At 44.5% G+C, this 144,179-nt stretch overlaps 5 long non-coding RNA genes across 5 annotated transcripts; 3 read left to right on the top strand and 2 right to left on the bottom strand.

Moving 5' to 3' along the window:
* Positions 1–25,464: 25,464 nt before the first annotated feature.
* On the top strand, positions 25,465–131,218 carry LOC144761893 (uncharacterized). The gene is made up of 3 exons (XR_013595935.1): positions 25,465–25,704; positions 26,101–26,178; positions 130,331–131,218. It is a non-coding gene; the product is annotated as an uncharacterized LOC144761893 (long non-coding RNA).
* Positions 68,174–68,710, bottom strand: LOC144761892 (uncharacterized). The gene is made up of 3 exons (XR_013595934.1): positions 68,639–68,710; positions 68,505–68,531; positions 68,174–68,320 (listed from the first exon to the last, which is right to left on the bottom strand). It is a non-coding gene; the product is annotated as an uncharacterized LOC144761892 (long non-coding RNA).
* On the bottom strand, positions 72,556–73,092 carry LOC144761891 (uncharacterized). Its single transcript, XR_013595933.1, has 3 exons — positions 73,021–73,092; positions 72,887–72,913; positions 72,556–72,702 (listed from the first exon to the last, which is right to left on the bottom strand). It is a non-coding gene; the product is annotated as an uncharacterized LOC144761891 (long non-coding RNA).
* LOC144761890 (uncharacterized) lies at positions 75,917–76,453 on the top strand. The gene is made up of 3 exons (XR_013595932.1): positions 75,917–75,988; positions 76,096–76,122; positions 76,307–76,453. It is a non-coding gene; the product is annotated as an uncharacterized LOC144761890 (long non-coding RNA).
* Positions 80,299–80,835, top strand: LOC144761889 (uncharacterized). The gene is made up of 3 exons (XR_013595931.1): positions 80,299–80,370; positions 80,478–80,504; positions 80,689–80,835. It is a non-coding gene; the product is annotated as an uncharacterized LOC144761889 (long non-coding RNA).
* Positions 131,219–144,179: the final 12,961 nt, after the last annotated feature.

Raw genomic sequence — 144,179 nt, 5'->3', positions numbered from 1 at the left:
AAGTGACCATGGAAGTGACGCTCACGAGATAGGCTTTTCCTGGCACCATGCCACAACAGCTGTGGTCACTTATTAGAACATAACTGCCGTTGGAAAGTTGTCTGAAAAAAGGCTCTATCTGTGTTGCAGGAGTACCGTGCAGGTGACATGAAAGGTTATTTGATGAACCTTCGCAGGTTCCATGCAAGTTAATACCTTGATACAGAAGTGTACCGCTTAGTGATTTTTTACAATTGTTACCACTAAGGAATACCTCTTTTTTCCCTTCACTATAACATTTGTGTGTATAAGGTAAATTCCATGTTGACTTGATGTATCCTTTACCCAACCTTTCATACAGGCCTGCTGGTATATATTTTTGGCAATACTTAAACTGGAAAGTTGTTATTGGGATTGTAATCGTTCCATGTATTATCCATTCAATGACAGGTCTCTCTGACATTGTCAATGGTAATCTCTCAAGTTTTTCAATGCTCAGAATCGTATAGTCTGCTCCTTTTTGTGCCAAACTGATTTGTTTATCAGTAAGGTTAAAGATAGAGAATAATGACGTTGTGTTGATTAAACGCCATGGCACGTAGCCTGAACGCAGGTTTTGCAACGTCCTGCCTAGCTGTACAATTGAACGCAATTGGGACTGACCATGTTGTAACATTAGTAAGTCCTGCTCTATTATATCAATAGCAGATGATACAATGCTGTCCAGTGAATATATTCTGGAGGACAGAGTCGTTAACCCATTGCCCACTACAGAAAGGGATTTTTCCAAATTTATACGATCAATTTCTCATATTTTTTCTGCAGTTTCAATTTGCATCACTTTCCAAGCTTCGTTGTAAGCAGCGTATATACCGGCGTATATGAAACTTTTTGACGCTGTTTGCGTGGTCCCAGTATGAAATCACGTCTTTAAGTAAAGTCAAGTGTTGCTTAATTTCAGCCAGTGTGGATTTCTGTAGCCATTCGAGGCATAGTTTCCCTACACTGTATGTTGTAACTATCCCTGGATGTTGTCTCTGGGAATATCTTGGGTCTGGCCTGGTCTGTTTAAACCCCTGTGTTTTGTTCAGGAATCTATCTTGACAGTTATTTGTGTCTGTGGGCCAGCTCAACCATTTCCTCCAATCAGGATTTGTTCTGTTTTGGTGTAAAATATGGGATACGTCTATCTCCACATCTGTAGTGCTATTACTATCAGTTATGGGCTTCGGAATAGACGGTTTGTTTAAGTCTTTTATCTTGGAAGGTTGTCTGTTGAATGGTGTCATTCAGGAATATTATCTGTTCTGGGATCATGCAGGCTCTAAATAATGCTTCTAGACCTTGTACCTGCCAGTCTTTTGAACTCCAGATGGTTTTTGTTTCAATGTTGTTTTTCCAAAATTCAAAACCAAATGTAGACATTTTATCATAACATTTTTCAGAATAAATCAATTTAGTATTTGTCAACATTGTTTTCATTCCTGTCTTATTTAACATTTTGAAATAAAATGTTTCTGCATCACTTGTGTTAAACCCTGAGAAGTATGGGAAATTCTCATAAAATGTTTTCGAGCTGCCTTTTGGCGGTGTTGGACAATGTTCCCATTGATTATAATTTAAAACATTTCTAGGTTGAGCAGATTTATGCACATAGTGATGACCATAATGATTATAACAGTACATTTCTTCATAATTTGATGAACCCTGCAAGTAATCATGTTCTGTAAATTTTGCTGACATTACTAAATCTGACATCATATTATTAATATTTTCAAAGTCCCAATCATCAGAGAAAGTACTTGGTGTCACAAAGTCACTTAAGGAAACCTTAAATTGATGTGGATATTTCAAGAGCTCAATCGGGCCATAGATTTCATAATCCGTTTTGTCCCATGCCACCTCACCGGGTATTGGATTGGCTGTGATGTTTACTGATGACAGTTCTCTTTTCTTGACGTGAGAGGATCTGTGAGGCTTTAGGACCAAGTTGATTTTCTGACTTGCTGTGTCCATTGTACTATATTTTCCATCGATAAATCTACCCAAACATAAAACCATGATGAGCCAAAGCAGGAGGAAAAGTACACCTAACACAATCCAAAATTCAATCCATGGTGAAATCAGATATGTTTCTTTTAGTTGATGAAAGAGTTCAGTCATTTTTTCTTTAAAAGTTTTTGTTGCTGGCGTTTCTTCATGTTCACTTGATCATCAGAAAAGTCATCGAAATTGATGAAGTAGCCAGATGCAGTTCTGTCAATTGTTGGAATTGCTTCCGGATTCTCATTAGTCTTTGCATTTTTCTTTGTTTCATTAGCATAGTCTGAGGTTACATCGTTGTAGACAGGTGTTTCTTGATGAACTGTTGCAATTTGGGTTTCAAGAGGCACAAGTTCCATGGCTTTGTTGCATAGTCCTTTTTTATTCACTGCAGGTTTATCAAATGTGATTAGTCTCTCAGTTTGAACCTCTTGGATTGTAGCAAGATTTGGTCTTCTGCTATTTCTTGGAAGTCCACTGGGCCTACTACTTATTATTGGCCACATGATTGTGGTTTTACCAGGTCGATGGATACAACTCTGTTCTCCTTTTTACCAGCAAGGGGCGGTAGTACTGCTGATCTTGTTCCGCTGACAGCTAAGACAGGTACTGCTTTTCTGTAAGAAGGCCCAAATTCCTTCTTCACCGCAATCTTCTCTCTGACTAGATCCCCAATCTTTGGAATCCAGACAGGCCTTGCTGGGACAGGTGGTTTCTCTTTAGTGGCTGTTGGCTTTAACTTTATATTACTCAGACTTCTTCTTGTTTCATTTAAGTCCTGTAAAACAGCCAAACGATCTTTGATATCAAAGGCTTTTTCTTCTACCATTGAAGTGTGACAATCTAAGTCCTGGATGTGCATTCTAGTGCCGAACAATAGTTTTAGAGAATTTCTTGGCAGATTGTTAAGACTACGTTGGACACTGGTTAAATGTTTGACCCACCCATCACCCGAACCTAATACCCTCGCCGTTATAGATTGCTTTATGTCACGGTTTTTTCTTTCCACTACCGCATTTCCCTCAGGATGGAAGGGAGAAGAGTACCACAATGCAATGCCCATGCTGGTCATGGCCTCATTGTAAGCTCGAGAGCTAAACGCAGGACCCTGGCCAGAATGTAGCATGCCAAATGCGTATGTGCCGATAAAGACTCGCAAATCTTTTATAACAGTTCTGGCGTCAGCCGAGTGCTGGTGTCTACATTTTAAGTGAATCTAGTCTTAATAATTATGGGATCGCCTTTTTCCTTCTGGATTTCTGCGTATAGATTGCCTAATGCTTTCTAATAAGGGTATCTGGGCTGGTGTCTCATCTGGTTCACCACTGCAATCTCTATTACAGTTCTGACAATTTGTTGCAAAGTTGTATATTTGCACGTTCATCCCCGGCCACCAGTATTGTGATTGTAATTCTATTACAGATTTCAAGATCTCTTGGTGCCTCAGACCCTGTCCCATATGTGCTTTTTGAATCAAGTAAGCCCTCCGGTTCGTGTTTGGAATTACTCTATCCCCCACTCCAGGGATTTGAGCAAAAGTAACGGAGTTTGCATCAATTATGTATGTATTTTTGAGTGGATAGCCGAGAGGTAATGATGCATAGTCGCCTTTTAATGAGGCTTTTACCGCCAGCATGGTTTCTCCGTCTATGTGTTTTTTAGAATGTTTTTTTGTGGCTACGGAAGCCGGTTGAGCCGCTTCCACTGTGGCTCTGTTAACCAATTAATTCCCTGCAACGTGAACGCCATCACATTGATGACTCAGTGTATGTATCACGTGAGTGTTTCGTAGTTCTTTCTGTAAAAGAACTACTTGTTCCCAAAGCTTTTTATGCTTTATTGTGGCACTTGTGTCATCTTTGTAACCGTTTTTGATCCATGTCTGCATGTCACTATTGTAAGACCTGACGCAGTAATGCGAATCGCACACTATTAGGGGCCGATTAGGATGGCGGACGGACTTGCGTCCGTCCGCCACCCCTGAGTAGGAGGGACCGTCCGCATGGGCAGCGGCGGTCTCTCCATGGCAATTAGGATGTGACCGCCACCCTGGCGGTCACATCCTGTATGTTTTACATTGCGGAGGGTGCTGCTTGAAGCAGCACCCGCCGCAATGTAAAAAACGAAAGCTGTGCATTTGCATGCACAAAGCGGCAGGCACCGCGCGGTGCCTGCCGCTTCGTGCACGCAAAGGCAGGGGGGTACCATAGGTACCCCCCATGTGCACCCCCCACGCAACCTTCACCCAGGGGCCCGCAACGGGCCCCCAAAGTGATTGTCCGTATGCTTTTCCACGGCGGAAAAGCCGCCGCGAAAAAGCATTACTTTCCCTACATCCTAATATGGCTGGCGGTGTCTGATAGACACCGCCTGCCATGTTAGTGCTTTTCGGCCGTGGTCGCTTTCCGACCGCGGCGGAAAAGCGGCGGACAGATTGTGAGACCCACCAGCCATCCTGATTTGGCGGTGGGTCTTTCAGGCCTCCTCGGCGGATTTCCCGCATACTCCGGGCCGGCGGTGGCTTCCGCCGGCCCGGAGTATGCGGGAAATCCGCCATCATAATGACCCCCTTAGTGTGGAGAATTCGCGATCGGCATTTTCAAGCGCCATCTTTAAAGATCTTATTTCAGCTCGCTGAGTTGTACATTTTCTGAGTGATTCAGTTTTGGTGATTATCGGTCTGAATTTACCAAAGCGCCAGCGACCTTGAACAATCGCGCACGCTGCATTGTAGGATTTTTTATCCACATCGTAGTGTTGTGCAAATCTATCCATGTAGATTACGCAGGTGTATTGTACTAGAGGCAGAACTTGCAATTGGCAGAGGATATTTTTGTTCATATTCTAGATCTTCTAGTCTTTTCATTTTTGGGTCAAATGCGTGTTTCACGTCTTCTGCAGCCAGAGAATTTTCCCATTGTATCCATTTTTTATCTAATGCCACTGCATTCGGAATGCGTGGTCTCGTGACTGCCTCAAGGGCTGATACTGCTGTTAAAACAGATATGCTCTTGCCTTGGACTAGGGCTCTTTCTTTTTCTACAGCAGTTTGAACCGCAGTTCGAATTTTTTCAGTAGAACTGAATTTGATTTCAGCTTGTGTGTACAAGTGTGATTTGTAAGCTATTGGTACCGTTTCTCCATCATTAGAGGTCAGGTACGTGAATCCGCATCTTCCTGGGATAACTCGGATTACAAGGTTGCGTTCATTATCGCGTGTTTGCAATTTTGTTTTAATTAACATGTCTGTTTGTAATGATCTTAAAATTTCTGTGCGTTTCTGAGTCCAATTAATTGGTTTGAAATCAGGTTTTATTAATTCATAGAGAGGTTTAACCCTCTCTGCATAATTTAGAATGTATGTTCTTCCGAAATTCAGGAAACCTAGTATTGATTGTAAGTTCTTCAGCGTTTTTGGTGCTTGGAGTACTGCACATTTCTCTAAGAAATTGTCTGCTAGGCTTTTGCCTTCACTTGATAGTTCATATCCTAAAAACAGGACAGTTAGATGGGCAATTCGTGACTTTTTAAAGTTGAATTTGTACCCTTCAGCTGCGAACCCAAGTATTATGGTGTTCACTCTTTTCAAGTGTGTCTCCAGGTCGTCGTCTAGAAGATAGATGTCATCGACATATGATAATGCCTCATCATCATACATTTGTAGTAACTCTGTTACCCTTGCTGAGAATAATCCTGGGCTACTCTTGAATACCTGTGGGAGTCGACAGAATTGTTTTTGCGACCCCATTGTTGAGAAAGCGGTCAAATACCTGCTTTCAGGTGCAATGTTTTGACAAAAGAAACCATTTGAGATATCTAATGTTGTTTTATATTTTTAGCGCACGATGTTATTCATTAGTGCTGCACTGTGTGAGTTTTGTACTGCAAATGTTTTGCAGCAGGAGTTTAGGTGTCTGTAGTCCAAAACTAGACGATATGAATCGTCTGGCTTGGAGACAGGAAACAAAGGATTGTTCATTTGTGAGGTGCATGTTTCAATCACCCCCTGACATTCAAGTTGATCTAAGATCTCCCTGACTTGCTTTTTAGCTTCTTGCTTAACAGGATACTGCCTTTGTGCAGTTGGTTGACTTTTTAACTGGATTTTGTGGGGAGGAGAATCCTCATCCCATCCTACATGATTTTTATATAATGCAGGAGCTTGGGCTACTGCCCATTTTCTAGCAAATGTGTATTTTTTATGAATTGGAATTTGATTTGAGAAGGCAGGCATAATCATTTCTTCGCCATGAGGGCACTCCCTGACAAACTCTGGTGGCCAGTCTTTCTCAGCTAACAGGATGTCATAGCCTTTCGAAAGGTTATCCCAAAAGAGACCCCTTACTTTCCTAGTCTTGTCCCCCTCTATACGTAATGTTATTTCATATAATTTATGGGGTTTGCTAACTCTGGTGTCTGCAGTTTCCACTTGAATGTATTCATTCGTGTCCACTGTCTCCAGAAGATTCATCAAGATCTTGCGAGCTATGGTTACTTCTGCTGCGCTGTCTAGCATTGTCTGGGCCCACTCTCCGTTTTTCAGTTGTGTCCTCAGAATCCTCGGCATGTTTTATTTTAATACTGGCTATCTTCTTTCTTGGAAATTGTAATTTTTTACTTTGATGAGCAGGTTCCTTGTCTTTGGACTTGACGTGCTCTTCCTTGTTTTATGACCATCCTCTTCTTTCCGATTTCTGTGAGAAAGTCTGAAAAGATCGAGAGGGACGTGTATCAATATCTTGATATCTGTCAGGTTTTCTTATTTTATCCCTATCTCTAAGGTTGTATCTTTTCTCAGAGGGCTCCCTGTGGGGAGACTTGCCTCCTCGTTCTGGAGATCTATCTCTCCTTTGAGGAGACCTTCCTCTGGACTGAAACCGTTTTTCTCTGGGAGTGGATTGTTTATTACCCTCCCAACTCTTTTTTGGAGTGTTGAGATTATTTTTAATAAATGTTTTTTCAGGGTTTTCAAGTAGTTGGGGTTTTACTGGTTTCCCACCCAAACTATCTCTACCTAGTTCTTCATAGGATTTTTCTATGATTCTGGCAAGTTCAAAAGGTTGTTCTGCTATATCTGTTTCTTTCAATTTCTAGAGGTATGTTATATCGTCCATTGCCAATTGAACTAATTCTCTGTATGCCTTTGTTAATTCTTTTAGTTTAACTAAAAGTTATTTTCTTGACATTTTTTCAATGTCGGGATGTGGTGTGTAGCTGGCTAGAACCGGCCACGTGGCTCCTGGTCTACCTAGTGGACCGAGCCTAGTGATGTGATTTTGATGTTTTAGGGTGCCATTAAACCAGAGCAGGTGCTGTTGGTAAGTTAGTGGGATTTCAACGTCCTCGAAAGGAGCGTATTCATCCGGAGGTTACTCTATTTTGTAATAGTGGAATTCGTGTGTTACAGCGTTTGCTGCAGGAAAGTTGATCCATGAATAGAATACCTCTGTCTGCCGATATTCATGTGCCTCTACCACGAATATGACTGTACCACCTCGTGATGATACTCCATTTTCTATAAGTTTTTTATTTATAGTTTTTCTTACATTTACTGGAATGATTATAGCATTCGGGTAATTTTCTTGGAGACTTGTGTCATCCGCTAGGAGTTGAGCTGCTAATCTAGCTTCCTCCCTTTCGTCTTCCCTTTCCGTCATTTTTACTAACAGAAAGTTTTTGTTGCAGATCAAGTTTCAAGGGAAACAAAGATTAGGTGCACAATATTTTGGAACACTGTATCCTTCAACGTTGACTAAACCAAAAACTAATACATAGGAATCTCTTCCTACTAAGTTCCGGCGGCTATTAACCTTTCACCCACTCCAGACGTCTTTTGGAGTATTTACGGGAAAAAGGGGTCTGTGTGAAAAGCACGACTGAGTTACTCTAGCGTCTTGCGTTAGATTATCGCCTTACCAAACGTTGGGCGCCATGTAGTGTAGTTCCTATATTCCCAATAGGCTCTGCGCATTGAAATAATATAAACAGCAGTGTAGACGTAGGACTGAGGTCATCTAGGTCTCTACTGACTATATTAGACTTAATTAGTTTTGCCAGCTAGCTCAGAGGTCACTAGAAACTTTCTCGAATGTTCAGGAAAGAGTTAACTCTCCTGATTTAGACAAGAAGGGATTCGTTTCTGACAACCGCATAAACATGACAACTTTGCTCCCTCAGAATAAAGAGAATAGAGTCGTGTGAAAACAATAGACAGTCAATCGTGCATGCTTAGTCTCACCAGAGTGCAGAGAAATAGAGAGACGGGCGTTTTCAATAAAAGGTGTTATTTATTGAGCAGTCTTCTTTCTCATGCAAGAGAAATGAATTGCCACAGTTGCAATACTTATCATGAAGTAAAGTGCGTACAGTAAAAGGAGTATTATGAAATAATACTGTAAAAGCATTGATATGGTTTCTTAGCCATATGATACTTTAAAATGGATAAAATATATACATACATAAAAACATTGACTAACGTACTCATCTGGTGCTTCTAAGATACGCCTACCCCGGTGTACCTGACCTAAGCCTAATACGTGGGAAGGAGTAAGTAAGTTGCAGTTTAAGTTAAGTTGTTTTTTTGCCAAGAATCTGAATCAAGAATTCTCTTAAGGGTTTAGTCAGCTCCGTACCTTGGTTCTAGAATGTAGGAGGTCTTGTATCTCGTGTCTCAGGACTCGATCTCCCAGCAACCCGCAAGGGTGACTGGAAACACCGGAGCTGGATTTCTCGGCTGGAGAAAAGGCAGCGCCTCTCTGTGTGCGTCAAATGGGAGGGTCGGCTTCCTTCGGCTCTCGCATCAGCTGGGCGTCGGGCAAGTAGATAGCCGCTCTGCTCCAAACCACTGTGTGTTTGCTTAAGGCAACGTTGGTATATTTATACCTGAAAGGTGCCGTGTTTGACGTAAGGTTGGACATAAGACGTCACTAAGAACTAACAGTTCTTTCTGGACTCCAGGAGTTCTTGTGCAAATCAAAACAAAAGCAGGGGGAATTCCCGGGCTGCTGGAGGCTTGGTTTGTTTAAAGAACACGTTGTGCTTTCTAGGAGTCTATGGGAGTAGCCTTGCCGTATTTGGACTGCATTGGCTATGCCTAAATATGGACATGATTCCTGTGCCTTTATAAGGATATGTTTTATTATAACCCCATATGGGCATGAATCGGGGATATCTAATTAGGGTCCTAGATAGATTCACAATACTACTGTTGCACTCACTGAAGTGGGAATAGTAATTTTTACCCCTACACTATCCAACTCCTACCCTACTGTTGCACTCCCTGGAGTGAGAATAGTAATATTTACCCCTACACTATCCAACACTTACCCTACTGTTGCCCTAAAAGTATTATGTGTTGTAATGGTATGCGTTGTAATGGAATGTGTTGTAATGGTAGTTTTTAAAATGCTTTGTAATGGCATGTGTTGTAAAATCATGTGATGTAATGGTAGTTGCGATGTAAAAACTGTGTTGTAAAAGCATGCGTTGTAATTATTTGAGTTGTAACATCATATGTTCTTATACATGTTTTATTAAAAAAATTGTTTAGGTTAGCTCACAGATTTAGTTTGTGGTCACTCTGCCCTTTTGAAAATACATGCTTTTGCACACCTTTAACTAAATTTACTCTCCAAGGGCATAATGTCTTTATTTATTTATTTCATTTTGCAACGGTAAGTAAGAGAAAAACAAAATGTCTGCTGTATCCTGACGTATGCTCTTACATGGCTGGTGGTGCAAGCACATCTATACGCCATCACATGCCGGCCATAGACACGTCATGATGCATGCAAGCACACCCATAATCATGTTTTTATTTAATTGCTGATTTCACGCAGCCTGAGCAATAATATATTTTGTTGCTGTTTTTGCCAATGCTGAACAGCATTGATAAAATTCAGCTGCCCACAAGCTAAACCAGTTGACTTTGCCAAATCTTGTTTTTGTGGCCCCAAATAAAGACCCACCAAAAAGATGCAATTTTTGATCAGCCTTTGAAGTAATATAAAAAAGTATTCATTTATAGACAACCATTGGGAAGTTTCACACCCAACAGTGCAGGGTATATCAAATAGACTGTCTTTTGTGAGATAGACCTCAATTGCGTGTGGGTTTGTCCAATGAAAATATTGACTGGTGAACCATACAAGCTAACACATTTGATTTAAAAAAAAAGTACGAATAATGTCACTTCATAAATAGTAATAGGGGGGTCACAAATAAAGTAAAGCACAAATAGCTATTTGAGCTGACCTTTGCTTTTATGACTTGTAATTTAATACCACAGTGATTGTCATGTCACAAGCTTTTTGCATGCACATTACCTGAGCAAACATTTGATTTCATTGTTGCTTTGGTAGAATTGGGTGAAAAATGATAACATTCTCTTTATCTCCCCAATGATATGCATACCATTAATTCTATGGTTGAGGGTTACTACTTGATAAGTTATGTCAGCACAGTACACATGTAGCTAGCATTGTCCATGTTTGCCAGTAGTTTTCATCAGAGGTTCCTAAAAGCAAGCATTGTCAAAGCCAAAATGTCTGACCGCGCCAATTTTGTATGTATAATTATATTTATATATATATATATAAATTTTTAACACAAAGAAATGCCGCACTCTGGAACTTTTCAGTTTTAGAATTTAATTAACAGGAGTGCAGACTAGACTCTGTTTTCTTTGTGTTAAAATTGATGCTTTCTGGCTACTGGCTGAGCCGAACGCCCGCACCTGCTACTGTGCTGCTCCGGCAAATGCAGCCACATTTTTGAAAATCATATATATACATATGCATATTTGTAAGTAGTTATAGTAAGGACCCTGTTTCTATCAAAAAAGCGTTTTTTGACTTGCTAATATCTTTGACGCTGTTTGACGAATCTGCGTGAAATTTTCAAAACTCTGGTCAGCTCCTGTCTTGAAAGTTTCGTGGTGATTCGTCAAGCGGGGTCCGAGATAAATTACATAGGAACTTTAGACACGGCTACAGCCCGAACTGCTGAACGAAATTACACCAAATTTGGTAAAAAAGTAGCTCTTGGTCCAGAAAGCACTCTTTTTGTAAATGGTGTAAATCCATTCAGTAGTTGCTAAGAAATTAAAAAAATACAAATGTAGATATCCGAGCACCGAGGAGGAGTCACAACTCCTCCCGAGCACCAGCTAAAAAGAGGGAAAAAAAGTGAAAAATGAATAGAATGGGGCAGGGTAGAAACACCCTGACCCCCTAGGCCTGTTCAGGGGGTCCCACAAGAACCCACAGGGCCACAAAAGCATTTTCTTAAAGAAATCATCTGAATTTGCTCTGGGTTCGCGAATCCGGATGAAAAAAGAACACAAAAACGAAGCATGGGCTCCGGCACTTTGTTTGTTTTAAGCCCCCGGGTGGGCAAGGTCACAGCCCCGGTGACTACCACCTCCCCGGGGCTTTCCTTTTAATGTGCGAAGCACGTGTAACCCATGCTGCCCCGGGGACCACCACCTCTGCTTTGTTTTAAAACAGGCGGGGGACTCGTGGGCCCCCCTTGCCCTGGGGACTGCCAGCTCCCCTGGGTTTTCCTTATAATGTGTGGGGTGCATCCCCCCGCAGTCCCAGGGACCACCACCTCCCTGGGGCTTTGTTTTAATGGGGGTGGGGGCCTCACGTACCCCTCACGGCCCCTGGGACTGCCATCTCCCTGATGCTCCAATTAAATTTGAGAAGTGTTGGGAGGGACATCTGACCCTCCCCACACTGCCCCGGGGACCACCACCTCCCTGGGGCTATGCAAATGAAGGGAGGGGGCCACACGGACCCCCTCCTGGAGCCCTTCATGGCCCTGGGGACTACCATCCCCCAGGGCTGGCTCCTGCAATGTCCCAGGGAGACCACCCCTGGGATATTGCCGTTTGCTATGGCAGGGCAGGAACATGGCTCCCGCCCTGTCATAGCAAACAGTGATTTGGTTTTTGGACACTAGAGCAGGAAACCTGCTCTAGTGTCCAACCAAAGCATATTGGTTTTGGGCAAGGGGTGTTGCATGTCAGCATCTCCCCTTACCCAAAAGCAATTCTGGCTCCTGCAGGAGGCGGGGAGCCAGCGGGACCGTGGGGGCAATGGGGCTCCCCCATGGTACCCAACGAGAGGCCATGCCCCGGGGACGGGATCCGTGGGGACCAAAAATGGCCTGGCAGGGGGCTACTAGGCCCCCCTCCCTTAAAAGTTATTTTTAAAAGGCATTGGGCATGCCCCGTGGGGTGGGGTCCCCGCGGCCAAAAATGGCCCTGGAGGGGGGCCACACAGCCTCCCCACCCTATAAAAAATAAAGAATTGGGCATGCTCCAGGGGTTGGTGTCCCCGGGGCCATAATTAGCCTCTGGATGGGGGCCAAGTGCCCTCTCTAAAAAAACAACTAGGCTGGCCAGGCCCCGGGGGATGGGATCCCCGGGCCATAATTGGCCTCAGAAGGGGGGGCCACACGCCCCTTCCTGTTTAAAAAATATATATAAATAACTGAAAGAAGCGGGTCCACACAGCCCCACTTCTAACAAAGAAAAGAAAAAGAAAAAACGGCATCTCTCCTGAGGCCCTGTCCCCTCCCAGCAGCACTTTGCAAACACACCTAATGGCATGTTATAAGTTGGGGAATTAACTTCCCTTGAATACTGAGGGTCCTTGGGGGTGAACTAACCCACCAGGTACCTCCAGTAAGCGCCAGAAAGCTAGATTGCAGAGAGGTGATCCAAGGCCACGCCCCTTTTTACACCACTCTGCAAATGCGCCTCTTGGCGCACTGCTGGTGGGGCAATGAGTTCCTCTTGTGTCCGGAGGACCTCAGGACACAAGTGGACTTCATCCCCTGAACAGTAGTGCGTCAGGAGCCCATTTGCAGAGTGGTGTAAAAAGGGGACGTGGCCTTGGACCACTCTCAGCAATCCAGCACTGTGGGGCTTGCTGGAGGTACCTAGTGATCTAGTTGGCCTCAGGGACCCTCATGATGAAAGGGGACTTCAGCCCCCAAACAAGAGTGCGCCAGTAGGCGTGTTTTCAGAGTGGTGGAGAAAGGGGGTGTGGCCTGTGTCCACCTCTCAGCAATCCCACTGTGTGGGGCTTACAAGAGGTAAGAGGTAGGCTAGTTGGCCCCTAAAGAACCCCCAGCTGCAAAGGGGACTTCAATCCCCATCCAAGAGTGCACCTGGGAGAACGTTTGCAGAGTGGTGGGCAAAGGGGGCATGGCCTGCTATGAGAACTTAGCAATCCTGTTGTGTGGGACGTACTAGAGTTAATAGGAGGGGTAGTTGGCCCCCAAGGATGTGCTTGGGGGCCAACTACCCCTCTTGTTACCTCCTGTAAGCCCCACACAATGGGATTGCTAAGATGTCTTCGGAGGCCATGCCCCCCTTTCTTTACCCCTCTGGAAACGCACCTCTTGAAAGACTACAAGATGGGGAATAAAGTCCAATTTACTCCTGAGGGACTTTGGCGGCCAAGAAGACCTCCTTGTACCTCCAGTAAGTCCTATGCAGCCGAATTCCTGAGCACTGGCTGGAGGTCCAGCACCCTATTTCCACCACTCTGCAAATGCGGCTACTAGTTAAAGTAGTGTTTGCAATGTAATAGGTTTCGCATTTGCGAGAATTAGAGGTATTGGCGTTGTAAATGTAAAAGTTTTTTACTAATGTTTTTGGGAGTGGAGTGGATTTATGTTGTGTGTAGTGAAATTATGTGGTATGTTGTGCAGTGAAATTATGTGGATAGAAAGTATGCAGTATTTAGTGTATAGGAATTATGTAGAGTGTGATTATGTGTTATGGAGAGTAATTATGTGGTATGGTAGTCTGTGTTGTGGAGTGGTAACGTCAGGTTTAGTCTTCCTCGTTTCCATAGAAGCTCAACTATGAACTCAGAGAGACAAAAAAGAGGGAATCACTGAGGAGCACTTGTGGACCTAGTCAGAGGTATGAGCAGGGCTACTGGAATCATGGGACTGTTTGGCTGCACCGACTTTCGCACAATTATACATTTTCTGCATTAGCCATATAATTCATCATCTGCTCACTAATCTGCAGATTTGAACAAAAAAAGACTTGTTTCTAGCTCAAAGGGCTCAAACGTTACTAAAAATGCAACGAAAAGTGTTACAGCGTGGTGGAAGGCCCTCTGCAAATCTAGAATGGTCACCTGTTACTTATTGCTAAATGTGGGTGTTAAACTAGTACTAATGGTGTACAAGCCACTCTTGCTTCCTGCTGTGCCTCTCTTGCCTCTTTCTCCATTTCTGTTGCTTCTTCTGCACATTTCTTTCTTTTTCTGCACTTCTCTCTTCCCTTTTTCTGCATGCCTGTTGTCTCTTTCTGTACCTCATTTGCTTCTTTCGGTACCCCTCTTGCCTCTTTGTGCAACTCTCCTATTCCTTTCTGCCCCATCTTGCCTCTTTTCCCACCTCTTTTGGTTCTTCCTGCAACTCTTTTGCTTCATTCAGCACTTCACTTGCTTCTTTCTGCACCCCTCTTGCCTCTTTCTGCATCTCTCGTACCTCTTTGTGCAACTCTCTTGCCTCTTTCTACACCTCTATTCCTTCTTTCTGCACCACTCTTGCCTCTTTCTGTACCTCTATTTCTTCTTTCTGTACTTCGCTTGCCTCTTTCTGCATCCCTCTTGCCTCTTTCCGAACCTCTGTTGCTTCTTTCTTCACTTCTCTTCCTTGTTTCTGCACCCCTCGTGCCTCCTTCTGCACCTCTGTTGTTTCTTTCTGCACTTCTCTTGGTTCTTTCTGCACTGCTCTTGCATATTTCTGTGTCTCTCTTGCCGCTTTGAGCACCTCTTTCATTTCTTTCTGCACTTCTCTCTCCTCCTTCTGCACCCCTCTTGCCTCTTTCTGTACCTCTGTTGCTTGTTTCTGTACTTCTATTGCCTCTTTCTGTACCTCTCTTGCTTCTTTCTGCACCTTACTTGCCTCTTTCAGCACCTCCGTTGCTTTGTTCTGCCGATCTCTTACCTCTTTCTGCACCTCACTTGCCTCTTTCAGTACCTTTGTTGCTTTGTTATGCATATCTCTTGCCTCTTTCTGCACCCCTCTTTTCTCTTTCTACACCTCTCTTGTCTCTTTCTGCATATCTGTTCCCTGTTGCTGCTCCCTTCCTGCCTATTTATGCACCTCTCTTGCCTCTTTCTGTACCTCTGTTGCCTCTCTCTTCACTTCTTCTGATCTTTCTGCACCCTTCGTGCCTCTTTCAGCACCTCTGTTGGTTCTTGCTGCACTGCTCTTGCTTCTTTCTACACCTCACTTGCCTCTTTCTGCACTTCTCTTGCTTCTTTCCACACATCTGTTGCTTCTTTCAGCAATTCTCTTGCCTATTTCGACACTTCTCTTCCTTCTTTCTGCACCCCTCCTGCCCTTTTCTGTCTCTCTTGCCTCTTTGTGCATATCTCCTACCTCTTTCTGCACCCCTCTTGCCTCTTTTTGCACCTCTGTTACTTCATTCTGCAGTTCTCTTGCCACTTTTTGCACCTCTGCTGCTTCTTTCTGCACTGCTCTTGCTTCATCAACACACAGTCATCATCCAGTGACTGGGTGTTTCTGTAAAGTTTAAATAGAAGAATGAGTGGGTGTATAAGTGTCTGAATGGATGATTTAGTAGGTGCCTGACTGTATAAGTGAGTGATTAACACCCGTATGTGTGAAGGGCTGTATGGGTGGGTGAGTGTGTGTATGGGTGTGTTGGTGAGAGAATGGATGTCTCAGTGGTACATGTGTGAGTAATTTCATATGTGAAAGGCAGTATATGTGAGAGTTAGAGTATATAAATGACTATATGTGAGAGTGAGTGATTGTGAGAGTGGCTGTATGATGAGTGTGTGCTTGTATCAGTGATTGTATTAGAGAGTAGGTATGTGTTAGTATCTGTTTGAATACGTGAGGTGGTTTGTGTATAACTGTATAGGTGAGTAAATGGAAGAGTGATTGATTATTTGCATGACTGACTAGGTGTGTGAGTAACTCTATGGATGAGTGGCAGTGTGTGAGTGTCTGTATAGGTGTATGAGTTCATATGATAGTACTGTATTGATGTGTGACTGCATGTATGAGTGACTGTATGGATGAATAAGTGGACGTGTGAGTAGACCTAGGAATCTGTGAGTGGGTATGTTATAACTGGTATTGGTGTGTCTATGGTTTCGAAAATGGTAGTCTTATTTTTGAGTGGGTGTAAGAAAGGTTATATTAGGGTATGAGGAGGTGCATCAGATTATCACGTGGATGATGTCATTTAAGTTGTCATCAGTGATGTCACCGACCATGCCTTGAATGATGTAATATGAGATGTCATCAGCAGTGCATTGCTCAACTAATTATAAAGGTCGAATTACTCTGGTTTTGTACGAGTGAAATGTCCAACTAACTATAACAACCCTAAAACCTGTGTTTTTTTCAGTGAATTTCTGAGGTTTTTTAAATGCAAATTTCTAACTATAACATTCCTGAAATCTATGGGTTTTTCAGTGAATTTCTAAGGTTTTTTAAATGCTCATTTCTAACTATAACTTCCCTAAAACCTATGTTTTTTTACAGTGAATTTCCAAGGATTTTAAATGCTAGTTTCTAACTATAATGTCCCTGAAACCTATGTTTTTTTCAGTGAATATAGATATAGATATTACCTACTGTCAGTTGCCAATAGGTAGTTATAGTTAGAACCTAGTTTCCATAGGAAAAGAATTTGTTGATTTGCTGTTAACTTTGCATCGTTTGACGAATCTTCGTGAAATTCTCCCCCAAAAACGTCTATCCAGGTCAGCTCGTATCCTGAAAGTTTGGGGGTGATTCTTCAAGCGGGGGCAGAGAAAAAAGGGGGGGTACCAAAACACGTTTTTCGTGTGTTAATTTCCATAGGGAATTTTGAGACAGGCTACAGCCCTACTGCTAAACGGAATTACAACAAATTTGGCAAAAAGCTAGTGCTTTGTTCAAAAAGCAACCTTTTTTTTAAATGGTGTAAATCCGTTCAGTAGTTGCTGAGAAATAATAAAAAAAAAGTTTCGATACCTATGGCCGCTTTGGAGTCGCGACCCCTCCCGACCGCAAGCTTTATTCTAATTGGCTGTCAACACTCCAAACCAGGAAGTGTTGGCAGCCATCTTGTGACTCAGTAGAACTGAGTCACAAGAAAACAGTGAAATAAAGATATAAAACAAGAAAAGGGGGCAGGGTAGAAACACCCTGACCCCTTAGGCCTGCTCAGGGGGTCCCCCAAGGACCCCCAGGGCCAAAAAAAGCATTTTTTGAAAACAATTTGGCAGAATTAACGCTGGGGTCGCAAATCCCACCGAAATCTAAAAAATGAATTAAGCGTGGGCTCCCGCGCTTCATTTTAATGAGGCTCCCGGGTGGACCAGGTCCCGAGGGCAGCCACCTCCCCGGGGACCACCACCACCCTAGGGCTCATTATAATGTTTGTGGGGGCACTACGGCTCCCCCGCAGTCCCAGGGACCACCACCTCCCTGAGGCTTTCAAAATAAACTGCGGGGGCTCGTGGCCTAGCAGCCCTGTGGACCGCCACCTCCTTGGGGCTCTTTTTTAAATTAAAGTATGTGTGGAGGGCTCGAGACCCCACATGCTCCATGGACCACCACTGTTGTGGCTCATAATGGGGGCCGCCCTAGAACACTGCCCTGAGCCATGCACAACGTTGTATCTGGCAGAGCGCCGGAAAGAACTAAATGTCCCATGAGGCGTTAGGGCGGGGCGCGTCTGACGTCAGCACACGCCTGCTCATTACTGCATCCGGAGCACAGCGCAGGTGCCGTTGATTCTGAGACTGCCGTGTACAGGAGAGGACTGGTAGGGGTGCAGTAGTAGCACCACCCTTCTCGTACTTTGTTGTCCCTGCACTTGCCTCCTGCATCTTTGTACCCCCTTACAACGGAGGATTGTTCACGCTTTGTTTTTGTTAATCGCGCGCAGTCCCGTTGGACGAACCTTCCTATGGTTCTTTGCGGGACTGCTGTTGCGATCTCAGGCGACCAGCTGCCCCTCTTCTTTACTTGCCTATTAGCTGTCAGCTGTGGTTCCTGTTGCGGCGCAATCCCATTGCACGAACCTTCCTATGGTTCTTGCGGGACTGCTTGCTAGAGGAATTAAAGGAACAGTGAGTCAGGGGTTAAATATTTCTATGTGGATATCGCTTCATTAATAAAAAGCGGTAGACAACCTACTCGAGTAAGAGGGTTGGCCCGGATTATCCTTTGTAACTCAGCCCTGTTGTATGAACCTTATTCTCGGTTCTTACGGGGCTGTTCTTGCTTTACCTAGGGCATAACGCACATTATCCACTTGCTGATCGGTAATGAAGTCAATTGCCAAGGAGTAATACGTGTTACTGTTTACTTTGTTTACGGAATTGCAAATCCGACTGTTTTGGGAACACGCATTATTTCCTTACCTTGTTGGGATACTTCCATGGTGAGATCAACCTGGGAGATCTGGGTAGTCTTACTGAACTACTGCTGGAATTATATATATCTTTGTTTCCTTATGTCGCACAGCAGGGGATTGTTGAGCTTTCGCCTGGCCAGCTCCATACAACACCCCCCCTGTTGAAAAGAACAATAATAGCCCAATGGGTAGGTTTGGAAACCTGTCATGAATACAGTGTTTATTGAGCTGTATAAATTGGTACTGATATATCCTGTTACACTCATATGTTCTTGGTGGATGTTCTCCTATGGACTGCAGGCTGCCAGGCATCACTGCGTTATTTTCCTTTACAGGTATATCAGCTTCATATGGAAATGTTAGATACCTTATGATACAGTGTACCTTGTCTCTATATGTAGTGGTGTATGTGTTTTGTCTCATAGTGCATTGTTCTCGTTACAGGTCTCCCTCCCTGCTGTCCCCATCATTCCCTTCCCTCGCCTGATCACTCCAATGTGTCTGTTGTTCTACTCAGACCTTGGGGCTGTCGGCAGGTGGAACCCATTTTAGTATCGTACGGATCTGAGGATTCAAGGACCTGACAGAATCAACGGCCCAAGAATTGTTGTCCTCCCGATCGTACGTTGTAATGGCCACCTTAGAGGATGTGATGACCTCTTTGGCTTTGGTACAAGCCAAACTAACTGCTTCTAGGGCAGAAACGGTTTCCCTGCAAGCTCAGGTAGACAGGATGTCCAGGAACCCATTTGATATGGGAACATCTCACACCGCACCTGTAGTAGTAGAAGTCCCCACTCCCATACAACTAGCTCCACCGGAAAGATTTTATGGAGACAGTAGTAAGGTTCAGGTGTTCCTTACACAGATCTTGTTACATTTCTCATGCAAAATGAAAGTGATTAGCACCAATCACGCTAGAGTTGCATTCCTGATTTCTATTTTGGCTGGGGATGCAGCTCAATGCGCAGTATCTTTGGTGAAAAGAGATGATCCCTTATTGCGTGACTGGGATTCGTTCATCCATGAATTTGAGAAAACATTCAATCGCAGGGCAGCCACGCTGTCGGCAGATAGAGAACTGCTGGATTTAAAACAAGGAACCCGAGAACTAATTGCATACCTCAATGATTTTAGGAGACTAATCACAGAGACAGAATGGCCCGAGGAGAAACAAGCGGCTATCTTCCACAAAGGTCTACGAGAGGACCTGAAAGACATTTTGGCCCAAATCGATCCCCAACCGTCTTCTTGCGAAGATCTGATTAGCCTAGTCCTCAGATTAGATCATCGTCTCAGCGAAAGAAAAGGAGAACATAAGAAGAAAGAAAGATACTCTCCTCGTTTTGAGCATTCCAGACTGTCTGAGAACAGTCCCAACCTGAAGTCAGAACCCATCGGAGCGGTGAGATCAACTCTCACCACGGAGGAAAGGGATTACCGGCGCAAGAAGGGATTGTGTATATACTGCGGCAAAAAAGGCCACTTCATAAGAGAATGCACGCTGAGACCAAAACCCAGTTCTGACTATAAAAAAGTGTCAGTTGTAGCTTCAGAAGTCCTATCGGAAACGAGAGAACTTGAAATCAGAAGAAGGGACCACTTCAAGGTTTACATTTATCCCTTCTCTTGTGGTAAATAAAATATTACCCTGGCTGAATTTCTAGGCATTAACAATTAGCATGCATCAAGTGAGAAGCAGAGTCCGTGGTATCTGAGTTAAAATGGGCTTTATTCCAATAACTCGAGTCAAAGGGAGAATATGTTCCATCACCTCTGAGGTTCAGGAAGAGTCTTCTAATCATTTAATAACAAAACATCATATATATACTTTTTACTCCTTGTACATAGGGAGCTCGAGGCAGAGCAAGACAGAAAATGAGATAAGAACATGTGGGTGTACACTTGATGAGTCATAGGTGTGTGATAGGTAGGTGTCATAGGTGGGTGGGTACTTAGAGGAGGAGTTGGCATGACCAGCTCGAACTGTGCCCTAATTGTGCAATTTGAGCATGACGTGCAATTGACGTGTAACTGGGAGGAGACTGACTTTCAACCTAGCAGTGAGATCTCTTATGTCAAGGCGACCAGCACGTCTAGTACAACTGATATCTAGAGTCAAGGGATGTATTATCTGAAGCAAAGGTTGTTCGTCACTAAAAGACAGAGAGGGCATATTTATTCGTTCATTGCATGAGCTTTCTATGGGTGCAAGCACTGTAATTCACTTAAATGGAGACAGAATGGCTAGGCCTATCTCCCTCGGACGGGTTCTGTTTACTTTTCCTCACCGGGCAGATATGTGACTCCGTACAGCAGACAGATAACTGTTATTCATAAATAATACTGTCTTGGCAGGCCTCTTGCTGGGCTTCTCTCGGCTGAGCTAGAAGTATGCGAGGTCAGAGGGACGTAACTGCAGCTTCAGTGTGTCAGGAGTCATGAAACACCCTTATTTCAGAAAAGTAGCTCGGGCTGCGCCACAAAATGGGTTCATTACAATATTTATTTAAAAGTGCACAATGCAATGCAAATACATGGGCCTTATGCTAACTTAATGTTTGGGAGACTTGATGACTGGCATTTCTAATGCAGGACATGATTGCAGAGGCCTAGTGATTCAGGCCACTACGGGAAATATGCATGGGTGACATGCACATGACATGTAACATAGGGTATATGTAGTGGACATATTTGGTCAGGCAAAATATCATTTTCCTCACTCTGGATGGCGAAGCCATGAAGGAAAGGCTCCATTTTTATGTGGAGCTCCAGCTACTTGTTCAGGAGGAATGGCATCTGATAAAAGCCATGTTGGATTCAGGAGCCACGGGTTGCTTTATGGACAAGATACAGGCAACAAATCTGGGAATCACCCTGCAAGAAAAGGAAATACCCGAGGCGGTTTTTGCTGTGGACGGAAGAAGATTATATTCCGGACCCATCCGACTACAAATGGGAACCCTCAAGATGTTAATGGGGAATGAACACCAGGAGACCATGATCTTCAACATCATTCAGGCCCCACAGTACGGGGTGATATTGGGACTTCCCTGGTTGAGGAAACACAACCCCACAGTGGACTGGGAAAATCAAACGCTTTGCTTTACATCAGATTACTGCTACAGAAATTGTGCTCCACCTAGCAGCAGTCCAGCATTGGTTCTAGCTTGTGTGCATCACGTTTCAACCACAGCTGAACATGATGTCATTTTACCTGGAGAATATCAAAACTATGCAGAAGTGTTCAGCGAAACAAAGGCAGAGATCCTACCACCTCATCGCATATATGACTGCCAAATTGATCTGGTACCAGGGGCCAACATACCAACAGCAAGGGTATATGCCCTTACCGAACCAGAAAACCTGCTTTTCCGTGCTTATCTGGACAAACATTTGGAGCTGGGGTTTATACGGGAGTCCAAGTCCCCGGCAGCCTCATCCATACTTTTTATTCTGAAGACCGATGGGGAGCTCCGTGCTTGTGTAGACTTCAGAACCTTGAATGCCATTACGGTGAAGAACCGATATACTTTACCTCTCATCAACGTCCTACTGGAACAGGTCAAAAAGGCAGTGATATATACACGTTTGGATCTAAAAGGAGCCTATCATTTAGTCCGCATGCGACCTGAATATGAATGGAAGACGACATTCAAAACCTGTTTCGGGCTCTACCAATACCTGGTTATGCCTTTTGGGTTGTGCAACGCCCCTGCGGCGTTTCAGTTTTTTGGGACGACGTTCTGCGGGAATATCTGGACCAGTTCGTCGTCATCTATATTGACGACATTTTAATTTATTCGTCCAGCCCAGAACAGCACACAGAACCCATAAAAACCATCCTAAGGACTCTGCTAGAACATCACCTATACTGCAAGCTTAGCAAATGCGAGTTCAACGTCACCTCAGTTGAATTTCTAGGGATTATACTCACCCCAAGTGGACAGGAGATGTCCGAACATAAGATACTTGCAGTAAAAAATTGGCCTACACCTATAAATTTCCGTGATATACATTGTTTTATTGGGTTTGCCAATTTTTATCATAGGTTTATTGATCATTTCTCGGGTTTAGCAGCCCCCTTGACACGGTTGTTGAGAAAAAAGGTGGCCTTCTTGTAGATGGATGAGGCTCAAAAGGGATTTGAAGGCTTGAAACAAGCTTTTGTTTCCGCTCCAGTGTTGGTGCACGCTAACCCCGAAATACCATATATTGTAGAAGTAGATGCTTCTGATTCTGCCATAGGAGCGATTCTCTCCCAACGGCACACACATACCGGTCAGTTACATCCTGTAGCATATTTATCAAAGAAACTCAACCCGGCAGAGCAAAACTACAATATATCGGAAAAAGAACTACTAGCTATCAAGATGGCTTTTTTGGAATGGAGACATCTGCTCATGGGAACCCGGCACATTGTAACCGTGTACACGGATCATCGTATCTCCAATTCATGACTGCTGCAAGGCACTTACCGCCTGATTCATCAAGCTAAATTGCACTCGCAAAGGGCAAGATTCTCAGAATCTTGCCTTTTGCGAGTGCAATTTTTGCATTTGGGATTCATCATCCCAAATGCAAAATTCGCAATTTTAGAATTCGCACATTTGCGAAGAATTGCATTTAAGGAATCTCTATTTGAGATTCCTTAAATGCAATTCATGAAGCATTTTAAAATTGCGAAATTGCAATTTTGGGCCGCTATTTACCGAGAGGTCAGACCTCTCGGTAAATAGCAAAAACTTAGAAAAATGCATTTAAATGCATTTTTCTAATTTGCATGTTACACACACACATGTCCTTTGGACATGTGTGTGCGCAGCACCAATGTAGATTACATTTCAGGGGTGCTACAGGGTGTCCTTTGGACACCCCTGCACCCTTGAAATCGCATCCTTATTTGCGATTAGCTAATTGCTAATCGCAAATAAGGAATAACTCCCCTTGCATTCCTATGGGCCTGTAGGCCCATAGGAATGCATGGGGAGTTATTCCTTATTTGTGATTAGCAATTTGCTAATCGCAAATAAGGAACATGTAGGAATCGTAATATTTATTGCAATTCCTACATGAATCCCGTTTTGCAAGTCCTTAATAGCGATTCGTTATGAATCGCTATTAGGGGCTCGCAAAACGGGAGAATGATGAATCAGGCTGTTAACACCTTGTCAATTGAGATGGGTGTTGTTTTTCTCCGAATACAACTTCATAGTAACTTATCGTCCTGGAAAGGAGAACAAGAAAGCAGATGCTCTCACTCATCAAACCAGGCCTGTAAGACCCGAGGAAGGGGGGAAGAATCCCATCATTAACCCTCAGAGAATAATCGGAATAACGTCGCTCAAAACGTTCTTCTCGACAAGTGGAAGGACAGGCTGAAAAAAAATGTCGAGTGGAAGATTATCCAAGGTCTTCCAATCCGAAAGAAACAACTCCTGTTACCTATTAATGCCCTAAGAAAACAAGCCTTTTAGTGGTGTCACAATGCGCCTTGTGCTGGTCACAACGGCAAGGAGAAGACTCTGGAAAGGATCCTACCTCAATTCTGGTGGCCCACTGTACGAACCAACGTCACCAAATGGGTAGCTGAGTGTACTGTTTGCAGCCAGATGAAAACACTTCATGGTAGACCAATGGGACTACTACAACCCCTTCCTACTCCAGACAAACCTTTGGAACACATCTCTATGGACTTTGTGGTCGGTATGCCCGCCGACAAAGGGTATACCGTAATATTGGTGGTAGTGAATTTTCTAACCAAAATGGCCCACTTCATTGCTTGCAAGCAGGTGCCCTCTGCTAGCATGTTGGCTCAGTTGTTACTAACCCACGTAGTAAGGTTACATGGGTTACCCAAAGTCATCGTCTCAGGTAGGGCAGGGCAGTTTACAGCCAACTTTTGGAGAGTATGGTGCTCAGCATTAGCTATACAGTCCAACACTTCCACTAGCTTCCACCCTCAAACAGATGGCCAAACAGAGCGAGTGAACCAAACCCTTAAACAATATCTCAGGTGTTACGTAGAGGTCATAATGGAGGCATGGGTTGACAGGCTATGGTTGGCTGAGATAGCTTACAACAGTGCCATCCATAGTTCTACCAGGCATGCCCCTTTTTACAGCACCTATGGGTTCCATCCTAACTTCACACCCTTTCTACATCCTGCTCTTTTCACGTCTGTCCCTGAAGTACATGAGAGAGTGGCTCACATTCACGACACCCTAAGGGATGTGCAGGGCAATTTGAGGGCTTCTAAATCGAGATACAAGACCTATGCAGACAAACACCGGCAGCCAAGACCAGTGTATAAGAAGGGTGATTTTGTATGGCTCTAAACGAAGAACATTAGGTTTAAGCGATATAGCATCTTGAATCCTAAGTACATTCGTCCATACAAAATAATCAAACTGGTCAATCCGGTGGTGGTCAAATTGGCCTTGCCTTCTAGCCTGCGTGTACACCCCACTTTCCACACGTCGTTGGTTAAGCCCTCTCGCTCTAAGGCCAAGGGTGGTCCTGTACCTGTGATGGTCAACAACAAACTTGAACATGAAGTGAGGGGTATTGTGGATTCAAAAATATATCGCACCAAGTTGTGGTACTTGGTTTCTTGGAAGGGCTATGGCAATGAGGAGAACTCTCTGGAGCCTGCTTCTGGGGTTCATGCTCCTCGTTATACTAAATGTTTTCATAACCGCTACCCTCTTAAACCATGTCTATGTCAGTGTTCTTCGGGAGAGGGATGTACTTTTGTGGCCCATAATGGGGGCCGCCCTAGAACACTGCCCTGAGCCATGCACATCGTTGTATCCGGCAGCGCGTGGGAAAGAACTACATGTCCCATGAGGCGCTAGGGCAGGGCGCGGCTGATGTCAGCACACTCCTGCTCATTACTGCATCCGGAGCACAGCGCTGGTGCCGTTGATTCTGAGACTGCCATGTACAGGAGAGGATTGGTTGGGGTGCAGTAGCACCACCCTTCTCGTACTTTGTTGTGCCTGCACTTGCCTCCTGTATCTTTGTACCTCCTTACAATGGAGGATTGTTTACGCTTTGTTTTGGTTAATCGCGTGCAGTCCAGTTGGACGAACCTTCCTACGGTTCTTGCGGGACTGCTGTTGCGATCTCAGGCGACCGGCTGCCCCTCTTCTTTACTTGCCGGTTAGCTGTTAGCTGTGGTTCCTGTTGCGGCGCAGTCCCGTTGGACAATCCTTTCTACGGTTCTTGCGGAACTGCTTGCTAGAGGAATTAAAGGAACAGTGAGTCAGGGGTTAAATACTTCTGTGTGGATATCGCTTTGTTGATAAAAGCGGTAGGCAACCTTCTCGAGTAAGAGGGTTGGCCCGGATTATCCTTTGTAACTCAGCCCTGTTGGATGAACCTTATTCTTGATTCGTGCAGGGCTGTTCTTGCTTTACCTAGGGCATAACGCACATTATCCACTTACTGATCGGTAATGAAGTCAATTGCCGAGGAGTAATACGTGTTACTGTTACTTTGTTTACGGAATTGCTAATCGACTGTTTTGGGAACACGTAATATTTCCTTACCTTGTTGGGATACTTCCATGGTGAGATCAACCTGGGAGATCTGGGTAGTGTTACTGAACTACTGCTGGAATTATATATATATCTTTGTTTCCTTATGTCGCACAGCAGGGGATTGTTGAGCTTTCGCCTGGCCAGCTCCATACAACACCCACCCTGTTGAAAAGAACACTAATAACCCAATGGGTAGGTTTGGAAACCTGTCGTGAATTCAGTGTTTATTGAGCTGTATGAATTGGTACTGATATATCCTGTTACACTCATATGTTCTTGGTGGATGTTCTCCTATGGACTTCAGGCTGCCAGGCATCACTGCGTTATTTTCCTTTACAGGTATATCAGCTTCATATGGAAATGTTAGATACCTTATGATACAGTGTACCTTGTCTCTATATGTAGTGGTGTATGTGTTTTGTCTCATAGTGCCTTGTTCTCGTTACAGCTCTCCCTCCCTGCTGTCCCCATCATTCCCTTCCCTCACCTGATCACTTCAATGTGTCTGTTGTTCTACTCAGACCTTGGGGCTGTCGGGAGGTGGAACCCATTTTAGCATCGTACGATTCTGAGGATTCAAGGACCTGACAACCACCTCCACGGGGCACTAAATTTAGAAATTGGAGGGTCTGTTACGGACCCCCAAGCCCCGGGGACCACCACCTCTCAAGGGCTTCACTCACATTGGGAGGGGGCCGCACAGCTTCCCTCCTGGAGCCCGTGATGGTCCTGGGAACCGCCACCCCTCAGGGCCGGCTCCTTCAGTGTCCCGGGGTGCCCACCCCAGGACACTGCTGTTTGCTTCTCCAGCCCTATCATAGCAAACTTGCTTTGGATTTTTGAAGTGAGAGCAGGGAAACCTGCTTTCTCTTCCAACATCCAAAGCAAATTGCTTTCCCACACGGGGAGCTGCATGTCAGCAGCTCCCCATGTGGAAAAGCAATGCCAGCTCCTGCAGAACGTGGGGAGCCAGCGGGACCATGGGGGAATTGGGGTCCCCCCACGGCCCCCAACGGATAGGGCCGGCCCAGGGTGATGGGATCCCCAGGGCTAGATGCGGCCCCCCTCCCAAAAAAAATATAATAAAAAATAAATAAAGGCCAGCCCCGGGAATGGGGTCCCTGGTGCCAATCGAGGCCTCAGGAGGGGGGCCACGCAGCCCCCTCCATAAAAATAGAAACATATGTGGCCTTGCCCTGGGGGAAGGGGTCCCCGGGGCTATAAGTGACCTGGGAGGGGGGCCATGTGGCCCCCCTCCCCCAAAAATTTTAAAAATAAAAATAAAGGCCGGTCCTGGGGCCAATAGAGGCTTCAGGAGGGGGGCCATGCAGCCCCCTCCTTAAAAAATTAAATGAATGTGGCCATGCCCCGGGGTATGGGGTCCCCGGGGCCAGAATTGGCCACGGGAGGGGGCCCAAGCAGCCTCCTTCCCATTCAGATCTTTTTTTTTAAAGGGGTTAGGCTCCAGGGATGGGGTCCCCAGGGCCCAAAAAAGGAAAAAGAAGAGGGGTACCCTTCTAAAAAAAAGAAATAAAAAAAAAGGTTGGAATCGTGCCGGAGGCCCCCCCCCTCCCAGCAACACTCAGCAAACGTGCCCTGTGGCGTGTTTTAAGTTGGGGAATTAATTCACCATCAATACTGGGGGTCCCTGGGGGCCACTAGCCCACCAGGTACCTCCAGTATGTGCCACAGGGCTGCCTTGCAGAGAGGTGGTCCGAGGGCACGCCCCTTTGAACACCTCTCTGCAAACCAGCTCTGTGGCGCTTACTGGAGGTACCTGGCGGGCTAGTTGGACCCCAGGGACCCTCAGGATTCAAGGGGACTTAATCCCCCAACTCAAAATGTGCCACGGGGCGCTTTTGCACAGTGTGGAAGGGAGGGGGCGGGCCTGCTGTGACATGTGTGCAAAAACTCCCTGTGGCGCGTTTTAAATTGCAGAATTAATTCCCTTTCAATCCTGAGGGTCCCTGGGGGCCAACTAGCCCACCAGGTACCTCCAATAAGCGCCACAGAGCTGCGTTGAAGAGAGGTGGTCCGAGGCCACACCCCTTTTTATACCTCTCTGCAATGCAGCTCTGTGGCTTTTACTGGAGATACCTGGTGGGCTAGTTGGACCCCAGGAACCTTCAGGATTTAAGGGGACTTAATCCCCCAACTTAAAACGAGCCACATGGTGCGTTTGCACAGTAGGGAAGGCAGGGGCCAGGCCTGATGTGACAAGTGCGCAAACACTCTCCATGGCACGTTTTAAGTTGGGGGAGTAAGTCCCCTGGTATCCTGAGGGTCCCTTTGGTCTAACTAGCCCACCAGGTACCTTCAGTAAGCACAAAAGAGTTGCGTTGCAGAGAGTTGAAAAAAGGGGCGTGGCCTCGGACCACCTCTCTGCAAGGCAGCTCTGTGGTGCTTACTGTAGGTACCTGATGGGCTAGTTGGTCCCCAGGGACCCTCAGGATTCAAGGGGACTTAATCCCCCAACTTAAAATACGCCATGGGGCATGTTTGCACACTTGTCACATCAGGCCTCACCCCGTCTCTTCACCACTGTGCAAACAGGCCCTCTGGTGCGTTTTAAGTTGGGGGATTAAGTCCCCTTGAATCCTGAAGGTCCCTTGGGTCCAACTAGCCCACCAGGTATGTCCAGTAAGCGCCACAGAGCTGCGTTGCAGAGAGATGTAAAAAGGGGCATGGCCTTGGACCACCTCTCTGTTACGCAGCTTTGTAGTGCTTACTGGAGGTACCTGGTGGGCTAGTTTGCCCCTCGGGACCCTCAGGATTCAAGGGGAATTAATTTCCCAACTTAAAACCTGCCAGGGGGCACGTTTGCACATTGGTGAAGGGAGGGGGCGAGAATGATGTGACATGTGTATACTTATCCAATCACTCTGCCAAAACCCAAGCACTTATAAATTCACCATGCACTCTCCTTACAGTACTCTAATCATCCAGTCAGTACCCATGCACTCATGCAATGACCCATGCACTAACTCATGCACTGCTACAATACCCTGAGCACTACCCATGCAGTCCAGCCATCGGTCTGTCTGTACCCATGCACTCCTTCAATCACCCAGCCAGCACCATGTACTTATCCAATCACTCCACCAAAACCCAAGCACTTAAAAATTCACCGTGCACTCTCCTTGCAATACTCTAATCTTCCAGTGAGTACCCATGTACTCATGGAATTGCCCAGGCACTAACACATGCACTGCTACAATCCCCTAAGCACTTCCTATGCAGACCTCTAACCACCTACACACTACTGATTCACTCTACCAGTTACCCAGGTAGTACCCATGCACTCCAGAAATCCCTCTGTCGCTACCCATGCACTCCTCCAAACACACAGCCAGCACTATGTACTTATCCAATCACTCCGCCAAAACCCAAGCAGTTATAAAATCACCATGCACTGTTCTTGCAGCACTCTAATCATCCAGTCACTACCCATATACTCATGCAATGACCCAGTCACTAACACATGCACTGCTGCAATCCATTGAAGAATACCCATGCAGTCCAGTAATCTCCCTGGTACTACCTATGCAGTCCTCCAATCACCCGGCCAGTCCTATGTACTTATCCAATGGTTATGTTAATGTTAATGGGACTTTTAGAGCGCGCTGCTACCCTGAGGTGTCCAGGCGCTATGCACTACCTACTAAAGAAGCTGTGGCAAACCCCGTGGGAGGGAGTCAGTTAGCTGAAAAGCCAGGTTTTTAGTCCTTTACTAAATGACAGCAACTCTGTCGAATTCCTTAGGGAAAAAGGAAGGCAGTTCCAAGCTTTAGCGGCGCAATGCCGGAAGCTCCTGCCGCCCCAGTTCTGTTTATTGAAGCAGGGAAGTGAGACTTGTTTAGCCTGCATGGAGGGTAGGGCTCTTCCCGGGACATACCATTGAATGGATTGCTTAAGAAAGTCAGGGCCAAGACCATTAAGAGCCTTAAAGACTAAGCACATGGCCTTGAACTGGATCCGGGATTTAACAGGAAGCCAGTGGAGGGCTTTAAGTCCTACCCTAACCGAAGCAAACTTAGGAGTCCCCAATAGCAATCTGGCTGCCGCATTCTGCACAGTCTGGAGCCTGGCCAATTGTATCTTCTGGATGTTGATGAAGAGGCCGTTGCAATAGTCCAGATGTTTGCAACCAACGCCAAAACCCAAGCACTTATAAATTCACCATGCACTCTCCTCGCAGTACTCTAATCATCCAGTCACTACCCATGTAGTCATGCAATGATCCAGGCACTAACACATGCACTACTACAATCTCTGTATACTACCCATGCAGTCCTCTAACCACCTACACACTTGCTCCTTCAATTCCCCAGGTAGTACCCATGCAGTCTCGCAATCACACTGTCACTCACTGTGAACTCCTCCAGTCACCCAACCACTACCACTTAATATTCCAAACACTCCTCCAATACCCAAGCACTTATAAATTTACCATGCCCTCTCCTTGCAATACCTTTCAAATCCTTGAGGACTACCGATGCAGTCCAGTAATCTCCCTGGTACTATCTATGCAGTCCTCCAATCACCCAGCCAATTCTATGTGCTTATCCAATCACTGCGCCAAAACCCAAGCACTTATAAAATCACCATGCACTCTCCTTGTAACACTCTAATAATCAAGTCACTACTGATGTACTCATGCAATGACCCAGGCATTAACCCATGGCAAATACAGAGAAGGTCATGGTAATCACAGGGGTGCCACAACGCATAGTGTTCCCTAGTGTACGTAAGTGTTTTCACTGTATTCTAAGTGTCTTTTAGCATAGCACTGGCTCTAGGCATGGTTATTCTGGACTTCTGTTGCCTCTTTCTGCATTTGTCATGCTTCTTTCTGCGCTTTTCTTTCTCTTTCTTCACATTGTCCTACTTTTGTAGGCATAGTTAGAAATGAGTATTTAAGAAACCTTAGAAATTCACTGAAAAAACCATAGGTTTCAGGGACGTTATAGTTAGTTGGAGATTTCACTAGTAGAAAACCATAGATATTCAGCCGTTATAGTTAGTAGACCTAACTATAACTTGCGCCCCCGCAATGCACTGCTGATGATGTCACATATTACATCACTCATGACATGCTCAGTGACATCACTGGTGACATCACTGATGACATCATCACCGTGATCATCTGATGCACCTCCTTATACCCTAATAAAACCTTTGATACACCCACTCTAAAATACAGACCACCAATATAGAAACCATAGACAGACCAATAGCAGTTAGTTCATACCTGCTCAGTGATTCATACATCTACACACACAAACACCCACTAACCCATACTGTCACTCATACACACAGTCATTCATCGATACAGCCACTGATATATCCAATCATACACCCATATAGACACTCACACACTGCCACTCACCCAAAGAGTTACTTATACACCTGGTCAGTCATGCAAAGTAACTATCACACATCCATGTCCTTGCTTATACAGTCATACACACACCACCACACGTATTTATACATATACTAACATATACGTACTCTCTTAAACAGTCACTCATAGAAACACACACTCATCCATACAGATATTCTTGCAATCACTCACTCTCACATATAGTCATTTATATACTCCAACACTCACATATACTGCTTTAAAACATATGTAGTTACTCACACATGCACCACTGAAACATCCATTCACTCACCCACCCATACAGCTGTTTCCATATGCACTCTTGAACCCATATAGCCAGTGAAACAACCACTCACATATCTATGCACAGAATCACACACACCCCACCCACCCACAAAGACACTCAGGCACCCATACAGATATTCAGACAACCAATAAATAACCCATATAGACACTCATGTCGCTACTCACCAAGCCATGCAGCCGCTTACACACCAACTAACAGACTAACAAAGACATTCACACAGTTTAGTCACTAACCCAGGCATTTAGTAAGACACATTTAATCACTCACGTATACAGTCAATCAACACCTACTAAATCAGCCATTCAGACACTCATATACCCACTCATACTGCAATACACCATGGCATATATATATATATAAAACATATTTTCATACTTTACAGAAACAGAAATTCACTAGATGATATCATCAGTGATGTCATTTGAGATGTCATGAGTGCTATCATCAGTGATATCACTGAGCATGTCATGAGTGATGTAATATGTGACGTCATCAGAAGTACATTGAGGAGGAGCGAGTTATAGTTAGGTCTACTAAGTATAACGGCCAAATTTCTATGGTATTGTATGAGTGAAATCTCCAACTAACTATAACATCCCTGAAACCTATGGTTTTTTCAGTAAATATATAGATAGATATAGATATATATTTCCAAGTGTGTTTAACAGAAACTAAAAGGTTGCAAGTATAAATATGTAAAGATGGTACAGTATAAACAAGGTGGGCATAGACTTGAAAAGAAATATAAGCAAAAGATGTACCAGTGCAGCATGTGTACATTCTTCAGTGGTAATGTGATTACTTTACACTTAAGTTTTATTTTTGTGACAAGCCAGCTTCTTCCTACAAAAAGGTTTAATTGAAAAATAAATATTAATTCTAAACTTGCATTAACAGTATAATTCATCTCTTTTGGCAATCCAGATGACTTTATGTAAAACACATTTATTAATAGTGATAAAACACTGACTATTACTACAGTGTGTTTTTATGCTAAATGACACACAAATTGCATTACTGCCTAGTGAAAATGTATACCTTATAATAAGGTAATCTAGGAAAACGTTCATCATACATAGTCTGCCCTGTTTTCAGGGTTCAGGTTTTGTGGATTTTGGTGGTGTTTTCTCAGTGTTTACCAAACCTTTTCAAATCAATGCTTATCAGTGTTTATTCAACTGACTAACTCTACCAATTTTTTTAAACTGTTTTCCATGCTATTTTTTTGCAGTGATTGATATTGTTATCTAAGACACTTTAATAGCTTCACAGTGTCATGTGTGTGCCTCTGAAAGTTCAAGCATGGGCAGCTGGAAAAACAAACAAAATTATCACAACTTTGTGGAGGGCAGGCACTTTTTTGGAAAGCAAAACACAACTTCTGCTCAAGCAAAACATGTACCCTTGGCTACCAACATATGGGTGGATCAACATCCCGTCTCTAGTGATACCCACATAATTGCCTGGCGACAGCTGCGCTGTAATGTCAGACCATGAAAACAGAGAAAGAAAGAAATCAAACAGTTGGAGAACAAAGGGAGCTATTTTTTCAGAGGATGCACAGAATGTGCACAACCAAAATCCTGTCATTCAAGGTGAATGGAGAAAATGGCTGAAGTGCCCCATACTGAATACTGTGGTGGGCGGAATCAAAATGAGAATGGCAATTTTCTAATTAATGGCTGAAGGTTGCTAACCAACAGGTCCTATTATGTATCTATATATGTCACTAGTTTTAGATAGGAATTCTTTGAAAAACAGTAGTGAGGTGCAATCCTAAGGCTGTTGCACAGGCAGTGGCTGCCCTGTAGGTAAGTGCGGTTACAGAAGTGACAAACGTTGTAATAGGGAAAATAAATAAAACCACTTATCTTGCGCTGCTGCATCGCTGAGTCGGTAAGTGATTTTATTTATTTTATTTTCCCTATTCTGTCCTTTGTCTCTAAAAACCCCTACCCCACCTCCTCCCTGCCTCTGCCCCTTACCTGCCCACGCTGCCACTGCTCAAAAGACCAGATTTATTAGGTGCACAAAGAAGCAGGCAAGTAGGCATTAAAACTGAAGGAGTGAAAAATGCCTAAATGTAAAGGTATGCCTATGATTAACCAGATCTATTAGCATTTGGTGATTTACAAACATCTTTCAGAATGCAGCAACGGTCTTGCTAGGATAGTTTGCCGCATTACATTTTTGCTTCTGCCATATTTAAGCACCTACGCGTATTTAGTGAATCTTCATGACATCTGCTTTAGGAGCACGTGTTTCCCTTATTTAATGTTTAATATACAAAAGAGGAACGCAGTTTAGTCATAAATTGAAAGAGCCTAATATTTGATTGTTATACAACTTCAACTACAGATAGAGAGAAAGTCAACTAGCTTAGTTTCTGGATAGCAAATGTGGGTCCCTCTACCTTATATTATCTGAAATGCCACTGGCTATTGAAATAGTTGTTCTCATTTAAAGCGATAATCCAAATCTGCCAGGTGGAACTCTGATTGATTATCTCTTTATTAAACAACCTAAATGCAAAAAAATTGCCAAGTGCTTTAATGGGGTTTCAGATTACACTCACCCAAGGCGACCCTTGACCTTCTGGTAGGTAGCTCCCCTCCTGCTGCAGCTCCGCCACTGTAGGGACGCCGCGTATGCCTCCTGACTAGCCTGGCTGTTCCTCCTGCTGCCTGTGATTGCCACCCTTCTGTGTTTGTGTCTCCAGCCCAGCCTGCTCGTCCTTGCTCCAGCCCGTTTCTCGCCACCCACCCGGGCCTGTGACTCCGGTCCTTTCCACCGTTCCCCTCCCTCCTCCCTTTTCTCTTCTGTACCCCCCCTTGCGAAGCGCTCCTCGCTCTGTTTTCCCGTCGCTGCCCCGTCCTGCGGCCCGACCCCCCGCTCCCCATTCGCTGTTCCCCTGCTTCCCCCGCCTCCCAGCTGAGCTGCCCTCACCACTCCCACATTTATGGCGGCCGATGCGAGGCTGCGCGCAGCGGGGGCGCCGCTGGCGCGCCGAAGACGCACCTAAGGCAAGCCCGTTTGAGCCTGTCCGTGCCTGGACCGCGCCCAGTGCCACGACCCCTGGATCACACACAATCCAGGCTGCCCGCATATGATATGACGCCAACACCCTCATCGCACTCAACCTAGGACGACCCTCCAGTTGCCACAAGCCCGCCCCTACGCGCACCCACGGCCCTTTCACCTGCCAGAACTACAGCTTCTCCTGCATCGTAGACGCCAAGACACCCGACACAAAGGAACTCAACCAACTCCGCTGCATCCTGCTCAACACCCGCTCCGCAAGCAAACACGCCATCGAGCTCTGGGACCTGCTTGACTCCACATCGCCTGACATCACCTTCCTGACCGAGACCTGGATGAACGAAGCATCCGCCCCAGACATCGTAGTGGCCATCCCCGACGAATACAAGATCACCCGCAGAGACCGCACCAATGGTGTCGGAGGGGATGATTAATTAGGGGCAGGAGGGGCCAGGGGTCTGGAGCAGCAGCTCAGAAGCCGCGCTGGGGAGACCGTGAGAGAGAACTAAGGGAAATGGCACACCTTAATTTGTAACCGGTGCTCCTGGAACGCTTGCTCTAAAAACAGGAAAAAACATATATATGAGCTTTTGGAGACTGAAGCTTGAGAGTTGTACAATTTATTTGAAGACACAGCTTCTAGAAATAATCAATGATAACATAAAAACCACGTAGTACTTGGCCCTGTACCCAGCATTCTCTTGAAAGTCACATGGGCCAGTTTGAGTTTTACAAAGTACAGTTTAGAGCTGCCATGAGAGAGGCTTTGCTTTAAGTACACTTTTGAGCTGAGGCAGATTGCATAGAAAAGGTTTAGAAAAGGTTAAGCACATTATTGGGCACACTCACTCACCACTGCATGTATGATATCCTGAAAGTACACATTTAAACACCCTAAATGCAGTGGAGATAAAACAATGTCAGAGAAAACATAACATTTCAAATAGCGTAATATAACTTTAAATGTAAAGAGGAAAAAGCATTTCATAACAGCAGAATATACAATGGAGGAGCAGAATCTAAGTACATGAAACCTAAGTACATAAAACAAGGGCTATCTCGAGTAACCCCTGGGAAAAACTCCTGTCAGACACTCAAGTGCAGACGCGGAGTAGTTCAACGATACTCTGGCGGACCAGCCTTTTATATTGTTCAGGGGTGAGGGGCCTATGGTCACGCTATATCACGTCACCTCGAACCACATATCCTTCTGTCGCCTCTCACGCCCCTGTCTGGTGACTTTCCCATCATTGGTGTAAATGTGACTACCTTCTCGTAATTGTGTGGCACATACGTTAGCCTAGACTGAGTTCCTGCCATTCTGACTGGAAGTTTGTCATTAATCAGAAATGTGTTATTGTTGCTTCGAAAGGGTTCTATTCATGTGTCAATCAGGCAGTTTGCGATAATATTTCGCCACAATTATCCTCAGTTTCTCGGATATCTTGCTTGACGTAGTTGCTGTGCGAGCTTCCCTTATTCTATTCATGGCTTAGGTGGGGGACGTGGGGTATGTTGCAAGATTTATTGAGGAACTTGACTTCTACAGCTTGTGGGAAATATACAATGAGGTGGGGCCTGGTAGGGGTGCGGGTCCTTGCAGACAAGAGCAGCTGGGTGAAGCTCGGGTCAGACCTGATTTCTGCTTCTGCTTAAGCTAAGAGAAAATGGCAGTGCTCAGGGCAACGTAACTGAGGCCTGTAACTTCTAAACAGCAGGGCCTACACAGGGGTCATGTTGTGCAGGTGATAGGTGTGTCCTTGGATAGCTATGCAGGTAAAAATTCACCCTCCAACATTCCCCCCTCTGGTTCAAATTATTGAACCAATCAACATCTCGAACATCATACGAACTGCATACTTAGCTGGAGATGGGGGAAGTGGCCAGGGCGAGTTATAAAGAAGTAGCTCCTAAATCCTCACCTGGTCCTCCTAATCTCAGGGCTTTTCGCTACTTACTACACTACCTACTGACTGAAGTGTAAGTTGTGTGTTATCAGTGGGGGATGTATACGTTGGCACTGGGAGGCACACTTTCACTAGATGCAATGTAGATGCCCTTATCTCAGTACCCTGTGTGAGTGGGATTCCCAATAAGTCCCACGCTCTAGATATTAGGGAAATTTCGCTTCTGTTATATTTTCTATGAGTTTGTTCGCTCACGTTCTGCACTGATACAATTTTATTGTCTAATATGTGTAGAACTACCTCAACTATTTGTTGTCCACTATAGCTCATGTATGTACCGGACATCTGGCTGACTTCCTGTCAGTTGTTTTCGGGAGTGGGGCAGTTTACCACAAGCACGATGCTTCTGTGATGACTGATTACCTCCTACACTCATGTAACCTATTCATTAGCGTGGAATGCAGTTAAAAAAAGAAACATTCTTATTTAGTCTAAACGATCTGTAGCAAAAAATAAAATAACGCAGAGCACTTCCCTGAGACTTCCCTCGCAAAGCCTGCAGTGCTTTGTGGAGGGAAGGGGAAATCCTGTATTGCCAGGTGGGCACACAGGGGAGCAGCAGCAAGAAGAAAAGGAAACAATATGTCAGTGTGACAGCCGTGGCGCTTGAAATGCTGTAGCTTATAGACTTTCTTCAGTTAGTCAGTGGCAGATCAACGTACATGGGATACACCAAAATACATTTACAATCTCCCTAGTTATTGGATCTCGCTAAAACATAACCCAGTTTTCAAACGATGGCCACAAAATATATTAGCAGCATATATATATATCAATAGTATACTCTTGCTATGGTCAGCCTCTGTGCTAGCCAGTGACTCCTAACAAAAGAGACCATGAAAACAGTAAGGATCACACAAGAGTTCTTGTTCTATGAACCTAAATACATTCACCATTAAACACTAGGTGCTAACATGCAGGTCTGTGTTTAAACAGGTATCTAATAAGAGCATAAGTAAAATGCAAACATTTCAACAATTATATTACAAAAATCACGCTCTATGGCCACTAGAGTGTGCTAGAGTATCCTTTATACATATGGGGTGCACCAACAATAATTAAAAAACCACTTTTAGCTTGGCAAAAATATAAAGCCTACAATATGAGTAAATAAGCTTGCTAGTCCCGCACAGAACTCTTCCCTGGACATACAGCAGGGGATATCACCGCTAAATTAAGGAAAGATCAAAGGTCACGGTAGCTAATCGGACCTGCTGAAATTCCTTCTTTCTCATGGACTACTGACATGAGAGATTTCCTCGTCTCTGTCGCTCCTAACAGAGGATCACTTGCACGAATATATCGAAAAGATGCCAGACGCAACTCTTCCTTCCCTGTAACTTCAGAGGTTCCCTTTAAGCAGTAAGATGTATAATTCACCTTCACTCTTCCTTGACACCCTATTGTAGGTGTATCAAAGGCCCTCCCCCAGAGAGGAGGCTCCACCATAAGCTGAGAGACCTGCCACGTGCGGCTCTCCTTCCCTGTATTCTATATGCAACAGGGGCTCCCTTTAACCGCTAAATAAATGCTGAATAAAAAGCTAAAAATAAGGATGACAAACACAATCCTACTTTGTATTTACACGAGGCTTAGCAATAACATGCGACTATTCACAAAGCAAAGAGGAACACATGAATCTCAGTTTTCACCTAACTGTCAGGTTCAGTCTCCACATGGCACACAATCCCTTCCTCTGCGTGGAATCATATAACAAGGTTAACAGACAGGAAGCCTGGACCATTGGCAGAAGCACTGCTGCACTACAACACTGAACACCATTCGGCCGCACCCAAGAGAGAGACAGCGCAGCGGCGGGCAGACACAATAATATGTATGCTTACCCCTCAGCGCTGAGGTCTCCTCACAATGGCTCAGCAGGACGGTTGCGCAGGATCGTCTAGCAGTTTAGTACTTCCTCCTTAGGACCCAGCTGCATCCTGTCAGTGTAACTCCTTATTATCGCGTGAGGTCACCAAAATGTCGGAGGGGATGATTAATTAGGGGCAGGAGGGGCCAGGGGTCTGGAGCAGCAGCTCAGAAGCCGCGCTGGGGAGACCGTGAGAGAGAACTAAGGGAAATGGCACACCTTAATTTGTAACCGGTGCTCCTGGAACGCTTGCTCTAAAAACAGGAAAAAACATATATATGAGCTTTTGGAGACTGAAGCTTGAGAGTTGTACAATTTATTTGAAGACACAGCTTCTAGAAATAATCAATGATAACATAAAACAACATTTTTACCTGCATAGCTATCCAAGGACACACCTATCACCTGCACAACATGACCCCTGTGTAGGCCCTGCTGTTTAGAAGTTACAGGCCTCAGTTACGTTGCCCTGAGCACTGCCAACAACGGCGTCGGCGGAGGAATCGCCATCATCCACAAGGACACCATCAGGATATCCACCAACACCACCGACACCCTCAACACCACCGAACACATGCACTTCCAGATCCACACGGACTCCAAGGCCACCCGGAGAGGCACCCTCATCTATAGACCACCAGGACCCCGCCCCCAATTCTGCAACTCCATCGCCGACTTCATCAGCACGCACGCACTGACCTCCACCGACTACATCCTCCTCGGTGACCTGAACTACCACCTGGAAAACAACAACGACAGCAACTCCTCCACCCTGAACAACAACCTCGCCACCCTCGGACTGAAACAGATCGTCACGACACCGACCCACATCGCCGGCCACACGCTTGATGCAATCTTCTCCTCCAGTCCCCATGTCACCTTCAGCCACGCCTCCGAACTCACCTGGACCTACCACCACTGCGTCCACTTCACCGTCCAGAAACCCGTCTCACACCACCGCACCCTACAGATCTATCGAGGTCACTGTAGCAAAATCACCAAGGAACAACTACAAACTCACCTCGCACTCAACCCCCCGACCAACCCCACCAACCTCAAGGAGGGGGCCCGCACCCTCAGACTCTGGATGGAGGAGTGCGCCAACACCTTAGCCCCGACAAAACAACACGCCCACAAAGATACCAGTCAGAGAGCCAGCTGGTTTACCCCGGAGCTCCTAGCCTCCAAGCGCACCTGTCGGAGACTGGAAAACACCTGGCACAAGGAGAAAACACACGACAGCCACGAAGCTCTCAAACACGCCACCTGCAACCACCACCACCTCATCAGGACCACCAAGAAAGCCGCCTTCAAGAACCGCCTCGACAACAACGCACACAACAGCATGGAGCTCTTCAATATCGTGAAGGAATTCTCCAACCCCAACTCCTGCACCAACGACATCCCCCGTCACAAGCCCTGTGCGACGCCCTCGCTGCCTTCTTCCACCGCAAGATCACCGTCATTCACGACAGCTTCAATCCTCAAACGGACCCCGCCAACCTCACCACCCCGGCCCCACCCATACCCACCGACCACGACCACCTCACCGCTTGGACCAGCGTAACCACCAAGGACACGAGAAAAACAATGAGCTCCATCCACTCAGGCGCCCCGTCCGACCCTCTTCCCCACCACATCATCAACAAGGCCGACTACGCCATCGCTCCCCACCTGTGCAACATCATCAACCTCTCATTCAAGACCGCCACCTTCCCTGAGAGCTGGAAACACGCCGAGATTAACGCCCTACTGAAGAAACCCAAGGCGGACCCGAGCGACCTTAAGAACTTCCGGCCCATCTCCCTTCTTCCGTTCCTGGCTAAGGTCATCGAAAACATCGTCAACACCCAGCTCACACGCTACCTAGAAGAAAACAACATCCTCGACCCCTCCCAGTCAGGCTTCCGCAAGAACCACAGCACCGAGACCGCCCTCATCGCCGCCACAGACGACATCAGACTCATGCTCGACAACGGTGAGACAGCGGCCCTCATCCTCCTAGACCTCTCCACTGCCTTTGACACCGTCTGCCATCACACACTACGCACACACCTCTACGATGCAGGGATCCGTGACAAGGCCCTGGACTGGATCACCTCCTTCCTCTCCGACAGAACCCAAAGAGTCCGCCTCCCCCCGTTCCACTCCGAAGTCACCAAGACAATCTGTGGTGTCCCGCAAGGATCATCCCTCAGCCCAACGCTCTTCAACATCTACATGGCCCCACTCGCACGCATCGCCAGACTCCACGACCTCAACATTATCTCCTACGCTGACGACACCCAGCTGTTCCTCTCCCTCACCAACGTACCCCTCACCGCCAAAGCCAACCTCCACCGCGGTATGAAGGCGGTCGCCGACTGGATGGAAGAAAGCCGACTCTAACTCAGCACAGACAAGACAGACATCCCCATCCTCGGGCCCAACCCCTCAGCCTGGGACGACTCCTGGTGGCCCACCTCCCTGGGCACCGCCCCCACACCGACCATCCACGCGTGCAACCTGGGAGTCATCCTCGACTCGAAACTCACCATGACCAACCAGATCAACACAGTCTCCTCAACCTGCTTCCACACCCTCCGCATGCTCCGCAAGATCTACAGATGAATCCCTACAGACACACGAAAGACCGTCACACATGCCCTCATCAGCAGCAGGCTTGACTACGGCAGCGCCCTCTACACCGGAGCCCCAGCCAAACTCCTCAGCAGACTCCAAAGAATCCAGAACGCCTCTGCACGCCTGATCCTCGCCATCCCCTGCCGAGACCACATCACCCCCCACCTGAGAAACCTGCACTGGCTCCCCATCGACAGAAGAATCACCTTCAAGCTCCTTACCCACGCACACAAGGCACTCCACAACACCGGCCCGGCATACCTCAACAACCTACTATCATTCTACGCACCCAACAGGAGACTCCGCTCCGCCGATCTCTCCCTGGCCGCCGTCCCACGCATCCACAGAACCACCGCCGGAGGCAGGTCCTTCTCCTACCGCGCCGCCAAGACATGGAACTCCCTCCCTCTCCACCTACGGCAGACAGAGGACCCTCAGACCTTCAGGAGACTACTCAAGACCTGGCTCTTCGACTACTAGCTGCAGCCCCCCTCCCCCCAGCGCCTTGGGACCCTCGCGGGTATGTAGCGCGCTTTATAAATTGCTTGATTGATTGATTGATTGACCCAAGGCACACGGGATGAAGCAGAGAGGTAGAGCAGTACTGCCTGTCCAAATCACAAAGCGGCAACAGTAAAGGCAAAGAACCAGTAATTGCTCAATAAAATTACGAGGGAGAACAAGGATAATAAGCTGCAGCAAATTTGAATGGAAGTGTGAACAAAAGATGGAAGAAAATCTGCAGGACTCAGTTAGATCAGGCATTGACGATAAGTCAGGAGGGCAAAGATCCTGGGTGGTTATATGAGTCATGCATCCGGTTCTATTCCCTTTTCACAAGATGTTCATTTCCTTACCAAGGAAAAAGACAGGTCAGTTATCAGAAACATAAGAAATCCTTTCTGACAAAAAGACTTAGACAGACTTTTTTCTAAAAGGAGCTCAGGGAACCTTACTTTTTTTATTTCAAAACTTAATTCGGGAAGTACAAGCACCATACCGGTTATGCATTGGAAGACACAGCAATTTGGAGAAATGATACCATGAATATATGAGCATTGCCACATAACGATAGAAGTAGATTTTCATTACACATATAGCATGCAGAATGATCTGTAAAATTAGTCTAGTAGAGATCATTGCGTCATACTGACATAAAGGTTCACATCACCATTTTCAACCATAGTTCTCGAGGGCGCACCAGGGTCTGCTGTAGCATGATCCGGGGAGAGGGAGCCTCTGTTAGTCCACTGTAAATACATTACTAGGAGTGCCTATTGTGAGGTCGGCTAGCTAGGGGCATGAGGTTCCAGTACTCGCTTCAATGAGTATGACAATGTGCCGCATCTGCCAGCCAGGCCTTAGGAGATGGTGCCGGTTTCCGTCCCCAGTGGATCGCCGCCCGGCTCCAAGCCAGTATTAGCAGCATGCGATCAATCGTCTGCTGGCATCCGGAATATCCCTGACATACCCCAACAGACAGGGGATGGGGTCTGGAATGAGGGTGTCTGAGATAATGTCGCTTGTGATGCAGCACATGTCACGCTAGAAGGACGCAATTTTAGGGCATGTCCAGGCTAAGTGTAAAAATTAGGCATTGGGAGCTGCACATCTCATACAGTAAGAGTCGGCAATCAGTCCCATTTTATGAAGCACTGTGGGCGTGCTGTATAGTCTGTCAAGATATTTAAAGTGTATGAGGCATAAACGATAATTAGGAGAACGTGTTTGGGATTGATTGCAGCAATATGTCCATTGTGCAGGTGTGGGGACATCCTCGAGGTCGGACATCCAAGCTAGTCGCGGCCGCTCAGTGTCGTCTTGGGAGGCTGCGAGAGTCAGAGCATAAAGTCTTGTAATCAATTTACCCATCATTGAAGCATAAAGTATCGGGACTCCAGTGTGTTTGCGAATTCCCTTTCAGACCCAAAGCATACATTACAGTGTCGATTTCGCCCTTTGGGGCAGTGTAGGAAAGGAAAATGGCAGTCTGTATTGGCCACGGGGAGGCAAGGTTGGTCTCCACTGCAACGTGCGGTTGGAATGGCGCAGGGTGTAACCAAAAATGAAGAAAACTGGCTTGGGCTGAGTAAGCAAAGATGTTGAAGTTTGGGGCCTCATCCCTCTGCATGAATAAGGCAGTGTTAGGGTGTCTTACGCAATGCGGGGTTGGCGGCCCACCCAGAAAAGTGTAATTATGTTCAAGCGTAGCCTCTGGAAGAATTGGGATGAGAGTGGCACCGGGATGTTTAGAAATAGATACAAGAACTTAGGCAGGACAACCATCTTAGCAATGGCAATTCTACCGGAAGGGTTTCCCAGCTAAGAATTCTTGACTCAAGCCAAGCAATTGTTCTGCCGTAGTTTTCCTTCCACAGCTCGTCAATATTCCTAGTAAGCCAACGTCCCCACGTATTTAGTTGGGCCAGTGGCCCATGTAATCGGGTATTCCGTGGAAAAGGGGCGGGATGCGTCTGTTAGGGGAAATAGGATTGATTCTCCCCAATTGATCTGCATTCCGGAGTAAACGCCAAATCGGATGACCTCTCCGGTCATAGGGGCTAAGTTCTCTTGGGGTTCTTGAATAAAAAGGGCGACATCATCCGCATACATAGATGTGACTAGGCTGCGTGATGAAAAACCTATGCCCCTCAGTGTGTGATGTTGCCTTAGCCGCACGGCGAGTAGCTCCATGGCAATGGCAAAAAGCATGGAAGACAGAGGGCAACTCTGCTTGGTGCCTCGGTGATGCGTATTGGTTCCGTGGTTTGCCTATTGATATGGATACGTGCTGCAGGCAATGTGTATAGTAGCGTAATTTTGCTAATGAAAGGCGGGCTGAGCCCCAGACTGGCCAACAAGGCAAAAAGGAAGGGCCACTTTAACAAGTCAAATGTCTTGGTGGCATCCAACAGGGCAGCCACTGCTGGCAGGTTCGGGTTGATTTGATGAATGATGGAGAAGATGGTACGTAAGTTATGAGAGGTGGCTTGTCCAGGTATAAAACCGGATTGATCTGGGCGAGCAATAAGAGACATGAGGGGAAGGATGCGGTTGGCGAGTAATTTTGCATAAATGTTGTTTTCCGGATTGATTAACGAAAGTGGGCGATATGAGTCGCAAGAGTAGAGAACCTTACTTAGAGCAGTGCTGAGAGGAGCTGAAGGAAGCGATTGGAACAAAAGTGAAGAGATAAAAGTCATTTCCAAGAGGGACAAGACCTTTGTGGCTAAATCCTGAGCTATAACCTTGAGATACATAAATGGATTATCAAATAACAACTAAGGAAGTATGCCCACATGACACTGAAGCTGCAGACTATTGAAGAGAAGCATGTCATTCTAATGAAAGAACACTCAGGGGCTTGCAGTACCCATACACAAACTTGAGGACAGTGTTGGACTTGGCCCTTAGGGCAGGTTCACCCCTAATCTTTTTGCTTTTATTTGTGACCCAGTGTTAGTGTTTTTTGGGTCTCTGCACACTTTTTCCCTGTGTCCCAGGGTAAAGTGCGTGCGTGTAGTATGGCTGGCCTGCCCTCCCATAGGAATGCATGGGGAATGTGTGTGTCCATGTTAGTTCCTGATGCGTGGGGAGTGCAGGCTCGAGTTTGGTATGCGTGAACTCGTGAGAATGAATGCTGCGCGATGGTATGTGCGGCTTGTATGTGTCTCGAAGGGAAGTGCTACTTCTGGACATTGATGTATGTGTGCAGTAAGGGTGCTGGAGCGTGATTGGCTGGAGCTGGCTGGCATGCCAGGCTCCAGGAAGTCTGGATGGGTCTGCCCGGTGGTGAGTGTGAGATCAGCATGAGTGATGTGTGGGAGGAGTGCACCTGGGTCCTGGATGGGCTGGGTTTTTCCCCACACAATGCTGGCTCCGCCCCCCTGTGGTTTGTCTAACGACCCAAGCCTCCCCAGTGAATGAAAGGGGTGGTTGGGCCATCAAGGGTACTCCCAAGCCAGCTGCAACTGGTTTCCCCCCACCCTGCACCCTGAAACAAAGGATTTCACAGTATAAGAAGGGGCTGTGTCCCCTTACAATTTGTTCTACTTTTGGATCCTTGCCAGAGGGGGCTGTTGCTGCTGCTGGGGCCAAGAGGACCGCCACTTGGCTTGCTCCCTGCCTGGAGACCCAGTGAGCTGGCTCTGGCCCAGCCTTGCCCCACTGCCTGCCTCCAGTCCCTGCTGGAGCCTTTGCTTTTACTCTTAGCGCTTGGGAGCGCTTATTTTACTGCCTAGCGCTTGGGAGCGCCTTTTTTACTGCCTAGCGCTTGGGAGCGCTTATTTTACTGCCTAGCGCTTGGGAGCGCTTATGTGCCTGCTAGCGCTGTGGAGCGCTTTATTTACGAGCCGGTGCCCACCCGGCATTGGACCCGTTTTGCCGATTTTTGGCAGAGCGAGTGCCCACCTCGCTTTATATTTTAATTCGGAGGCCGGTGCCCACCCGGCATTGCCCCGTTTTATTTAAATATTGGAAGCCGGTGCCCACCCGGCATTGCCAGAAATCACCGCCGCAGCCCAGGGACATTGAAGCCGTTGCCGGGCCGCTGCCTAGTGCGACCCGGAAGTCCCGCCTCCGCATCCCCAGGGCCGCGCTGCCATTGGCGGCCCCAGAGGAAGTCAGGCGGATTGCAGCGTGACGGGCCAGGCCAAAGCAGCAGGAAGCGGCCGGCGCGTCTCCCCGAGGCTCCCGAGTGAGAGGGAGCCCCGGAGTAGCAGAGGAGCCACGAGATCGTCCCGCCAGCGTCCCTGAGCAGCCGGTGAGTGTGGGTGGGCCTCGTTGGTGCTCCTGGGCAGCCCCCATTGTTTCTTTGAGCCCCGAGAGGCTCCAGGCATCCCGGGGGTGATAGAGCGGCCCCGGTTGGCAGCGGGCCGCTCCGACGTACATTCCGAGTCCACGAAGGACTCCACCAGCCCCGCATTTTTAATTAGGAGCCCCTAAAATTGTCCTGGGGCAATTTGAGTATTTCTAGCCCCACGAGGCTTCCAGCCCGTCAGTGTTTGCGAGCCCCGAGAGGCTCGAGGGGCATTAATTATTGCAGAGCCCCGAGGCTCTGAGGGGCCATTTGTCTACAGAGCCTGAGAAGGCTCACAACGCCCACATTTGGTTTTAGAGCCCCAGAGAAGGCTCTTGGGCGCCATTCCTGTGTTCTTGAGCCCACGAGGCTCCAACGTTGGCCAGCAGTGATTCACAACTGTCCAGCACTTAGTGGACAGTTGCTACGTTTAGGCTTGTGTTCTTGGCTGCCTGCGCAGCCTTCCCTGACATTGAGACTCAGGGCATTCAGCCCCTTGCGAGGCCAGTTGGCCTGAGGGACAGTTCTAGTGTTGTGCCATGTGCACCCTGCGCATTATGATTTACTGCTTATGTGATTCCTGCGCAAATGTTCTACCTGCACCTCTGAATATGTTTTAATGTTTCATGTGCAATTGTTTGTTATTACCTCTGCTAAAAGTGACCTGCTTAGGTGATTCTTTATGTTTTATTCCCCTTTGCTAAAAGTGACCTGCTTAGAGGAATGTTTGTTGTTACCTTTGCTAAAAGTGACCTGCTTAGGTGATTCTTTATGTTTTATTCCCCTTTGCTAAAAGTGACCTGCTTAGAGGAATGTTTGTTGTTACCTTTGCTAAAAGTGACCTGCTTAGGTAATTGTTTATGTTTTATCCCCTTCGCTAAAAGTGACCTGCTTAGAGGATTGTTGATGGTTTATTGCCTTTGCTAAATGTGACTTGCTTAGGTGATGGTTTTCCTTCCATAGGTCCTGATGATAAGGTCCTAGTTCCTTGCGTGATTTCCCTACAGTGTTTAGGGTGGCTTAGGAGGTATTTAGGTTGGTATCAAATAGGGGGATAGGGGGTGGACGATATTTTGACTGGGGTCCAATGTACTTGTCCTGAGAAGCAGCAAACAATAGAATTGTACAGAGTTCCCCAGAGGGAGCTAAATAGTTTTAGCTCAGCCTCTCTTCTCTCTCACTAGATAAAAAAGTGGGGGGTTGAGTGCATGGTGTAGACCCTTTTCAGAATGTAAGGATACCTCACACAGGCTAACGGCAGGACCACAACTGTTGTCCCAGCCGATGACCGTCCAGCGTCATCATTGGTATCCTGCTCCTACGACAGGCTGGCGGTGCAATGCCCGTCGGGCAGCAAGATAAGCTGCACTTTGGCGGAGATCTTTTATTCCGAGCCAGCGGGTGTGTGGGTGTGAGGGGCCTATATAAGGTGCAATAGTGAGCGTGGTGGTGTGTGTTAAAAAAAGTCAGTAGAGTCCTAAAAAGAGAAGATTTTTATTGGTCAGGCTCACTGCTTTATTAAAAAATTATAAAGGGGTAACAAGGAGTGGTAAACAATGAGACCAAACCTTTATTCAACCCTTGTTTGTGGAAACGGTCAACATGTTTCTCGCCCTAAGGGCGATTCTTCAGGACCTTGTGCTCATATGATTGCTAACATCCCCCGAATAGCGGAGGACACTGGTATACGACCTGTATAGTGTCGTTCGGAGTTGATTCCTTATGATGGACCTCCCATGGGAAATCCTGCTTACTGCCTCACAGGCTGCCCAGGTGGGGCCAGCAGCGATGGAGGAATTCCTCAGGTATCGCTGGTGGCAGGCTTGTCTGCACCTACCCCTCCCACTGGAACTCCGGTGACTGGACAGCCGGCACCGTGATACAGCAAACTCCCGTGTTGATAAGGGAGAGTAGCGCGCGCAGAAGGGGAGGTATTTACCCTTTACCAGTAGTTACTGGTTGTATGCTACATTTACTATTTCTGTGTTACAGTCATTATATGTTTATGTGCTAAGTGTTATACCTACAAGTGCTATTTCTAAAAAGTGCATACCCCTGACAGTGGTCCAGGTGGCCCTGTCCTGAACATAATCCCTTGTAAATCTTGCCCGTGCCTGTTGGCACATTGTAAAGTGTGTGTGTTATCTAATGTGTTTTTATTATTATAATACAAAGGCTATTTTTGATATAACCTTGTGTGGAGTTTCCTTTGTGGTGGGCCTAGGGTGTTGTCGCTGGGGTGCGCGCGCAAACGCTTTACACATCGCCTCTGAGATTAGCCTTGCTGCTCGCGTCACGTTACCTAGAGGGTGAGCAGGGGTTGTCTTGGTGTGTAACTCCCTTGCCCTGACTTAGAAATGGTGATCCCTGACTGACCTTGGCGTGAGCGTTGGCCGGCCGGGGGTCCCGTTTCTAACATTGGTGGCAAGCGGTGCGGATTGGTCTTGCGTTTGCGCTGTACCACAGTGGCGACAGGCCACACTACAAAACTCTGCAATTTTAGATCACCACATTTTGGGGATTATTGTTTTTTTTAGGTGAAGTTTAAGTATTGCTTCTCCTGAAAGGTGTCATTTTGTAATTTCTGTCCAGTACATTTGTTCCCCGCCCTGCTTCCAGAGTTTGGTACCTGTGTCACTTATGGTCAGGTTGAGAAGTCAGGGGTGGTAGAAACTGCCTTACCAGTCCGAGGGGAGGGTGTGTGTGAATGAGTGGTGTGTTACACTGGACAGAGGAGTGCAAGTTCTCTGAGATAGGAATCTTGCTGAATTTTGTAATTGTGTATTCCTGTGTAAGCTCAGACCCCCAGGTTCCCTGTGTCAAACTCTTCTTGAGAACGTCCGCCAAAATGGAGCCTGTTTTTGATCTCTGTTGTCTTTTTAGGTACAGTAGGTCAGAGCTGGTCAGATTCTGTGAAGAGGGCGGCATGGAGGTGAGTGAGTTGGATACTCAGTCCCAGCTTAGGGACAGCCTGATCCTATGGCAAAAGGGTCAGTGGGATCTTGAGCACAGTGAGAGAGATAGGGCCCGGGCCGCACGCCATGAGGGTGGTGAGTCTGTGGAGAGCCCTGAAGAATGTGAGTTGTATGATGATGACAGTGGATGGATATCAGCAGATAGTGAGGACCCCATAGATAGGGAGTCCCTTGCTGGGTCCAGTGTCAGTACCAGCGCCCCATCCCTTTCCCTGTCCCCAGAGGATTGGTTAGATAGGAAGGAAGAGAGGGAGCATCAGCTAGCGATGGAACAGCTCATGTTAGAGCATGCCCAGGCTATGGCGCAGCTGGGTGTCAAGAAACAACAACTAGAGGTGGAGAGAGCCCTAGCGTGGGAGAGGATAGAGGTGGAGAGAAGGGCCATCATCCGTGAGAGCGCAGCCCTAGAAGATAGACTCTCCCCTGCCCACAGTTGTAATTGTCTGGATTCCCCAGGGAGGGTGGAGTCCAGTGGTGGCAGCTATTTAAGTGTTAGTGTAGACAGTCCCACTCCCAGTTCCCCGAGTATGGTACCTGTTTCCCTAGAAGAGGAGTATAGGTTGCAGTTCAGGGACCGTAGGAAACTGTCTCACCAGTCTTGGGAGGAGTTTACAGAGGACTGTCAGTGTGCACTGATTGAGTGGTTAGAGGTTCCCACGGAACATGATTTTGACAAACTGTTTTGTCTTATTCTCAAGGAAAAGGTGCTCAGTCATTGTCGGCCGGAGTTGCGGCAACACCTGTTGGGGTTGACCTTTGATCCTTGGGAGCTTGCAAAGGAAGCAGATCGCTGGGACAGTGCGAGAGGTTCTTTAGAGTCACTAGTGAGTGATTCCAACAATAGTGGGTCAAGTGTCCTCCAGCCCAGCGTGGTGGAGGAGGGTGAGAGTAGCCCAGCTAGGTCCCAGGTTAGTGAGGAGGGTGTAGGGGCTGACTGCCTGTCTCAGTGGAGCAGGAGTGAGTGTGTGACCGAGAGTCCCCAGATGCCCGAAGCCCTGTCACAGAGCCTGGATGGTTTCTTTAGGGAACACCAGGATCGGAACCTAAGCTTGCCTGTTAGTTCACTTGAGGGAGATCTCCTAGTGGGTAGAGGACCTGGAGCATCTGTAAGCGGAGCTTCTATGGTTCTAGAGTCTGGCAGTACCGCTCCAGTGGGGAGGGTACAGGAGTCCAGCGAGAAGAGTGATTGGGGGATAGTATGTGAGTCCCCAGAAGTCCTGGAGTGCCAGGCATTGGTTCCACCAAAGGTTCTAGACCAGAGGTTGGAAGGCCAGGTTCAGGATCCACCTGACCTGAAGGGTGGGACTACTGTAATCAGTGTCCTGACCAGTTCTTTTTCCAGAGGTACCGCCCCAGTTGGGAGGGAGCAGGACTCTGGAAGGGGGTGCAGAGGGTTGGAGAGCCCACCTCTGACCCCGGAGAAGTGTGGCTCAGGGGTTAGAGGCAGCAGACCCGGAAGCTGAGATCGGTCCTGGACCAGGGTTCAATTCCCCGCCTCGGCGGGTCTTGAGCTGAAAAATTCCACGGACTCGATAATTCTCGCCCCGGTGCCTCCTCGACTCACGGGTTCACACTCTGCGACTCTGGGCAATAGCTTGCTTAATCTCCACAACGGCCCCTCGCGGCGGGATGCCTGACTTTCACCTTGTGGATACCCTGCTATCTCACAGGGGAATACCAGGAAGGGTTCCCTAAGCAAGCGCCGGGAAACCCACTGCGGGTAGCTGTGCGCTATATAAGCTCAACTACATTTACATATACACACAACCTGAGGGGTTAAACCCCAGGTTGGGAGAATGTTGTTTAGAGGGGACTCCTCGCAGGAGGAGGAGGAACCCTAGAAGAAGAGGTAGGGGGAGGAGAGCCTTCCCTGAGACTCCTGGTCCACCTGAGGTTGTAGACCCTAGGCTGGAGAACCAGTGGCAGTCTAGCCCTGTCTTGCAGACAGGAAGGGTGGAGAATGGCTATTATGTGCCAGGGGTTACTACCCCCCACTTTGTGAGTAGGCAGGATCCAGTGGCACCTGGGTGGCCTAGGGCCTGGTCCTGGCCGAGGGCAGCTGGAGAGTACCAGTGGGGTACCCCAGTTAGTCCCTACAGTAGTTTTAGAAGGAACCCTAAGGGTTCACCGTGGCGTAAAACAGGAGGGTGTCCCTGCAGTTGCGGGCCCGCGTCCGTGTTTTATCGCCCCAAGCAGGGAAGCCCATCACGGTGGTGATTGGTCTGCCCTGCGTTTTGGCTGGAAGGGGGTTGTGTTGGACTTGGCCCTTAGGGCAGGTTCACCCCTAATCTTTTTGCTTTTATTTGTGACCCAGTGTTAGTGTTTTTTGGGTCTCTGCGCACTTTTTCCCTGTGTCCCAGGGTAAAGTGCGTGCGTGTAGTATGGCTGGCCTGCTCTCCCATAGGAATGCATGGGGAATGTGTGTGTCCATGTTAGTTCCTGATGCGTGGGGAGTGCAGGCTCGAGTTTGGTATGTGTGAACTCGTGAGAATGAATGCTGCGCGATGGTATGTGCGGCTTGTATGTGTCTCGAAGGGAAGTGCTACTTCTGGACATTGATGTATGTGTGCAGTAAGGGTGCTGGAGCGTGATTGGCTGGAGCTGGCTGGCATGCCAGGCTCCAGGAAGTCTGGATGGGTCTGCCCGGTGGTGAGTGTGAGATCAGCATGAGTGATGTGTGGGAGGAGTGCACCTGGGTCCTGGATGGGCTGGGTTTTTCCCCACGCAATGCTGGCTCCGCCCCCCTGTGGTTTGTCTAACGACCCAAGCCTCCCCAGTGAATGAAAGGGGTGGTTGGGCCATCAAGGGTACTCCCAAGCCAGCTGCAACTGGTTTCCCCCCACCTGCCTCCAGTCCCTGCTGGAGCCTTTGCTTTTACTCTTAGCGCTTGGGAGCGCTTATTTTACTGCCTAGCGCTTGGGAGCGCTTATTTTACTGCCTAGCGCTTGGGAGCGCTTATTTTACTGCCTAGCACTTGGGAGCGCTTATGTGCCTGCTAGCGCTGTGGAGCGCTTTATTTACGAGCCGGTGCCCACCCGGCATTGGACCCGTTTTGCCGATTTTTGGCAGACAAGTGCCCACCTCGCTTTATATTTTAATTCGGAGGCCGGTGCCCACCCGGCATTGCCCCGTTTTATTTAAATATTGGAAGCCGGTGCCCACCCGGCATTGCCAGAAATCACCGCCGCAGCCCAGGGACATTGAAGCCGTTGCCGGGCCGCTGCCTAGTGCGACCCGGAAGTCCCGCCTCCGCATCCCCAGGGCCGCGCTGCCATTGGCGGCCCCAGAGGAAGTCAGGCGGATTGCAGCGTGACGGGCCAGGCCAAAGCAGCAGGAAGCGGCCGGCGCGTCTCCCCGAGGCTCCCGAGTGAGAGGGAGCCCCGGAGTAGCAGAGGAGCCGCGAGATCGTCCCGCCAGCGTCCCTGAGCAGCCGGTGAGTGTGGGTGGGCCTCGTTGGTGCTCCTGGGCGGCCCCCATTGTTTCTTTGAGCCCCGAGAGGCTCCAGGCATCCCGGGGGTGATAGAGCGGCCCCGGTTGGCAGCGGGCCGCTCCGACGTACATTCCGAGTCCACGAAGGACTCCACCAGCCCGCATTTTTAATTAGGAGCCCCTAAAATTGTCCTGGGGGCAATTTGAGTATTTCTAGCCCCACGAGGTTTCCAGCCCATCAGTGTTTGCGAGCCCCGAGAGGCTCGAGGGGCATTAATTATTGCAGAGCCCCGAGGCTCTGAGGGGCCATTTGTCTACAGAGCCTGAGAAGGCTCACAACGCCCACATTTGGTTTTAGAGCCCCAGAGAAGGCTCTTGGGCGCCATTCCTGTGTTCTTGAGCCCACGAGGCTCCAACGTTGGCCAGCAGTGATTCGCAACTGTCCAGCACTTAGTGGACAGTTGCTACGTTTAGGCTTGTGTTCTTGGCTGCCTGCGCAGCCTTCCCTGACATTGAGACTCAGGGCATTCAGCCCCTTGCGAGGCCAGTTGGCCTGAGGGACAGTTCTAGTGTTGTGCCATGTGCACCCTGCGCATTATGATTTACTGCTTATGTGATTCCTGCGCAAATGTTCTACCTGCACCTCTGAATATGTTTTAATGTTTCATGTGCAATTGTTTGTTATTACCTCTGCTAAAAGTGACCTGCTTAGGTGATTCTTTATGTTTTATTCCCCTTTGCTAAAAGTGACCTGCTTAGAGGAATGTTTGTTGTTACCTTTGCTAAAAGTGACCTGCTTAGGTGATTCTTTATGTTTTATTCCCCTTTGCTAAAAGTGACCTGCTTAGAGGAATGTTTGTTGTTACCTTTGCTAAAAGTGACCTGCTTAGGTAATTGTTTATGTTTTATCCCCTTCGCTAAAAGTGACCTGCTTAGAGGATTGTTGATGGTTTATTGCCTTTGCTAAATGTGACATGCTTAGGTGATGGTTTTCCTTCCATAGGTCCTGATGATAAGGTCCTAGTTCCCTGCATGATTTCCCTACAGTGTTTAGGGTGGCGTAGGAGGTATTTACCCTTTACCAGTAGTTACTGGTTGTATGCTACATTTACTATTTCTGTGTTACAGTCATTATATGTTTATGTGCTAAGTGTTATACCTACAAGTGCTATTTCTAAAAAGTGCATACCCCTGACAGTGGTCCAGGTGGCCCTGTCCTGTACATAATCCCTTGTAAATCTTGCCCGTGCCTGTTGGCACATTGTAAAGTGTGTGTGTTATCTAATGTGTTTTTATTATTATAATACAAAGGCTATTTTTGATATAACCTTGTGTGGAGTTTCCTTTGTGGTGGGCCTAGGGTGTTGTCGCTGGGGTGCGCGCGCAAACGCTTTACACATCGCCTCTGAGATTAGCCTTGCTGCTCGCGTCACGTTACCTAGAGGGTGAGCAGGGGTTGTCTTGGTGTGTAACTCCCTTGCCCTGACTTAAAAATGGTGATCCCTGACCTTGGCGTGAGCGTTGGCCGGCCGGGGGTCCCGTTTCTAACAGACAGCAATAAATGTGGAAACATCTAACCCTGACGCAGTTGTACTTTTGAGGACAAGCTAATAGCGGCAGCAGGCATGCGCTGCTCTCTCTCCGAGGCATGCAGTAATGGAGTATGGAGTGAAAGCTCTGCCCACTCCACAGCCCATCTTTTTCATTGACTTGTGTCTTTGTTCTTTCTAAACGCTGCCTTCCGATTGGTTTATAGGCTGTTAGTCCCTCCTTTATCCGGCCATGTCGTCATTTGTATCCTTCCATGGCTACTGGCCCTTTACTTTGAGTGTTGCATGGTATGTGTTATTTAGATTGTGAGCACCATTTTCTTACCATGCCTTCCCGCCCCCCTCACCCACCCGCACTCCCGTTGTTCATGACTTCTCGCCCTCCTGGCCCCGCCCGCACTCCCATTTGCAATGCAACAGGTCTCGCGTAAATGCAAGCCCCATTGTATTGCAAATGTTTGTTTGTTCTCCTTGGCCTCAGCGGGAGGGGAAGGCAGTGGAGGAGGGCGCAGGGCCCTCCCAGGCATCACCTTTTCCTGGATCAGCATGGAGCAGAGGGGGAAGCCATGAGTTTCTAAGCCCTCCCCACCACACACGCTCCTTCCACACACAGCACACCACTACCTCCTCGTTCCCCATCCTACCTTAGCCAGCGCCTGCCTGAGGGCTGACGGTGGGGGAGCAGGCTTGGAATTAGAGCCGAAGGGGAGCTGAGCCAGGACCGAGACTCGACCCCAGTGCTGCAGAGGGGAGAAGGCCCAGGGCCCGCACGGAGGGAGGTAGGAGACTGAGCTAGGCCCATGGATTCACTCAGAGGTTTATGGCCCCTTTTGAGGTTCCGCCACCGGAGAAGCGAACAAGAGTCTTCATTTGTGCCAGGTGGGGGGGGGGAGGTTGCTCCCCACTGCCGGGAAGCAGCATGGACGAGCAGGACTGGCTAATGCAGGGCCAGGAGGGTGGGCCTGCCAGGGCACCCCCCCGCACCAGGGGCCAATGGTCTTCCAAGGCTGAACCCTCACCAGGATAATGGGGAGCCTCTCCGAAAGCAAGACATTGGGAAAATTTTGCAGCAGATCATGACTATAAGGGACCAGAGCCTGGACGAGGCACAAGCCAAGTGATTGCTTTCCTCCGGGTGACTCCCTGGTGCCCTCTTCAACCCCAATCCCCTCCTCCCCCCAAGTCCTATACTGCACCTTCCTACCCTCAGCAGGCTCTCTTTACTGTACTCTCTAGTCCTCATTTTGTTCCCTCAACTGTACCATTCAACCCTCATCCCCAACTGCACCCCTAATCCTCATCCCCAACTACAACCCCCAACCATCACCCTGGTCCTCAACTCCATAGTGCAAACTTCTCTCTGGGGGCACCCTCCAATCCGGGCCCCTTACTCAGTCATCCAACGTTATCCTCCTTCCTCCAATGCTCCACATGCACCTTACCTCCAGAACCCCCCTGCCGAACATCCCCTAGAGCTTGGATGACACACATGTCAAATAAGTGCTTATTCCTGTGGGCACTGACCCTACTGTACTACTGTCCTCAACAGTCCAAAGCGGAGGAATCACAGGCCTGCGGAGTCCTGGCTCCCCCACCCATACTGCATCCCAACATCAATCAGAACATGGGTAAGCAGCAGGTCTATTGGCATGCTTATTACCCCATGACCCCTGATCCAGCGCCCCTAATGAAAAACTGTCTCACCAACGCTACCAATCTCCACAATACGCACCATTAATCATGAAACACTTACCAAGGCCCATAAACCAACGAGACAATTTTTGGGCAACTGAATCATGTGACCTAATTTAACAGAACTATTCACTAAACTATTTATACATTTATATACAACTGCAGTATAAAGTTTCTTACCATGGTTTTTAAACATTTATCATTTTAATTAAGTCACTAAGGCAAATGGATCAACTGATGATAACAAGACCATGAATAAACAAGACCAGCTTGTCGTTTCAAAATCTTATTTTATTTACTTTATTATTCAAAGAAAGAGCATTTTCGATTAAATCCTTATTTTATTAGCATAAAGTAAGTAGCATCTTATTGAGGAAAAGGCATATTAGACTGACATGTTTAAGGCAAAATCAGTTAGCATGAATTAAGTAAAATAAACAGTTTCCATTCCCTAAGTTCTATATCCCTGTCTAAAACTCGCTCCACCTAAAAAGAATAGTCATTAAAGACTGCTGCCCTTACGTGCGCCAAAGAGTCCAACAGCACGTCACGCCCTTCAGGAATCGGAAAGCGAGAAGCGCCCTCCTGCCCATGGGGCTAGGTTTTATACCTTTCTAACTAGCTAATCTACACTAAAAAGTACACTTTTCTTTGCAATCCAGAGTCCTCATTGGCTGACTGATGTCAGACCATGTTGAGTCATCACCGTTTCCATACCAAAATGGAGCCTTTTCTTTGACTCTATTGTCTAATATACTTCATGACTTTTGGCTTCCTTCAAAATGCAACATTTCACGAGTTACAGTCCGTTACTTCCTTAGCTTGGCAAACTTGCCGCTTCCTGCCCTTGAGTCCGTCTCTCCGAGAGCACGTTTAGCACAGTTCATTTTATTTATTTTCTGACAAACGTCATTGTCGTAAAACTTTCCACTTCTTGTGCAATGGCTCTTCACGACAGGACTCCAAACGCCAACTATACAGGCCTTAGGCCTCTTTTTCGAAAACTGTCATTTAAACAAACACAAAACATCAATTAATTAGAGAATTGAGACCTATTCTGTTACCCACCCCCTTTGCTAATTATTAACCCATTAATTTATGTTACCTAGCTGTGCACACAAAGCTGCATTTTTTATCTACCTTCTTCTTCAGCAACTGCTGGAACTCTTTTATGCGTTTTTGTCACAAAGAGACATAACATAAGCACACAAATATGCACATGCCATTAGTTATACTGCCGCATTTAATACTGACAAAAACAATACACAAGGTTAGTTTATTATTTTCCACATACTTGCAGTTGCAACATAGAGCACATAAGTTAGTTCCTTGTGTTGTGTTTATGCATTTTAAAACTAGGTTGGTTAATACTTTTCATCACAAACTTGTTAATACAGTTATAATATTATGGAAGTTTAACTTTGCGAGTCAGAACAAAATTTCATTCTGTATCTCGCTCCATCAACTCCCTCATCTCTGGTGATTTCAAAATCACCAAACTACACCCCAACATTTTAGCAAAAATTTTAACCTTTGAACATGTTTTGGACAATTACAGTATTAGTATTTCTAAACTTTTGATTCTGCTGTCTGCTTGTAACTCTCATATTGTGTTTTACGAAACTCTTCTAATTCTATTTCTTTTTCCTGTTCTTTTCTAAGTTTGTAAATGTTTCTCTTTTCCCTTAGGTATTTCTTTCTCTTGTGTAACATGCAACTGATTTTTAACAAAAGTATCACAAAGACTATGACTAATAAAGGAGTCATTATTTTGCCTAAAATTGAACTGCCAATCTCTTGAAACCATTTTTTGATATCTGTAAATCTTTTGCTCAAACGTTCTGTAAAATCTTCATCTTCTAAAGGTTCTATTTTAGCACGTAATTCAGTAATATTCTTGATATACAACTCAATGTTCTGGCTCTTGTCTGGGATATATGTGCAGCAATGCTGAACATGCAAAATTCCACAGACTCCTCCCTCTTTAGCTAGCAGAATGTCAAGAGCAAGTCGATTCTGCATTACCATAGACCTAATGGCAATAAGTTCTGTATCAACTAATTGGAAACCACTAGCAGTGTCAGTTGACAATCTATCAACAATTGTAGACATTTTTCTGATTTTAACTGCATTCACGGTTATACCCACCATAGGTATTACTGCACCAAATATGTCACCCAAAATTTCTGAAAAGCTTTCCCTTCTGAATCTGCTCAGATGATTGCTAATTTCAAATGAACCCTTTGTATTTCTATCAACATGAAAAATTTTGGGAAAAACTAAACCAACAAAACAAGTCCCATACCAGTGGTCTGGGAGATTATAGTAAGCCTTGTCCCCACATTCAAAATAAATTCCAGGAAAAATTGGATCTTTACCACCTTTGGGTCCCCATCCACCATAAATTTGATAAGTATCTTCGCATTGACTAGCACCTACAAAATAATTGTCAAAAAGCGTGTTATCTCTTCTAATACAAAGCTTTCCACTAACAGGTTTATCTATGTGAATAGCAACATTATCTGTTCTACCATTGAGCTTTTCATCTTCAATCTGCCAAAACTTAGATTTGGTTTGTTTCAGCATTTCATTACGTTTGTAAATTACCCTTCTCCCTTCAACCATATTTAAGAAAGATTTCTCTTCCGACCTCAACTTGCATGTTAAATTGTTCCTAAAAGCATACTCATAAATAAGTTCATTAGTTACAATGAAAAATTCCCTAATCTGTTTAGCATGTTTCAGTTTATTCAGGCTATTGTCAACCTTTAGATTAGCAAAAATCTCGTCGTAATTAGAATAATAATACTCTAAACGACCTGTCCGGTAAAATAAACTAGCTATTACACTGCAAGTGATGCCATAAGTAAGAGGAAGCATATTATATATAACCCCTTCCGAAACGGAAGCAGATAATTTCACACAAATGTAACAATTTTTCACACTCATCACTTTACCATATTCAGATAAAAGTCTTGAGAAGGTATTACTAGAAAAATCACCAACAGATCTATCTTGGTGGATCTCTGGCTTGTGCTCAATAACTCTATTAGTTTTGCCTACTGTGCCATGATTATCTTGTTTAGCCAAAACTTTACTTGTCATATTAGCTTTGTACAGTTCTTTGTCAATTCCAAGAGGAAAAATGACAGCTAAAATTAACCAGACCAAAATTAATAAAATCACACAAATAAAAGACATTTTGAAACATCTCCTTAAAATAGAACATCTTGAATTGCTATTAGTAGAAGGCATCTTTATTCTGAAAACAAGAGCCTTACAATAAAATCAAAAATTTCTAAAAATCTAAATATACCCCCCTGTTTTTAATTTTTTGTTTTTAAAGAAAACCCTACTTTCTAACAGCTTTTCTTCGACCTTACGTCTTACATCAATGTGCTTTTTCAGCGAACACAATTTCTTCGACCTTGTGTCACCAAACACAATTTCTTCAGCCTTATGCCAAATAAAATTTTCAGCTTTGTATCAAAATAAAATCAATCATTATCACTTGTGTCATTTATATCCTCCTGACTACTGCTATTCACTTCCACCACAGACTTTCATTTTCATCTGGCCAGTTATCACCTTTTCTTGATAATTTTTTCTTTGGCTTAGTCAGGTTACACTCTGCTCTCCAAGCTCTTTTCCTTTAACTTTTCAATTTGGATTCATCATCACTTTCATCCGTTTCGCTCTCTGAGATTTCAAATCTAAATCTAGGTTCTTCTTTACTCGGCAGTTTCACTCTGTTAGGAACATCGTCCTTACAGCTGGTACTTGGTAACTCGTCTTCTTCTTCTTCTTCAATTACCTCCAACTTCCCAGTTTCAGAATTTTCGTTCCTACTTCCAGAGCTTCCAATCTGCTTTTCAATACTCTCCTGATCTTGAATTTCTTCTTGTTCAGACTCCTTTTCTGCTTCTTTTTCTAACAGATCTTCATCATCTTCAGGGTCTTGTATCACAACTTCTTCAATTTCATCATTCAATGCATCATTCGTATTTGAATCTTCTTCCAGATGTCGACTTCCTTGTCGATCTTCAAGATCTGGATTTCTTTCAGGTTCTTCTTCAGAGTCTGAATCAGCTGTAGTATCACCTTCGTCTGAATTTTCAGGTGGTGGTACACGAATGGTGTGACTAGCATGAATCCATTTCTTCAAACCTCTGCACTCTACTGCATTTGTTGTGACAAGTATCACTTGTCTTGCCTTTTGCCACCTGGGTACTAGGCAGTTTCTTCTCCTGTGTACTTTTGTCCTCACCCAGCCTCCGGGTAACAGATCATGAGCTTGCTCCTTTTCCTTTGTAATCACTTCAGTTCCCACCCGATGGAACACCGAAGTCACCACGTCAGATAGGTTCTTGCAATATTCCAATATGACGCTATCATTAATGCTCAATAGTTTGTCAACTGGAACAAATGCTTGTCTCATGTCTCTGCCCATGAGTATCGCATGAGGGCTTAAACCTGTTTTTCTATCTGGGGTACTTCTCAAAGACATCAAAACAAGTGGAAGTGCGTCTGTCCACTTCATTCCTGTAGCTAAACACATCTTTGCTATTCTATTCTTGATTGTGCCATTCACTTGTTCAACAACACCTGATGCTTCTGGTCTGTAAGCACAATGCAGCTTCTGCTTTATATTACAGCCTCACAAATCAATTTTAGCAATCTGTTTTCAAAATGTGTTCCACGATCAGTCTCGACTGTCACTGGAAATCCATACCTTGGTATGATCTCCCTTAAAAGCAATTTTGCAACAGTAACGTAATCATTGTGACGAGTCGGAAACGCTTCTACCCATCTCGAAAACAGACAGATTATCACTAGTACGTATCTCAATTTGTTGTGGGGTGGCATGTCAATGAAATCCATTTGTAGTCTGGTAAAAAGGACCACCCTCCCGTCCTATGGTTCCCATGCTCACAACTGTTTTTCTATTTGGATTAATCTGTTGGCAAATCAAGCATCTCTGACAAAAAGATTTTGCAATCAGTCTGAATTTTGGATTGTACCATGTCTGCCTAACCAACCTGATCATTGAATCTCTTCCTAAATGTCCTGGACCATGATACATTCTTGCCATGTCAGCAATCATGCAATCTGGCATAACTGGTCTGTCATCTTTGTAAACCCAAATTTCATCCTCTTCTCGCTGTCTGCAACCTGGTCTTAACCATAAATATTTTTCCTCATCATCTGCCTCATTTTGTAAATCTTTCACTCCTTGTCATGTCTCAACTACAGATGTTAGCATAAGTCAGTTCAAAACATATTCATTGTCTTTTTCCCGATTGATGGACATATTATTCTTTGCACAGAACTTCGTGATTTCATCAGCATAGGCATTACCCTTCGTCATATAATGCTCTCCTTTTTTGTGCGCTGTACATTTCACGACAGCGATTTTCTCTGGTAGCTGAATACCATCGATCAACCTTTTGATCAATTTTGCATTCCTGATGGGAGTTCCCGCAGAAGTTAAATAACCTCTTTGAGACCAGAGCTGGCCATAGTCATGGACTACGCCATATCCATACTGACTATCAGTCACTATGGTAATCTTTAATTCTTTTGCTTTTTCACATGCACGAATCAAAGCAATCAATTCTGCTACTTGAGCTGAACGAATCCCTTTGAGACAGGATGCTTCAACTACATCTGCAACTGTGCAGACAGAGTATGCTGCACTCAGAACACCTTCATTTGTTCTTAAGCATGAACCATCAACAAAATAAACAAAATCTGATTAGCTAATGGGACGTATTTGATGTCCTGCCTAGGTTTAGTGCAATATTCTAAAACATCCAAGCATTCATGATCAATATCATTTTCATTTTTGATTTCTGTTGCAGTACCATCAGGTAAAAATGTGGGAGGATTTAAATTCACACACCTCGCAATCGAAACGTTATCTGATCCCAGAATAACTTTCTCATATTTTGTAAACCTGTTACTTGTCAGATGCTGTGTTTTGCTTCTTGTGAGAAGAATTTCAACTGAATGGGGAACATATACTTTTACAGGAAATCCCATTATAATTCCCTCGCTTTGTTCTAGACTTACACTTGTAGCAGCTACTGCTTTTAAGCAGCCTGGTAATGCTTTTGCAACAGGATCGAGAACTGCTGAGAAATAAGCTATTGGCTTTCTCAGTTTTCCATGTCTTTGAATCAGGACTGATAATGCACAACCTTCCCTTTCACTGCAATACAGCTCAAACTCCTTCTCATAATCTGGCATTCCTAATGCTGGAGCATCACACAAACTTCTTTTTAGCAGTTCAAAAGCTTCTAACTCAGGTTCTGTTAGGGTAAACGGGTCTTTTATGTCTGCTTTTGTCAGCCTCTGCAAAGGTTTTGCAATTACTGAGAGTCCACTAATCCATTGACGACAATAACCAACCGTTCCTAGAAACATTCTGACTTTTCCTTGTGTTTTTGGAGGTTGCATTCCCTGAATCATTTTTATTCTCTCAATTGTTACTTGTCTGATTCCTTTTCCAATTCTGTGACCAAGATATTTTACTTCTTGTTTACAAAACTGTAATTTTGCAGGTGTCACTTTATGTCCCTCATCAGCCAGATGATTTAAAAGAGTAATGGTATCTGTCACACAGTTATCTCGTGTTTTTGCAGCTACAAGGAGATCATCTATATACTGCACTAATGTTGATTTTCCAGGTAAATCTAAATTTTCCTAAGATTTCTTTAACAACTGATTAAAAATAGATGGACTCTCCGTATAACCTTGAGGGATACAACACCATGCTAGGATACGCTCTTGGAACCTAAACGCAAACATTTTCTGGCTTTCTGAAAGCAATGGAACAGTAAAGAATGCGTTACAAAGGTCTATAACTGTATACCATTCTGCATCATGCGGAATCTGATATAGAATTACCGCTGGGTTTGGTACAACTGGGCAACATGGAACAACAATTTGATTAACCTTTCTCAGGTCTTGAACAATCCTGAAAGTTCCGTTTGGCTTTTTAATCCCCATAATCGGTGAATTGCATGGACTGCTTTAAATTTCTTTCAAAACACCTTGTTTTATAAATTTGTCAATCACAGGTATAACTCCTTCAATAACTTCTGCTTTCATTTTATACTGTGGGATGTTTGGATAATCTACTCCTTGTTTCACTGTAATCTTTACTGAGTCTACAATTTTCATCAAGCCCATTTCATTTCCTGTCAAATCCCACATTTTAGCATTGACTGTTTCTTTTAATTCTTCAGGAAGATTATCTTTATCAAATGCAGGAAATAATTTACTTTCCTCTGCTTCAACCATTAACATTGTTAACCTGTAAAGTCCATCTTCTTCTTGTGTTTGCAGCTCAATAGCATCCGGTGAGCAATATATTTTGCAATTCATCTTACAAAGTATGTCCCTTCCTAACAGGTTTACAGGACTGCTGTTACAAACTACAAATCCATGCTTGTCTTTAAATTTACCAATTTCTACTTCAACTGGTTCTGTTAAATCTGTTTTAATTTGTTGATTAGCTACGCCAACTACTTGAATGGTGTCTCCAGAGAGAGGCAGGTTTTCTATTTCCAGTGATCTAACAGTAGAACGGGTAGCACCTGTGTCCACAAGAAAAGTGATTTCTACATCATTCACTTTACCATTTACAAATGGACCGGATTGGTCTACCTCAAGAGTGGCTCCAAGCACACACTCTTCCTCATCTCTCAGGAACCATCATAAGTAATCCTCAGAATCACTCCCTCCATTTTCTTTCATCCAATATTCATTCACTCTTCGTGGTCTGTTTATCTGTTCACCTCCGCAGAATCCCGTTTCTGTATTGTATCTCTACACATTTACACAGTTTGGAAGTGGCGGTTGTGGAATCTGACTCTGCTGATTCACTACCTGTCGCTGTAGCTGTTGCTGCAGATTTATCTCATTCTGCATCTGTGGATTTAATGATGCATTTTTAAAATTCTGGGCGGATTTTTACATTTGCGCTTCCAGTGTCCCATTTCGCCGCAATTAAAACATGGGAGTTTCTGCTTTAACTCTTCAATATTTCCCATCAATTTTGGCTTATTAAAATTACCTTTAAATTTACCTTGATTCTGATGAACATTTTTGTTTTCCAAAGTTGCAAATTTGTTGCTCAGGCACTTTTACTTGTGCCCACATAGCCTTTTCTTTTAGCTTCTTTTGCTTAGCATCTAATTCATCACTGCAGTATTTTGCTTTTCTCAAAATATCATCAACTGAAAGTGATTGCCAGCCAACTATTCCAGATCTAATCATTTCACCAATTTCAGGTTTTAAGCCAGACACAAATCTATATATGAAGTGGCTCATATCCTTCTCACTCAATTTTTCATAACCACTGTATTGTTTAAATACCAGCAGTAATCTTTCATAGAATGAATGTACTGATTCTTTTGGCTCTTGATTTGTTCTGTCTATTTTAACCCAATCAACTTCTTTCGGGGGAATCTTGTTTTTCAACCACACAATTACTTTATCATACAGATTCAAAACATCTGGTGATGGTGCACCTGTTACTCTATCTCGAGCAGGTTCTTCTTTGGGCCAATCTGTAGAGATTTTGCATTCTGTCCAAAGATCCGATGGGGCAACAATGTCAAAGAATCCATCAAGATCAATTCACTGAACTTTTGAGACCTTAACAAATCTGTCTACCTGTCGATATCATTCCACAGGCTTTTCTCTCAGCCGAGGAAAATCATTTGTGAACAGTAAAATATCCTGTCTTGTCCATGGAACATGCACATATCCACCTCCTGCTATTTCTTTCATTGGAAACTGATTTGCTACTTCAACTCTTTCTCTCCTTTCTTCCTCTCTTTTCTTCGTCCATTTTACTCTCTATTTACTTAATTCACCTAATCTTTTTAGAAACACAATTAATTCTTTTATATGAATTATTCTACCTGTAGTATTCAGGTTCTCAATGTCTTTTTCAGTAAAATCTACTCTGTAATTCTTTCCCAAATTTTTCTGTCTACTCAAATCAACTTCTATTTCAGTAGCTAATTCCACTAATTGGTCATACTTGGTTTTCGTTTTCCACTGTATGCTTTTACAAATAAACAATAATTCTTCATCCTGATATAGCTTTAAATTGTCAGGTCCAATTGTGCCAATAATCAATTCCTCCAAATCTGCTTTCAATTTTGCAACATCAAGTAATTTAAATTCTGGGGTTTTCGGGGTTTCCGTTAAATCTATTTTATTAATGCTCTTTTCTGGAGTACCAGCATCAGATTCTGCACCAGTTGGAGTTCTACATGTCGGACTTTGATTAAAAGTTAAATCGGGTATCATTGTTTTTTCTCGGTGAATTTCTGATAAATCTGAATAAAATTTTTCAGCCACTTTCTGAATTTCCGTATTTAATGGAACAGTTAAAGCTGAATGTCTAACTTCCCTTTGATCAAATACTAGAAGAACAGGTCCAATTGTTACTGGTACTGTTACTGCTTCCATGCTTTTTGTTAACTGCTGTATTAATTCATCTTTCGATCGAAAATATTCTGAGGTATTTGGTATTTCCTCACATCTTTCTGTTCTCATTACATCTCTTGGGGTTTCATTTCTCAGAACTGGGGTTTCAGGATAATTTCTATTTTCACCTGATATACTAGAATTAGTTCTTGTTTCTACTCTTTCAGGAGTTTTTGCATTATTCTGATTTAATCTGGGTGATGTCTCATCAATAATTTCTCTAGGAGGTGCACTTGGAGAAGTTCCTGGAGGAATTCTCGGGGAAGACCATGAACAAACTGGTTGAAATTGGTACGGTGGTGGTTTCGGTTTTGTAATATAAATCTCTTCTAAAACCGCATCTTCTAAATCATTATCCTCAGCATTAATATTTCTCTTTTGGGTACTCTTTTGACCAGTAGGCTCACCAAATCTTGCTGGATACAGACCATCACACATGTCTGCACGTCTCCATCGACGCATTCTATCCTCATGAGTTTCCCTATTAATGTCTAATTTTGTACCTCTTATCACACCTCTGTTTTCTCGTTCTAATTCAAACATCTCATCCTCCCATTCAGCTAAAGCCTCAAATTGTGTAGGTCTAGGCTTCGGTACAAGTGACATCATTTTTTCTCTTAAGTTTTTCAAAACCTTAATGTTAAATGACCCATCTTCCGGCCATGCTAATACACCATCATTTTTGGTATATTCCATCTAATTCTCCATCCAAAGGCAAGTATGATAACCATTTTCACCTAACATATAGGCTGCGGGTGTTTTGTACTTATGAATTAATCGTCCACATCGCGTTTCAATTTTCTTGTCAGGTTTAAATAAACTTTTCAATTTCTGAAACCATGAAAGCTTCTTTTCCTCTTTCATGTAATAATAACTCATGTTTTTAAACAATTCCGCTTGCTTCGGAAAAGATCGTAAATATTTCCTGTTTGTTCCGCAAAATCAACCAATCCGTGCGCGAAATTCACCAACAAGCGAATCAGGTTATGCTACGTCACCACCTTGCTCAACCAATAGAAACACTGCTTTCAGAATGAACCAATCAGCTGTCAGATTGTCTTAGTCACGTGAACCAATCAGTGCGCCTATTGTGACGTATGCTAGCCAATCACAGCGCGGACTCTGTGACGTACACTGCCGCTGCAGCTTCTTCTCTGTCCCTCGCTCCGCAAACTCACCCCTCCTTTACAAAATATTTTCACAGCGCCATTTTTATAAATCTTTTCAATGGAATTCAGTTAGTCACTACAGAAAAACAAACCATTTGTCTGTTTCGCTAAAATAAAGTGATAGCTTTTACAGTCATTCAAGTATTCTTTTGTGTGGAATAGACGGCGCTATTCTCACAGAATATTAATTCTTTGATAAAGTAAGGCTACTCTACCCTTCTAACAAGTAATAACAAACTCGTTTCCCTCTGAATGCACATAAAGTAACAATTCAAAGTTACACTCGATCGTATATTACAAAATCATTTACGCACATTCAAATGGAAAAATCCCTGACCATGTATACATGAATCTTGGTAGGACTTTAACCCACAGAGATCCTCACTCGCCAGTAAGAACGGACGACGCTTCCTTACCCTTCACTCAAGCTTGGATAAATTCTACTACACTTTTCACAGTGAGTTTTAAAACAGGACAAGTGTCCCTATACTCGAAAGCTACGATTTCATAGACAATCCTCACTATACGTTCTACCTTACACACCTAAAATCCCTAAACTTTTGCTGTACGACCACAACACTAGTGATATATGACAATACCACTGCTTTGAAACAGAACAAATGCACTGTGCAACTTCTCCTGTTACACTACACTTATACCGGCAAACCAGGAATTTTCACACAACTGGAAAAAACCTTTCGACTACAAATAACAACTGAACAAACTTAACATTGTTTTAGTCATCAATCCTATGTAACTACCATGTAGCACAGGGGTCTCCAAACCGGTCCTGGAGGGCCGGATCCATGCCAGATTTTGTGCGTATGCCCATTTAGATACATGTAGTTATTTTAAAAATCTGGCATGGATCCGGCCCTCCAAGACCTGTTTGGAGACCCCTGATGTAGCATGTCCGTTACCATAGTAACCGTAACTCTGCTACCAAGTAATTGATCGAGCGCCCCTAATAAAAAACTGTCTCACCAACGCTACCAATCTCCACAATACTCACCAATAATCAGGAAACACTTACCAAGGCCCATAAACCAACAAGACAATTTTTGAGCGACTGAATCATGTGACCTAATTTAACAGAACTATTCACTAAACTATTTATACATTTATATACAACTGCAGTATAAAGTGTCTTACCATGGTTTTTAAACATTTATCATGTTAATTAAGTCACTAAGGCAAATGGATCAACTGATGATAACAAGACCATGAATAAACAAGACCAGCTTGTCATTTCAAAATCTTATTTTATTTACTTTATTATTCAAGGAAAGAGCATTTTCGATTAAATCCTTATTTTATTAGCATAAAGTAAGTACCATCTTATTGAGGAAAAGGCATATTAGACTGACATTTCTTAAGGCAAAATCAGTTAGCATGAATTAAGTAAAATAAACAGTTTCCATTCCCTAAGTTCTATTTCCCTGCCTAAAACTCGCTCCACCTAAAAAGAATAGTCATTAAAGACTGCTGTCCTTACGTGCGCCAAAGAGTCCAACAGCACGTCACGCCCATCAGGAATCGGAAAGCGAGAAGCGCCCTCCTGCCCATGGGGCTAGGTTTTATACCTTTCTAACTAGCTAATCTACACTAAAAAGTACACTTTTCTTTGCCATCCAGAGTCCTCATTGGCTGACTGATGTCAGACCATGTCGAGTCATCACCGTTTCCAAACCAAAATCGAGCCTTTTCTTTGACTCTATTGTCTAATATACTTCATGACTTTTGGCTTCCTTCAAAATGCTATAATGTGAACCTAGAGGATCTCTAGGGTCATCCCTTTGTTGGGCACACTGTAAGATTATCTTTCTAGAAAGAAAAGATTTCCATTCTGTTGGTTTGTTATTTGTCAACAAAAGCTTTTTTAATTGGTTATTTTCATGTTTAGTTATTTTTTCTTCATCTTTTCACCACTTGACATATTCGAAATACAGGCAATGTCATTCAACAATATGATATCCAATGCATTTCGGGCATTATGAGGTCATGCCCTTCATCAGGGAAATGGACACTGTGAAAACGAAAATGAGGTAACATTTACTACATTCAAAAAACATAAGCGAGTTACATCTCCATTATAAAGGTGCAACGCAAAATAGTGCAGACAAGTCAAACATGCAGTGTAATCACGTGAAGTTGGTGTACGGGCAAGGGGTTTTATATGCGTGCAGGGGTAAAAAAACACGGTTACTTACATGCCTTTCTTCATGTAAGTGTCGAATCTAAAAGAATAGGGAGGGTGCTTGTTAGGTTATGGCCTGAAGATAAAACAATTGCGGAGCGTGTTCTCGCGAGTCAGAGAGACCGCGTCTTTCTCATCAAAACTAACCTGGTGCAAGGGTACATCCAGTTTACTGTTCGTTGTTCGTCTCGCCGTAGCGGTTCAACATAGCGACGGCTGCCAATGGGTCAGTCCGCGCTTTCCTTATTTTGAAAAACAAGGCGGTCATGTGGGGTATCACGTGTTACTGGCCAGTGAAAAAAGACTATCGCGTATAGCTCTCAGGTCGGGCACTTGTGTGTCCAATTTTGTGCCAATCGAGTTTGGCATTCACCGGGGAAAAAAACGTAGCCGTGATGTTTATAATGCATAGTCAAAAAGAATAATAAAACTGTTGAAAAATATAAAGAATAAAAAACTAACGAATAAACGTTCATAGGAGCCCCGAACTTATGGAGTCCTGGTTCCAAGGTCAACATATTAAGTGTTTGTGCTAAAGGGGATGGCTGGGATTGGTGATATCGAAAGGGATATGTGTGTACATGTGTCAGATGTAATGGAACTTACAACAGTATACACAAGCAGCAATCTGCAGAGCAAAAGTTTTAAAGATAACACGCAAATTCGATTCGTTCATTAAGGCCCATTGGTTTCTGGGTAAACAATTTATAAATCCAGTAATTCTCTCTTCTGAGTAGAAATTTTGTATTGTCTCTGCCTTCTATTTTTTGGACAATCTCAAGAATGGTGTATTTGATTTGGGAAGCATTGTGTTGCGCTTCTACAAAATGTGCTGATAGCGCTGATTTGGTGTTCTTCAAACGGATGTTAGATTTGTGCTCAATTAAGCGTGTCTTGATCCGTCGCTCCGTTTTGCCCACGTACATTTTCCCACATGGGCATCTAATTCCATATATCAGGTTAGACGATTCACAGGTACCATTTACTTTCAATTTGATGGGGTAACCCTGTGTGGGATGACATATTTCGTTGCCTCTGATAATGCTGTTACAACTACCACAATTATAACAAGGTTTAGTTCCAGAGTATGTGGTGATGTTCGGAAGTTTATTCCGGAGGATTTCCCCCAAATTCTTAGCTCTAGTAAATGCAAAGATAGGTGTGGAGCTGAAAGATTGTTTAAAGTCCGGTTCCATGTTCAGGATCGACCAGTGTTTCAGTATGGATTGTTTGTATTTTTTGCTAGCGGTCGAATATTTAGAGACAGCTACAATCCGTGTTTGCTCAGATTTTTCTTTCGAAGTTAGAAGTTTGGATCTGTCCATATTCTCAATTCTGTTTCTACTTTCTTCCACTAGAGTTGGTGGGTATCCTCTCGAGGTGAATTTTTTGGTCATTTGTTCAAGTCTGATTTTCAGTGTTTGTTAGTCCGAACTGATTCGTTTGACCCTGGCCATTTGTGAGAATGGTAAGTTCTTGATTAGGTTTGGCTCATGGAAACTTGTGTATAGGAGCATGTTATTTCTATCAGTTGGTTTTGTGTATAGATCTGTTTTGAATCCTTCCGGGGAAATTGTGATATTGACATCTAGAAAATTAACCTCAGTGTCTGATATGTCCCATGTTAATTGAATCCTTTCATCGATGTCATTGAATGCCTTCAATTGAGTGTTTAGAGCTTCCTTGGTGTTGGTCCAAATGAGAAAGAGGTCATCTATGTACCTTACTATCATTTTGAGATTATCTGTCCATTCTGGTTTAGACAAAATATGTTGTTGTTCATACCATTGCATGAATATATTTGCATATACGGGTGCCGCCGAATTGCCCATTGCCATGCCCGTTAACTGCTGGTACCACGTTTGATCAACTTTGAAGTAGCTATGGTAGAGAATGAATTGCATCAATTCCATGAGAAATGTTTGAAGATCTATGTCAAGATCAGAGTTCAAGAGGGCATTCTCCAAGGCCTCTATGCCCATATCATGAGGTATACTCGTATACAAGCTGCGTACATCAGCTGTACATAAGATTAGTTTGTCCGTTTCATTCACTGGTATTCTTTGCAGTTTGTGTAAAAATTGCGTAGTGTCCTTGATATACGTTTGCATGGATTGTACTGATTTTTGCAGGTATTTATCAATGAGTTGGCCAATGGGTTCATGGAGGCTACCTATAGTAGATACTATTGGTCGCATCGGAGGATCATAGGTGTTTTTGTGAATTTTGGGAACCATCCTTAATGTTGGACTTTTAGGGTTCAATGTTGTTAAGAACTGTTTTGTTCTGTCCGTGATTATGCCTTTTCTGTAAGCTTCATCAATGATGTTTTTGAGTGTTATTGAATATTCCAACGTCGGGTTTTGATTCAGACTTATGTAAGTTTGGGTGTCTGAAATATGTTCCATAACTTTTGAATTGTACATCTCAGTGTTCATAATAACGATGGCTCCCCCTTTATCAGCTTTGGTGAAAATTATGCTGTCGTCGTTAGCCATTCTGTGTAGTGTATCCAAGTCTTTCTGTGTTATATTTCTTTGTTTGGGTTTAGTGTGTTTCAACTTCTGTAGGTCTTGTCGTACTAGATTTTCAAATAAATCTAATGTTTTATGGCTCATAGGAGCTTGAAAAGAGCTTTGAGGTCGTAAGCCTAATAGTTGGTCTTGTTCAGTATGTGGTCGTTCAGGTACTACATTGTCGAAAAAGTGTCTCAACCTGAGTTTCCTCATGAATTTGAATAAGCTCACCTCTAGTTCCAGGTTATCTGTGCTGGTGGTGGGAACAAAGGACATCCCCCTTTGTAGTATTTGTAACTCGTGTGGATTGAAATTTTTACCACTGATGTTAATCACTAGTTGCTCTGAGGTTGATTCTTTTTCTTCGTTTTCTCTTTCTCCTTGATGTTGGCCGATGTGCTTCGTGTTGTCGGTGGGTCTCTTTCTTTGTCCCTTTCTGATACTTCTCCTGGGTCTCCTTTTTGGGCTTGGCCCTGTTCTAAAAAAGGATTCGGTTCACTGGGTTTGCTTGTGGTGGGTTCTTCACTGGTCGTTTTCTCTTGGGTGGTTCGACTTGGTGGTGGTCTACGAGATTTTTGAGTGGTGTCACTCTCCGTCGATGATGTATCTGTATTCGAGTTATACGGCTTGTTTCTTCGTTTCTGTGCATAGATGTCTGCCCATGTGTAAACTTCCCCTAGGCGGTAGTCCAAAGTATCCCTTTTGAATTTACGAATTTTTCTTTCGTTAATCTCTTTTGTGTGGCGGTCTATTTGACTTTTGATGTCCTCTAAAGTCGTCTTTAATTCGTCTTCCGACATCATTTTAGAGAGTTCTGTTGAGGTCTCTTCAATCTCAGTGCTCAGTTCCTCCAAGATTGTGGACAGTTCTTGTATGATCAGGAGGATCAGGTCCAGGGAGCATTTGTTTAAAATTTCATACCAGCGTTCCTGGAATTTTTTAGAATGTTTGCATAAGGATGGTTTTAAAGCAATTCTTAGGCCTCGTGGTATGCGTGAATTTCGATGATATTTTATGAGAGTACTGGCGTGTAGTTGTTGGTTGGTTCTCCGTTTGGAGAGATATAGCAGTTGTTTAATGTTTTGCTCTTTAGATCGGCTCGTGGTTTCCTGTGTGAGTTCATCCCTGATTAATGAATAGATTTCATCTGCATCTTTGATTTCAAATGCGAAGGTGGAGGCGCGGGCCTCTGTACTTTTTGAGATATCCTCGTAGTTGCTCATTATTGTGTTTTTGTAATATTTGAAATTGCGTGCTATCCTTTCCCGTGGACGCTCAATGGATGAACTACAATTAAGGATTGGGCGGATGCACAGCTTTTTTTAAATGTGATAAAAGTTCCTTTTAAATTGCACGGTTACTGGTTAGTTTTTGTAGGTGCTCCACAAGGTGGCGCCAGGAGTCCAATGGCGTCGAATGAGTAAACGCTATAATGTGAACCTAGAGGATCTCTAGGGTCATCCCTTTGTTGGGCACACTGTAAGATTATCTTTCTAGAAAGAAAAGATTTCCATTCTGTTGGTTTGTTATTTGTCAACAAAAGCTTTTTTAATTGGTTATTTTCATGTTTAGTTATTTTTTCTTCATCTTTTCACCACTTGACATATTCGAAATACAGGCAATGTCATTCAACAATATGATATCCAATGCATTTCGGGCATTATGAGGTCATGCCCTTCATCAGGGAAATGGACACTGTGAAAACGAAAATGAGGTAACATTTACTACATTCAAAAAACATAAGCGAGTTACATCTCCATTATAAAGGTGCAACGCAAAATAGTGCAGACAAGTCAAACATGCAGTGTAATCACGTGAAGTTGGTGTACGGGCAAGGGGTTTTATATGCGTGCAGGGGTAAAAAAACACGGTTACTTACATGCCTTTCTTCATGTAAGTGTCGAATCTAAAAGAATAGGGAGGGTGCTTGTTAGGTTATGGCCTGAAGATAAAACAATTGCGGAGCGTGTTCTCGCGAGTCAGAGAGACCGCGTCTTTCTCATCAAAACTAACCTGGTGCAAGGGTACATCCAGTTTACTGTTCGTTGTTCGTCTCGCCGTAGCGGTTCAACATAGCGACGGCTGCCAATGGGTCAGTCCGCGCTTTCCTTATTTTGAAAAACAAGGCGGTCATGTGGGGTATCACGTGTTACTGGCCAGTGAAAAAAGACTATCGCGTATAGCTCTCAGGTCGGGCACTTGTGTGTCCAATTTTGTGCCAATCGAGTTTGGCATTCACCGGGGAAAAAAACGTAGCCGTGATGTTTATAATGCATAGTCAAAAAGAATAATAAAACTGTTGAAAAATATAAAGAATAAAAAACTAACGAATAAACGTTCATAGGAGCCCCGAACTTATGGAGTCCTGGTTCCAAGGTCAACATATTAAGTGTTTGTGCTAAAGGGGATGGCTGGGATTGGTGATATCGAAAGGGATATGTGTGTACATGTGTCAGATGTAATGGAACTTACAACAGTATACACAAGCAGCAATCTGCAGAGCAAAAGTTTTAAAGATAACACGCAAATTCGATTCGTTCATTAAGGCCCATTGGTTTCTGGGTAAACAATTTATAAATCCAGTAATTCTCTCTTCTGAGTAGAAATTTTGTATTGTCTCTGCCTTCTATTTTTTGGACAATCTCAAGAATGGTGTATTTGATTTGGGAAGCATTGTGTTGCGCTTCTACAAAATGTGCTGATAGCGCTGATTTGGTGTTCTTCAAACGGATGTTAGATTTGTGCTCAATTAAGCGTGTCTTGATCCGTCGCTCCGTTTTGCCCACGTACATTTTCCCACATGGGCATCTAATTCCATATATCAGGTTAGACGATTCACAGGTACCATTTACTTTCAATTTGATGGGGTAACCCTGTGTGGGATGACATATTTCGTTGCCTCTGATAATGCTGTTACAACTACCACAATTATAACAAGGTTTAGTTCCAGAGTATGTGGTGATGTTCGGAAGTTTATTCCGGAGGATTTCCCCCAAATTCTTAGCTCTAGTAAATGCAAAGATAGGTGTGGAGCTGAAAGATTGTTTAAAGTCCGGTTCCATGTTCAGGATCGACCAGTGTTTCAGTATGGATTGTTTGTATTTTTTGCTAGCGGTCGAATATTTAGAGACAGCTACAATCCGTGTTTGCTCAGATTTTTCTTTCGAAGTTAGAAGTTTGGATCTGTCCATATTCTCAATTCTGTTTCTACTTTCTTCCACTAGAGTTGGTGGGTATCCTCTCGAGGTGAATTTTTTGGTCATTTGTTCAAGTCTGATTTTCAGTGTTTGTTCGTCCGAACTGATTCGTTTGACCCTGGCCATTTGTGAGAATGGTAAGTTCTTGATTAGGTTTGGCTCATGGAAACTTGTGTATAGGAGCATGTTATTTCTATCAGTTGGTTTTGTGTATAGATCTGTTTTGAATCCTTCCGGGGAAATTGTGATATTGACATCTAGAAAATTAACCTCAGTGTCTGATATGTCCCATGTTAATTGAATCCTTTCATCGATGTCATTGAATGCCTTCAATTGAGTGTTTAGAGCTTCCTTGGTGTTGGTCCAAATGAGAAAGAGGTCATCTATGTACCTTACTATCATTTTGAGATTATCTGTCCATTCTGGTTTAGACAAAATATGTTGTTGTTCATACCATTGCATGAATATATTTGCATATACGGGTGCCGCCGAATTGCCCATTGCCATGCCCGTTAACTGCTGGTACCACGTTTGATCAACTTTGAAGTAGCTATGGTAGAGAATGAATTGCATCAATTCCATGAGAAATGTTTGAAGATCTATGTCAAGATCAGAGTTCAAGAGGGCATTCTCCAAGGCCTCTATGCCCATATCATGAGGTATACTCGTATACAAGCTGCGTACATCAGCTGTACATAAGATTAGTTTGTCCGTTTCATTCACTGGTATTCTTTGCAGGAACCGGACTTTAAACAATCTTTCAGCTCCACACCTATCTTTGCATTTACTAGAGCTAAGAATTTGGGGGAAATCCTCCGGAATAAACTTCCGAACATCACCACATACTCTGGAACTAAACCTTGTTATAATTGTGGTAGTTGTAACAGCATTATCAGAGGCAACGAAATATGTCATCCCACACAGGGTTACCCCATCAAATTGAAAGTAAATGGTACCTGTGAATCGTCTAACCTGATATATGGAATTAGATGCCCATGTGGGAAAATGTACGTGGGCAAAACGGAGCGACGGATCAAGACACGCTTAATTGAGCACAAATCAACATCCGTTTGAAGAACACCAAATCAGCGCTATCAGCACATTTTGTAGAAGCGCAACACAATGCTTCCCAAATCAAATACACCATTCTTGAGATTGTCCAAAAAATAGAAGGCAGAGACAATACAAAATTTCTACTCAGAAGAGAGAATTACTGGATTTATAAATTGTTTACCCAGAAACCAATGGGCCTTAATGAACGAATCGAATTTGCGTGTTATCTTTAAAACTTTTGCTCTGCAGATTGCTGCTTGTGTATACTGTTGTAAGTTCCATTACATCTGACACATGTACACACATATCCCTTTCGATATCACCAATCCCAGCCATCCCCTTTAGCACAAACACTTAATATGTTGACCTTGGAACCAGGACTCCATAAGTTCGGGGCTCCTATGAACGTTTATTCGTTAGTTTTTTATTCTTTATATTTTTCAACAGTTTTATTATTCTTTTTGACTATGCATTATAAACATCACGGCTACGTTTTTTTTCCCCGGTGAATGCCAAACTCGATTGGCACAAAATTGGACACACAAGTGCCCGACCTGAGAGCTATACGCGATAGTCTTTTTTCACTGGCCAGTAACACGTGATACCCCACATGACCGCCTTGTTTTTCAAAATAAGGAAAGCGCGGACTGACCCATTGGCAGCCGTCGCTATGTTGAACCGCTACGGCGAGACGAACAACGAACAGTAAACTGGATGTACCCTTGCACCAGGTTAGTTTTGATGAGAAAGACGCGGTCTCTCTGACTCGCGAGAACACGCTCCGCAATTGTTTTATCTTCAGGCCATAACCTAACAAGCACCCTCCCTATTCTTTTAGATTCGACACTTACATGAAGAAAGGCATGTAAGTAACCGTGTTTTTTTACCCCTGCACGCATATAAAACCCCTTGCCCGTACACCAACTTCACGTGATTACACTGCATGTTTGACTTGTCTGCACTATTTTGCGTTGCACCTTTATAATGGAGATGTAACTCGCTTATGTTTTTTGAATGTAGTAAATGTTACCTCATTTTCGTTTTCACAGTGTCCATTTCCCTGATGAAGGGCATGACCTCATAATGCCCGAAATGCATTGGATATCATATTGTTGAATGACATTGCCTGTATTTCGAATATGTCAAGTGGTGAAAAGATGAAGAAAAAATAACTAAACATGAAAATAACCAATTAAAAAAGCTTTTGTTGACAAATAACAAACCAACAGAATGGAAATCTTTTCTTTCTAGAAAGATAATCTTACAGTGTGCCCAACAAAGGGATGACCCTAGAGATCCTCTAGGTTCACATTATAGCGTTTACTCATTCGACGCCATTGGACTCCTGGCGCCACCTTGTGGAGCACCTACAAAAACTAACCAGTAACCGTGCAATTTAAAAGGAACTTTTATCACATTTAAAAAAAGCTGTGCATCCGCCCAATCCTTAATTGTAGTTCATCCATTGAGCGTCCACGGGAAAGGATAGCACGCAATTTCAAATATTACAAAAACACAATAATGAGCAACTACGAGGATATCTCAAAAAGTACAGAGGCCCGCGCCTCCACCTTCGCATTTGAAATCAAAGATGCAGATGAAATCTATTCATTAATCAGGGATGAACTCACACAGGAAACCACGAGCCGATCTAAAGAGCAAAACATTAAACAACTGCTATATCTCTCCAAACGGAGAACCAACCAACAACTACACGCCAGTACTCTCATAAAATATCATCGAAATTCACGCATACCACGAGGCCTAAGAATTGCTTTAAAACCATCCTTATGCAAACATTCTAAAAAATTCCAGGAACGCTGGTATGAAATTTTAAACAAATGCTCCCTGGACCTGATCCTCCTGATCATACAAGAACTGTCCACAATCTTGGAGGAACTGAGCACTGAGATTGAAGAGACCTCAACAGAACTCTCTAAAATGATGTCGGAAGACGAATTAAAGACGACTTTAGAGGACATCAAAAGTCAAATAGACCGCCACACAAAAGAGATTAACGAAAGAAAAATTCGTAAATTCAAAAGGGATACTTTGGACTACCGCCTAGGGGAAGTTTACACATGGGCAGACATCTATGCACAGAAACGAAGAAACAAGCCGTATAACTCGAATACAGATACATCATCGACGGAGAGTGACACCACTCAAAAATCTCGTAGACCACCACCAAGTCGAACCACCCAAGAGAAAACGACCAGTGAAGAACCCACCACAAGCAAACCCAGTGAACCGAATCCTTTTTTAGAACAGGGCCAAGCCCAAAAAGGAGACCCAGGAGAAGTATCAGAAAGGGACAAAGAAAGAGACCCACCGACAACACGAAGCACATCGGCCAACATCAAGGAGAAAGAGAAAACGAAGAAAAAGAATCAACCTCAGAGCAACTAGTGATTAACATCAGTGGTAAAAATTTCAATCCACACGAGTTACAAATACTACAAAGGGGGATGTCCTTTGTTCCCACCACCAGCACAGATAACCTGGAACTAGAGGTGAGCTTATTCAAATTCATGAGGAAACTCAGGTTGAGACACTTTTTCGACAATGTAGTACCTGAACGACCACATACTGAACAAGACCAACTATTAGGCTTACGACCTCAAAGCTCTTTTCAAGCTCCTATGAGCCATAAAACATTAGATTTATTTGAAAATCTAGTACGACAAGACCTACAGAAGTTGAAACACACTAAACCCAAACAAAGAAATATAACACAGAAAGACTTGGATACACTACACAGAATGGCTAACGACGACAGCATAATTTTCACCAAAGCTGATAAAGGGGGAGCCATCGTTATTATGAACACTGAGATGTACAATTCAAAAGTTATGGAACATATTTCAGACACCCAAACTTACATAAGTCTGAATCAAAACCCGACGTTGGAATATTCAATAACACTCAAAAACATCATTGATGAAGCTTACAGAAAAGGCATAATCACGGACAGAACAAAACAGTTCTTAACAACATTGAACCCTAAAAGTCCAACATTAAGGATGGTTCCCAAAATTCACAAAAACACCTATGATCCTCCGATGCGACCAATAGTATCTACTATAGGTAGCCTCCATGAACCCATTGGCCAACTCATTGATAAATACCTGCAAAAATCAGTACAATCCATGCAAACGTATATCAAGGACACTACGCAATTTTTACACAAACTGCAAAGAATACCAGTGAATGAAACGGACAAACTAATCTTATGTACAGCTGATGTACGCAGCTTGTATACGAGTATACCTCATGATATGGGCATAGAGGCCTTGGAGAATGCCCTCTTGAACTCTGATCTTGACATAGATCTTCAAACATTTCTCATGGAATTGATGCAATTCATTCTCTACCATAGCTACTTCAAAGTTGATCAAACGTGGTACCAGCAGTTAACGGGCATGGCAATGGGCAATTCGGCGGCACCCGTATATGCAAATATATTCATGCAATGGTATGAACAACAACATATTTTGTCTAAACCAGAATGGACAGATAATCTCAAAATGATAGTAAGGTACATAGATGACCTCTTTCTCATTTGGACCAACACCAAGGAAGCTCTAAACACTCAATTGAAGGCATTCAATGACATCGATGAAAGGATTCAATTAACATGGGACATATCAGACACTGAGGTTAATTTTCTAGATGTCAATATCACAATTTCCCCGGAAGGATTCAAAACAGATCTATACACAAAACCAACTGATAGAAATAACATGCTCCTATACACAAGTTTCCATGAGCCAAACCTAATCAAGAACTTACCATTCTCACAAATGGCCAGGGTCAAACGAATCAGTTCGGACGAACAAACACTGAAAATCAGACTTGAACAAATGACCCAAAAATTCACCTCGAGAGGATACCCACCAACTCTAGTGGAAGAAAGTAGAAACAGAATTGAGAATATGGACAGATCCAAACTTCTAACTTCGAAAGAAAAATCTGAGCAAACACGGATTGTAGCTGTCTCTAAATATTCGACCGCTAGCAAAAAATACAAACAATCCATACTGAAACACTGGTCGATCCTGAACATGGAACCGGACTTTAAACAATCTTTCAGCTCCACACCTATCTTTGCATTTACTAGAGCTAAGAATTTGGGGGAAATCCTCCGGAATAAACTTCCGAACATCACCACATACTCTGGAACTAAACCTTGTTATAATTGTGGTAGTTGTAACAGCATTATCAGAGGCAACGAAATATGTCATCCCACACAGGGTTACCCCATCAAATTGAAAGTAAATGGTACCTGTGAATCGTCTAACCTGATATATGGAATTAGATGCCCATGTGGGAAAATGTACGTGGGCAAAACGGAGCGACGGATCAAGACACGCTTAATTGAGCACAAATCTAACATCCGTTTGAAGAACACCAAATCAGCGCTATCAGCACATTTTGTAGAAGCGCAACACAATGCTTCCCAAATCAAATACACCATTCTTGAGATTGTCCAAAAAATAGAAGGCAGAGACAATACAAAATTTCTACTCAGAAGAGAGAATTACTGGATTTATAAATTGTTTACCCAGAAACCAATGGGCCTTAATGAACGAATCGAATTTGCGTGTTATCTTTAAAACTTTTGCTCTGCAGATTGCTGCTTGTGTATACTGTTGTAAGTTCCATTACATCTGACACATGTACACACATATCCCTTTCGATATCACCAATCCCAGCCATCCCCTTTAGCACAAACACTTAATATGTTGACCTTGGAACCAGGACTCCATAAGTTCGGGGCTCCTATGAACGTTTATTCGTTAGTTTTTTATTCTTTATATTTTTCAACAGTTTTATTATTCTTTTTGACTATGCATTATAAACATCACGGCTACGTTTTTTTCCCCGGTGAATGCCAAACTCGATTGGCACAAAATTGGACACACAAGTGCCCGACCTGAGAGCTATACGCGATAGTCTTTTTTCACTGGCCAGTAACACGTGATACCCCACATGACCGCCTTGTTTTTCAAAATAAGGAAAGCGCGGACTGACCCATTGGCAGCCGTCGCTATGTTGAACCGCTACGGCGAGACGAACAACGAACAGTAAACTGGATGTACCCTTGCACCAGGTTAGTTTTGATGAGAAAGACGCGGTCTCTCTGACTCGCGAGAACACGCTCCGCAATTGTTTTATCTTCAGGCCATAACCTAACAAGCACCCTCCCTATTCTTTTAGATTCGACACTTACATGAAGAAAGGCATGTAAGTAACCGTGTTTTTTTACCCCTGCACGCATATAAAACCCCTTGCCCGTACACCAACTTCACGTGATTACACTGCATGTTTGACTTGTCTGCACTATTTTGCGTTGCACCTTTATAATGGAGATGTAACTCGCTTATGTTTTTTGAATGTAGTAAATGTTACCTCATTTTCGTTTTCACAGTGTCCATTTCCCTGATGAAGGGCATGACCTCATAATGCCCGAAATGCATTGGATATCATATTGTTGAATGACATTGCCTGTATTTCGAATATGTCAAGTGGTGAAAAGATGAAGAAAAAATAACTAAACATGAAAATAACCAATTAAAAAAGCTTTTGTTGACAAATAACAAACCAACAGAATGGAAATCTTTTCTTTCTAGAAAGATAATCTTACAGTGTGCCCAACAAAGGGATGACCCTAGAGATCCTCTAGGTTCACATTATAGCGTTTACTCATTCGACGCCATTGGACTCCTGGCGCCACCTTGTGGAGCACCTACAAAAACTAACCAGTAACCGTGCAATTTAAAAGGAACTTTTATCACATTTAAAAAAAGCTGTGCATCCGCCCAATCCTTAATTGTAGTTCCTTCAAAATGCAACATTTCACGAGTTACAGTCCGTTACTTCCTTAGCTTGGCAAACTTGCCGCTTCCTGCCCTTGAATCCGTCTCTCCGAGAGCACGTTTAGCACAGTTCATTTTATTTATTTTCTGACAAACGTCATTGTGGTAAAACTTTCCACTTCTTGTGCAATGGCTCTTCAAGACAGGACTCCATACGCCAACTATACAGGCCTTAGGCCTCTTTTTCGAAAACTGTCATTTAAACAAACACAAAACATTAATTAATTAGAGAATTGAGACCCATTCTGTTACCCACCCCCTTTGCTAATTATTAACCCATTAATTTATGTTACCTAGCTGTGCACACAAAGCTGCATTTTTTATCTACCTTCTTCTTCAGGAACTGCTGGAACTCTTTTATGCGTTTTTGTCACAAAGAGACATAACATAAGCACACAAATATGCACATGCCATTAGTTATACTGCCGCATTTAATACTGACAAAACAATAGACAAGGTTAGTTTATTATTTTCCACATACTTGCAGTTGCAACATAGAGCACATAAGTTAGTCCCTTGTGTTGTGTAAATGCATTTTAAAACTAGGTTGGTTAATACTTTTCATCACAAACTTGTTAATACAGTTATAATATTATGGAAGTTTAACTTTGCGAGTCAGAACAAAATGTAATTCTGTATCTCGCTCCATCACCCCCCACCCCAACACCATGGAGCCCTTCTGCACCTCCCCTGCTAAGGTCAGAGTCTGGACGAGGCTCAAGCCAAGACAAAACCGCCCCATACATCGATCACAATGTGGAAGAGGCTCAGGCATTGAAGATGCTACAGCTTCCTCGCGTACCCCCACAACAATAACCAGAGAATGGACCATACTTACACCAGGTTGTACTGAGCCTACATCAGCCACTGTTGGAAGGACCCACCCTCTATCCCAATGCCCCTTCTGCCGCATTCTAAGACCCCAACATCGAACATAGGATGGTTGAGGCGAGGCCCCCTTCAGAAGTACCCGCATCGCACCCACTCCTTAATCAAGACCACAAGGGACAAAAGAGGCGAGTGCCTGCCTCTACGCCAATTTCGAACTTTTTAGAAGACACCACGCTTCTCATGGATTTCGTACTTACCACCGGTCAACCCAACCGTAAATCGGGCTATCCCCGTACCACTGCACCTTGCTGAAACCACCACAAGGACAACAGGCCATTTCCTGGGGCATCTTGCCCCATTTGAGTTATATTTCTTATTCTCCATCACACTTATTTAATTTAAATTTCGCTGCTCCAGGTTCCATTCTTCAGTTTCTAATGTGTTCACTTTGTGCCTCACGTTTCTTTTGCCCTCTTACATTGTTTTCTTTTTCTCCTAACTCCGTCTTATTTCCCTTTCTTACTTTTCTCTCCAACTTAACTACTCTCCTTAACTAGTCTCATCCTCAAATTCTCTGTCCTCCTTTATTGGTTCTTCTCGTGGGAGCCCACCATGACTCGATCTTCCTGTTACATCAATTGTCTCTTTCTCTTCATTGATCCTCATTATCTCACTTCAGATTATTTTATTTCTCATAACTTATCTGTCTGGGCCCCTACTTCTCTCCCCGGCTCTCCGTTACCCATTTGTTTTTTGTTTTTTTCGGGTGTTGGCTCTACTCTATTACAAACTGGCTCTGTTAATGGCTCCCAATGTATTTCCCACTCTCTTTCCTAAGTTCCACTGTATTGCTCTGTCCTTCGCTTGCTCCAACTGTATGGCTCTGTCCCTTGCGTGCTTCCACTGTGAGGCTCTGTACCTTGGGTGCTCCCACTGTATTGCTCTGTCCCTCACATGCTCCCACTGTGTGGCTCTATCCCTGGAGTGCTCCCACTGTGTGGCTCTGTCCCTTGCATGCTCCCACTCTGTGGCTCTATCCCTCATGTGCTCCCACTGTGTGGCTCTGTCCCTGGCATGCTCCCACCACTGTGGCGTTCTGTCTCTGGCGTGCTCCCACCACTGTGGAGCTCATTCCCTGGCACGCTCCCACCAATGAGGCGCTCTGTCCCTGGCGTCCTCCCACTACTGTGGCGCTCTGTCCCTGGTGCTCTCCCACCACTGTGGCGCCCTGTCCCTGGCGCCCACACACCACTGTGGTGCTCTGTCTCTGGTGCGCTCCCAACACTGTGGCGCTTGCTGTCTTGCATGCTCCCACCACTGTATTGCTTGCTCCCTTGCCCCTTCAACTTCATTGTTCGTTTTCTCACCCAGGCTGCTTTGTTCCTTTCCCCCTGCCTACTTTACTGTGGTCCTTATTGCGACCCTGACTGATTTATAGCACTCGTGCTCCTACACCTTTTAATGCGCTCTCATGCCCACTTTAACTCCCTCTGACCCCTGCTTTTATGTCTCTATCTCACTCCCTTGTTAACTCACTTCAGCGGCCCCCAACTCTTTACCTGATGCACTCCCTCTTTATGTCTCTTACTGGCTGTATTCCTACTTCACTTCTCTTTTGATGGCTTTGCTTCCACTTCATTTTACTTTTTTACTTTCTGTCTCACACCTTTTAGATCGAGCATTCATGACTTCTTTGATATACTTTAGTATATACTTATATGTTTATGTACTTTGTGGGCTCTGGAGATCAGCCCTATGACTTGTCTGCTTCCGCTTAGGGACTTTTCTTCCTGTTCAACTGCTTCTATTTAACTGTCTTCATAGAAAACGACCAGCAGAGGTCAGTAAAATACCAGAATTGCTTTCTGCTTATGGACTTTCTTTTCTTTATTTTTCTGGCAACTGCCTCTATTTAACTTTCTTGATAGAAAACGACCAGCAGAGGTCAGTAAAATACCATAATCACTTTAGCATTCTCTAGATTCCAGTCCATAGAAACTGTCTTCCATGAGCACCTGTAGACAGTAATATTTTTTTCAAATCTTGTATTTTCAGTGATATGACCACCGAAGGCTCTGATTTTATATTAAAAACAAAGCTTTGGACTATACTATTTCTCGCTGAAAGACAATATTTCTCTCCATGTGTTCCCATACCTGGCTTGTCACGCAGTTTGGTGCTTACTTTCCCTCGGTGTTAAAGAACAGTAGATGTTTCAGCACCCAAGCTAATGTGCTGGACAGCTAAATACATGTAAGGTCCCAAAGGCGAGACTGATTGCATTTCAAATGCTTGTTGATTTTTAGGTCTTGCTGGATAGAGCTTTAGCATTTGCCAGTCTGCTGTGACAGCAAAGAAAAAGAATACTGAGAAAGGGTTTCAATGTTGATTTGCTCATATATGCATATTGCATTGTGTTATTGAGATGGAGAAAGTACTACAGAAATGCAATTGCACTACAGAGTTTCTGGACCTATTGGCATTGCAGTACCGTTTCATTTGGTTTCCTTTTACTCAGCATGTATGTAGCACTGAGTAAAGGTACTTAGTGTCCCTTTGTTGCACTCCTTTGAATGGTCGGGCAGACCTTAAAAAAAATTCCACAAATAAATGTGTCTATTTTTTTCCAGGAATAATCATGTTTATTAATCCATGTAGATCATTATAATGATATATGTTACTGTTTTATGTGCATGAAAACTCAGTTATTTTTCTCTTGTTTTTTTAAGCATGGCATTGTTTAAAAGCTGTTCTTGCCTGAAGGCTCCATGCCTTGATTTTGATGACGATTATTATATTTGTAGGAGAATTGTCCCCTGATGAAGAGTCTCTCGACTCGAAATGCATTGGCATCATCCAAGGGATAAACCAACATAATGCTGACATTTTTATTCATAGATGAGAAGTATCACTATGATGATCTACACGAATTAATAAACATTTTTTCCTGGAAAAATATAGACGAATTTATTTGTGGAACAGTGCTACATACGTTTTGTACCTACTCCCAACAGGCCAGAGGGAGACACCTCATTTGCACCCTGATCCAGCGGGCTATAGAAAATATATCATAAACTACGCTACCCAATTTCATAACCTATAAACAAAATTCTAAACTATACATGGACCCATTTATGAACCTGATATATTTTGGGCCTACTGAATCAGGTGGTCAAATAAATCTATATATACATTATTTACAAACTATAAACATTTTATACATTTGCAGAAAGAATATTGTCATTAGAATAAAACCCAACCATTTAAACGACCACCATAGGCGACATGATCTAGCTTAAAGGTAACCTATACTTCTAAATAACCAAGACCAGCTTGTTTGTCAAAAGTAAGATTTTATTTTCTAAATTATGGTATATAAGTTGTAAGTTTTATAAATGAAATTTATTTGCAATAAAGCAAGCATGATGGTAAGGAAATTGAGAAAAAATACAATTTAAGCAATTGAATCAGTTTAAAGAAATTATATAAAGTTTAGCATTTCTAAAACCTATTTCCCTAACTCAGCTAAATAGACAGAAATTAAAGTAAAGTTCTTTAAGGATTCTTACGTGCTCCACGCAAAGTCCAGCAGCACATCACCCTCATCGGAAAGTCAGAAAGCAGCAGCCAGCCCAACCCTAAGGGCATGACTTTTTATACCTTTCTACGCTAACTAAACTAGTAAAGGAAAGTTTTCAGAAATACTCGACGTCCCATTGGCTGAGAGTGACAAGTGACATGTCACCCGATTCTTAAAAAGTTCCACAAACTCATGTCTTTACAAAGACCATTGTCTCTTCCACGTGAAGCCAGAGGCTTCCTGCTATTGCAACTTTGTAACAGGTCATCCTCGCAGCTTCCATAGCTTTTCAGAACAACTTCCGCGGATGCCAAGTTAAGGACTGACAAAAAGTTCACTTTCGACCTTGGCCATGTCCGACAGAATGATGTCAGCTCATCAGTTTTGTTTTGTGAATGTAGCTTCAATAAACGTTTTAATTCAGAATGGGCGTCTCGTGACTTTCTGCAGAAATATGGATCAGCTTTTATTTTGCGGCTCAAATAGCTAGGCCTCAAAGCAGGCAACTTATGATTTCTAGTATAAAACAAACACAAGAAAAGTATTAATGTAAGAAATAAAGTATATTCTGTATCCACCCCATGGTTTACTAAATAATTAACCCACCCGATTAATTAAAATGTTACCTAGCCATTGCAAACAAATAAAGCAGCGTTTATATTTACCAGTCTCCGTTTTTCTATGAGACCCATATGCACCTAGAATAGTAGAAATGACATCACACAGACAAGAAAAAGCAAAACAAGCACATGCTTATTTTAAGTATGTAGCAGTTAGTAATGACAAAAACGAAAACAATAAATTATTTTATTATTTTGCACGAACAAAAAGATGCAACATTTATGCACGTTTATGAGCACACATGTTAGTCCCCCCACGTGTAAAGTTTAATCTAGGTTGTATTAGCACGACATATCACAAATCATTAATAATTTTATTCATGTTATGGAAATGTGACTTTGCGAGTTTAAACAAAATTTTGTTTTCTATCTCGCTCCATCAACTCCCTCATCTGGTGATTAACAAATCACCACACCAGCACTCAAAATTTTGGTAAATTTAATTTATAAGAAATCGATTCAAATTCATTGTATTAGTAAACCTAAAAGTCTGTTTCAGCATAATCCTTGCAATTAACATGACGCTCTCTATGTAACTCCTGCAATTCAATCTCCCTTTCCTCTTCTTTTCTGAGTTTATAAATTCTCTTCTTTTCTCTCAAATGCTTCTTTCTTTTATGCAACAAACATCCTACTTTAGTCAAAATAAAAATGAATATAATTATAATCAAAGGTGCCAGAATCTTGCCAAGAATTGAACTTCCGATATTATGAAACCAGTTTTTAATTGCTTGAAACCTATTTGAAAGTTTCCCAGTAAAATCTTCTTCTTCTAAAGGAATTATTTCAGAATGCATTTGTGTAATATTCTTAATATACATTTCAATATTTTTACTTTCATCCGGTATATATGTACAGCAATGTTGGACATGTAAAATGCCACAGACTCCTCCCTCTTTTGCTAAGAGTATGTCTAAAGCAAGACGGTCTTGAATTACCATGGATCTAATTGCAATAACTTCAACATTCACTAATTGAAATCCATCAGCAGTGTCAGTTGATAATCTATCAACTATAGTGGACAATTTTCTGATTCTCCCTGCATTTAGGGTTATACCAACAAAAGGTATTACAGCTTGAAAAATATCTCCCAGAACTTCAGTAAAAGTTTCTCTTTTAGCTCTATTTACATAATTATGGATTTTAAATAATCCTTCTGAATCTCTGTCAACATGAAACACTTTAGGAAAAACAATTCCCACATAACAAGTTCCATACCAATGGTCTGGAAGGTTGTAGTAGGCTTTGTCACCACAAACAAAATAAATTCCAGGAAAGATAGGATCTTTTCCACCTTTAAATCCCCAACCTCCCATAATCTGATAAGTATCTTCACAGTTGCTTGCACCTACAAAATAATTATCAAAAAGTGTATTATCTCTTCTAATGCAAAGCTTTCCACTAACAGGTTTGTCTATGTGAATTGCAATATTTTCAAGCATTTTGCCATTTAGTTTCTCATCCTCTTTTTGCCAGAATGATGACTTAGTCTGCTTGACTAATTCATTTCTCTTATAAATTGCTCTTCTCTCCTCAACCATATTCAGAAATTTCTTCCCTTCAGCACTTAATTTACATGTTAGATTATTCTTGTAAGCATACTCATAAGTGAGTTCATTAGTAACAAGGAAATATTCTCTCAATTGTTTAGCTTTCTTATGCTTATTTAAAGCATTATCAATCTTGACATTAGCAAAAATCTCATCATAATTTGAATAGTAATATTCTAAACGACCAGTTTGATAAAATAAACTAGTTAATACACTACATGTAACAGCATAAGTGAGAGGAAGCATATTATATGTTACTCCCTCAGAAACAGAAGCCGGTAACTTAACGCACACATAACAATCCTTTGCATCCATTACCTTTACATATTCACTCAAAAGCTTTGTGAAAGTATTGCTTGAAAAATCACCTATTGATTTATCTTGATGAATGTTAGGCTGATGATCAATTACTTTAGCAGATGCACTATGTTTAGTTTGACTAACTAGAGCTTTGCTTGTTATGTTAACTTTGTGTAATTCTCTATTCATTTCTAAAGGTATGATCACAGCTAGTACCAACCAGAGCAGAACTAAAATGAGCAGACACACCAGAGTCATCTTACAGCATCTTTTAAAAACAGAGCATTTTGAAGTGCTCTCCTTAATGTAAGGCATTTTGAGGTTAGTTTTAGCCTCAAAAATAAAATTAAAATAAATTTTAAAATTTATATACACCCCCCTTTTAAAATATTTTTCTTTTTATAACCCTAAACAAGATTTCTTCGACCTTATGTCATACATAAGTTTTCTTCTACTAGACAGTTTTTCTTCGACCTTGTGTCAACTAACAGGATTTCTTCAGCCTTATGCCAATTTAATAAATTTGTACTTCAATCATTGTCACTAATTTCTTGGATTTCGTTTTCTTCTTCACTACTATCATATATGTCTATAACAGGTGGAATTACTAAGTAAGTCCACTCAGGAGACTTGTATTTCTGGTTTGGTCTAATTATTCTCTTCCCTTTTCTTGATATCACTTCTATTTTCCTCCCAACTCCAACTTCTTTTCCAGGACTCTCTTGACTACTTATTTCTTCAACTTGTTCTATTGGCTTTTTGATTAATCTCACTCTCAACCTTCCACCAGGCCAGAAGTCTGCTTTTCTCACGTACTTTTTCTTTGGTTCAGAATTATTTGATTCTGACTTCCAAGTTCTTTTCTTTCCGTTTTCACTTCCACCTTCCACGTCACTTTCTTCAGTTTCGTAGTCTGAAATTTCAATTGACTCAGGAACTTCTCTATTCGGCAATTTCACTCCTTCAGGAACTTCGCTTTGTCTTCCATCACTGGTACTCGGTAATTCGTTCTCTTCCTCTTCCTCAATTACCTCTAGCTTCCCAGATTTCGGATTTTTGTTCCTTACTTCAGAGCTTGTTCTCTGCCTTTCGATATTCTCCTGGTCTGAAACTTCTTTTGGTTCAGCTTCTTTGTCTTCAATATAGACATCCGAATCCTCAGTTATCTTTCCTTTTAACAGATTCTCTTCACCTTCAGAATCTATCTCAATTATTTCTAAGTCTTTTCTTGTCAGATTTCCATTCACTGGCACAGTTTCCAGATGTCGACTTTCTTGTCGATCTTCAGAATCTGGAATTACTTCACCTTCTGTTCTGTCTTCTGCTTCAGAATCAGAGTCATCTGTGGTATCACTTTCAACATCAGAATTCTCAGGAGTTGGTATTGGAATAGTATGACTTGGATGAATCCAGCGCTTCAATCCTCTGCACTTTACAGCATTAGTAGTGATCAAGATTACCTGCCTAGGTTTCTGCCATCTAGGAGATAGACAATTCCTCCTCCGATGTACTTTCGTTCTGACCCAGTCTCCAGGTCTCAGATCATGTGTCAAAACTTTGTCATTTGATTGTGCTTCAGTTCCCACCTGATTAGATACAGAAGTTACCATATCAGATAACCTTTTACAGTAATCCAAAATTGCACTGTCATTTATGCTCAACAGTTTACCTACAGGTACAAAAGCTTGCCTCATAACTCTTCCCATCAAAATTTCATGAGGACTCAAACCTGTCTTTTTATCTGGTGTACTTCTTATTGACATCAAAACAAGTGGAAGAGCATCAGTCCACTTCACTCCTGTCTCTAGACACATTTTCCCAATTCTGTTTTTGATAGTTCCATTTATTTGTTCAACTACACCTGATGCCTCTGGTCTGTATGCACAGTGTATTTTCTGCTCAATACTCATAGCTTCGCAAATTAACTTCAACAGTTTATTATCAAAATGGCTTCCTCCATCACTCTCAATAGTGACTGGAAAACCGTACCTTGGGATGATTTCTCTGAGCATTAGTTTTGCTACTGTAATTGAATCACAATGTCGTGTAGGAAAAGCCTCTACCCACCTTGAGAACAAGCATACAATTACAAGTACATATTTCAAACAGTTGTGTAAGGGCATTTCAATGAAATCTATTTGTAACCTGGTAAAGGGACCACCCTCTCGACCAATTATTCCTGTCCCTACCACTGATTTTCTGTTTGGATTCATTTGTTGGCATGACAAACACCTTTGACAAAAAGATTCTGCAATGGTTCTAAACTTGGTATTGAACCATGTTTCTTTAAACAGTCTGACCATAGAATCTCTTCCTAAATGTGCAGGACCATGATATAATCTGGCCATGTCAGAAATCATGCAATTTGGTAAAACTACTCTGCCATCTTTGTAAACCCACACTCCATCTTCATCACGTTGTCTACAATCTGATCTTAACCACTGGTCTTTTTCTTCATCATCTGCTTCGTTTTGTAAATCTCTAATCTCATTCCATGTTTCTACAACAGTTGTTAGCATTAATGAATTTGAATCAGTTTCTGTACTTCTATTCCGATTGTAAGAATAATTTTTCCTTGCGCAGTACTTTGCTGTTTCATCTGCGAAGGCATTTCCTTTGGAAATATAATCAGTCCCCCTAGTGTGTGCTGCACACTTGACTATGGCAATTTCTTTTGGCAATTGTATTGCTTCAATTAATCTTCTAATGAAAACTGCATTTTTAATTGGTGATCCTGTTGATGTCATGTATCCTCTCTGTGACCAGAGTTGTCCATAATCATGCACAACTCCGTACCCATACTGACTATCAGTAATGATTGTAACTCTTATATCCTTTGATATTTCACATGCACGAATTAAAGCAATCAATTCAGCCACTTGTGCTGAACGAACTCCTTCAAGACATGATGCTTCTTCAACATCTTCGACTGTACAAACTGAGTATGAAGCTTTCAAGACACCACCTTCGGATCTTAAGCATGAGCCATCTACAAAGTAGACAAAATCCGATTCAGGCAAAGGTCTGTCTTTGATGTCTTTTCTTGGTTTTGTGCAGAATTCCATGACATCTAAACATTCATGTTCTGTCTCAATGTCATCAACAATCTCAGAATCAGGTAGTAATGTAGAAGGATTCAGATTCAAACATCTTGAAATCGAAACATTATCTGCTCCCAGTATGATTTTCTCATACTTTGTCAATCTGCTACTTGTTAAATGTTGAGTCTTACCTCTTGTCAGTAATATTTCAACTGAATGAGGCACAAAAACTTTTACAGGAAATCCCATAATGATTCCTTCACTTTGTTCAAGACTGATACTTGTAGCTGCAACTGCTTTTAAACAACCTGGTAATGCTTTTGCAATTGGATCAAGAACTGCAGAAAAATATGCAATAGGTTTCTTTAGGTTTCCATGTCTCTGAATTAACACAGATAATGCACATCCTTCTCTCTCACTGCAATACAGTTCAAAATCTTTCTCATAATTTGGCATACCCAAAGCAGGAGCTTGGCATAAGCTCTTTTTCAAGTTTTCAAAAGATTCCATCTCAACATTATTGAGAATAATTGGATCTTTTACATCTGATTTGGTCAGTCTTTGTAGTGGTTTCGCAATTACTGAAAATCCACTTATCCATTGTCGACAGTAACCTACCATTCCAAGGAACATTCTGACCTGTCTTTGTGTTCTTGGCGGTAACATTGCTTGAATCATTTTTATTCTCTCTATTGTTACTTGTCTTTTTCCTTTTGCAATTCTGTGACCAAGATATTTCACTTCCTGTTTGCAAAACTGTAGTTTTGCTGGGGACACTTTATGTCCTTCTTCTGCAAGGCGATTTAACAGAATTATTGTGTCTGTTACACAATTTTCTCTTGTCTTTGCAGCTATTAACAAATCATCAATATACTGCACCAACGTAGACCTACCTGGTAAGTCTAAATCTTCTAATGATCTTTTTAACAGTTCGTTAAAGATTGAAGGACTTTCTGTATAGCCCTGAGGGATTCTTGTCCATCCAAGGGTCTTACCTTGGAATCTGAAAGCAAAGATTTCATAACTGTCTGGGTGTAGAGGAACAGTAAAGAATGCATTGCAAAGGTCAATGACTGTGTACCATTCAGCATCATATGGAATCTGAAATAGAATTACTGCTGGATTTGGAACCACAGGACAACATGGAATAACAATTTGATTAACCTTTCTCAAATCTTGTACGATCCTAAATGTTCCGTTAGCCTTTTTAACTCCCATAATTGGTGAATTACAAGAGCTACTCTTCATTTCTTTCAATACACCTTGTTTGATTAATTTTTCAATTATAGGTGTAATACCTTCAATTGTTTCTGTTTTCATTTTATACTGTGGAGTATTTGGAAATTCTATTCCCTGCTTCAATGCAATTTTAACAGGATCTACATTTTTCATCAGACCCATCTCATTCCCAGTAAAATCCCATATTTCAGATTTCACTGTTTCCTTTAGCTCTTCAGGTAAATCTTTTTCTTCAAATGCAGGAAACAATTTTGTTTCTTCTGCTTCCATCATCATCATTGTCATTCTGTACAAACCATCTTCCTCCATTGTTTGTAATTCAACTCCTTCAGGAGAACAATATATTCTGCAATTCATTTTACATAGGATGTCCCTACCTAATAGATTTACTGGACTACTATTACAAACCACAAATCTGTGTTTGTCTCTGTAATTTCCAATTTCAACTGGTACTGGATCAGTTAAGTCTGTTTTAATTTGCTGATTACTTACTCCGACAACTTGGATGGTATCCCCAGAGAGAGGTAGGTTTTCAATTTCCACTAATCTAACAGTAGAACGGGTAGCACCAGTGTCCACTAGAAAAGTGATGTCTACATCATTAACTTTCCCGTTTACATAAGGACCAGACTGGTCAACCTCAAGAGTGGCTCCAACAACACACTCTTCCTCCTCTCTCGGGCACCGTCAGCAATAATCATCAGAATCACTGTCTTGGCTTTCTGTTAATAAAAATTGTTGTGAAGCATTTTGCATTTGAACCCTTTGCTGCTTTTGCTGTTTTTGTGGTTTTATTACCTGTTCACATCCCTGAAATCCCACGTTTGGATTATATTTTTGAACTCCCCCACAATTCGGAAAAGGTGGTTGTGGCAACTGGTCCTGACGATTATTCACCTGTTGTTGTTGCTGTTGTTGTAATTGTCGCTGAATATTAAATTCATTTAACCCCTGTTGCATCTGTAGCTGTTGCTGCACGTTAACACCATTCTGCATCTGTGGATTCAATAAGGGATTCTTTAAGTTTCTAGGAGGATGAGGACACTCGTCCCTCCAATGTCCAATTTCGCCACAATTAAAACAAGGTAATCTTTGTTTCAGTTCTTCTATCTTTGGGCTAAATTTCTTTTGGAAATTATTACCTTTAAACTTTCCTTGTATCTTGTTCGTATTTCCAGCTTGTACAAAATTAGCGTTCTTATTTCCCATGCTGGCAATCTGTTGCTCAGCTACCTTTACCTGTGCCCACATGGCTTTCTCCTTTAGCTTCTTCTGCTTTACTTCTAATTCATCGCTACAATATTTTGCTTTTCTCAGAATATCATCTATAGATAGTGCTTGCCATCCGACAATACTAGTTCTGATCATTTCTCCAATTTCAGGTTTTAGTCCATAAACAAATCTATAGATAAAATGACTCATGTCTTTCTCATCTAATTTTTCATAACCACTGTATTGTTTAAAGATTAACAGTAGTCTTTCATAAAAAGAATGAACTGATTCTTTTGTTTCCTGCTCTGTTCTTTCTATTTTAACCCAATCAACTTCTTTGGGTGGAATTTTGTTTTTCATCCAAACAATTACTTTCTCATAAAAATCCATTACAAGTGGATTTGGGGCACCTGTTTCTTTGATTCGCTCAGGTTCTGTTTTTGGCCAACTAATAGATATTTTACATTCTGTCCAAAGATCAGATGGAACAACAATGTCAAAAAATCCATCCAAATCAATCCACAGAACTTTTGACACTTTGATAAATCTATCGACTTGCCTGTACCACTCAACAGGTTTCTCTCTTAATTTTGGAAAGTCATTTGTGAATAACAGAATGTCTTGTCTCGACCATGGGACATGAACATATCCTCCACCTGCAACTTCTCTCATTGGAAATTGTTTTGACATTCTTTCTAATCTTTCATCTTCCTTCCTTTTAGTCCATTTCACTCTCCATTTGTTCAGTTCTCCTAGCTTTTTGATATAGACAATTAAATCTTTAATGTGAACTATTCTTCCCATTGAGTTCAAACTCTCAATGTCGCTTTCTGAGAAATCTAATCTATAATGTTTTGCAAAATTCTTTTGTTTACTCACATCGATTTCAAGTTCTGCAGCTAGATCCTCTAATTGATCATATTTATTTTTCGTTTTCCATTGAATACTTTTGCAAATGAATAATAGTTCATCATCACGATAGTAATTTAAACTATCTGGGCCAATTGTTCCAATTATTAATTCTTCTATATTCGCTTTTAATTTGGCCACATCAAGCTTTGGTGTAGTTACCCTGACTTCAGGACTTCCTACATCTGACATAGCACCCATTGGTGTTTTTGGAGATAAATCCTCATTAAAGGTTAAATCAGGCATTCTCGATCTAGAAGTGTTTAATTCTGTCAATTCTGAATAAGATTTTTCAGTAGGCTTTTGAATTTCTGTATTTAAAGGAATAGTTAATCCAGTTTTGTTTGTATTTCTTTGATCAAATACAGGCTGAACAGGACCTATTGTTACTGGAACTGTAACAGCTTCCATGCCTTTTGTCATTCTTTTGATTAATTCTTCTTTAGACCTTAAGTATTCATTATAATCATCATCCTCAACATTTCTTGTCTCTCTTGTATAATCTTTTGGAGGTTCCCTTGCTCTTGGAGTCATTGAAAAATGTCTACCCTCATTTCGAGCATTCTCAAATTCTGATCTTCTAGGAGTTTCAGTGATTTCACAATTATTTGGATAAAGTTTAGGAGCTTCATTAATTGGAGGTGCACTCGGTGAAGTTTCAGTAGAAACCACCGGAGTAGACCATGATCTAGGAGGTCTCAAAGGCTGATTAGGCTGTTTCTTTCTAGCAGTTGTATATATTTCTTCCATGACTGCATCCTCAGATTCACTTTCCATAGATTTCCCTGTAGGAGAACCCATTACCATTTCATGAATTAAGTACAATCCTTCACTCATGTTTCCCTGTCTCCACATTCGTAATCTATCTTCATGAGTTTCTCTTTTCCATGATGGATTTTTAGAAGGTCTTTTAATTCCACTAGCTTCTCTTTGTAACTGATACATTTCATCTTCCCACTCAACTAAAGCTTCAAATTGAGTTGGTCTCGGTTTTGGAACAAGAGCATTCATTTTTTCTCGTAAGTTTCTTAAAACTCTTACATTAAATGAACCATCATCAGGCCAAGCCAAAACACCATCGTTTTTAGTATAACGTTTCCAACTGTCGAACCATAAGACAGTATGATATCCGTATTCACCTTCCATGTATGCTGCAGGTGTTTTATACTTATGAAGTAGTTTACCACCTCGCGTTTCGATTTTCTTATCAGGTGAAAATAAATTCTTAAATTTCTGAAATAATGTTGTCTTTTTCTCAACATGTTTAAAATGATAACTCATTTTCAAAAGTAAAATTTAATTCACAAAATCGTTCGTAAAATAATTCCGGGATGTTCCGCAAAACAACCAATCCGTGCGCGAAATACACTAACAAGCCAATGGTGTCACTTTTCAGCTCGACCAATAATTTTGGAAATTTTCCTAAGGACCAATCAGCTCACAGGCCGTCAGAGACTCAGGAGCCAATCAGAATACAGCTTGTGACGTAGGTCACCCAATCCCAGCGCGGCTCTGTGACGTACACAGCAGCTGCGGTTTCTCGTTTCTCACTCCTGGCGCTTACCCCTCCTTCACAAAATCTTTTCACAGCGCCATTTTAAGAACACTTTTCAGTGTAAATTAATTCTTAACAATGACTTATAAAGACAACATCTGTTCGTTTCACTAATTAGGATAGTTTACATACATTCAAGTATCCACACTTCGGAATAGACGGCGCTATTCACACTAAGGATAATATTCAATTGTCAGTAGAATAACCTTACCCCACCCTTCTAACACGTATAATTATGAACTCGCTTTGCTCTGAACCCACCGCGAAGTGAAAGTTCTAAGAGTTCCACTTGAACATAAAATACAACTCAAACTCGCACTTTTACACGGAAAATTCCCTAAATTCAAACACACACGAAATCCGTACAGGACTCTCACCTGTTTATAGAAATCATGCACCGTTAGCAAAATAACGACGTTATCCGTACAGGGCTCTCACCTGTTTATAGATATGAAACATGTACCCGTACAGGACTCTAACCTGTTTATAGATAATCATGCACCGACGTTAAATTTTACCCTTCACTCAAGCTCGGATATTACTAATACTCTCATCACAGTGAGTTTTATGGAAGGCGCTTTGTCCCTATTCTCATGCTGCTTTGATTTCTTAGAAAATCTTCACTATACAAGAATCAGACCTAGCCCTAAAACTGTGTTGCTCGGCGACAACACTATGGTACACGGCGATACCTCTTGTGATACTCGGCGATATCACTACAAACGAACAGATGGCTTGCGTGACTAATTTCTCGCCACACAATCTATACCGGTATAGCTTACAGATAGGCACGAAAAACGAACTTTAACAAGTGTTAAAACATTAATCCTATTTGTATACTATGACGCAATCCTTAGCAACCAACATGTTACCTTGGTTACCCCTTAGCAACCATCAATTTCTGCTACCAGATTTGTTTTCTATCTCGCTCCATCAACCCAAGGAGTTTAAATCTTATTGTTAAACAAGTTTAAAACTGATTCACCAGTGTGCATTACTACCACCACTTTTGACTTTTAGTTAGCATGACATTTAGAGCACTTGAAACAGGCATGGTATAATGCACTGTCCAGCATCTGGAACATGACTACTGTTTTCTTACATTGATCATTTATCTTTCCCAGATGGACCACAAAGGGAAGGAACAGTCAAGGGACTGGTCCAAGCTGTTCATGGACTATGGCGTGCAGCAAAAAAGATGCAACTGGTTTCGCTCAATGTTATACTGAGTAGCTGGAAGGTGTCTGGTTTCATACCTATTTGCCCATCTGTCCTAACTATCCCTTATGTAGCCATCCATTCATCTACCCATGACTCATTTTTGCATTCACCCACTTTTATAGCCACAGTGCTTCCCCAAACACATAAAAACTAACAAATTAGTGACTTTTGGCATTGGTAGAGAGTTAAGAATATCAGGAATTCATTGTCTTTTCCAGGAGTACCACTGTAAAACTGCAACCATCACATAAATCTAGGAATGCTTCTAGAAAGGTTTCTGAAAATTCATAAGTATGACTATTTAAATTGCTTTTTGAATGCATCATTTTACATGGTGTGGAAATGTACTTAAGAAAATTCCCTTGCAATTGTGCATTTTCACTTTACCTTTCTTTTTTCGCACATAGAATATATTTTTGTTGTAATGTTACATATGGGTTACTTGATTTACAAACACACTTACGCCTTTTGCTACATTCGTAATTCAAGTCATGTGTGTATGTAACGTTACACAGGGTAAATCCAGCTGTATGTTATTTGTACTGCATGTTCAGGACTCTCTCTTTTAACCTTGCATACAATTATGTTACTTGGGTGTTCTTTATTGAAGGACCATGTCCGATGACACACACGGTAGTGTTTGTTAGTCCTGTTTGTCAAATCTTCCCGCAGGCTGTTGACATCTTGCATCAAGGTCTCCTCGTTGTATATCAAACACGGCTCAAAAACGCATTGTTCCTACACTACCAAGTAGTTGGCTGTTTTCAGAGCTGGAAATCGTACAGAAATAATGGACAACACAGTAACCTCTGTGCTACAAAATCTACAGTATAAAATTAAGTTTTAGGAAATAAAAAACGATGCACTGAGGCCCAGGTGAAGGGCCAGGTGCTTTATTAAGGGCACAATGCACTGTCCCACTGTGTGCTGCGATGCCTGCTTAGATCTGAGCGCCAGTAGCACACTGGGCTAGTGCGCAGGATCATCTCAAATGCACCATTCCCAGTTCAAGCACAGACCCGATCCTGCACTAGCCACAGCACATTAGTCATAGGCAGACTTGCTATTTCAAGCTACTGGTAAAACTATCATTGTACAGGCGGCAAGTAACTAAAAGGGACAGGGAACCCCCTGCCAGACGGGTCAGTGAGTGCCTGGAGTCCTGGGGACCCTTATCCTCTTCTCTGAGGAATGAAAATGGGGGCTGTCTCATTACCCGCACTTGTAATATGACATGGGTGCAAAAGAAAAGCACTTCCTCATTTGCATGAGGTCATGCTCCCATGCAAATGACAGAATGCCCCCTTGAGATCAGGATGGTGCACATTTAGCACTGGCACAATCTACAATACAGGGTCTGTACTAGCATCTGCGGCCCCTTCTGTAATACCAAAGTGCCCCATCGGTGAACTTTCTAAATATGATGGCCTGGGAGAACCGGTAGGAGCTCAAGCAGAATCTATGTTCTCAGGAATGCAGTCCGTGCTCCATAGAAATCCCTTAGCACCTATTGCTTTTCAGGTGTTCTAGGTGAAAAATGTACTGGGAATGCATCATTTAGTCCATTCAATTTCAACATTTTGGTTGGATTGGGGCATCCCCCTAAACCCACTTGGTACAATTCGGGGCAAGTATTTCTGCCTAACATCTTTCAAAGTTCAAAAGGGATCACTGCTGCAAACAAGGTAAGGACTTGCAGTACAATTCTGTTGAGATTTGAGATTGCATGGGGGACTGAGGGAACACTGCAACAATCTCTGACACACGCTACAGAAAAGAAAGACATGATTTTGTAGCTATTTCCAAACATTTGTATGAGTTCAATTTCAATTTTACACGCAGAGTGGTTATATATGTATATAGCATAAAAGGGTTGGTTTGGGTCAAGTGAGTAGCCAAAATAATATAATACCCCCATCTTTAAATCTAGTGTCACTGAGCGCGCAAGTGAGACAAGCGAGCCTGGCACTTGTCCAGTTACTTCTCCGAGGGAATTCTAGAGCCAATCGTGCATTTGACATCTACATTCTTTGTGAATTCGGGGATTCATTCAACCTTCTTTCTTTTCATCCATCCTCCTTTCTCTTCATCCATCCGTCTTTCATCCATCTCACCATCATCTTTCCTTTCTCCAGCCATCCTTCTCTCCACTATCCATCCTATCTACTTTCATTCTCCTCTCTATCCATCCTTCCATCCATCCATCCTTCCCCCTTTTTTCCTTTCATACTCCCTTGTGTAATTCTTCCCCCACCCGACAGCACCCTCATATTATTTTCATGCAGTGGCAGTTATGCACGAACCCACAATGTTTCTGATAAAATTTAAAGCGGCCATAAACAACATTTTAAAGATTTTATGTTACGCACTGCTCAGAGGCACCCACTCCCAGCTCAGCCTGCTAAATTTGGGGGTTGGCGTCGCACCTGGTCCTTAAAAGGCATAATTAAGTATTTTCTGAGGGCAGGTTCTTAAGCACCGACCACTTTAAATGTCATGCCGTCTGGCAGCCCTTTGGCTTTGTGCCATCCACAAACCATGAGAATAAACCTTTCAATAAGTTTCCTTCCATATCTCAATGTTTGTTGTTTTATCAAGCTCTCAATGTTAAGGTTTCATGCCCTTTCCGTATTCCACAGTGCCAGGACCACCGAGCCACCAACTGAGTCCAGCATCTCTTCCCAAGACCTTCCCGTGCTTTGAGCTTCCCGCTGTATTGATAACGAGCAGCATAGAATGAACCAGTTTCCAGGATACATGTGTCACAAACAGAAATAGACCACAAAAGAAACGTTTTAATGGGTGAATTATGTATTCTTCCAGGAGCAAGGCACTTCCCTGAATAGATGCAGTTCCCACAATGGTGTGACAGCTCAAAGAGCATAAAGGGGTAGATTTACAATAAAGTGGCGAAGCGTGTAGTTAATTAATTTATTTATTTAGAGTTTTATATAGCGCTGGCAAGACCCGAGTGTATCAGAGCGCTTTACAACATGTAACAGAGAAGCCATCAAATATAAGCCAAGATGGCTAATAGCACACTTCGTCACTTTAGAAACGCAGGGCTGCACCATATTTGCTAGAATATAGTGCAGCCCTGCTTTTTCCTCTGCGCAGATGCTAAATTTAGTTTTCTACCGCCAATGCAGGAAGCTGTGCACCATAGTGCAAGGGTGCCTGTGTTGAGGGGAATATTGCTTATGTGCAGGAAGGTCCTCATGCATCCACATAAACAATCTTTAAATGCTGTTTTCTCAGTGCTATGTGTGCTGCTTAGTGCAGCACATATCGAAGTTGCAATACAAATTTTTTTTTAAATGATTGTTTATGTGCAGTAAGGGTCACCTTCCTGTACATAAACAATCATAGGAAATTTAAAGCATTTTTCCTCGTTTTGCTTGTTAAAGACTAGGTTTTCCCTGATCTTAATTTTGGTGCTGCCTCCTATTTACACTGCCCTTGTCAATAGGAGGCAGCGTCAAAATCTATAGGTGTTGGTGTGGAACACCCACCACAACACCCATAGCTATCCCCTTTCACGCTAAATACAGCTTGAAAGGGAGCTTTATTTACAATGCAGCGTTAAGCCACTTTAAGGCTTAACACTGCCTTGTAAATAAGGCAAAGCCCCTAATGCCATCACAACGTCACTGTTGTGGTGGCAATAGGGGCTTGTGATTATGCCCCATAGTAGCTTATGCTGGGAGTAGGTATACCACGTTCAGTGGGTAACATGCCTTTCAAACTGGAGGCCTTGCGATGTGGACTTCAAACGCTTCGGCCGAGCCAAGATGCTTTATTCTGATACAGCGTGCCAGGGCACACAACTGAAACACATGGGAGGAACTTAACCAAAAGTATGCCCTTGGAGAGATTTTCTAAAACAAACGAAGGCTAAACTCCCGAACATAATGCGTTGGACAAATCGAAAATATAGTTCTGGCATATTTACATTTTTCTAACAGAGATCTAATTTTATCAGTAGTGAGGATAAGATTGCCCTCAAGGACGTATAGCACGTGATTCAGACAAAACCTCATAATCTCTCAAGACCTGGGGTCACATAGCCACAAGATTACTGCAGCTAATGGAGGCAACAGGGAGCCTGATATACTAATAGATTTTGTGGTAGCTAAGCCTGTGATTCACAAAATCCAAAGTCACAATGAATACAATGCATATTGTGATTCATGAATGTGTTTTTGAGCCTCAATGTACGCTGTCAGACCCTGTGTGGGGAGCCACTGAGAAAGCAGGGGATACTGGGCCTCAACTGTTGGGGTTGTGAGCCTCTGATGTCCCGGAGTCCATCCTACTGTGGCTGTGCAAACTGGGCCATGTGCAACCCTCTCAGCATTTGACTCGCAGGTAACTTTCTGCTAAGGCAGGCGGTGTCGCTGAAAGCTCGACCTAATAAGCCAGTCACTATAGAGTCGATAACTTTTTTTGTCAGATCAGACTTAAGTAAAATTACCATGGAGAAGCGCTGGAAGTTACAACAATATATTGATCCAATTAAGGCCCTGGGTGGTCAAGCTTTCTTACAAGAACCAGCGCGTTTAAAAGTATTCAAGAATGATCATACATTTTTCTTTTCTGATGACCTTGAAGCGGGGAAAAATGGTGGGAAAATGGCGGAGAGAATCTACAGAGAAATCAGCAGAATAATAATACAGTGACAGACTATATATAATGATTTAAAAATGTTAAAGAGCTAAAATGGTGCAGGTAGCGGTTTAAGGATTGCTGATAGTAGATTTTCTCTTTTTTCTCTTTTTCTCTTTATGTTGTTAAACAATGGCTTTAGGATTATGATGTAACAAAGTATTCTTTTGTGTTATATACAGTCGTATTTGAGATACTTGTGGGGTTTTTGGGAGAGAGGGGCGGGTACTGCTGAGACACTTTTGGCAGCCCAAATCAACGGCAGCTGGTTAGAGAGAGGAATCCTCCTCTACGAAGAAGTAGGGGGTGGGTGGGGCGGGTAGGGATGGTGAGGAATGGGGTGGGAAGAGGGTTCAGGGGGTTCTTGGAGCGGGTAAAACAAGTAAAATTGACATGAGGCGAGTTTTTAAAAAGACAATAATTGGAAAAGCGTTTTGCTTATGTTTTTTCTCTTTTTTTCTAATGTGCAGGGGGCAAGGGGAGGTGAGAAAGCGACTGCTATGGATAAAGTAACCTGTTTTGCTTGGAATGTTGCAGGGCTAAATAGTAAGAGCAAACGGCGCTTAGTTTTTGAGGAGTTAAGGATGTACTGCCCGCATATAGCTTTACTTTCTGAGACACATATATGTTATAAGGACCGCAATGTCCCTAAAGAATTAGGGTATAATGTTGTCGTAAGTTCTGCCTTAAATGTGTCAATTAGAGGAGTTGCTATTTTACAGAATACATTTTTCAAAGCTGAGACAATTAAAACCTCGACAGATAAAAATGGTAGATGGGCTATCGCCCATCTTATTATAGAAAATAAGAAGCACAGGTTTGTGTGGTTTACGGCTCAAATATAGACGATCCCACTGTTATGGATAAGATAAATATTGAACTTCTTGAATGGGAGAGGGAGCATTTGATATTTGGTGACTTTAACTGTACCATGAACTATGATATTGATACTATCAGACGGGGGGCATTTAGGAGGATGCGTAAAACCAGGGCAGCAATTTCAGAAATTGGGCGCATCCACAATATTAAAGACGCCTGGAGGGTATTACATCCTGATGTTGCCGGTTATACTTATTATTCAGCGGCACATAAATTATCCTCTCGCATTGATATGGCATGAGCATCAAATAATATTTTGAAAACAAGTAGCATCGAGATATACCCGCGGGTCACATCAGACCCTGACCCTATCATCCTTTCTTTTAAAATACCTGCAAAGAAACCCAATTATCGTTTTTTTTCATTCCCACGACATTTGCTGCTTAATGCAGATTTTATACTTAAACTTAAGGCCCACATAAAAGATTTTTGGGAGATTAATATTGGTTCAGCTTCTAACAATATGGTATGGGACTCCTGTAAGGCCAGCATTAGGGGTTTTACTCAGCAGTACATATTTAGGCAGAACCTTGCAAATAAAAAGGATACAGATGATACTATAGCGAAAATATTACATGCAGAAAAACAGCTAGCAACAGCGTTGTTATAGGGGTCTAACTTAGAAGAAGAAATAACCTACGTTTTAATTGGCCTCAAGTCTGCTTTAAAACAGACGCTGAGAGAAAAAATTCTTAGCAAACTATATAAATATCATCTCTCCCAGTATGAAGGTGGCGAAACAGTAGGAAAGATATTAGCTTATAAGGTGGCAGAAAATAAGGCTAAAACATTAGTTAGGACTATTAAAGGCCCTGACAACATGACATATAATAACTCCCTCCAAATACTTGAACAGTTTGCTAGATACTATAAGGAATTATATACTCCTGAAAGACGACCGGGTCTTGATGACATTAATGTATATTTACAGACTAATGAAGTAAACCGTATTGATATGGAGCAAGCAGATATGCTGAATAAAGAAGTTACTCAAGCTGAAATTAGATTGGCAGTCTTTGCTCTACCCTCTGGCAAATCATCAGGGGAAGATTCGATTCTGGTTGAGCTTTATAAACACTACATAGAGGATTTAGCCCATATACTCAGCCAAGTGATCTGACTCATTGGACCAGAGGGGAAAGCTCCTGAGTCATGGAATATCACGCAAATTATTTTTTTTCCTAAGAAGAATAAAGCATCAGATGAATGTGGGTCTTATCGACCGATTTCGTTAATAAACACCGATGCGGCACGGATTCATACCCGGTAGGGATACTACGACTCATCTTAATACGGCTTTTACAGTTTTTGATGTTGCTAAGGTAAGATCCACCCCACTCGTAATGATACTACTTGATGCTGAGAAAGCATTTGACCGAGTGGGGTGGGATTACCTCTGGGCTGTGCTGAATAGATTTGGCATTAAGGGCTCATTCTTGAAATGGATAAAGGCTCTGTATAATTCACGAGCTAAAGTGTGCTATGCAGGGATGCAGTCGGATACATTTTCTATTTTGCGTGGTACCCGTCAAGGGTGCCCACTTTCGCCTTTATTATTTGCTCTATCCATCGAACTGTTTCCAGTGGCATTACAAAATAATCCGTGTATAGTACCGTTCTCATCTGGTTTAAATACCCTTAAAATGACGGTATACGCGGATGATATTGCGGTTTATTCGATAAATATAGCTGAGGCAATGACAGGGATTATTACGGAGGGCAGGATGTTTGGTTTAGTATCTGGTTATAGGCTGAACACTAATAAGATGCAAATTATAATGAACTATAACCAAAGGATCCAATTCAGAGAGTGTGCAAAACTGCTACTTACCTGGGAGTAAAAATGTCTGCTTGCCCAGAAGAGATAGCTACGCTGAATTATGAATTATTACTAAAAGACACAGCTATTACTTTGAAAAAATGGCATAAGATTCCACTTAGTTTAATCAACAAAATTAATTTAATCAAAATGAAGATTCTTCCCAAATTTATCTATCTATTCCGATCTATCCCATTTCGTATTAACAATCTTTTTTTTAAACGCCTAGATGGCATATCAAGCAGCTTTATATGGGGCTATAAAAAAGCACGGCGTGCAATTGAATTACTCAAATTACCCTATGGAAAAGATGGCCTTGACTTCCCTGATTTTAAAGCATACTTCTGGTCGACATTTATAGGAGGCATTCGTAGTATGATACATCCTTATAAGGAACCTTTTTTTTATTATGCATTTATGTTAGGAATTGAATCCAAAATATTTTTATACCGCATTAATGACCCAAATTACTTTAAGAGGGTCAAATTTAAGACTGCACGAGACATAGTATACATTTGGAGAGCCGTCGTTAGTAAATTCCAAATATCGTTATATCATTCTAGACTACCTTTATGGGACAAGCCAGCTTTCCCAGGAATTTTCCATGATGGGGGAGGGAGACAATGGGCACAACTGGGTATTAAAAATCTTGGCGATTTATACGATAATACTGGGTTTTCATCGTTTGGGAGACTTCAACTTCTTTACAAAGTGACAGAAAACATGCGCCTAAAATATCAAATTCAAGACTATTTTATACGCAGGCTCAACATTACTGAATCAACGGACTCTAGCATATGGGAGTGTATTCACTTAGCTAAAGAAAAATCATTGATAAGTTCTGCATATAAAAGGTTTAACTCTCACAAAGATGGTGACTGTAGGAAACTAGCCACACGCTGGAGTCAGAAATTGGAGTCTAATATTACTGCCAATTCCATATCTTTTGCACTGGATACTATCTGTAAATCAGTTCATTCATCCAGTCTAAGGCTGCAATCATACAGGACTATCTGCTTTCTTTATTATATCCCTGCATGTATTTCAAAATGGCCAACAAGTAACTTAAGTAGTGATCGGACTAGATACCCAAAATGTGACTTATACGCAGCTAATTTAGCGCATATGTTCTATTCATGCCCATTATTGTTAACATTTTGGGGAGGACTGGAAAAGACTGTGCCCCATAAACTTAATAGATTTATTTCATTTACGGTTACGGATATATTATTGGGTCCACAATCATGTGACTATAGCTCGAGAGAACTTATTAGTATTATACTGGCTTGTGCTAGGCTAGCTATTGCTCGAGCATGGATCGCAAGGGATCCACCATCGATGGCAGAGTGGTGGGCAATAGTAATAGATACATACAATATGGAACGTGCATTAGCTAAAATTAGGGGTGTAAGAGCATTATGTTAATTGAAAAAATATGGGGAGAATTTGTCTAGGAATGTGTTAAGGAAACTGTTTAGTTGTTTATAGGAAGCTATGCTTGCTTAAAATGGATTATGAGCTTTTTCTGTGTAAGATTATTCCCCTTGTGTTTGCTGCCCCAAAATGCATTAACCTTTGCTGTTTGCCACAATTGCCAGGTTTAAATTTTTTTTTATTTTTGTATGCTGAGTTTGTTTCTTAATTGCTGCAACTCTGTCCTCATGTCATCAATATAAATATATATATTTTTTAATTTGACTCTCAGTGGCAGCAATGGCAAGCAGTCACTGGCGTCTCAGAGAGGGAGAGTAGGAGTCCTCATTAGTATAATACATTAATGTCCAACCCAGTGCTGGACCTTCAAGAAAAAAAGTATTTTAATGCACACTATAGCTAAAAACCACAAATAGGAAGAGGTATACTATGCAATTTAGTCCTGGGGCTAGAGTAGGTTCAGCGCCCCTTCCTGCTGTCACTTCCGGTCTACCATTATGGTACAGCCGGTTCCCTCCCTGTGTCTGGTTCTAGTGTGATTAGGCACAGGTGCAGATTTCCTCATACTCTAATGTTAACACACAGTCTTTTGAACTCCTTTCACCGTTTCTCACCCAACCAGTCTCTTGCAGTCCCTAAACAGGTCAGCGATATTTAGGCAGCCGCGTACCTCCTTTTATGCTTGCTTACTCTTCCTCTCCCAGGCTGAGCATGAGCCTGCTGTAATGTTACCTTTACAACATTGCTTTACCACACATTGCCTTTACTCCCTAGTCTTTTCAACGCAGACATCTTTACCACGCATACCTTTACTAGGTATTGAGGTAAGTATAGGTAAATAGAGGTAGGTAAGGGAGTACATTTGTTTACAAATGAACGTTGGGTTTAACTCTCCAAACTGAGGGAGTAAATGACCTAAAAAAGGAGGGATTATGAAAGGGATGTGGCAGTTTAATACTCAAGTACTAATTTTAACAGTTCTGACGGTTTTATAAATAATTGAAAAATTATTACTTAATAACCAGTTATTTGCAAAAGAGATTCTGGGAGTAGTGGGATATAGGGGCTAGGGGGATAAAGGTATGGAGTATATTAATACTTGAGTATTACGGGCCTGATTATGAGTATGGTGGTCCAAAGGACCATAGTATGCACAGTGACAATCTGACCACCACTACTGCAGTACCCTGTGACACATTCTGAGTGTGGAGGCCAGACCTCCCCAGGTCAGCTGCCTCCGCTGGGATCCAGGATCCCGGGGCGTGGCGGTCTGAGAAAGAAATATGCTGGGGATGCTACTGTAGCCCTGCCGAACATATTCTAAGTTGCCAAATCACCACCCATCCTATTGTGGTAAGCCTGCCATGAAAAGGGTGTTGGTGAGGCAACTAAGGGGGCCCCAATAGGGTCCCCTGCCACCTATGGGCCTGGGGTACATGCAAGGGGGCACATGTTGTGCCCCCCCTGGAAGTGTACCCCAGTTCCTGCACGGTATGGAATGCACAGCATGGTGCATGCTCTACTCCACAGGAATGTGCTGTGGCAGTGTCACGGCAGCGGTCTGTCTTAATGCTCTCCTATGAGCCTTAGACAGCCTCTGCCATGATACTGCCGCAGCACCACCTGCCTGCCATGGATTACAGTTAGTAGTATCCTAGTATCCTGTTCATGTAAATGTAAGTACAATTTTCACATCTTGTTCAGCTAGTGGAATGTTGCAGTGATGATTCTCTTAGGAATGTTGAGAGTCTGAGTGGAAAGCCACAGTTGAGAGGGGCTGAGCAGCATGCTGGCTGCTCCTGGTGGGGCTAGTTCAGAGCTGATCTACAGAACATGTAAATACCTATAATAAATCTTCCTGAATTACTACAACCAGCCTGGACTTCGTTACTACATTTATTTGGCAACAAGTTGAAGACTTTCCCCCGCTCTACAGTTGTTCCAAGAAGATCAAGATTACTTCTACTTCCAGTCAACATGTTGAGAAGAAGCAAAGATTTTTACAAGCGCAGACTACACACAGCGACAAGTCTGGCCACAAGAGGCTTACAAGAGGATGTTACGAAACATAAGAAGCCACAAAGGAAACAAAGCAAACTGGAACAGCACGCATTGCAGGCCCACCAGTGTCCATTACATCGGACAGCCCCAACCCAAGGGTGCTGTACTTGCTTTCACGTGACCAGATTTACACGTAATGCGGCTTCAGGGAGGGTAAGCTTCTTCTTTTTGTCTTTCTACCTGTGGATTCACATTGAATACACTTTCCACACATCAAGATTCACATGGCACACATGAGTGGTGTGGTTTCCTCCATTGTTTGGCTTTGAAGCTCAGGAATAATGATACAACTATGTTTTGTGGGCTACTTGATCAGCGCATTGCGCATTCAGTGACGTTTTCGTAATGCACATGGATTTAGCAAGACTTGTGCACACTTTGTGGTTTTGTATGTACAGACTAATGGGCAGTTGCTGTCTGAGGAAGACATTTTAGGTGTGCCTTTTGGATATTTGCTCTCTTGCCCCATGTGTTTGCCAGTTAAACCACTGCGCTTTGTTTGAACATGCTACAAGCTGTTCACAGTGCTCGCACAACTAGCGTTTGCAAACCTACCTGCCTCCTAATGTCTTGCAATGCCTCCAGTGTACCCTCTGTAATGTGTTCTCATGGAGGAGCTTCTCTGCTGCCGAGGGCGTTTGGGAGTATTATGATGCTGGGAGCCATCCGGTGCGGCACTCTGAGGCACACAAATGGTTCTCTAAAGAACTAAGAAAGCAAAAACTAGCACTCTGCCAAAAAGAACGCAGGTGGAGACTAAACTATTCCCCTGAAGACAGGCATATCTACTCTCTAGCGCAGAAGGAATACAAAAAAGCTATAAGCGTAGCAAAGGCCTCACATTACTCCTCCAGAATTCTCATTTCACCCAACGGGTCAAGGGAAATCTTTGCAATTGTCAATGAATTATCTAACATAGATAGAATCTCACCTTCCCCCACATCCTCCCAAGACCTCTGTCATTCTATAAACTATTTCTTCCTGGACAAAATAGCCACTATAAAAGCTGGCATTCCCAACTCAAACCCTAAGGATACCTTTCCTGGTCCGCTTACTAATTCCCTCACCTTGGAGGCCTTCCCGGCTATTAGCAATCAAGTCTTCCTGGAGCTGCTGTCTAATGTAAAATCTGGCTCCCCCTTGGACTGCTGCCCACCCCATATCTTAAAAGACATATTTTCTGCACTACCAACCTCTGCCATGACCCTCCTTAATGAGTCTCTATTACACAGCTACGTCTCCAACGTCTTTAAAAACGCGATCGTGGTCCCTCTCCTAAAAAAGCCTGGAGCCGACCCTCTGAACTTGTCAAACTATCGCCCTATTTCCCTGCAACCCTATCTGGCGAAAGCGCTAGAAGCATACGTGGCAAAATGTCTGTCCAGCTTTCTGGAACTGTCTGGTTATCTAGACCCTCACCAGGTGGGCCTCTGACCTGCCCACTCGACAGATCAGTGATACTGGCAGTTCTTGATGAACTGCATAAGAAAGCGGATGAAGACATCCCACAGGCCCTGGTACTATTAGACCTGTCAGCCGTGTTTGACACGGTTTACCATAGTATACTGGAAGACCGTATCAGACAGGCTGGAATCCAGGGTCCAGCCTTCCAATGGATTAGCTCCTTTCTCAAAGGATTGACCTGTAGGGGAGCATTTTATTCAGTGCTTGAGGTGTGTAATATCCATCCAGACAGGGAGAGCAGAGCAGAGCAAGCAGCACGGAGGCACTCAGCGTTTGTGGGAGAAGGAGCAGGAGAGCAGCGCGGCGTGGCAGCCGCCGGTGCTAGCCAGGTCTCACAAAAAAGATGCTGCAACCCCCCTGCAGAGAGCCCGCAGAGAGCAGTGTCCGCGCCCCACAGTAGTAGAGGGCAGCGGCGTTGAAGTGCCGAAGAGGAGCCGCGGAAGCCGTGGCAGCCGCAGCAGCCAGCGGCCAGCAGTGGCCAGCAGCAACGCCTGCAAGGGGAGCCACGAGGGAGCACAACCGGCAGGGGGTAAACAAACCGCGCCACGCATCCCGCATCTCCCGCAGCAAATTCCCCCTCCCCCCAGCCCCCAGCCCCCAGCAAGCGGGGAGAGGAAAGATCACCTGTCCGTTAGCAGCCGCCGCAGTGTGTACAGCGGACTGGCAGCAGGGGCTTGAGAGCGGAGCAGAGAGGAGCGGGGGAGAACAAAGAAGAGACGAAGGCTGTCCTGGGGAGTTGCTCAACCAGCGCCTGGACCAGGGTTGCCGGGAGGATCATCGCAGGATCGTTGCGGGACCACAGCAGGCAGAGCAGAGCAGGTTGGTGTGTCTCCTTCTCCCTTCCTCCCGTGGCCCTTGGTGCCCTGGTCCCAGGCTCCCTAGTTAAGACAGTAAGAGAGCACAGCGGTGGCGCGTGGCAGTCCGTGTCACCCGAAAAGGGGCCCCTGGAGTACAACCAATGCTCCAAGTACTTAGAAACAAGCACTCTGAACTCTGAACATAGAGCATATAGCCCTGTCTGCACAAACACAAACTGCCAGAATCCTTGAGCAGCGGCAGTGGCAGCAAGTGCACACGGAGAGGAGGAGTTCCCTTGGACTCTCCCTGGACGGGACCCCGGACATTGGCGTACCGCCCAAGGCTAAGTACTACCGAGCCGATAAGCAGAAAGCAAGACAGCAGAAAAATTGAGTAGTACACAGACCAAAAACACTAACACCAAGACCGGACCAAGTAAACTCTGTCGCAGGAACTAGAGTGGCCACCGTGAGCAAAACAAGTTCAGATAACCCCTGGCCTTCCAAAGCTCAGCCGATTGTCTACTGTAATTGGATCGTCATTATCAACGTAGCTCGCATTAACCGGTCACTACACGACAAAGGATTGCACTTCCATCAGCGTCCCCAATTGAGACTCCACCACCGTCGTCACAGTCACGTAATAGTGTGTTTCAGAGGTCATAAGGAGCAGGAGGCAAGTCCTCTAAATACTAATACTGTATCCTCATCATGAGATCAGGGAAAATCAGATCAGAACCCACAGTGAAATTAAGCAAAAACAAACACCCCCCACGCCTCATCCGACGAGGACCCAACAGGGGATACTTTAGAGGCGATAGAGGCCAAAGATTTCACTGCCAGCGTCTTCACCGTTAAAACACCAATGAAGACCTCAGCCCTCAAGAACGCTAAGACCACAGATTTTTTAATCTCAACCACCCCTTTAGCGCCGTCAGCGCTGCATGTAACAAATTTAACGACCACAACTAACATCAAAAGAAAATCCCAATCAGTGACCTCATTAACAAAAGCCCTGCAGCTTCAAAATAATACCCTGAGTAACAACTCCCATGAAAATGAACATCACCCCTGGGACAATTCCCAAAAGAAACCAACTAAAAGGATGAACCAACTCAAGGTGAATGTCCAAATACATACAAGGGAGGAAGATGGCGACCCCCACCCTAACGTTGCGCTAAGGGACGAGCACACCGAGGGCTCAAAGGTTACATCAACGGTACCCATCGGCCTAGAGACGCGGTGTTCCCTCAGCCTAGGCTCATACTTCGGCCCGAGGGACTACGATGACCACGGGGTGGATTTGCAATCAGCTCTGAGAAAGGACAATAAGGGCACATTATAAACACCGGTCAAGGTCATCACCGAAACCACCATCAAGGACCAACCCTCTTCCGACAGGAAGATTTTAAATGATCGAACGCAGCCAAAAGATGGTTCGCCAGGCACAGAGGCACAAGCAATCCAGATTAACATACTTAACCCCAGCGTTTGTGTAGAATCGCAGGAGGCACACAACCCGATCAGTGCTAGTTCCACAATTGCCGGCCAAATGACCAGCAGGAAAACATCAAATCGCCTGTCGGGGCTATTCCCGCTCCACTTTAACCTCTCTACAACAAGCACAATAACTCCCCCTAAGGGCCCTGAGCTAAGGATCAGAACGGCAAATCACACACCAACCCCCGACATGGGGCAGCGCGGAGACCAACGAGACCTACCAGACTTTTGAGAAACTCGAGCCTTGGGCTCAGCAAGGCACAAACCAAGGGACAAATCTCGGAGTAGCCCCAAAGACCCAAATCAGTCAGGCGACAATAGCTTACCAGTGTATGCACCATTGTGGCCGCCGTTTATTAATATGATGGAAACCATCTCAACAGCCCTACTTCAACATTCTGAAAAGTTGGAAGCGCAGATAGATATCTTGCAAATCTTATCCACGCACGTCGCGGGCTTAGATAAAAAGATTCTTGAGCTGAATACTTTCATTGAACGGGTACAGAAAGACCCGCACACAACGTACCACGAATGTCAGTGTTCTGAAACAATGAACCATCTTAAAGTTTTACCACCAATTCTAACTGACATTCTGGAAGAGGTTCAAAACAGACCAAACAATGCTCACCATTCCTCTGAAACTTTTGGGACCGGAACCTCTTCAGAAAGCATGCTAACCTCAACCTCCAGCGTCACATCAGATAGCGAGGATATAAGGGTGGATAAAATAGAAGGCTGTTCATCACTTCGCCTTACGGCCACCGAGGAACTAACCATTGAAGCAATGAGAGAGCATCAAAAAGGTACTCCGAACCCAGCCAGCATAGGGAAAGATGTGTCCGGGTCACCCCAAAAAAACAGAATCCAACCCCACAGAATTATGGCAGAGCCTGAAAATCTGAGGAGCGAAGACCCGGAAACAACATCCAACGGACAAACAAACCAAATCCTTCCACTGACAAAGCGCGAGCGCAAGAGACTGAGGAAAGCAAGACAAAATAGGCATCAGGGGAAAAAAGATGGCAGAAGGTTCCCAAAACCTAACACAATCACAGGCACGACACTGCAAAGCCCACACCATAAAGACTGGGCGGACCAGGAAGAGCAAGCGGACCAGGGGTCGACACGTTCTCTAGCGACTCAGCCCCCTGAAGTTTTATCAATAGTCGCTATTAAGAATCAAAGCATTCTAATCGCAAATCATAAAGTGTCTCCTAAGGCGGACCAGGAAGAACAAGTGGACCGCGGGCTGTCATGTCCTCCAGCGACTCAGCCCCCGGAAGCAACACCAACAGTTGCCATTGAGAATCAAAGTATCCCAATTGCAAAACAACCTCAACTAACAATGCAATCGGAGGTTGTCTCTGCTACGCCAAAACAGTATATAGAACAGAAAACCATCTCAGACTATTTCTCGAAAATGGTGTCGGGACCCAAAGAGAACCAACCGGCAATAGAGCATCATCAACCGAGACCCCATACTCAAGTCCCAGCGGACCCAATATCACAGCAGGCGGTCTTTGACATCGAGTTGGCAACGCAGCCGTTTGCCCTAAACCAGAGCAGCCCAGACAGACTATTCACGCGAAACAACCGATTCTGTTCCTCAAACCGGAATGGGAAGCCAGATTCTACCTGTTCGGTGGGCTCAACAAAGCACAAATTAATACCGCATTATAGTTCAAGGGGGAACCACGACATCTTAAATCGGAGTGCTATTCTAAAACTTACCACCTCGTTGGAGACGTTAAAACATGTGGATACAACTCACATAGATAGTATTGAATTCAAAACAATTCCCAACACAAATGGGAGAGAAATGACAGTGGTAACATGGCAGGACCCCGAAATTGCCAAAGAAGTATGGCGATACAGAGAAGAGTTCGCCAACTGGGGAATTGAAATAAAATCAGTGCCGCCAGAAAGATACCCAGGCCCACTAGCCGCCCATGTGGAAAAAAGCTCTAAACCAGAAGGCGGAATTCTCCGGGGGGCCGTCGGCGGTATGGCCACTAATAAGGGGGAATGGGCCAATCTACGAATCATCCACCACGGCCAGACAGGGAGATCTAAAGAACGTCGGAAAATTCTGCCCCCAACACAAAACCCATCGGTGGCAGGGATGATAGATGCATGAAAACCGACCCTAAAAGCCTGTTCCTGGAACATTAATGGCCTGGGGGGCAAAACCAACGAAGCTGAATTAATGTAATTTCTGAAAAACTTTGACATCCTGTTACTACAAGAAACCTGGCTAATGGCTTCGCAGCACATAGATGGTTTCAATGAAATTCAACTACTAGCAACCAAAAGTGGCCTTTCGGGAAGGGCCGCCGGAGGCCTATCTATCTATCTGACTACCAGCATTGCCTGGACTTATGCTAACATCGACACAGGCCAACAATGGATACAGTGCATAAAAATAGAGCTGACGCAAGACCCCGGCAAAGGCACACAGAGGGCTCAAGACTTTTTGCCAATGATAATTTGTAACACCTATATACATCCAGACTCCAAGAACAAAGTGGAGAAAATTCTGACCTTAAAAGCCCTTATCAAATCCATGCAATCCATTTACCCGCAGGCTGGGATGGTCGTGTCAGGAGATTTGAACATGTTTTTGCCTCAAAAGGACCACACTCTAACCATGACCCAAAACAAATGGAAAGGCGGAACAATTCCAAGCATTGTTACTAACCATCGAAAAAAGGACAAATTCGGCCAACAGTGCGCCTTAATGTTCGCAGAGGTGGCAATGATTGCTTTGAATGGCCGCTTCCCACAAGATCAACCAGCAGCTACAACCAGAATAGCAAAACAGGCTCATACAGTGCTGGACTATACTATTGTGGATTTAACGGTCCTGCAATCCATCGTTAGTTACAAAATTATCCACAAATTGGAGAGCGACCATAGTTTGCAAGCATTTGAATTTAGCCTCCAACATAAAAGGGCCGCAGCATACGTAGTCTTGACCGAACCCCCAAGCCTTTACAATCTTAAGAGACTTGTGTGGAATGGCAATAACACCAAAGAGATAATGACGCATATTCATAACGCCCATACTGAAGCGACCGGAGACGCACCATCAGCTTACTTGGACAACTGGGAAAGCCTGATTACAACATTAATAGAGAGATTCAGCAATCAATCTCACAGTCAATAATCGACCTCGGGTAAAGCCCCTCAAGTGTCCTTGGGACGCATAGTACTCAACAAAAGGACCCTAAACCAAGAAATCAGAAAATTACAAGCGATAGCCAAAATAAAGGGTGAAGACACAGCCAATCAAATATACCAACTAAGGCAAAATTACAAAAAAGAAGTGTGGCTAGAAAAATCAAAATACCAAACTGGCATCTGGCAATCACTATTAGCATCCAGCAAATCCAACAATAATGGTAAATTTTGGGCAGAAATTAACAAAGTTGCAAATGGAGCTGCTCAGGTCTCCAACGTCAACATACTCGGGGGTGATTGGATACAGTATTTAGAACACACACAAAGTAACAACATGCTTGCAAGGAGTCCAGCCCAGCAGACCCCAAAAAACAACCGAGATGCAGACCCACAGTTTGATGTAAACTGGACAACGCCATCACAGGTAGAAAAGGTACTTAAAAACCTGAGATCCAAGGGTGCCCGCGGACCTAACGGCTTACCGAATGCCCTGTTCAAACAAGATCACCAGTTCTGGGCAGAATATCTCACCCCCCCTATATAACATCGCTTTTCAGTCCGGAAGTATTCCCCAATCATGGAGAGGCAGCATCCTACACCAAATCTTCAAGGCAGGCTCAAGATCTGATCCAGCTAATTATCGCCTAATAGCGCTCATAGATGTCGAGGCCAAAATCTACGCCTCAAATCTGTTGACGGACTTAGAAGACTGGGTCTGCACGAAAAAAATTCTCCCGATAACGAAGACAGGTTTTAGACCTGGAACCAACACCCTATGCAACCTGCTGGCGTTAAACCTCTTGGTCGACAAAGCAAGGGAGAAAACAACTAAGCTGTATACGTGTTTCGTTGACTTAAAAGCAGCGTTCGACACAGTCCCGAGGGAGGCACTATGGCGAAAAATGGCCACTTGGGAAATACCATCAAAGCTGTTGCGGGCCATTATTAACCTATATTCAACCACCTGGGTAAGAATAAAACTAGGTAATGGCGAAAGAATAACTAGAAAAATACCCACCCATGTTGGCCTTAAGCAGGGTTGCGTATTGGCACCAACGCTTTTTAACATCTTCACAGCTGATCTGGACAAGAGCATCGCCGAGATAGAAAGCGACCCACCAAAGCTAGCCCAGCACAAAATCAGGAGTATACAGTACGCAGACGATATTGTACTGTGTAGCCAGACACCGATGGACCTACAACGCTCCATCACGAAGCTCCACGATTACATCAGTGCACAGGTCTTGCAAATCCATTACAAAAAAACGAAGATCGTCTGTTTTGCCTCACGGCCAGGGAAGAAATCCTTTAAATGGCACATTGCAGGCAACACAATAGAGCAGACTGCCTTGTACAACTATCTGGGCATAGTGGTCGACGCCAGATGGACTCTGAAAGATCATCAATTGTACAGAAAGGCTCAGGCAAACAAACTACGTTTTGCATTAAATCTACTAAAAACAAAATTGAATTGCCCATCTAACTCGCATCTGCTGAAGGTTATAGCTGCAAAGTTTTTACCATCTCTAACATACGGGTCGGAATTGTACAAGGGTAAGGATGCAAATTTTTTGAACACGCAACAATCAGAGCTGTTCAAACATATTTTTCACATCCCGAGGTGCGTATCCCAATCGCAGATCCGTCTGGAATTTGGTCTATTAAATCAGCACCAAGTCAGACAAGCGGCCATTGTAAAAACATTTTGGAAACTAAGAGCAGATCAAGAGGACTCGCTCATGGGTCTCTGTTGGATGGAGATGAATAACCAGACCAAATCAAAAAATGACTGGAAAACAGTACGTGAGAATGCCCTGTCAGACCTCAAGCTGGAAAAGGCATGGAACACAAACCAAATCTTCGCGGCTTTCAAATAAGTGACCAACGGAGCTGCAAAGCAAAGATCCTGGCTATCAGATAAAGCGGCAACAGCAAAGAAAAAACACGGTTGGACGGTATTGGCCACGTACTGGAAAATGGAGCCGCAACCCCATTTAGTCAACCACATATCTACAGCCGCCCAAAAAACTCTTTTAAATCTACGGCTGGGCACTTCCATCTTAAAAGACCACACACCAGCATGGAAGCAAACATGGTCGACCCCTGACTGCAGACTATGCGGACAAAAGGAAGAATCAATGATGCACATATTGTGCATCTGTCCCTTTTTGAAAAACTTGAGACGTTACTTTCTCCTTCACGCATTTCGTCTTTTCAAAATTAGAACATGCCGCCCGGCCGTCATGCTAGCACTGAACAGTCAACATTTGCAGACAGCTTGTAGAGCCGCAAGATTCTGTCAAAAGGCACTGCAGTTAATACAAAACATCGAGAAACAGGATGCCAAAGGCCTGAAACTGAATACGTGAAGCGTAACGAACAGATCCACTGAAATTCCTCCCATAATTACTCCAAATACAGGGACGTGTAGAAAGCTTTCCTTTTAACCACTTGAGAATTTGTACTTTAAAAAAAAAAATTGTTTTATGTTACACTATTGTAAAGGTTTTAATTAACTATATACAATAAAATCTTTCACTTCCTTTCTCAAAGGTCTCACTCAATCAGTGCGCCTGGCCACATTTACAGCCCCTAAGTTAACAACAACATGTGGGGTCCCACAAGGCTCCTCGCTTTCCACCCATTTGTTCAATTTATACCTCCTCTCCCTGATTCAATCACTGAAGAAAAATGAATGTGACAACCTTCAATTACGCCGACGACCTTCAGTTAACCTTCACTATTGATAACTCACCCAAGTCAGTGGCTGAATTTCAGACCACCATGATCTTTATCCGCCAACCGATGGATCAAAACCATCTAAAGCTCAATCCTAGTAAGACGGAACTACTACTCACAGGCAAAAGCAAGACCTACTGGGGCCCACAGTACTGGCCATCGGATCTTGGCTCCCCACCGGCACCTTCTACCTCAGTAAAAAGCCTTGGGGTCATCATAGATAGTGTCTTATCATTAAAAGCCCAAGTGGGCTCAGTGGTTTCTAAATGCTTTCATCAGCTACAAAAGATTAGGAAGATTAGCCGCATGCTCACTTACGCAGCACTAATATAGGTAATGATAGCTTTGGTACTATCACACTTGGATTATGCTAATTCAATCTACCTAGGACTACCACTCTACCTCACTAAGAGGCTACAAATGGTCCAGAATCAGGCGGGCAGGCTAATTCATCAGCAACCTAGATGGCAATCTGCCATATCCCTATTGAAGAAACTACACTGGCTTCCAATATCTCAAAGGACAGAATTCAAGACAGGATGCTTGGTCCTTAAATCATACACTGCAAGAGTCCGAAATTTATCAATACCCTTCTAACTAGGTACACACCTTCCCGCATCCTCCTTTCAATGCACCTCCAGCTACTGACCACTCCTACCTGTAAACGGAAACGACAAGGTGGACGGCGGTTCCCATACTTGGCCACTAGACTATGGAACTCACTCCCTCTGGAGATCCGATCCTGCACAGACCTACTTAAATTTAGGAAATAGCTCAAAACTTCGCTGTTTATGAGAGGTCACAAATAATCTCCCCCTTCGGTCCAGGTGATTTCCAAGTAGCGCCATGAAACCCCTGGGTGTACGTGCGCTTTGCAAGCAACTTATAACATAACATAACAATTGTACAGTTGGAGCGACCTATGTGGTTACCACCTGCTTCCAGCATCCTTTGTGCATGTTTTGCCATCCATGTTGTCCTGCCAATAAAGTTTATTGATGGTTCAGGTTGTGCTGGAACGTCGCAGTGTGTAGATCGGCTCCACTTCACCTCTTCATGCTTTTCTCTTTTGAAGCACCAGGATATTGCAGATATTTCTTTCTTTTTACATTGCTACGAACAGTCCCTTGTGCACTGTTGAAGGGCCAGTAGACATACAGTCCCGGAGACTAGTTCCACCCTTTACTGGATGACTTTGTTCCTTCAATGCCAGATTCCAGAAACATTTTGTCATCCGACTTTGCCTTGTGTCTGCCTTACCAAGTTTGTGAGACACCGCTCACAGGAGGACATGCTTCATCAAGTTTTTGTTACTGTGTGGTTAATTACATAAGTCAAAGCCTCTGCTTTGTCTGTCAACGTTAAGGTTTATGTTGTAACAACATCATAATTTGTGCAACATGGGTTTTAGCTTTGTTGTGAGCATAGGTATTGGTTGTGCAACTCGGGTGAGAGGTAGCTCACCTGCGTGAGTTACATCGCAGTTTTCAATGGTACTTATATTGTTTTTGTTTATGCCTACTTCAATATGGTTTTTGATGCATTTCTCATCTACAGAGTCACTTAGGTTACAGTACTGGAATTCCATCCAGAGATTAATTTGGACAAGATTTACAATTACAGCATATTTGTTAGTGATGCCACATCTTAGGTTCTCTTTCTTAAGTGGGCGTCCTAGTCTTCTAGTGGGTGGCTGTTAGACCCGTCTGCTTCTGAGAGTCCCCTCACCACTATGATTTCTTTTGTTCCCCTGTACCTACCAAAATTTGTCGCTTTTCTTTGTCTACCAGGACTTTTCATGTGTTGTTTCATGGGGTTAGATGTTCCTTGACGCCCAGTTGCTCACAAGGTTTGTGGCACCTATTTACAAGGCGCCTGGCCAAACCTGTGGCATTACAAACTGGGGTTGTCAACCTGTATAAATGGCCCTAAAATGGTGGACACCCTTTTTCCTCATGTGAAGTGACTCCCATTGGAGCCTTCATGAACCCTGGCCTTTTGAGGTTTTGGCGCCCTTTGTTTGGCGCGCATTCCTGACAGGAATTTCTTTATTTTCCTCAGGTACACAAAAGGGCTGCTCTAGAACCCCAGTACGGTGGCTGTTAGTGTCCTAAATACCCCTCAAGAGTGCCATGTCATTGTCACAGCCAGAGAAGGTTCTAGAACCTTCTGGCTCGTGCCAGTACCCCAGGGCACTGGCTATATAAGCCCCAGTCCCTGGCGGCCATTTTAGATCAGATGATGATGATGATTAGATGAGAAGAGATTCCAGACTTGACACCAGATTGACACCTGCCCTGTTGACCCCTGAGGTGGCTGGTAGCGCAGGCAGTAGAGCAGCAAAGGGTTGCTGGCGTTGTGTCTGAGTGGCGTTCCAGTCAGCTGCGTGAGAAGTGACCTAGCGCCTGCAGCGCCTGCCCAGCGAGTGCCTCATTGCCCCCAAAGACTGTGGCCAGATTTGTGTGCCTCCCCGCCCCCCCCGGTGGTGAATTGTGACCGATTTTGCGAGGCGCGAGGCGAGAGCAAGTTCGCCGCGACCGCGATCGTCAGCTGTGCCCCCTTCGCGACAGGCGCCTCTAGAGGGGAGCTCGGACGTCTCCGAGCCCCACCAGCGTAGAGCGCTTCCTGCGCAGATTGAAGGTGAGGTGGTGCGCCGGGGCGGGGAAAGGCCGGCCTTCGTTGGGCGGAACTAGCGTCTCTGCCACTCCCCAGAGACCCGGGAGCTGTAGCTGTGGGCGGGAACCACCCTGTATGCGGAAGTCGGAGGGAGGTCCGTGGAGCCCCTGAGAACCCCGTATTCCGATTGCAGCCGATGTGAGGTGGGCCCGTTTCTTCATAGTGAATGCAGCGTTGTGAAGGAACTGTGAACCGGCATTCATTTGACTGTGCGTGAAGGTTGTGTGACCTCTCCGGCAGCCCGTTTGTCAGTCTAAAGACTTTGAACTGGTGCCGCCTGTGTTCTAGTGGTGCTAAAGCCCGTAGGCGCGCATAGACTTCACCGGCAAAAGCAGAGATCCTATCCTGGTGACAGCCGAGTGCAAATGATGTATTCACTGTGTTTCCTTGCCTTTTAGATATACGCGCAAACGCCCTGAATGATCATTAAAGAGTCCCAAACCCTATTTTGTGCTCAGAGAAGCCGTATACATGGTCATTGAAATCAACACAAACTGTAAGAGTTATCTTTCCCATTTGAAACGTATTGCAAATGTGATGATCCTAAAGTATTTAATTGGTGGCAGCGATACCAGAAGAAACATGTGGTTGCTTATTTAAATGAACCAGTATTTATTCTGATATTTATTCTGATATTTATTCTGATATTTATTCTGATATTCATTCCTGAAGTTATTCTATTTATTAATACTATTTATTACCAGAACTGTATGACCAAAAGAAATGTGTATGTGCTTTCCCAGTCAACCCTATTTACAACAAAGAACTTTTATATAAAGGAATCGTATTTTTCTACAGCAGTGGTGTGGTGTCCTTCTTTTTAGTGTGGATGTGCAAGGAGTTATTATTGGGTCAGAGCCGGCTTAACACTACAGCCTTCACTTGCCTTGTCACTTGAGCCAAGCTACCCCCTTTGTGCTGGGCTTGCCCATCGCAGGTCCAACATAAAATTGGTGCTCAGCGGGTGGGATTGCGAGCCGTACTTGTTTTGTACCCCATAATAATTCAGTGTGCACCACAGGTACACACCCGGAGTTTTCTCCTAGCGGCCCTCAAATTCAACGTTTTGCTTTTTCCAAATTCTTTCCTGGAGGTGGGTGGAAGTGACCCTCAAAATTCTTATCCTGGTCACCTATTTCGGGGTGGTTGTCCACACTTTTCACTGACAAGATGGAATTCGAAATGTCAGAGCTGGAGACCTATACAGTGGCACAGCTCAAGGATTTCTGTCAGGAGAGGGGAGTGTTTGTCAGGCGAGGGGCCAAAAGAGAGGAGCTCCGTACTAGTCTGCGAGCATGGGTGGAAGCACACACGGAGGGAACGGTGGAGGAGGAGGAATCGGACAGAGGTACTGTCATTAATAGGACTGCGGAATGTCTCCCGGGGGTGGGTGAGATGTCAATCAGCCCCAAGGTAACCTCACGGGAGGGCAGCAATGTGTCATCGAGAGGGTTGTCAGAGACCGAGTTAGCTGACAGGAGAGAGGAAAGACTGTTAAGGTGGGAAATAGCAAAAATGGAGTTGGAAGAAAGGAGGGAGGGGAGGAGGTTGGAACATGAGTCCAAGCTGGAGATGGAAGGGAAAAGGATGGAACACGAGTTCAAGCTACGAGAACTCGACTTCCAGGCCCATAACATCACTCCGAAGGGAATGGACTTTCGGGTGGAACACCGGCCCGGAGTTGACCACGCCAATGCAGACGGTCTCTCCAGGTATTTCCGCCTTAGTGTTGAGGACTCCCAAGGGGTTGGGTAGCTCTCCCCACTTTCAGCTGGGGGGGACGCGTGTTAGACCCGTCTGCTTCTGAGAGTCCCCTCACCACTATGATTTCTTTTGTTCCCCTGTACCTCCCAAAATTTGTCGCTTTTCTTTGTCTACCAGGACTTTTCATGTGTTGTTTCGTGGGGTTAGTTGTTCCTTGACGCCCAGTTGCTCACAAGGTTTGTGGCACCTATTTACAAGGCGCCTGGCCAAACCTGTGGCATTACAAACTGGGGTTGTCAACCTGTATAAATGGCCCTAAAATGTGAAGTGACTCCCATTGGAGCCTTCATGAACCCTGGCCTTTTGAGGTTTTGGCGCCCTTTGTTTGGCGCGCATTCCTGACAGGAATTCCTTTATTTTCCTCAGGTACACAAAATGGCTGCTCTAGAACCCCAGTACGGTGGCTGTTAGTGTCCTAAATACCCCTCGAGAGTGCCATGTCATTGTCACAGCCAGAGAAGGTTCTGGAACCTTCTGGCTCGTGCCAGTACCCCAGGGCACTGGCTATATAAGGCCCAGTCCCTGGCGGCCATTTTAGATCAGATGATGATGATGATTAGATGAGAAGAGATTCCAGACTTGACACCAGATTGACACCTACCCTGTTGACCCCTGAGGTGGCTGGTAGCGCAGGCAGTAGAGCAGCAAAGGGTTGCTGGCGTTGTGTCTGACTGGCGTTCCAGTCAGCTGCGTGAGAAGTGACCTAGCGCCTACAGCGCCTGCCCAGCAAGTGCCTCATTGCCCCCAAAGACTGTGGCCAGATTCGTGTGCCTCCCCGCCCCCCCCGGTGGTGAATTGTTACCGATTTCGCGAGTCGCGAGGCAAGAGCAAGTTCACCGCGACCGCGATCGTCAGCTGTGCCCCCTTCGCGACAGGCGCCTCTAGAGGGGAGCTCGGACGTCTCCGAGCCCCACCAGCGTAGAGCGCTTCCTGCGCAGATTGAAGGTGAGGTGGTGCGCCGGGGCGGGGAAAGGCCGGCCTTCGTTGAGCGGGACTAGCGTCTCTGCCACTCCCCAGTGACCCGGGAGCTGTAGCTGTGGGCGGGAACCACCCTGTATGCGGAAGTCGGAGGGAGGTCCGTGGAGCCCCTGAGAACCCCGTCGCTGACGAGAGAAGTGCTGTGCCCGACTGAATCGTATTCCGATTGCCTTGTCACTTGAGCCAAGCTACCCCTTTTGTGCTGGGCTTGCCCATCGCAGGTCCAACAGTGGCATTCACGGTCTACTCCCTTCCATTGGGGATGGGCATGGGGATGCGTCCTAGTCCCATTCACACAAAATGCATTACTTGACCCTTTGGAGTGTTGCTCCAAATGGTGCCTTTCCTTTATACATTTGTCTAAGTGTTTTTTTTATCCCATTTGCTCACAGTACTCTTGCCCTCTGAACTATTTATGTTTCCTACTTTCTGGGCATTTATGTATAGGTGTTAGTCCTATTTGCATCACTTACACATCTCTGTTCTTAGAGACACGTCATGGGTACACACTCATATATACTAGTTAACTATAGATTACTATCTTTGTGTTGGAATAAGTCATGGGTTCAGACCCATATATGGTACCTGACCACATTTAACCTCTCTCACGTTTCAAAGTAAGTCTTAGGTTCAGGTTCAGTCTTCTATTATACTATTACCCAACACAGGGTGTGTAGTAAGGGTTTCAGTTCCATTACTAAAGTGCACAGCATGTGACCTTTACACAAGGTTGTCCTTACACTGACTTTTTATACTGTTACCATATTTAGTGTGTGGCGTTTGGGTTATAGTCCCATTTCTACAGTGCATAGCATATGACCTCTACTTGAGGTTTTCTTTTATGGGTTTTAGTCCCATACTCACATATACATCTTTACCTTTACATAGGGTGTTTTGCTTGGGTCTGTATCCCACCTGGTGTTCTTTTCCTCAAAGTTATGCCTTATTGCTTTAAATTGCCAATTTTCCTATGCTATGTTGTTTACATTATATTATCACTACAATTTTAACAGAGAAGTATGAGTGATCTTATTGTATTTTCTTCTCTTCTTCTCTGTTTTCTCTCTTTCTACTTCAATGCTTTGCCTCCTCGCATTCCTGTCTGGGCAGTAGGTGTGTCTGGGGGTAGTCATTAAGCAATAGTGAAGTCGTGATTATTAACAACCACACCTTCAAGCAAATTCACAAGTCTCAAAAAGAGACTAATTCTCTCTCATCTCACCATCTTAGTCTTGTGCTGGGAGTTCTGTCTACCCTGCTACACATTTCAATGGCATGTTAATATACTATTGCTTTCTAGGCAACTGATTGGCCCTCATGTAAGATGACAATCTGCTGTATGTGTCGTTCAAGAGTTCACCAACCCAAGCAGCGAAGCTACAGACATCACCCCATCCCAAGACCTCTGCGACAAGCTTGGAACCTATTTCCACCTCCAGATCAAAAGCGCCTACGAAAACTTCATTGACCATCCAACAAGTGCCACAGATGACCCAGTGCCCCCACGAAACACCAGCCAGCCCACCATCTCCAACTGGACACCTATTACGACCAAAGACACCGCATTGACCATGCAAAGCTTCCACACGGGGGCCCCCACCAACCCCTGCCCCCCTCACATTTACCACAGAGCCATGGCCGCCATAGCACCGGAACTACAACGCACCATCAACACCACCTTCAAAACAGACACATTCCCAGACGACTGGAAGCGCGCAGAAGTCAGACCCCTGCTCAAGAAGCCCACAACTGACCCCACCAACCTCAAGAACTATCGCCTATCTCGCTCCTCCCCTTCGCAGCCAACGTTGCAGAGAAAACAGTAAACGGGAAACTTACACGAGTCATTGAAGAGAATGCCATCCTCGACCTCTCCCAATCCGGATTCAGAAGCAACCACAGCACAGAGACCACCCTACTCTCTGCCACAGATGACATCCGCACCTTCCTGGACCAAGGCCACTCTGCAGCCCTCATCCTACTCGACCTATCAGCGGCCTTCAACACAGTCTCCCACCGCACACTAGTCGCCAGACTACACAACGCAGGCATACAAGGAACAGCCAGGGACTGCATCCGACCATTCCTTCCCGGAAGAAGCCAAAGGATCAGACTCCCACCCTTCCTCTTCGATCCCACGAAAATCACCTGCGGAGTCCCACAGCGTTCATCACTGAGCCCCACCCTCTTCATCATCTACATGGCCCCCCTCGCAGCCATCATCCAACAACACAGCCTGAACATTGTATCCTACGCTCACGACACCTAGCTCATTCTCTCCCTCACCAATGGCCCCCACTACTGCCAAACTCAACTTCCAGAAAGGAATGCAAGACGTCGCAGTCTGGATGACCAACAGCTGCCTGAAGCTCAACGCGGAGAAGACACAAGTCCTCTTCCTCAGTGCCACCCCTTCTGCATGGGACAGCACCTGGTGGCCGACCGCCCACCTACCCCCTCAGACCACGCCAAGAACCTCGGCATCAGACTAGACTCATCACTCACAATGAACCTTCAAGTGGATGCCCCTGAGGCAAGGAAGACAATCACCCATGCACTCATCGCCAGCAGACAGGACTATTGAAATGCACTCTACACCGGCATTAACAAGTCCCTACTCCGCAAACTCCAGATAATACTGAACACCGCCGCCAGACTCGTCCTCAGCATCCCCCCAACACGAACACATCAGCCAACACCTACAAGGTCTCCACTAGCTCCCCGTGGAGAAAGTCACTTTTAAAATCATCACGCCTACAAATGCTGACACAACAACGGGCCCAAATACCTCCACGACAGAATCAACTTTCACGTACCCAAAAGAAACTTCCGATCTTCCAGCCTCACACTGACCGAAACCCCACACATCCACAGAGCAGGCGGAAGATCCTTCTCTCACGTTGCAGCCCACCCCTGGAACGAGCTACCAGCAGACATCAGACGTGCCCCCTCGCTGAACACCTTCAGGAAGACCCTCAAGACCTGGCTCTTCGCTAAACAGATCTGTGGAACCCCCTCAGCACCTTGAGACCCTCATTGGTGAGTAGCGCGCTTACAATATCCTAATTGATTGATTGAAATTGAACTGGGTGAATATGTCACACAGGAGGATTAGACATCAGCAATTATTGCACTAGGTAACTATCTGTATTTATGACTGCAAGCCAAGTAGGTAGGAAGTGTAATGGGAAAGTGCTCTAAACCACTGAAAGCATTATTCCCCTTTTTGAAGTGGGATGGAGTTAAAAGAACACAGAGTATCATAAACACCCATCCATCTTGAGTATCAGTGTCCCAAATACAGAGTGCAGGGAAAAAAGTTAAATGAGCTGCTCTCTGTAGGAAAAGAAGTCAATCACTCAAACTTAAGACAACTCATTCTAGCCCCAAAGGCAGTAATAACTCTGAACTACTTCTATAACAAGTATCTAAAGAAGGATTTGTCACGCTTGGTGACAGTCAAAGTCTTTGATTTACTTTCATGAGCCCCATAAGGTCATCCATATCACTACCATCATGACAGAAATTATAATTATGCAGAAGACCCCACTATTAGGTAAAGCTTTCTCCCTTAAATGTAATGATATGTCCTGAGGTACACTCCAGATTGGATGCTGGGGTACCCTTATAAGTCCCTAGTATATGGTACACATGTACCCAGGGCATAGGTACCCCGGAGGCCTCCCATGGCTGAAGCATGTGTTATGCCACCCATGAGAGGCCATGCAAAATGGAATTACAGGCCTGGCATTGCGGCCTGTGTAAGATGGTGCTTTCACCACTTACTTTAGATATAGGTTTACTATATCTATAGGTCACTACACTTAAAACCTATATTACTCCTATATCAAGCCTTGACAATCCTGAAGGCGGGGTGCTGGGTTTCATGTGTGAGGGTGCCCCTGCATGAGTAGTGCACCCCTGCAGCCTTCGGAAACCATTTTCTGTGACACTTCTAGAAGTAGTTTATCAGAGGAAACTACTGCCTTTGGGGCTGGAATGAGCTTTCTTACTTTTGAGTGATTGACTTCCTTTCTCAGAGAGGGCAGCTCATTTAGCCTGTTTCCCTGCACTCTGTATGTGGGACACTGATACTCAAGACAGATGGATGTTTATGATAAGCTGTGTTCTTTTACCTCCATCCCACTTTCTAAAGGAGCCCAATGCTTTCAGTGGAAAAGAGTACTTTCCCATTACACCTCCTACTTGGCTTGCATTCATAAATAGTTATCTAGGTCATAATTGCTGATGTCTAAACTTCCTGTGTCATCTTCACCCAGGGCAACAGGCTAAGTGTTGCCCTGACATCATAATGCTACAGCAGAATGTCATCTTACATGAGAGCCATACCTTGACCGCACTAAAGTGTTCCGCGTGTACGACCAACTCTTCATGGGGTACGTTGGATCAAAGAGTCTTCTCCTGCAACGCACAGCCAATCTTACGATGGGTCATCCTCTGCATTCACATTTGCTCTGCTCTGGCCAAGAAGCAGCCCCATGAATGCTTAAGAGCTCATTCCAGTAGAGCTAAGGCTACTGTCGTGGCACTGCAACTAAACCTGGGTGGTGAACTCCGCTTGTGGAGTTTGTGGAGTTTCCTGCACTCAGTGTTACTCTGAGGTTGTGAAGTTCCAAAAAACTCTGCTTCGCGTTGGGTAGCAGAGTTTGTTTCCTCCCTCGCGTTCGTCAAAGTCAAAGTTGGCGACCATGAGCGAGGAAAATAAACCTCCTGGTGAGATTTTTTCTTGTCTGCCATCGTCAACATCAAGTTGGCGATAGTGTGCGTGGAAAATCAACATCCCGGTGAGATTTCTCAACACGGGGATGTCAGGTTTCTCATTGCGAGTGGTCGCGTATGCTCGCGACAGCTTGCATTGAGAAACTCCCCGTTTGCATTGAGAAAGCTGCTGCTCAAGTAAAAATCTACTGTAGTGGCAGAAAAGGAAAGCAGGGACCGCTTGCACTGTGCATGGTGCCGTTCTCAATGATTGCACAGTGCGAACAAGCATCCGCAACTGTGCAATCACCGCGAACAGCATTTTTCTATTGTACTCCGCGTAGCTCTGCGTAATGCAGCTGAGTTTTTTTTGCACTTCGCGTAGTGCAACTCCGCGAATTCCGCCAAGGGTTAACTGCAATGTGGAGTTCCAGTCCTTGGCATTTGTCAGGCTGCAATCGTGGGTGTCACTGCACACATTCACCTAGCCCTACTGCCTGGACAGTCAGGTCCTGCAGGACAGAGCAGCCAGAAAGGCTGTCCCTTTGGTCTTCCTGGTCTAAACTTGTCCAGAGTCCCTCCTCTGGGGATGGTAATGCTTGGTATCTATTTTAAGGTTAAGGAATCATTTGGTAGAAACATGAACTAGCTGCAAAGGCGTTACTGAAGGTAAAAAAGTAAAAGTAGTGTACCCCTTTTGACACTATGTATTCTTGCACACCAAACACTCCCTTATTCGTACCTTAATCACATAAATGATCTCTTGTGTGGTAAAGTACCAGAAAGTGCTAGACTGATTTTATTATAAGTACTGTTTTAATATTTGTAAACTACTAACATAATACAATGTTACATTATTACATATAATTGGGTTCAGTTATCTAGGTATGTGTGGTAAAGGTACGAATAAGGAAGTGTTTGGTGGGCAAGAATACAGTGTCACTTGGGGACACCAATTTAACTTTTTTGCCTATTGACCCTGTCCCACATGTTTTGTAAGGGTACCTCACATCTTTGTGGAGTTACTGAAGGTATGTAACTTGTCCATCTGAAAGAGACATGATCCAGCCGCAGATTCCTTGCTGTCCCATCCATCCTCCGCACACTGCATACAGGTTTATATGGTCAGGGCTGATCCCTTTGAGGGCTTTAGTTGTTCTACAGACACAGCTGTCAGTGCAACTCAAGGCTCCGCGCTTCAGGCGTAGAAAGTTGTGAACAGTAATTGACATCAGCGTGCCTAGGTGGTACTTATATAGGTGACACAGACATCACTTCCAGCATGGATGACGCAAGATGCACAATAATTTGTTTTGCATCAAATAGAATTTATAACCTGCCAATATTCAGATCTACAACAATAGAGAAGGAAGTCAATTCATCACATATGCTCCAGCCAATGTCTTTGTATTAGGAATATCAGCTGCCACAATTGGAAGAGTTCCATAAAATATCTTTACAAGTCTAGAGTTGTAGAAACGTATGAAAGAAAAATGATACTTACGATGGGATGCTAGATGGGAGATTGTCTTTGGCTGCTGCACCAAAAATAGGAAATGAGGGCCTTGAATTAGAAGGGGAGGAAGTTTTCATTGAATGGATTAGAGTGAGAGGATATGATTCATAGGTGGAGGGGGTAGAATGGCTGGGGGGATGAAAGGTGGAAGTGGTGGAAAATGGGGTAGAACAGCAGGAAGGAGTGGACAGGGACCAGCGGGTATGCACATGAAACATTCTATGGGGCAAGACAGTTGGAGTGTGCAGAAGGAAGAGGGACAGGCACAAATACTATATTGACAAGAGAATTGGGATGGGAAAGAGCAATAATGTGAGCATGGAGCATATACAGGAAGATTAGTAGGAAAAAGTACTGAAGCAGAAGATCGAGGGCTAACAAGTCGGAATGGGAAGAATAATGAAATATGTTCTTGTTTTAGCTCTGATGGAGCAAGGACTTGTATAAAGGAGACTTGCTCGGACACAATACTCTCATATAATCCCGTAACACAGTATTAATATTGTGATCCTAGTAGGCACCACATTTCATTTTTTTTTAGTTAGATGAAACTTTCCTATGTGTTTTACTAACAAGTAACCAGAGTGTGACTCAAAATGGCTGCTTATGCGGGACACTGTATTGCGCATGCGTCCGCTGCATCTACGCAGAATGACGTCTTTACGCTTGGAGGGAAATTTCTGCTTCTGCGCAAATGCATCTAAAATGGCCGCTTGGAAACTCACATGCTAAGCATCTGCTTTGCTGAAACTAAAATGAGTTGTATACTAAATGCTAATGCATAAAGAGTCTTTATAAGTAAATGGGATTAGAGTAGAGATAGGTGGTATACAGTGAAATCATTTTATTTTGAAATGAATACCTTTTCTTTTGACCTCTCTATTAGTTCGTATTTGGGCCTCTGAACGATGCTAAAGTCTACCACCCACGTGGTTCCTCACGCAGGTGCAAAGATGACAAGCCAGAAACAGTGATGTCAAGTCTTGAAACTCGGCCGAGGGTGTTCTCGGTACATGTCCTGGGAACCAACTGAACATCCTGAAGACTCAATGGACAACTGTAAAATATATACATTGTTGTTGATGAAATTTGTGAATACGGGTGGGAAATAAAGCTTGGGAGAACAAATTAATGGGCCGGAACGTAAAACAATGAACTAAAGACAAAGTATAAAAAATTTAGCATGGTGTGATAATCATCCCCTCAGCTTGTCCAATCAGAAATAGGAGTCTGCTGGAACTGCGAATAGAAAGGGGGGACCTAGAACACCTCATCTTCCGTTGCACAAAAGTAAAAAACTTCTGGAAACAAGTACTAGACTTCACAAACAGTGCATTAAACTGCAGCCTAAAGAAAACATTCACCACAATCGTCACAGCACATATCTCACCAGACATCACCACTCAAGAGGAAAGATACCTACTTGACTTCTTCCTCACATCTGCAACAAAGATAGTACTAACCAACTGCAAGAACACCTCCAAGGCCACGTTCAAAGGTTGGCTGAACTGGGTGATCTTCCTCAGAGGGGCAGACTACACCACTCTCAGAAACACACCCAGAAGACACCCCAACAGGGAGATGTGGTCGAAAATGGACAAATTCATAGACTCCTACAAACCACCATAGACAAAGAACAACACGGGTCTATCCAATTTCAAGTTTTGGTCCTGATTTTCTGTCACAAACAACCGCCACCACTTTATGTTTTATGTTCTAACTAGACACCAGCCAATGGCAACAATATGTGTTACATGTTACTTGTTAACCAGTCTATTAGGGCAAACAAAGTCAAACCGTCAAGCTCATTACTATTGCCCTAGACGATATCCTCCAAAGAACAACAATTGTATGTATCTTGTATTGTATGTAATGTTTAAATACCAATAAAAACATTTATAAAAAAGAAGAAAAAAAATAGGAGTTTCATAAAGTTAAAACATTTAGGGGTGGTACATGCTATTAGAAAAGTATAATTGAGGTCGAGTTAGATTAGTTGCAGTCGCAACAAGACAAACGTTGAGAGACCGGGATGCTGTCTGAATGCTGATCGAATATCTGAAGAAGCAGATTTAGAATTTTAAGCCAAATTATTAGAAGATTACGGAAGAATCGAGGAGGTAATAGAATTAGAATACGACCCATTTAAACTCTTGGTCAGAGGGGTCTGATTTCCACACCATCTTAGGTAAATATAGCTTTGTGTATTGTGTCAATGTACTTCTCTCTCTATCCTCTTTTTCCTGAGGTATTTGTTGTGAAATCTCTTTTAGTAGAATACTAAATTGGGTAAACCGATCTTCCCTCCTCAGAAAGATGGAGTTAACACTAATTTGTTTTGCTCAGATGCAATAACTAGATACAACATTTAAACTTTCCTGAGTCTGTGGTTATTTTAATAAGATAGAAGGTAAATGAACGTATGTCATATCACCAATTACTATTACAACTAAATAGGGCCATTTACTAAAGTAAAGGCTTTAGGATCAGGGAAAGATTAGAGAATGATAGGTGACTGGTCTATTTTACGCCCTTATAAAAATGAACCCCAGCGGTGTTGACTAGCCTATATGAGTGAGTGTGTATATGGGCCAAGATGAAAATATAGTGATAGATTTTCGCAGGTTGGTAGCCCGCTGGATCAGTTTGCTGGTAGCAGAGTTATGGTTTTTATTGATTAGTTTGGTGATTATTGGTTATCGATTTTTCTTTTAACAAACCAGTTTGTATTTGTTTTCATCTTGTCTGGAAATTCCCGGGAAGTGTATAGCGGGTAGTAAATGGAAGCCACACTGCAGTGAGGTTACTCGTCTGTTTGGAAATAGTAATTCAAATTTCGAAAATAAGTTGGAGTGATTGATGGCAAAGAGTTTGCTTCGTGAAACTCTGGTGTTATATCACCTAGAAAGGGTAACACTAAAGGAGTAGCAGGTTCTTCTAAGCTTGAGTGAAGAGTAAGCAGAAAGGTTTTACTCTGTGTATGAAGAGTAAGCGGAAGGTTTTACTCGCAGCAAAATAAATCAACCATTCTCTAGCTTTATGAAATGGACAGAGTAGCGAATGTTTTTATGTTGTTGTTAACGAAAATGTATGTGAAAGTTTAAAGGAAATTACGTTTTTCTTATTACCTTGTGAAGGGAGGGTCAGCTGCCAGAGTTGTGCTGACGTCAGAGTGCCGCGCTGGGATTGGTTGAGACAGCAGATGTCTAATTTATGGAGGTTTGTAAAGGCGGGGTCAGTAGTGAGGAGTGATACTAACGTCACTATAGAGCGGCGCTAGTATTGGCTATCTAAATTTTGTCAATTTGAGCTTGAGTAGGTGAAAGAACAAAAGCTGCAACTGAATTAGATAAACTTGAATGTAAACAAAAGGACTAATTGGTTAACAAAATAGAAGCAGTAATCGTACTAGACAGTGGAGTTTGTATGTGGAAATATGATCCAACATTAATAGGGAATCACCCAGATAGAAGATATTTAGATTTTGCAAGAGAATCTTCTCCAGAAATGTATGGAGAGAAAAGAAAAATGTCACTTATGCAGAGAATCAAAAATTATTTCAAGAAAGACTAGAGAGGGAATCCTTATCCCAACACCTAAGACTCCTGCCTCATTTATGATGATGGAAAGAGGCTATCATACCTGTGTGTGGTTAGAAAATTGGATTGAATATTGTAAAAGTGACAGTATATTAGCTATCCCAGAAAGTGTTACGTTCAATGGGAGAATTCTTCAAAATTTAAGGATGAGAATGAATGAATTAGAGCCCAGACCAAGACTAACACAGTATGACACTTTAGAAGAATGGGAAACAGAGGCATTTGAGCGAGATAGATCTAGAAGTATTAGGAGATATAGAGGATTTGATCCTAAACGAATGCGTGAATCACGTGAAGATCAGATGAAACAATGGAGACAAGCAATGATCACAGAAGGACTGTATCCTGTATTAATGTTAGAGAAACAGTCAGGAGGAAAGTGTGCAGGGAAAACTAAACATTTAACAATGACAGGTTGTGGGGTATCAGAAGATGAGTTTATAGAAGATATCCTAACAAAGAATCCTCCACCATATCAGGGAGGACCAAGTAGAACTACTCCAAGTGCCCCTACTTTAGAAACTCCATTAGTTCCGCAGCTATTGCATGACTCATTAAATGGAAGGGTACTCCAGGAAAGGGAAGCAATAAATAAAAATAAAGAAAATAACCCAATTGAGTGCACACCCTGAAGCCTTGACCATACCAGTAACTTTAGGTCCTGGTGTTCCATTGTATGGAGATGAGGCAAGTTGTTCAAAACCACCAGTTATGACCACTCCTATAATAGAACCTAGAAAAGAGAACATAATTGAAGATCAAGTCAGTGAATGCGAATCGGTAATCTCCCTAATGAGTTTGCCGATAAGAGAACAGATAAATGAAACTCCGAAAAGAGTTACACCCAGTTGTTCAAAAACCTCCTCAGGAACTAAAAGTGCTACAATAGGATCACCAGAAAAATTAGAAATGTGGGCACGGGGGCGGCAAGATGGCCGCTGACAGACCATAGGAGAGCAGTTGCGCTATCTCTCTCTCCCGCCGCAGTATAACGGAGGTGGCACCTTGAACACCCTGTACCCAGTGGACTATGCTGATTACCGCAGAGTGGCTTATACAACTACTGCACAGTCCCCGAAAGCCGAAGCATCGATTTAAACACCCTGAGGACCCCGAGGCAGCCTCGTTGAGAGTAACGGCAGTGAGGCTTCCGAAGGCTTTCCTGAAGGCTCACCTCTCTCAGGGAAGGATATAGCGGATATCCACAATGGCGCAGAGAGGAGCTAAACCCAAGGAACAGAAGGAGACGAAGGATTCTGCCCCTGCAACACCCGGGTCGGTGGCTGCTTCATCCCTGCGTGGGGGAGGCCATGTGAAGAAACCGGCGGTGGCTGCTAAGAATACGGGCGTGATGGGAGAGCTGCCCGGGCAAATTTCAGAATCGTCAAAGACGCAACAATGTTCGGCTTTTAGGGGTTGCAGAGGGAGCAGAGGGGCAAGACATCCGCTCCTTCGTAGTCTCGCTATTGAAGGGAGCATTCCTGGAGTTATCAAGTTGGAACTGGGAGAGTGAGGTCCAACGGGCACATAAATTCCCCTTGACTCAGAGGAAGGGATTTACGGCCACAGCAGACTCTAAACCAAGAGCGATTTTGGTTTTCCTTGGAAACTATATCCTCCGGCAGGCGGTCATGGACAGGGCAAGGCCAGAGGCAAAGAGAACAGTTGAGGGGATAACGTTCTTTGCCCGCCCAGACTTCTGTCACGCAACAGTAGAGAGGAGGTGGAGATTAAGGCAAATGATTCCGGCTTTTCAGTCTCTGGGTCACGAGGTTTTTCTGCTATTCCCGTCACGCCTAAAGGTGTTGGTAAATGGACAAGTTAGAATGTTCTTCACAGAGATCAAGCCCCAGGCGTATTTGACAGAGTTAAAAGAAAAGAAGGCTCAAGAGGGGGTAGTGGGGGGAAGGGGTAAAAGGCTTTAAGGGGGAAAAATAAATTTTTTTTTTAAAGTATTCATATAAGTCATATGTTTGGTAGCATAGTCACGGAGGTGGGGTGCCAGTACAACGGTAACAGTAATTTATGGAAGGTATGGGTGGGGGGGGCGCGACTACCTGCGGGCACACAGCAGCCGCACATAGGTCATGTCTGACCTATTTGCCTGTAAGGGGGGAGACTCTGTGGGAGGGGTGGAAGGGGGGGCGGGGATGGGGAGGGTTGCAGGGCACACTTTACAAGGGTACTTGGTGGTATACAGACATGACACATTAGGGAACAAATTAATCAAAGAGACAGCACGGGACACTGCAGGCTTGAAAGGCAATAATGGAAATCTGAGCACTTCTGGTCGGGAGGGATGGCTAGGTAAACTTACTAATGCAGAGGGATGAGTACTCGAATAATCACTATTAATGTTTGTGATTTGAACGACCGTAGTAAAAGGCAGCGAGTGGTAGCAATCTTGAGAGCTTCAAGGGCGGATTTCATTTGCCTACAGGAGACCCATATCGAAGGCAACAAGGGGTTCCTATTGGACCAATTAGGCTTTCACGTGCTGGCTCATTCAAAACAGGGGTCCAAAACTAGAGGAGTGGCAATACTCGCTAAAGATAAACAGGCACTAGTCAGGAAGAAACTGGAGGACTCATGGGGGAGGTGGGTGTTAGTAGAATGTCTGGTTAACGGGGAGTGGGTCACGCTAGGCTCTTTCTACGGCTCGACAGAGTCCGATCCTGAGATCTTTTCCTTTTTAGACCTTGAGGTGCCGGCGTGGGCCCCCTTATTGATCCTTGGGGGAGATTTTAATATTAATGGCATAGGTGGGCTTGGGTTGTATAAATAACTTTATCCTAGGCAACTAAAGGGTCCTGAAAGGATAACAGGTACTATGAAACATCAATTATTGTAGCCAAGAAATAAATCAACTAGTGTAGTGCACATAATAATATCAACAATAAGAAAAATTATTATTCATAATACATTTATTAATACAAAAATTCTTAATCCAATCATTGACATAATTTAAAAAAATCACACAGTTAATAAGTCATAGATGCACAGTTTTACAAATAATGACAATTTAAATTGATACATATATATTAAAAAACAAATGTTAAAAACCAAACAAGTGGAATATATGATTTGCCTGTAGGTGGGCTTGGGTTACAGCCGACAGATAAATACCAAGGGCGTAAGAAAAGGGTATGTAGGGCAATTGTTAGCCTGCCAAGAAACAACGCGTTAGTTGACACATGGTCTATGCTTAAGCCGCAAGATAATGGGGCAACTTACTTTTCAGCCCCTCACAGGGTCTGCGTAAGGCTAGATTACTTTTTGATCTCGAACAGGCTGGTAGCAAAATCTCAAATAGAAAAACTACCCCGCATTATATCAGACCACAATCCCTTAGTGCTCTGTTTAGACGCCGCAATTAAAACTAGATCTACGCGCAAGTGGACTTTTGAGCGCGGATTATTAAAGGATAGCAGCAACGTTCTCCATATGAAAAAATGGATTAAGAACTACTGGGATATTAATTGGGGTAGCACAGCCACAGGTTTTACTTGGGATGCCTTCAAGGCAGGTGTCCGCGGAGAAACCCTGAGTTTTAGCCTGTTTAGACAAAGTCAGGAGCAGACAAGGGTTGCCGAGCTGACCCAAACTGTAGTGGACCTGGAGTCGGAGTTAACATCGTTGACTCGAGCAAGTGCGCCCATAGACCAGACCCTTATCAAACTAGCGAGGGCAAAGGCGGCGGCAGGGGAAAATATTGCCTCCAAGGCAGCAGTTGCATACTCAGTAAGGAAGGAGCACTGCTATGAATATAGTGAACAGGTGGGTCACACCCTAGCAGTTCGAACAAGGTAAAAGGCTGCGCTGGGGGAGACAAAGGGAATTGTAGATAGCATGGGGCGTTTGGTAACGGATTCTGTTGGGATTTGCGAGGTGTTCAGACAATTCTGCATCAAACTTTACAGTGAAGGGGGGGCGTGGCTACGAGGGCGACAATGGCGGACGTAGCTTCCTAGAGCTCCCGCCGGCCCGTCATTAATTTGTTCATTTATCCTGACCCCCGGACCTAATATTGGCCACACAGCGACTTCTGAGGCAGCGGTGGACAGGGTGCACCCTCCGGTGCTGCTCTTGGGGTCCCTGGTCCCAAGCCGGTGAGATTGGCGGCGGCGGCACCCCCTGGGCCTACCTGCAGCGTGGAGAGCCGGGGCCTCGATTTTGGGCGGACCCCGGCCGGGGGTTCTGAGCATCGGCCGGCTGGCTCGCCGGCAGGCCCCGTGTTCCGGTGGATGATTGGCGGCCGGCGGCCGGCGGCCGGAGGGACAGTAGCGGAGCTTCCTAACGCCTGAGAGAGCACCGACGCTGTGGGGAGCTGTGGAGGGTCGGTGTCGGTGGCGGGCTCCGCAGACCGGGGAATCAGTCGGGACCGCCCCTGCGCTGCCGGACGCCGTTGCTGCATCGGGGCTGGGAGCGGACCATCGGCACTTGCCCTGCCCTAGGTGGGGCGCGCTCTGCCAGACAGCCTGAGTGTGTGGGCCCCCACGGTGCAGCCCCCTAGTGCGAAGAGACCCGAGTCCCGGGGAGCAGTGCGGTGCCCGCGCCAGATTGAGGAGTGCTCCGTTGCTGGCTGTGCTGGCGGGGCGGCTGGCGGAGCCCCGGGGCCTGTTTCGCCCATTCTGTGCTGGGACCTGACTGGGGGTGGCCCAGAGAAATAGCGTCACCTGGTCGCCTCGCGCTTGGGTGCCCTGCTGTGCCCGTCTCGACCAACTGATCTATGGGCGAGTGACCGGAGCTGTGGAGACGGCGGTGGCCGGTGTGGGGCCTATAAGCCGGGGCCTGGAGTTTCGCGATCCCTTGAAGGTGAGGGGTCGGATCTGGTGTTGCAATCCTTGGAGGGGCGGGGGCGCCCTGCCTGAGGCCCTGGGTGCTTTGCTGTGGCCCCGGCCCGGGTGACGACTGTGGCCTTTGCTCGCTGGGTGCCTGACATTGGAGGTGTTCTGTAGTGGCGGTCCGGTGCAGCGCGGCGCCCTGCGGGGCCCCCCGGCCTTGGATTCGGTGGGTCAAGGCCATCCTGGTGGACATTGGATTCGAATTGCGGTGAGTGGAGGGTCTGCCACGGGCACGGAGCAACCCATCTAAATCATCCTGACCATGACCAGAGGCGGGGGTGGCAGTGGCTCCGCCAAACAAGGGCCGATTGACAAATTTACTGGACCCAGCAAGGGTGGCCCGGGGCCTCCGGGGGTGGCCGGAGCACGGGACCTGACAACGCGGCCCTGATGGCAGCCATCACGCAATCAAGGGACATGTTAGACGCTAAAATTGGTGCGGTGGGAGCAGATGTCACGCTACTACGACAAGATCTCCGCAACGCAGTCGCTCGCATCACGGAGGCCGAGACCAGGATCATGGGGGTGGAGGGCGATGTGAGCACCCTGAAACAGAAAGTGGCGGAGATTGACAGGATTCAAAAAGGGCTGGCGCTCCGCGTTGAGGATGCAGAAGGGCGAGCGCGCAGAAATAACCTACGCTTCGTGGGTTTTCCGGAGGACTGTGAGAAGGGGCCCATGGATGAATTCCTGACACAGTGGCTGGAGAGCTGGCTTCCCCCTGGATGTCTTGTCGCGCTGCTTTGTAGTGGAGCGCGCACACAGAACCCTGACGCAGAAACCGCCGGTGGGAGAGCGGCCTCGGCCAGTCATAGCCAAAATACTGAATTTCCACGATAGAGACACAATACTACGGGAAGCGAGGGCCAAGGAGACTCTGCTGTTCGATAATCACAAGATTATGATCTTCCCAGACTATACCAAACAGGTACAGCAGCAGCGTCATTCCTTCCTGGCGGCGAAGGCCAAACTGCGTGGTCTGAAGATCCAATATTCATTGCTGTATCCGGCCCGCCTTAGAGTTGTCTTTCAGTCCAGGACCCACTTCTTTGATACCCCGGAGGCAGTGTTCAGGTGGACGGATGAGACGGTTAGGCTCCGACCGAACGCCCATCCGGGCCTGGGCTCTGGACCGTCGCGTGGATCGTCGCAGGAGAGGGGCGACTCTGCCGTCAGGGGTAAAAACGACACAGGAAATCTCGGTCACGAAGACGCTCCCTGTCTCTTAGTGGCCTACCGGATGGGACGCAGCTCGACACCGATCAGTCGGGAAAAGAGAACTGAGCACCATGGGAATTCAGCCCTCCTTACTTAGCGCTTATCCATTGATAGACTCCACAGAGGGCCTTGTGTGACTGCTTCATCGGCCGAGCGGATAGCATTTGGTGCGGTGTGACCTGGACCTTGGTCTGGATCAAGGGGAGCAATGCTGGTGGTGTCTGACTGCCTCGTTCTACTTGAGTTCAGAAAACTGTGGTACAATGGGGTTCAGGGTACTGACCTGTAGGGCGGCCTAGTCCTCCCACGGTAGGGGGTGGCCCTAAGGGAGGGTCCTGTTAGTTGGTGGGTATAGTTGGGATCCATTGGTATGGTTGGCTTTGGGCGCTCTGTTTTGGGCCCAAAGCTCCCCATGCCGCGACAGGTACTTCAGTGTTTCATGAGGTATAGGGGGGTGGGGAACGGGTGTTGGGCAGTTGGGGGAGCAGTGTTGGAGGGAAGGGACGGGGGCTGGGGGGTGTTTTGAGAGGGGTGCACGTGGTCTCTACTGCATTGACATATATGATGTTGGGTGCCTGGGCTGGGTCCTGGGGTCCTCGGAGATTTTTCCATCGGGACAATGGCTGATACTTCAAGGCAGGAACTCGCTGGAGACTCTATGCGTATATTAAGCTGGAACCTCAGGGGGATGCAGGACAAAATTAAGCGTGGGGCGGTTTTGCGCTGGGGTAAAAGGGACTCAGCTGATGTGATGCTATTACAAGAGACACACATGCTGGGGACAAGGGTGCTGAGCCTACAGCGATTTGGTTACCAACAAGTATTTCATGCAGGGTTCTCCAGGGGCTCGAGGGGGGTGGCCATTCTTATCCATCGGAGGTTGTCCTACACTCATGAGCGTCACTGGCTTGATCCCCAGGGTCGGTATGTGTTTGTTAAGGGCATGATTGGTACAGAGCCGGTGGTGTTTGGTAGTGTGTATGCCCCCCCCCTCTACAATGGTCCTTGGCGGAGAGACTATTTGAACTGTGGGCCGAGATCCCAGACTCCTTGGCCGTGATAGGTGGTGACTGGAACGATGTTGTGGATGTGTGCCTGGACCGTAGGAGGTCACAGGGGACTGTGGCGGCGGCCTCCCCTACACGGCTAAAAGCGATGATTGACGGATTGGGCTGGGTGGATGCCTGGAGACACTTGCATGCCATGACGCGTGAATACACGTATGTGTCTGCTGTGCATGGCTACTTCTCACGGCTGGACTGTGTGTTTGTACCGGGAGCCTTCCTTGACAGGGTGAAGCAGGCCACAATTCAGCCCCGGGGGTTATCCGATCACTCTCCTGTCGTGGTACGGATCGAATTGCGCAAGACGCGTCAGCCATTCCGGTGGCGGATGTCCTCGTGGCATCTCCAACAGGTGGACTATACACAACATATGCGCAGCGCAATTGCCCACTACTGGCAGGAGAATCTGGCGGAGGGGGTGGATGGAGTGACGGTCTGGGAGGACATGAAGCCCACTTTGAGAGGCATAGACATTGCATGGTGTGCTGCTGCCCGTTGTCGCCGTCGAGAGGCCATTGTCGCGGCTGCGGCACGGGTGGAGGTGTTGGAACGACGGTGTCAGGGGGATGGTGACGAAGTGGCGGTACGACTGCTCCTGCAAGCGCAGCAATCCTATGCCTCGGTCTTAATGGATGAGGCTAGACAAGCGTGGCTGGCCACGCGGAGCAGGGTCTACCAGTGGGGCGATAAGTCCTGCACCATGCTCCATAGGCTGTGTCAACATACTCTGCAGCCAATCACACTACCGGGCCTCACTGATGGGGAGGGGACTACAATAACGGACCCTGCGACTCTTGCGCCGAGCTTCGCACACTACTATGCGGAGCAATATGCTCACAGGGACAGTCTCCCACCGGATGCGATTGACAAGTTCATCGCTGACCTGCCCCCCGTGCAGTATCAGACGATGCCAGGAAAGCTCTGGACCTCCCTTTGACGGCGGAGGAACTGGGAGATGCGCTGGGGCAGCTCAACGAGGGCAAGGCGCCCGGACAGAGTGGAGTCCCCAGTGAATTTTACAAGAACTTCCACCTGCAGCTGGGACCGCACTATCGGCGGACGTTGGAGGCGGCGCGGGAACGAGGCAGCTTGCCGGCGGACTGGCGTCAGGCTGAAATTGTAGTTTTCCAGAAGCCGGGTAGGCCTCCCGACCGACATGAGTCATATCGCCCCATATCTTTGCTCAACTTTGAAGCCAAATTATTGGCCAAAGCGTTGGCGAACCGCCTTCTCCCATATGTTGCAGACTTGGTCCATCCAGATCAGGCGGGCTTCATGCCGCATAGGGCGACGCAACACAACATCAGACGTGCACAGGCGGCGGTGGACGCTATGGGGGCGACTGGGGAACGGGCGGCGCTACTACTGGCAGACATTGACAGGGCGTTCGACTCGGTCAGCTGGACGTACCTCTTCGCCCTTTTGCCGCGCCTCAACCTGGGCCCGGTGTTTGTTTCCTATGTCAAGCTGCTGTACACGGACATCACCGCTTCGGTGCGTATCTCAGGGGCGATTTCAGAGAAATTCTCAATTGCCAGGGGGACCCGACAGGGATGCCCCCTATCCCCTTACCTCTTTGCGCTGGCCATGGAACCATTGGCCGCATGGGTGCGCATCGATGCACAGCTTCGTGGCTTTGTGTGGGGGGCGGGACTCTCGGATAGAATCGCGCTATACGCGGATGATGTCCTCTTCTTTATGACTGATCTTAACCGCTCTGGCCCTCGAATGTTGGAAATAATGCGTATCTTTGGAGAGGTGTCGGGACTCTTCCTCAACCCGCGCATGTCGACCCTGTGGGTGCTGGGCGGAGAGTCAGAGACATACCCCTGGGCATCGGCCCTGCAGGTGGCGGTCGGTGGTCTAAAATACTTAGGAGTCTTCCTGTCTGAGTCTGCCGCAATTGCATGGGAGCGCAACGTGCTGCCGGTGTGGGATAGAGTCCAATCGGACATTAAAACCTGGTCTCGCATGCCTCTCAATATCTATGGTAGGTCTGCAATCTTTAAAATGGTCGCCCTCCCGCGGCTCCTGTACCAACTGCAGAACCATCCACATAGGATCAAACCACAGTGGTTCAGTCGAGTAAATTCGGTGCTGGGCCGCTTTCTGTGGGCGGGGGGTGCTTCCAGGGTGGCGCTACGGACTTGCTTCTTATCCACGTATTGTGGAGGTCTGGCTACATCGGAACTTCTGTCCTACTACCAGGCCTCCCACCTATTGGTTCTGAACGAGTGGTGGTACGGCGATCGCAACGACCCAGCATACGCACTGGAACGCGTGTTGATGGGTGATGCCACGCTACATACGCTGTTGTACTCGGCCGGGCGGCGGAAGAAACTGCCGCAGGTCACTCAGGTGATCTTCATGATCTGGAGCCAGGTGCTGCGCCGCATGGGCTGGTGGGGTAGGCTGACAGCGGAAACCCCACTATGGAACAATGGACAGCTCCCCGCACTGGCCTCGTTGATGGGGTTTGGTGGCTGGGACTCTATTGGAATTTCGTCACTTGGTCATGTTCTTACTGGCACTACCCTCAAATCCTTCCAAGACCTCAGCTCCGAATTCAGTATGCCCAAGACCCAATTCTTTCAATACCTACAATTCCGTCATGCGCTTGCACCTAGTCTGGTTGGGCTAGACCACCTTCCTGAATTTAGCCCAGTGGAAGCTAAGCTCTTCATGGGAGATCTGGGGGATAAGAAAGTTTCCAAAATATACCAAACACTTGTCACTCATTGCTCCTCTTCTCTACTGTCGCTGAAGGCCTCCTGGGAGACGGACATTGGCCCTTTGGATGAGGATGACTGGAGGGAGGCCCTGGAGTCCCCCCGTGAGGCTGCCATAGCCGTGCGACTCCGGTTCATACAGTTCAAATACCTACATAGGGCCTATTACACCAGAGAGAGACTGTGGAAGGCTGGCCTTATTGCTACTCCGGAATGTCTGCGCTGTGGGACTGAGAGAGGCACGCTGCTACATACTGTGTGGTCCTGTGTGGGTCTGACCCGATTCTGGAATGGGGTGTGGAATTGTTTGTCAGAGGTGCTGGGGTGGGACCTTCCTCGTACGCCCAGGCTGGGTCTTCTGCATGTCCTGGAGAATGTGGGTGGGAACATCTACAAGCGTCACCTCCTGTTGTTGAGCCTAATAGTGGCCAAGCGGGATCTGGCGAGGGCATGGAAAAGTGACCGTGCTCCTCCACTAAGCGCCTGGAAAGCGGGCCTGGACTTTCTCATGGGGTTAGAATTACAAGTGTTTGAAGCCAGGGGGTGCCCCCGGAAGCATTACAAGATCTGGAAGCGGTGGGCGGATTATAGAGAGTTGACCTTGGATCCCCCAATTGACTTAGATGATGGACTGCCTGCAGATGGTGACCTCGGGGCCTAGGAGGGTGCTCGATACCTACTGTGCTCTATTCATATGCTGCGGTTCAAGGTGATCACGTGCATTGGGTTAGGGTGGGATAAGGGGTGGGTAGTGGGGGCGTTGGGTGGTTGGCGGGGTAAAGGGGTGTGGGAGGGGGGCGATTTACGTGTTTAGGCTATGTATACATCCTGCTATATGTTTGCCAGTTGACAGTGTCCTCCTGATTGTGGAGAACTGTACATATGCTATGCCTAAACAGTCAATAAACGCAGTTGTGAAAAAAACCAAAAAACTTTAAAGTGAAGAACACTCACCTGACCAATCGCAAATACAAAAGTATCTCGCAGATATATCACCCCCAACTCTTACGCAGGAGAGTAGAGATGAGCTAGATGCACCTATGGAGGAGGAAGAAATCAGACCTGCCCTGGCAAGCTTGCCTGCAGGAACAGCTGCAGGACCGGACCATATCCCTATTGAGTTTTACAGAACATTTCAGACAGAGATATTCAAAAACTTGATTGAAACATTGCAACAAGCACAAGGGGGCTACTCTATACCAAAGTCGTGGGCGGAGGCTGAGATTATTATTTTTCTTAAAAAAGGGAAATCAACGACAGATGCAGGGTCCTACAGGCCAATAACATTATTGAATGCGAACACAAAAATGTTTTCTAAAGTTCTGGCCTCCAGGCTCTCC

This window comes from Lissotriton helveticus, chromosome 6 (genome assembly GCF_964261635.1).
Source record: "Lissotriton helveticus chromosome 6, aLisHel1.1, whole genome shotgun sequence".
In the NCBI taxonomy this organism is placed as follows: Eukaryota; Metazoa; Chordata; class Amphibia; order Caudata; family Salamandridae; genus Lissotriton; species Lissotriton helveticus.
The sequence above is the reverse complement of the archived record's forward strand: the minus strand, read 5'-3'. Positions and strand labels throughout refer to the sequence as shown.